This window comes from Durio zibethinus, chromosome 14 (assembly GCF_047325235.1).
Source record: "Durio zibethinus cultivar Kanyao isolate XHJ-2024 chromosome 14, ASM4732523v1, whole genome shotgun sequence".
Classification (NCBI taxonomy): domain Eukaryota; kingdom Viridiplantae; phylum Streptophyta; class Magnoliopsida; order Malvales; family Malvaceae; genus Durio; species Durio zibethinus.
In genome coordinates this window covers 18,182,783-18,326,961 of record NC_143175.1, presented here as the reverse complement: position 1 = coordinate 18,326,961, position 144,179 = coordinate 18,182,783, and the positions used below count along the sequence as shown (strand labels likewise).

The 144,179-nt window shown below is 31.0% G+C and overlaps 8 protein-coding genes, 1 non-coding gene and 4 pseudogenes across 16 annotated transcripts; 4 read left to right on the top strand and 9 right to left on the bottom strand.

Annotated features, from left to right (window-relative positions):
* The first annotated feature begins 9,065 nt into the window (after positions 1 to 9,065).
* Positions 9,066 to 19,570, top strand: LOC111293757 (uncharacterized). 4 transcript variants are annotated; one of them, XR_002690647.2, is made up of 18 exons: positions 9,066 to 9,368; positions 10,058 to 10,279; positions 10,599 to 10,694; positions 11,727 to 11,779; positions 12,087 to 12,183; positions 12,293 to 12,366; positions 12,774 to 12,888; positions 13,833 to 13,943; positions 14,188 to 14,264; positions 15,429 to 15,495; positions 16,254 to 16,319; positions 17,466 to 17,573; positions 17,692 to 17,822; positions 18,014 to 18,080; positions 18,208 to 18,275; positions 18,354 to 18,447; positions 18,757 to 18,871; positions 18,960 to 19,037. XR_002690647.2 is itself a non-coding variant. In XM_022886684.2 (18 exons), the coding sequence occupies exons 1-18, from the start codon at positions 9,219 to 9,221 to the stop codon at positions 19,312 to 19,314; spliced, it is 2,022 nt and encodes a 673-aa protein (XP_022742419.2). In that variant the 5' UTR covers positions 9,066 to 9,218; the 3' UTR covers positions 19,315 to 19,570. The 4 variants fall into 4 exon arrangements, 3 of the variants coding, with proteins under 3 accessions (XP_022742419.2, XP_089599763.1, XP_089599764.1); XM_022886684.2 differs by having other exon boundaries at positions 18,801 to 18,871; positions 18,960 to 19,570; XM_089743637.1 differs by having other exon boundaries at positions 10,042 to 10,279; positions 18,801 to 18,871; positions 18,960 to 19,570.
* Positions 19,571 to 31,730: 12,160 nt separating this feature from the next.
* LOC111295368 (putative membrane-associated kinase regulator 4 pseudogene) lies at positions 31,731 to 33,297 on the top strand (annotated as a pseudogene).
* Positions 33,298 to 36,010: 2,713 nt separating this feature from the next.
* LOC111294190 (ankyrin repeat-containing protein ITN1-like) lies at positions 36,011 to 41,330 on the bottom strand. Its single transcript, XM_022887412.2, has 4 exons — positions 41,018 to 41,330; positions 39,651 to 40,397; positions 38,259 to 38,668; positions 36,011 to 37,687 (listed from the first exon to the last, which is right to left on the bottom strand). The coding sequence occupies exons 1-4, from the start codon at positions 41,040 to 41,042 to the stop codon at positions 36,857 to 36,859; spliced, it is 2,013 nt and encodes a 670-aa protein (XP_022743147.2). The 5' UTR covers positions 41,043 to 41,330; the 3' UTR covers positions 36,011 to 36,856.
* Positions 41,331 to 46,298: 4,968 nt separating this feature from the next.
* On the bottom strand, positions 46,299 to 48,393 carry LOC111295342 (3-ketoacyl-CoA synthase 19 pseudogene; annotated as a pseudogene).
* Positions 48,394 to 51,099: 2,706 nt separating this feature from the next.
* On the bottom strand, positions 51,100 to 52,939 carry LOC111293943 (large ribosomal subunit protein uL29-like). The gene is made up of 4 exons (XM_022887019.2): positions 52,834 to 52,939; positions 52,552 to 52,687; positions 51,748 to 51,904; positions 51,100 to 51,338 (listed from the first exon to the last, which is right to left on the bottom strand). Exons 1-4 carry the CDS (start codon positions 52,835 to 52,837, stop codon positions 51,264 to 51,266), a joined length of 372 nt encoding a protein of 123 aa, XP_022742754.2. The 5' UTR covers positions 52,838 to 52,939; the 3' UTR covers positions 51,100 to 51,263.
* A 1,341-nt stretch (positions 52,940 to 54,280) lies between these two features.
* Positions 54,281 to 56,958, top strand: LOC111294846 (caffeoylshikimate esterase-like). The gene is made up of 8 exons (XM_022888173.2): positions 54,281 to 54,289; positions 54,432 to 54,464; positions 54,589 to 54,715; positions 54,826 to 54,972; positions 55,120 to 55,250; positions 56,005 to 56,142; positions 56,267 to 56,365; positions 56,531 to 56,958. The coding sequence occupies exons 1-8, from the start codon at positions 54,281 to 54,283 to the stop codon at positions 56,819 to 56,821; spliced, it is 975 nt and encodes a 324-aa protein (XP_022743908.2). The 3' UTR covers positions 56,822 to 56,958.
* A 166-nt stretch (positions 56,959 to 57,124) lies between these two features.
* LOC111295719 (prefoldin subunit 2-like) lies at positions 57,125 to 59,026 on the bottom strand. Its single transcript, XM_022889361.2, has 2 exons — positions 58,866 to 59,026; positions 57,125 to 57,782 (listed from the first exon to the last, which is right to left on the bottom strand). The coding sequence occupies exon 2, from the start codon at positions 57,774 to 57,776 to the stop codon at positions 57,336 to 57,338; it is 441 nt and encodes a 146-aa protein (XP_022745096.1). The 5' UTR covers positions 57,777 to 57,782; positions 58,866 to 59,026; the 3' UTR covers positions 57,125 to 57,335.
* A 373-nt stretch (positions 59,027 to 59,399) lies between these two features.
* LOC111295717 (spliceosome-associated protein 130 A) lies at positions 59,400 to 64,493 on the bottom strand. 2 transcript variants are annotated; one of them, XR_016327639.1, is made up of 5 exons: positions 61,373 to 64,493; positions 61,203 to 61,233; positions 60,591 to 61,082; positions 59,967 to 60,129; positions 59,400 to 59,666 (listed from the first exon to the last, which is right to left on the bottom strand). XR_016327639.1 is itself a non-coding variant. In XM_022889357.2 (4 exons), exons 1-3 carry the CDS (start codon positions 64,385 to 64,387, stop codon positions 59,992 to 59,994), a joined length of 3,645 nt encoding a protein of 1,214 aa, XP_022745092.1. In that variant the 5' UTR covers positions 64,388 to 64,493; the 3' UTR covers positions 59,400 to 59,666; positions 59,967 to 59,991. The 2 variants fall into 2 exon arrangements, 1 of the variants encoding a protein (XP_022745092.1); XM_022889357.2 differs by lacking the exon at positions 61,203 to 61,233.
* Positions 64,494 to 67,113: 2,620 nt separating this feature from the next.
* LOC111294374 (dirigent protein 25-like) lies at positions 67,114 to 103,125 on the bottom strand (annotated as a pseudogene). The gene is made up of 4 exons (XR_016327637.1): positions 100,687 to 103,125; positions 69,551 to 70,716; positions 68,294 to 68,476; positions 67,114 to 67,242 (listed from the first exon to the last, which is right to left on the bottom strand). The product of XR_016327637.1 is annotated as a dirigent protein 25-like (transcript).
* A 39-nt stretch (positions 103,126 to 103,164) lies between these two features.
* LOC111294215 (glutathione S-transferase DHAR2-like) lies at positions 103,165 to 106,347 on the top strand. Of its 2 annotated transcripts, XM_022887443.2 has the most exons (6): positions 103,170 to 103,318; positions 103,446 to 103,536; positions 103,772 to 103,915; positions 104,341 to 104,458; positions 104,559 to 104,699; positions 106,118 to 106,347. In XM_022887443.2, exons 1-6 carry the CDS (start codon positions 103,261 to 103,263, stop codon positions 106,202 to 106,204), a joined length of 639 nt encoding a protein of 212 aa, XP_022743178.2. In that variant the 5' UTR covers positions 103,170 to 103,260; the 3' UTR covers positions 106,205 to 106,347. The 2 variants fall into 2 exon arrangements, with proteins under 2 accessions (XP_089599762.1, XP_022743178.2); XM_089743636.1 differs by lacking the exon at positions 103,772 to 103,915 and having other exon boundaries at positions 103,165 to 103,318.
* Positions 106,348 to 107,288: 941 nt separating this feature from the next.
* On the bottom strand, positions 107,289 to 109,081 carry LOC111294216 (uncharacterized). The gene is made up of 3 exons (XM_022887444.2): positions 108,898 to 109,081; positions 108,693 to 108,798; positions 107,289 to 107,763 (listed from the first exon to the last, which is right to left on the bottom strand). Exons 1-3 carry the CDS (start codon positions 108,928 to 108,930, stop codon positions 107,618 to 107,620), a joined length of 285 nt encoding a protein of 94 aa, XP_022743179.1. The 5' UTR covers positions 108,931 to 109,081; the 3' UTR covers positions 107,289 to 107,617.
* A 2,794-nt stretch (positions 109,082 to 111,875) lies between these two features.
* On the bottom strand, positions 111,876 to 120,754 carry LOC111293760 (sulfate transporter 4.1, chloroplastic-like; annotated as a pseudogene). The gene is made up of 17 exons (XR_016327638.1): positions 120,233 to 120,754; positions 118,935 to 118,983; positions 118,244 to 118,445; positions 117,439 to 117,607; positions 116,832 to 116,897; positions 116,610 to 116,717; positions 116,322 to 116,429; positions 116,171 to 116,229; positions 115,497 to 115,561; positions 115,214 to 115,343; positions 114,891 to 114,932; positions 114,559 to 114,679; positions 114,217 to 114,264; positions 113,453 to 113,591; positions 113,239 to 113,327; positions 112,949 to 113,025; positions 111,876 to 112,862 (listed from the first exon to the last, which is right to left on the bottom strand). The product of XR_016327638.1 is annotated as a sulfate transporter 4.1, chloroplastic-like (transcript).
* On the bottom strand, positions 111,882 to 112,039 carry LOC149515099 (U12 minor spliceosomal RNA). The gene has a single exon (XR_016327901.1). It is a non-coding gene; the product is annotated as a U12 minor spliceosomal RNA (small nuclear RNA).
* Positions 120,755 to 144,179: the final 23,425 nt, after the last annotated feature.

The following is a 144,179-nucleotide window of genomic DNA, read 5'->3' as shown; positions in this document are numbered from 1 at the left end:
ACTTTCCCTTTTTTTGTATGTTCATATTTTATAAAAGAAAAAATCTACAAAAAAGTTTTATTATTATAAATCATTACCACAAAATGCTTGTGCTTGATAAAAAAGTATGATGGAGATTAAGTAAAAATAATTATAAATATTTGAACTAAATAATTTCAATTGCTAAGTAGAAAATTTTTTTCAATTTCTAGGATATTTTTGGAAATTTTAGTTAAGTATTTTATATTTTAAGTGGAAATTATTATTATTATTATCATCATCATTATCATCATCACCATCGAGTCATATAGATGAAAAAAAATAACTATTTTTTGTCAATAATAATTTAATGTTAAAAACAGCCTAAGAAATAGGAAAAAATTTGAAAATAACAAAAATGTTTAAATGTGCATAATCTCAAATTAAAAAGAAGGCTTATTTTTTGTATCTCTAGAAATTATAACACCATAAATAATCTAATAATTCCAAAAAATTTGTTTGCATCTCATAAATAAAATAAATAAATTTTTTTAACCTTTTTAGTCATTTCATCTATAGAAAAGTCTATATTGTTGATAGCCTCTCTTGGAAAAGAAAAAAAAAACCATAAAATTGTAACTTTAAGTTCAAGATTAAGCAAGCTAAAATATTAAATATATTGAAAATAATTATCAATAAACTACATGAATTTATACCATTAGTGTACTTTCAAGTGTAATTGATACACATCTTATTTTTTAAATACTAAAAATTTTTACAAAAGAGGATTATCATTTTGCAATGCATTTATTTATCAAAACTGATCAATTGTACACTTATGTTGTATATGATTTATTGCAAAATTATAGGAATTACATGATTATTTTAGTCATATTAAACTTAGTTTAATGAATTTTGTCCTTGTAAATCTTTATATCAATCATTTAAATTAATTTAATAAGTTTTAAATAGAAAATATGAAATGACTTAATCGTAAGACGAATAATGCTTTTATGCATAAAAAAACCACATCAATCTCAAATTTTATAAGAATTTCACACTGTTACTTTAACATAAAATCAAACAATAATCACATAAAGAAGCCATTAAAATCTAAAAAAAATCTTTCAAAGAAAATATAAATTTGTTAACAATATAAATGCATATGACAACATAAAAAATATTTATATTCAATAGTTTAACTATCATATGAAAAGTTTGCAAGAAAGAAATGGAAAAAATACCAATAAATAGGTTAAGAGAAAAATGAGAAAAATATGAAATAAGAAAAGGAATCAAAAGTTTATCGAGACATTGAAATTTGAGTATCACATTCCATTATTAGTGAGATCATACATAAATAAAAGTTTAAAACTCTTGTAAAAAAAAACACAATAAAGAAAATAGAGAAAAAAAAGTAAATTTTATGTTTAAATATAACTTGACCCTATCAAAATATATAGGATGCAAATAAAATATTAATATATACATACAAAACAAAATGAAAAGTATAATACATTTAACAAGTCAAACCTTTCAATCCTTCTTACAACAACTAACTAATCATTTAAAAGAAAAAAAAATTAAAAGTCATAAGCAAAAAATTAAAAAACAAAAAGTTCTAAGCATTTCTCAAATGCTCAATAGATAAGTTTGATTTGCAAAAATATCAATCATAGATCATAGAAAAAATTAAAAAAAAAATAAAATGCTAATATAAAAAATGCTAACAAATTAATCTCATATTAGGAATGTATTACATACAAAGAATTAAAAAAAAAAAATTAAAAGACATTGAAAGTATTTATATAGTTCAAAAAAATAAAAAAATCACAAATAAATAATATAAAAAATAACACCCTTACCTATGATTGTACCAAACAAACAATAAAATAAATCAAAGATAAGAAAATAGCTTGATGAAAATAGAGAAAAAAAATATTACATACCTTTTCATCAATCAACACCATTTATGTAGTAAGATGTTTAGTTTTATAATTATAACATGCTACAATCGACAAACATGAATTTTGATCCTCAATCATCTTTTTTGAGAGACAATTATCAAATCTTGACATGCTCCAATTGCCTAATAGACAAGTTTAAACCCTAAAAAATGATCATGGTAAAAATAAAAAAATATATGAAAATGCAACCATTAAAAAACACACATCAATTGGCTAATAAATAAACTTGAAATAAAAAAAGATCATGATTAAAAAAATTTAAAAAAACTACTAATGAAAACACAATAAGAAATAAACTTTTTGATTAATAATATGATAAACAAGAATTGGAAAATAAAATGTAATAGAGACATGTAAGGCTTTTATATAACCCCACTCTTAAAAAATAAAATGGAAAGCCATAAATCACAAGAAAATTAAAAGTTAAAAATATAAATGTTACAAAACTAAAGGTTTTAATAAATTTTAATAAATAATTGTCTTAAAAAATGTGAATACAAGAAATTCAAAAGTCACGAATTTATAAAAAATCTAATAACCAAAAGTTTATTGTGTTTTATGTAATAAAATTAGGAGATTTAAGATTAATTATGGATCATATAAAAAAATTATAAAAATGTTAACATAAAAAAATGCTAACGTATCTCAAAATTAGTAACATGTTACATACCAAAAATCTAAAAAAAATGTAAACGACATTGAAAGTATTTATATAATCAAAAAATGAAAAATCAAAAGTTACAAATAAATAATATAAAAAATAATAGCCATGCCTATTATTGTACCAAACAAACAATAAAATGAATCCAAGATAATAAAATACTATGATAAAAACAGAGAAAAAAAACATATAATATACCTTGTCATCAATCAACATCATTTATGTTGTAACATGTTGTTTAATTTTATAATTATAACATCCCACAATCAACAAAAACAAATCTTGAACCTCAATCATCTTTTTCATGAGACAGTTATCCTCCAATTGACTAATAGACAAGCTTAAATTCTAAAAAAGGATCATGGTAAAAAATAAAAAAATGAAAATGCCAATATTTAAAAGAACAAACACAACAATTGTCTAATAAACAAACTTAAAATGTAAAAAAAAAAAATCATGATTAAAAAATTAAAAATTTTACTAATGAAAATATGATAAGAAATAAACCTTCTAATTAATAATATGCCAAACAAGAATTGGAAGATAAAATGTAATAAAGATATGTAAGACATTTATGTAACCCTATGCTTAAAAAAAAAAAAAAAGAAATGAAAAACCATAAGTTACAAAAAAAATTAAAAGAAAAAAATGAAATGAAAAGCCATTAGTCACAAAAAAAAAAAATTAAATGAAAAAAACATAAGTAACAAAAAATTAGGAGTCAAAAACATAATTTTTTGAAAACTAAAGGTCTCAATAAATTTTAACAAATAATCATCTTAAAGAATATTAGTACAAGAAATTTAAATGTCACAAATTTATAAAAATGTCAAAAGTCATGAATTTATAAAAATATTAGGTAACCAAAAGTTTATTGTATTTTATATAATAAATCTAGAAGATAAAGATTTAGAATTTATTTAAAAAAAATTGGCATTTATTACTCAATATTTGAGTTTTATATGTTATATGATGATTACAACCTTCCAATTATCCAATTATAATAAAGAATAATATAAGAGTCTACCACTTATAAGCCTAAGCTTCATATAAAATTTTGATAAATCTACATAATTCTAAATTATGATTAATTAATATAATGTAATAATCATAAGTGATATCATCAAATAAAAAAAAAGCCAAACTTTTTAATAACGAAAACTATGGCATGTTGTTACTAATTTTACTTGTTGATTACTCCAAAATTTTGAAAGTACAAAGATTCAATATTTCTAAATAAAAGTACAATTAATTTATTTTTGCATCTAATCTAAATGAAGAGAAGGCTTTCATAAATAAAAAAATAATCTTAAAATTTAGCTCCTATCGATGTATGTTAACAAAGAAGACATCATCACGAGATTGTTCCAAGATAGTACATTGGAAGAGATGATTATTATTTAAATATAGTAAATAAATACAAATGGTTATATTATTTATTTTTTTTACGTCCAAATTTATTAAAACAATCATAAGATTATAAAACTAACCGTAACTAGCAAAGAGAAAATCTAAATTTTCAATACAAAATCCAAATTAAGCAACAAAGATAATATGAATAATGAAAAAACTCCCTAACAATTAGATACTACTACTTTTAAGCTTGTGCGATGTACGGATAAACAAAAATATATATAACTCAATTATATATAATATAACTAATAAATTTTATATAAAAAATAAAAAATTTCAACATAAAATAATGGAAAAATAAAAATATTGTAGATCAATATGTACCTATATAACATAAGGAAAAAGATTTTGTATCATATCTCATCTAATAGTGATATTTGTATAAAATTAAATCGTGTTTGATTCTAAAATATAGAAATTTATTTCACTTAAATTTTTTTTTTTTGTAGAAACTTTTGCTTGGTGTTGTCCCTTACTTTGGTGCAAGATATCTAGAACTCACAATAACAACAACAAACCCTTTGAAAGGTGTTGTCCATCATTGCATTGTATTAACAAAGGTTAAAATAGTTCTAATTGAATTTTCATTCTTTGATGAATGGGATTGAAACCATATATTACATATTAAATATAAATAAAACTATAAATAAAAGGTAACCAGGGGAGCAAAAACTTGTGCCAAATTCTAACAAACTCCAAACATAACTAAAAAATCTCACTTTGTTAACATCAATTATTAGTTATGAAGAAAAATCTAATAAAATCTCTGGCGACTAAAAACTAAAAAGAGATAAAACATATAAAATTATTCCATTCAAAGGTAAAACAAAAAACAAAAAAATAAAAATAAAAAGATAATGTAAATGAACGGATAAATAAAGCATAAACATGCATAAAAAAGTGAATAAAAAAGAAATAAAATCAACCGACAAACATGACAAAGAAAAGTTTATGAACATAAAAAGACATATAACTCGGTGATCAAAATTTTCTTCATCATAATGAAATCAATACATTTGGAGGCTTTGGAAGAGTAACCTCTTATTGCTCTTAGTATACATGATTCTCTATTTATAATAAGAATTTGAGAGACTTTTATAAATTAAGAGTAATTTATGCAAAAAAAATTATAATGGATTATTAATTATCTATATAATATATATTTTATTTTGAAAAGTCGACACTTAATATTTTGAAAAATTCTTGTTAGGCAATAAATTATACTAATTGTAATTAATACTTATAAAGAAATAGATATGAAAATATGCTTCCAACTAATTAGACTTTTATTTTAGGTTTGAATTTTTAGCATTATCTGCCTTATATATTCATTTAGGTTAATAAATACATAAATTCTTCTTAATTAAATACTAAAATCATGGTCATTAAATAGTCATTGCTTTCAAAGCATATTTCTTATTTATAGTATAAATATTTGATGTTTAAAATAAAAATTGAATTTGGTCAAAAATGATTTAAGATAATTTAATTGTAACTCATTTATAAAAGGCAAGAATATTGAATATTTATAAGAAAAATAAATAACCTAATTTAGCCAAATAAATATCTTTTAAATTAATAAAATGTATACGAAGTCAAATTGAAATAATTAAATGCAAGATACATGGTGATTGTTCAAAATAATCCACATGTCAAAAAAATAAATTATTCACATTGGATTTTTTCTTCTTTTTTTACCAAAATTTTGATTTTTATATATTTATATAAGATGTATGATTAAAGATATTTTATTAGGAATAAAAGGTAAGTTAATTGAAAATTTAAAAGAAAATAAATATAATTAATGCATTGAAATATTTTAAAATTTTTATGAAATCAAATCAATTTATATCAATTTGAAGAGAAATAAATATGAATAAATATATTTAATACAGGACACGTGGTGATTGATAAAAATTGTTCACATGTCAATATTATAAGTCATCTGCATTGAATAATTTTTTTTTGTCAAAAATTTTAACTTTTATATATTTATATAAGATATGAAGAAAAAAACAAAATTTCAAGTCATAACACAGATTTCATCAAACATAAATGGTGATGTTAAATATTTAGCTCGATGCAAACTTTAAATTTATTCTCGATAAACCCATCAAGCTGATAATTTTGCAAACTTCAACAATTTTCTTTGGCTAAATTATGTTTTAGCAAGCTCAGAGTCAGAAGAATTGTTTGGTTTAGAATAAATAAAGAAGAAAGCAACTAAAGTGGGGAGAAAAAAAAGACCAGCAAAGCTTGCTTGAAATCAAATCTTAAAAGATAAAAACCACACAAAGCTTATTTGTGGGAGTTGTCTGGAAAAACTTATTTTTGGGAGAAATTTTCAATTAGTGTTTAGGTTGTTCTATTTATGTGGTTGAAGTCATTGATGTTAGGTAGGTTTATTGGCTGTTTAAGAGAGGTCGTATTAGAATGATTTTCACAATAAATGAAAATATATTGATCAAGTAAGAATCTTAATTAAAGAGAAATTTGTTAAAGTTATAAAATAGCTCAAGAGAAGTTCATCAATCTTTAGACACAAAAGAATAAATTGTTCATGGTTTCAGGAAGAAAGAAAAGCTTCTATTTAGAAAATACACTGGGACAGTCGGATGCTTGGTAAAAGCCAAGGCAATCGACTACATTGCCTGGAAAAGGTTTTTTCATTTTTTCTCATGAATATACTAGGGTTGTAGGATGACTTACATAGGGTAGTCAACTGTCCTACTTGATAAATGTTTTTATTGTAAAATAACACTAAAATAGTTGAATGTACAAATATTGCATTCGATTGCCCTTGTATGAACAAATGTATTTTTTGAAAAATAAAAATTAGTTTCTCTTCGAATGACATTTATTCATCATAAAATATTTTTTTCACTAATGAAACATTGATAATTACAATTATAGTTTTTTAAAGAGATGTTTTCTTAATTAAATGAAATGATTGTTTATTGAAAACAACATAATCATAGCGTCAAAATATTTGAATTTAATCTCTATAAATTAAGATGAAAAAATATATTTAAAAGATCTAAAACACTTGATAATTAAATGTTGATGTTGCATTCTCTCATTTAGGAGAGCTACTAACCATTAAGGGAATTTGTTTGATAAAGAAAACAAGTAATAGTTAAAAGATATAAGAAAAAATAATTTGATATATTATTATTGAAGTTTTTTAACTTTACAAATAAAATTAAAAAATTGACACACTATTTGGTCCGATCTAAAAAGGGGTGTACTAGGCAAAATTTAAGAACTCTTTGATGCAAAACAAAAATTAACACATATCTCACAACTTTTTTTAATTAGTTTTACCAAAGGGTTATGTTTCACCTCTACTTATAAAGTAAAAATTATGCTATCGATATATCAAATAATTCCTCAGAAATAATATTTTTTTTTTTTATAAATTGATATCTTAACAAAACATTGGATAACATCAACCTATACGCCTTTTAAAAGGTTGCTTGGAATTGAAATATATTTTTCGGACTTTCCATTTCAATTATTAAAAGGGTTAATATCATGAATAGAATTATAATAAATTATTTAATATAATATCTAAATTTTAAAAATCTTTAATATTATATTCAAAATATAAATCTATTAACTAATGTGGTACTTACTTTTAACATAATTAATTTTAAATGATGATACATTATAAATAAATAACTCTTTAAATATTATATTAATTAATAAATTCATAATTTAAATATCATATTATAAATTTTTAAAATTTAAATGTTATATTAAATGTTTCACTATAATTTAAAAATTATTCGTAAAATTAACCTTAATTAAAAACTCAAAAAATCCTCAAAGAAGAAAGGAAAGTAGGTGGACTGAGACCAACTTTATAATTATACAAATATAGGTTTAGTTGGATGTTGGCCCAATATTGAGTTAAACCAGAGGCTGAGCTTTTGTCACCATCTAAACGGGCTTTGGTTTTAGTTTAGGTCAGAAATCTAGTCCATTTCCATTGCTAAATTGGGTTTAAAATCATTAAAGGCCCAATTTTATAATGATATGTTTTTTTATTATTATTATTATTTATAAAAAATTATTTTCGTTTGTAAAATTTTAAAATTTCATCGTAATCCATAAAATGTAATCCAAATATAATATTGTATTTTAAGTTTCTAACTTGAAAAAGTTAGATTAATCTCTTTCTCCCAAAATTACAAATTTTTTTAAAAAAATATATGAGAAATTTTTTTTTCAAATATCATCTTGGATTAAGCACAATTGTTTAAAAATGTTTAAAATCTCGGATTTATTTCTGAGTTTTTTCTTTTAAATTCATATAATAAAATGAAACTAAGGAGTAGAAGGTAATTAACCAAATTTTTTATTATTAATTATTAATTATTTTTGAATTTTTTATAATGAAATATTGGTATTTATTATTTTTAAAAGAGAAAAATATATATTTGAGCTTAAAGTCAAGAAAAATCTAACGGACTTTTCGGAGGACAGACAAAGACTGGTAGGTTGGGTCCAAAACCACGTCAAATCTTCTTAAAAAGTCCACATCCATCTTTATCTAGCAATGTTAATTTTATTCGTAATACAGAATTCGTTTTTTTTTACCTGGAAAGAAATATTGTATTATGTGTACGAAGGGATTTAATTTTAAATTTTAATTAAATATGAAAATAAAGACAAGTAATATAATATAATATCACTTTATATCTATATCTTATATATATTTTTATATATTTAATAAATAAATTTTTTTATTAATTAATATAGATTATTATTTTAAATTAATTAAAATTAATATATTTTTATTTAAAAGAATTAAATATATTAATAAAAAAATTATTTAAATATACAAAATAAAAATAAAAAAACAAATTTTTTTTTAAAAAAATTACAAATATAAAAATTACTATGCTCGTTAAATATCCTTAAAAAAGAGATAAAGATATATATATAACATACCGATTCGGTATAGAGCCCAAAATAAATATAATATAAAAATTAAATATAATTAAAAAGTCCAGGCTACCCTCCTTCGTTGGCATCCCTAAACTTGTCGTGTTTTCTTCTTCGTCCGAACAAAAATAATAGTAATAAAAATTTCCCCATTTATCTCTCTTTCTTCCAACTCCATAACCCTACAAAATCCTCAAAAAGAAAAAAAAAAAAAAAGTTAAACCTCATTACATCGATTGATCGGGCGGGGAGAGAAGAAAAGAAACGACATGTCGTGGTTGAGAACGGCGGTGAACAAAGCGGTGGAGGTTGGGAACAAGAATAACCTCACTCGAAACATCAAGAACTATGCGGATACCGTTGTTCATCATGCCGGTCAAGCTGTCGCTGAAGGAGCCAAACTCTTTCAAGATCGCATTGTAATTTCTATCTTTTTCTTCATTTTTTATTTTTATTATTAGTATTATTTATTTGAGTATTGAGGTGTTGAGGCTGAATGTTAGTTACTTTGAAAGGTTTGCATTTGATTTTTTTAAAATTTTGGAATTTTGGGGTAATTTTTTAAGAAACTTCTTTGTTGTTTTTAAATTGCATGATTGTTAGATTTTAGTGTTTCAGTTCATCTTCGTTTTCAATTGCTTGTGGTTTTTGGTGGTTCAATTAGAGAATAATGAAATATGTCTAATAATGTCAAAGAAGGCATTCTTTACAAAAATCAACGAAATTGGATTATAATTGGATTATAATTTCACAAATGCGTCTATTTGACAGAATGAATTATTTTTCTATACACTGAGGCCCTATAACCATATTACTTTTTTTTTTTTTTTGTAACTTTAATAGGCTTCTGTAATTTCCTTTTCAAGTAATGGTGCTAGGAAGAGAATATTTTGATCTAATGTCAAATGTGACATGTAACCTAGGATTAATTTAGAGCTTGCTGATCTATTTGGTTATCATATTAAAAACAGCTAGAAATTCGTTATCTTGATTTAAACTTACTACTAGATTTTGTTCCGTTTATTTATAGAAGTTTTTTTTTTTTTTATGCTGTTGTGGTTGTCTTATAATATTTTATTGGACTTGCTTAAGCTGCATCCTTATGCAGGGGTCTAGGAGTCTCAAGAGTGGAAAGCAAACTGTGAAAAGATTGGAGGAAACAGCAACCTCTTGTAGGGGTTCTGAGAGAGTTATGCTGCTGAGAAGATGGTTGGTTGCTCTCAAAGAAATAGAGAAGTTATCTGGAGCTTCATCTGAAGGCAGTCAAAAGAGCCTTGAGCAAATTCTTACTTCTGAAGATGCAAAGGAGAACCCAAAAAGACCATCTATGGTGAGCTATTCCTGTATGTTAACGATAACCAAATTATATGCAACGGCTTATTTGTTAATTATTCATGCCTTGCTTTACTTATTGAGTTGTAAATGATATGTTTTAGTTAATGTCTGGTCAACAAGAGGATTAGGTAGGTTTAATTTTGTTAAAGTGTATTGTTGTTAGCTGGTTTTGAAACTAATGCCTTCGATTGATTGTTGTGTGCCTTCAATAATTTGAAGTGTTAAAAAATGCTTCATTTCATTTAAGTTTCTTGCATCCTGACTTTCTCTTTCTTTTTTCCTTTTTTTTTTTTGTTCTCTTTATTGATTGGTAGGTCTTGTATTATGACTCTGATGTTGGTGGTGCACCAATGAATTTTCGAGAAGTTTTTCTTCATAGCCAGGCTTTGGAGGGCATAACAATATCTATGGTATGATTTGCTATCTTGGTCATTTGTTCATATTTTCTTTTTAATCTGAATTTGTCAAGATACAGTAGAATCTTGAATATATCATATACCTTTTTAAACATTTATTTCTATGCTTTGCTAGTGTAGCTTTTGACTAATTTTGTAGAGGATTAGGCATGCGATGAAGGGTTTAGAAAAGTTAATGTTTCAGGTGTGATCATTCTGCATATAGATCTTGCCTTCAAAAATGATAAAATAAACAATCAAGACAGATTATTTAAATAAAGAAAGATAGAAATTAGCATTTTATCATGAACCTGATGAAGTTTTTTAACATTTTCTATTGCTAACTGAATTATGTTCCAAACAAAAACAAATAAATACCTAGGTCCAGGACTTCATAGATCCAGGGTTATAATGGCTTTATTGGAAATTGTCCTTAGTCTAAAGTTCTATGCAAGAAGTGGAGTGTTACTCTTTAAATGTTGTCTAAGATCATTGAGTTACTATCAAGCTTGGTAAATTGCAAGGCTGCTCCAAGCCCTTTTATACCTTACACTATCAAAACAATCTAGTTTTCATTAAATAAAATGGGTTAGTGAGAATTAGGAAATAAATAAGATGATACAGATAAGAAACTTTAGGGCTCACATTTACTGACGTCAATATGACAGTATGTCATGGGTTCATTATTTAGTTAAATATCATAAAGTAGAAATTTTGGTGATTGAATCATGTTCGAAAAACATTATCAGAAAGCTTTGAGTTTGTTGTGTTTTTATCAAATTTGAGTACATTTAAGTTGTTTATAGATATGTTACTTTTTCTGCTCGAGTATCATGACCGTCTTCATGTAAGTTTAATTTTCTGAAATTTTCATCTAATCATGTTCTGGATTTGGAGATATTTTTGTCATTATTTGATAACCTTAATGATTAACATTATGACAGAAAGAACTTCTTGTTTCTAATGCAACTTTTCTAGTGAACTTTTATGTCGTTGGAATTTCTGATAATTGAGGTTAACGCAGGTTAAACCTTTTCTGTGATTCAGATTCTTGAAGCACCAAATGATGAAGAAATTTCTCTGCTCCTGGAGATGTTCAGGTAAGTCCTGTCCTCTCACTTTATGACTATTGCTTTATTATAGCTGGGGACACCAACATTTAGGGTTTTCCAGATTTAATTAAATCCATTCTCATTGAATGTGTTGAAAAAAAGATGTTATTTTTCCTGCCATCATAGATTTTACAATTGATTGCTTCTAACATACTTGCTGAATGATGTTGGTTTCTGCATCTTCTTGTAGGTTTTGTTTGATTATGTGAGACTAATAATTTATTATTACGAATATTTAGCCTTAAACTTAAATTGGATTTGGAAATGTCCTTTAATTGTAGAATAATACTTGCAGGCTCTGCCTCACTGGAGGAAAAGAAGTTCATAATGCGATAGTGAGCAGTATACAAGATTTAGCTACTGCTTTTTCTAGCTACCAAGATGAAGTGCTGGTAATTAGTCAAACCCGTGCTACTTTCTCAATGCAATTTATTTAGGAAGATTCACATTTAAGATTCTTTCTTATTTTTTCCCAAACTTTTCAAATGTGGGAATATATAGGTGAAGCGGGAGGAACTGCTTCAATTTGCACAAAGTGCCATAACAGGGTTGAAAATCAATGCCGATCTTGTAAGGTAGTTCAAAAACAAAGAGCTTCCATTTCCTGCCTTTCAGCCTTTTTGTAATGTGTACACTTTCCTGTCTTGTTTTCTGTACTTTGAGTTTTCTGCTTATGTTTGTGATAATGCTGAAATCTTGTGTTTTGGGCCGCTAAATGTTTCTGTTAGGCCTGAATAAAATTTACATTTGATCATAATTTGCACATGCCCAAATTGCATTTATGTGATAAATCTACTTGATCATCTTATTTTAATAAAGTAGGAATGTTCTCCTATCATGTTTTTTGGTTCATATTGTTGTGCAGCCACCTTGTTTGCCAGAATATTTTAGTATTTTGAAGTGCAAAGTGCTTGATTGTTTATGCTTACTGAAGCAGGAGAAATTAACCTTTCTTTTTCTTTGATCTGCTTTCCAATGACAGAATGGATATTGAAGCTTCTGATCTCAAGAAAGAACTCAATCAGATGAGTGCTTCCCAGAAACTTCCAGAAGTTCATGATCATACATCTGAAAAGACAACTACAGCGACTATTGAGGTGAGCAGTGAGCTTTATTTGAATTATGGCAACATTTGCTTATCCTTTTTGTGCTAGTTTAGAAGGCATAGAGTGTTATGTATTAAGTAAAAAAATCTAGTCTAAAATCAAGGAAACAATTTTTGAAATTCCTGTTAAGTTGTTAATCTATGACAAAAGAATCATATTGCTGGTATGACATTAAATTGTTTCATTTTGCTCTTTTATCTTGCAATTGCTTGATGCTAATTATTTCTTTTTTGTTGAGGTTGGTCATGTGTATAGTCCTTTAAGAAATCACAAATCAAATAAACCATTGTCACTAGACAAAGCTGCACCAAAATGAAGTTGAAATACTGGGAGTTTCTTACAGAAATAAAATGTTAATTGGTATTCCTTTGCCACAAAATGATATATTCTTTTGGTTTTTTCAAGACTATTATCTTTTCACTCTTGTTTTATCTATTTGTGTTGCTTCTGTTCTTATTCTTGTTTCAAATCACTTTAATTTCCTAGGCGCATGGTGATATTCTTATCATTTCTTTATACGGTTGGCTTTTATCTGATTAGCTCTCTCATTTTGGTGCATCTTGATAACTCATACCAGCTTAGGCTGACAGTTGAGATAAGAAAAGTTTGAAGGTCTGCTGAGAGCCATTATCTATAGACTAAAATATAGCTTAAGTATGTCTAGTCCGCACATTTGATAACCTTCTACCTTTTTATGATATCTAATTAGATTGGCTCTTGTCCACAGTTTGAAATCAAGGCCTACTGCTCCCTAGGAAAAATATAAAAACAAAATTATGGTTTACTGAAGCTACTCATGTTTTAATTCACAAGCTGCTTATCTATAACTAGTGACTTGTACCATGGCTATGTCTCCCCTATAACAGATGTTAAACTTCCTAATATTTTCCCCCAAAAAGAAAATATGAAAGTTGACCACCCTATCTTTATGGTAGGCTCTTAAAGAAGCACTTGCACAAATACGAATCTGTTCCACACTGGAAGGAATTTTGCTGAAAAAGAAGTCTCTAAACAATGGAGACTCTCCTGAGATTCATGCACAAAAGGTATGAACATTCTTGCTATTTGGTTGCTTCTGGTTATGTTTTAATAAGCATGAATATGTATATGCAACCTGCTTTTTATTAAAAGTTTGCTTCCTCTATCTAAAATGTATCATTCAGGATATATCACCTTTTTGTCATTCAAGCTAAAAGTTTTGAAAAAAGGATGAGTGTCTGTTTTAGCAAATTTAGCATTTTGTGGGGACTTTTTTTTTACATTAGCTGCATTATGTTGTTATTTGAGCAGGTTGATAAGTTGAAAGTCTTATCAGAATCTCTTGCCAACTCTAGTGCAAAAGCTGAGAAACGCATTTCAGATCATAGGTATGCTAAGAATCTTATAGAGTTGTTCTAAATAATATTTGATTTTACCAAAGCTGTTACTCTAGATAAAAATTAACAGCTGCTTTTTTATGTAATACATTGTGTTAACTAGGGGTATAATCGATCGAGTTCAAGCCGATATAGTATTAAGCTTGAGCTCGAGCTCAATTCAAAATTCGAGGCTTGAAACTCGACTCGAACTTAATCAAGTTTTATTTTTCTAACTCGAGCTCGACTCAAGATAGAAATCGAGCTACTCGAGCTCGTTCGATTAGGCCTGATTAATATGTAAAAATAAGCTCGATTCTTATATTTGACAAAAGCTTGATTATTTGTGCTCGAACTTTAGCTCGAGTTTGAAATATTTTATTAATTAAAATAATAAAAATATATTTAAATATAAAACTCAATTAAGCTCGTGAGCTACTCGAGCCGGGTGTAAGAATGCTCGAACTCAGCTCAATTGATGAGTCGAGCTACTCAAGCTCGAGCTTGACTCAATAATAATCGAGCCGAATTCGAGTTTTATTCGAATCGAATCCGAGTAGCTTGCGAGTACTAATGTATCATTTACACTCCTAGTGTTAGCCAATTGAGTTTCTTTTTTTACATTTAAATATCTCATAAGTTACTTTTATTTTTGGATAAGAAAAATTGCATCCATTTCTTTTCGGTGCTGAAATTGTAAAATGCAGTGCTACTTTTTTTATATAGCTCATATTTGAATTTTTTGAGAAAGTGAAGCATTGTTCTGAATAGCCAGAATTCATGGTTGCTTTAAAGGATATCTGCTGAACTGTTTGGTGCGGTTATATATTTCTTATTTGACCTGTGACCAAAATTTCCCTCCTGTTGCTTTTGTTTATCATTCATGATGAAAAGGCTAGTCTTGGGTTGCCAATGCTAATTGGTAAATGTTGTTTCAAGAGATCACAACCTGTTTCTGGTGGTTTCTTAGGATGCTTGCCTGGATTTTTCTACTTATACTTTAGAGGATATCTGAATTCTGGATGAAATCCTTGAAGCAACAACATTAAAGCAAGATATACTGCAATCTGAAGTCTCCTTATAACTGATTCTGAAGTTTATTAGGATTATCTAAATATTTATCCAATAAAAAGTATTCATTGCATATGAACTGGTCATTATTTTTGTTATTGGCAGACTTCAGAAGGAGGAGGCCCTAACTGTTCGTGTGGCCAGAGCAAGTGAAGCTGATGGAAGAGAGAAGGTTGTTTACTTGTGCTGATGTGTTACCCTTGTCTGCACTGCTAGATTAGAAAGGAAATCTTATCTTGCAATTTTAGATTAGAATGCAAGATTTGATTGCTAGAAGTCGTCTCTGGAGTCTGATAGCTAGTCGTTTTCTTTCTGTCTATAATCAAATGCATTATCAAAATCATGACTGGCTTAGTGAGGTCTGCTGGGGAAGATTTTTACTATACTTCTGATCCTACAGTGTCTGCCTATTCAGTGCCTTTAACTAGTTGATGACCTTGGCAGGTTTGTATTGGAACATATCAAATAATTTCCTGGATTATTTTCTCTGAAACTGGCATACAAAGGAATAGTTCCATATTTTCATGATTTCTTGTGCCATGATACTGCATAGCGGTAATTTAGTTTTGATTAGGTGGTGTCATAAGCTGTTCAAATTTCAAAAAGTCCCCTAGGGGACATTATTAACGGTTAGAACATGAGACTCCACCCTGGAGGTTGTTGCATTTTGAGGATGGGAGAGGGCTACCTCCATTCATGTAGCCTAAGGAGTAAGGCCAATGCGTGCCCTTATATACCAAAGAAATATATACACTATAAAATTTTTTTTAAAAAGTTAAATCTTTGAGGTTTATTTATTCATTTTTGACTAAGCTTTAATTAGAACAATGAAGCCATGCAAAGTCTGAGCAATTCAGCATGTGAGTTTTGATGTATTTTACTTGTTTTGGATGGGAAATCTGAAATTTTCTTCTAATGAACAATATCCAGGAAATAGTAGCTGAGATTTCAGAACTTGAGAATCAAAGAGATGAACTTGAAGCGGAGCTGAAAAAGGTCTTTCTACTGCATTCTGTTTCTACTTGTTTCTTACATGTTGGAAAACCTATACAGCTTCTGGAATGTGTTTTGCATGTTTGATTCTGATTTATTTTGGATAATTAATATTTTATTCATCCAAAAAAGCAGAGTTCTGCTACAAAAAATAATTTTTACAAATATTTAACAATGAAAAAAGAAATAAAAATTAATCTAACATTCTTTCATCAAGATTCCAACTATGACAAAGAAACCTGTTGATGGAATTATTGGACAAATGTCATGTACAATGTAGCCAGTAGCTCACAGCTTCCTTCACGAACTGCAAGATGGAGTTGCTACGACCATTCTGCTTACCAAATACCCTTTTATTTTGTATCCAACCAGATACCATGTTTAAAAGCATTCCAAGTGATTTTAAGGATTATAGCCAAAAGGGATTTACCTTTGAAATTAGATGATCCAAAGGAATTCATTGTGCCAAACAGTGGACCGGCCTTTGTATCCCACATAATTGGAGTACCTGTAACCATATTTGTTTAGTGTACATACATGTGAAGCATAGGTGATCCCTGGATTAAATTTCCTGATTACAGTATATGCAGTTGGGGTTTGTTTGAATACCCTATTTGCAGTCTTTGTTTAGTGGGAAGTTTATCAAGAATTACCGTTGTATGTTTGATTCTGATTACCTACGTGTATAATGTATTGTTCCCTCATTTTACTTTTAACTTTATAATTTTTGTTTCTTTTGTTCAGCATTCTATTGATGTTGTTGGCGATGACAGTATGCTTTACTGAAGCAGATCTTTTGTGTATATATTTGTATTTTGGGGGTGAGCGGTGAAGTTATAAGTTACTAAAGCTAGTAAATCAGACAACTATGAAAGATTTAAGAATGATTTATATGTTTATTTCATTGCACCACTTAAACCTGTTTTTATTAAGTATCATTTGTTGCACTTGATTGGTAATCAATGGATATTATTCCAATTATGAAGTAGTAGAGCTCCCATATAACCATGCAAATGAGGCAGCTTGAAAAACCTTTAGGTTTTAAACCTCCATTGAATTCATGCTATAGATAGTTCTATCTTTGTTTAACTACTTTTTGTATAAAAGGTGGATTCTGTCCCATTACCTTTTTGGTGAAATATGGTGTAGGTTAATATCTCATTGGCTGCTGCTAATGCTCGCCTACGCAATGTAAAGGAAGAAAGGGATCAATTTGACAAAGCTAACAATCAGATTATTGCCCATTTGAAAACAAAGGTGTGTTTTTTTTCTTCCTAATTTCCATATTATTTGTATACAGCTATAATATTCTTCATAATTTTATGGGCTGTTATATGGTTCAAATATCTGAGAAGTCTCTCTGCTTTGTTATCAGGAAGATGAACTGTCAAAGTCCATTTCTGCATGTAGAGCAGAAGCAGAAGTTCTTCATACATGGATTAATTTCTTGGAAGATACTTGGCTTCTCCAGTCCTCGTATGCAGAAACTAAGAACAAGATAGTCAAGTATGTAATCTTTTCTTTCGTTGTGTGCAACAATTATGTTTTTAATTATCTTCCTTTACTGAATCTGTTTTTTAAATTATCTGCATTGAAGAAAGAAAATATTATGAATTCTGCTCTTAATTCTATAAATTGAAAACTTTCAATACTGGGTTTGTTTATGTTTTGGTTGATACTCTTTTTTCATTTTCCAGTGAGGAATTGGAGCAACATGAGGATTATTTTGTGAACATGGCCATCACACTTCTATCTGCTTACAAGGTATTCAACACATTCCATTGGAAGAAATACTTAGCTTGAGAACCTAAAAGTTATGATTAAGTCTTGCTGTAATTCCTTCTCTCTTTCTCTCACGTGTTCTTCTTGGAATCTTTGTACACTTTTGCAGAAGGAGCTGGGCCCTTCCATTAGCCATATTGGGAAATTTGTAGAGAACCTGAAGAAGTTGAGTGAGAGGTAATCTGTATTTTTTGACATAAATAATACAGAACCTATTTTATTGCAATTTCTAATTCTTTTCACCTGGAAAGACAGATCAGAGATGATATCTAGCCCAAGTAATGAGGATTCCAAAGAATTAAACCCGAGTAAACATCTTGAGGAAGAATATTTGGATTATGAAGCCAAGGTACAAATGTCATTGCTTTTATTCTTCAAAAGGTGTCGACAAAAGATATTTAGTTTATCATGCATGCCTTGAGTTGCCGTTATCTAGCACTTACACCCCACTGATGCAGATTTTTACTCTCCCCTTTTTTCATTCTTTGATTCATTCTCTTTTAGTGATTTTTGCAACAACCAAAATCCATATTGCTTAGTCTTTGTTTTTTTAACTAGTTAATCCCAGGTTTTTCTAATTCCAAATTTTAAGGTTAAGAGATTTGTGAATCTAGAATTTATAGCTGTGTTAGCTTATTTATTAGATGGTCTCTAAAAGGTGCCTGGTTATAGAGCCATCTATTTACTGGTTCCTTGTTTCAGATTATAACCACCTTCAGTGTGGTGGATAACATGAAAGAGCAGTTTTATGCTCAGCATGGGACAATTTCAAGGTCAGATAAATACATTTTGCATGCAAATCCATCAGTTCCTTGTGCACTCAAATCCCCTGTAAATGACATCTTCCTGTCTCCTATCCAGGAAGGATGACCCCAAGGTTAAAGAGCTATTTGATGACATTGAAAAGTTAAGAGTGGAATTTGAGTCTGTTGAAAGGCCAATTTTACAAATGGAGACTCCAAAAGATGATACTCCTACTGAGAAGCTGCAGGAAACTTCATCTCCACGCCCAACTCTGGAATTAACACAACCCAAACCTGACACAAAGGAGAATCCTGAAACACAGCGGCTGCTAGACCCTGCAGCAGAACTGGCAAAGCTTGAGTCTGAGTTTGGGAAGGTTGGCCGAGACTACTCAACAGAGGAGATAGGTGATTGGGAGTTTGATGAACTTGAAAGGGAGTTGAGATCTGGTGATTCTGCATCAGGCAAATAAATCAGATAAAATTAACCTTGTCTCAAGTAAAAAATATCTAAAAATATATGGGCAAGCATGTGTACTAGTATGACATGTATCAATATCTACCTGTCAAAAAGCATCATTTTAGAAACAAGCACTCTGCTTTAACTTTTGTGAACATTGGATGGCGTTTCAATTTTTTCATTCTTCTGTAAATACTTCCAACCTGTAATATGTAATTTATGAAAAACATGAATCAGTATGGGTGATGAATCCCAGGGTAATTTCTCAAGCCTTCGTCTTCCCCATCGTAGCCTCAAAACATTGCTTATTTGATTCGAAGTGGATGGAGGATCGATATTGATCATCATCACCAGAAAAAGGAAAATGATTATATGTTGCTGTACATGACAAGTCCCTACCTTGAAAGAATAGATGGATGAACAAGGAGGATGTAGGGTTTTGAAAGCTTTGGTGATTTTGGTGAAAATAATGGTGAACCCCATGAAAAGAACATTAGCTGTATTGAAAAGGTTTCCTGATATAGAAGTTCTTATTGTCTTATCTTTAGAATAGCAACATTATTTTGCAGGGACCTTCAATGCTTACAACACGAGGGAACAAAAGTTAGTGGGAGGGGAGTTCCCACCCCCACCCCCCCCCCCCCCCCCAAAAAAAAAAAAACTCTCTTCCAAAATGCAGATGGAAAACAACTTAGAAAAGAGGTTTTTGCTAGCAACTGTATCGTTGCTGTTGCAGAGTTTTTATTTGCTTTTGCTGGTGCTGGTGGGATACCCCGCAACGGTGTCCCTCCGGTCGAACTTGAAGAAGGCTCTACTTTGTCAATCCCTCCACCAATCAAAGCTCCCTGGAACCCTCATTTTCTGGGTGGAGGGTCACTTGGACTAATACATCTATCGCTGTCCTTTGCTCATACTTTCCCGATTGTCGGGAGCAACTTCCATTTCTTGGTTCGATCCTTGACATAGCTGAACAAAATCATCTCTCTCCTTAATCTTTATATCATCTATGTAAACTCCAAAATGATAATGGTGATGGATAAAAGTACTTTCAATAAAATTTTAGTTTTTAAAATATTAAAAATGAGTGATTAAAATATTTTCATAAAATTTTTAATAATTTTTAATTTAAATTTTTTATTATTAAATTCTCATTTATTAAATTTTTAATAAATTTTAATTTAAGTGATTTTTTATTATTACTAACTTTTTTCATATAAAATAAAAATATTGATCAATAACAGTTGATTTTTTTTTTAGTCTGCTTAATTAATTAGCTGTCATTCAATAGCATTTTTTTCTTATTTTTGTTGTTTCTTTCTTCATTGTTATAAATAATTAATAATTTAATATGCAGGTAAGATCAACACAAAGTTTAATTTGGCAGAAAACCTTGATTTGAAATCATAAAATTTTAGACATGCTTTTTTATAAGCAAACAAAATATTAAAACAGTATAAATATCAATACATGATCAAATTTGGCACTGCTTGCTTTATTTTTTTTATAATTCTATTATAATTTGTTGTTATGTTTTAGAAGTAATCGAATATGCACGTGTTTTTTTTATTATTATTTTAATAATTTCGTTATTAGCTTTCATTTCATATTGAATTTGTTGGAATTAAAAAAAAAAAAAGTGTATCCTACAATTAAAATAAAGGTTTGATGAAAAATCTATCTTTAAGCACATATTCTTTTTATTATTTGTTCCTACTTTATATACTTATTTTATATATAGTTAAATTTATTTTAAAAGTTAGATAAATTCATTATTAAATTATATCACTAAATCTTAAGATACATATAGAATATATAACTAACATAGAAGACTTTTTAGTCATATTGTAATGTGCTTATGACTAACATGGATTGTTGAGATCAAAACCAATTAATAAAATTGAAAGTGAATTTATTGTTTTTTTCAAAACAAATAAATGTAGTTATTTCCTAATTTTTAAAAGTGTGAAATCCGAAAGTATTAAAAGCAATTATTAAAAGCAATTATTTAGATTTTTTAATGAATTTTTAAATTAATAAAATTATCTTTAAATATATATAACTTTTATTAATTTATTTAAGTTTAATTTAAATCAACTAAAATTAAAAGTAGGTTCATGTGAAATTAATTTAGTAAAAACTTTAAAATTTTAATTTCAAAGATGTTAAAAATGATTGACTAAAAAAACTTTAGTAAATTTTTTATAAATTTTAATTTAAATGAATTGTCTTTTTTATTATTATACTCTTTTTTATAATAAAAATAAAAAATGCTAAAAGTGATTTTTTTTTACCATAAACTAAAAGTGCTTAACTAAAATACTCTTAATAAAATTTTAATTTAATAAATGTTAAAAGTAATTGACTAAATACCATTAGTAAATTACTTTTTATAAATTTTAATTGAAATGAATTTTTTTTTAATTAGACTCATATTACAACACAAAATATTATTTTCACATCAAACAAAAATAAAAATAGAACATGATTAAAACTTATTAGTGTGCATGGCAATAAGACAATTATAATTATTATAAAAATAATTGCACGTGTAATTTATGTTAATAAATAATTCATTAAAGATAATCATAATTAAGTCATTGAAATATTTTTTTTTCCAATTTTTTGTTTTAATTAGTTTGCTAACTACATATGTATGTTAATGATTTTATTATTTGCATATTTTATGAGTTGATCATTTGATCATTTTTTAGTACAAATCACTTGATCATTGATAATATAATTAAATCCTTTTAGTCACTTAAAATAATTGTTAATATACATTATTCTTATAGTTTAACCTAACTTCTATATTTAATTTATTTTTTATATTTTTTTCTTCCAAAATTTTCTAATTGTTATTTTCATGAACAAAAACTAATATCAAATTAAATACAAATCAATTGCACCCACCTTTCACCAATAATTAATACTATGTAATTCATTGAACATTTTAAATACTTTAATGGGACTTCCATCTTATATAATTATATGATTCAAGAGGTGATGGAGTTACCAATAACTCAAGACCAAATTGCAATAAGAATTATTCCATTTGACTATTTTTATCTCAAGATGATTTAATATTTCTCAATTGTATTAAATTACTCACTTTTGTTTGTCATCCATATGGTTCAAAGCCTTAACTTGAATTATTCTAAATAGAAAATTATCAAGTGAAGTACAATTAATTAGGTAATGTTACATTTTTTGCACCTGTCAATGTTACATTCATTCATGAAAATTTATGTTGTTAAATACTAAAAATTAAATCATTATAAATTGTATAGGTGCTACATTGAGAATTAGAATTTCCTTAAGAAAAAACATGACAAGTACCAAGGTTAGGAATTTATTTTGTTTCATTTTAATTTCTAAAATTATTTATTTTAATATTTGGATACAATAAAAAATTTCAAATAAATGAAAAAAATAAGTTTTCAATTGATAGAGTGTACTATTACATTTAATCAAAGAAAGCACCAACAAAAATTATGCCAAACAAAAAATGAAACAAAAGATTGATTGGTTATATATAACTTTATCTTTTTCATATGATAAATGAGGTTAGTGCTATATGATATTTCATTGAAAAATATATTATTGTATTGATTTCAATTTTTTTTAGGATTAATATAAAACTCTTTTATTAAGAGAAATATTATATATTTCTCCATTTTCTGCATTGTATTAGTTGAATAATGTTCACTATTGTACCAAAATTTTTAAGGTTACTATATTAAGTAATATTTGTTCAAAGACATTCAAATTCATCACATTAATTATTGCATTACATTTAATACAAAAATATTAGGCTAAAACAACAAAAATCTTTGAACTTTATCACTTTATTTAGATAAGCTCTTATAATTTTATTATATCTAAATAAACTTTTAACCTTTAATTTACACGTAAATAAATCTGTAAGCTTTAATTTATACTCAAATAAGCCCTTAATCTGGAATTTGTATCTAAATCAATCCTTCACATAAATCAATCTTTGGTTTGAAATAAAAAGCTTATTTGAATTCAAGTCAAAAGATAATAGCTTATTTAGGTACAATAAAAATGTAATAATTTATTTAAAAAGTGAAAAAGTTTAAGGACTTTTTTACTATTTTAGTCAAATATTATTATAAATTATAATTTAATTAAATTTAAAAGTGATTTAAGGGCATTCATTAATAAAAGTTATTTGATAAATCTTTATTTAATTATGTATTTAGTATTTTAGTAATTTTGAATTTTGAACTTTTATAATTTCGTGTAGTGTTTAAACTTAAGATCAGGGATCAATTAGATTACATAAAATTTATCATCTACTTCTATTTATAGTATACTCAATTATTCACTAATGAATTTGACTTAATAATTGATTCATATTTCTCTTTATTTAAAAAGTTGGATTCAAATTATTTTAAATTCAAATAAAAAAGTATATTTAATTACTTATAATTGCAATTTCACTTTAGGAATGTTCTTAAAAATTAATTAACTAATTTTACAACAAATATAATAAAAATGAGACATTGAAGATGAAAAAAAAAAACTTAAATATAGAACTTTTAAATTGTTACATAAGGTGATTAAGAAAAATTAGATTCTAATCGAAATCAAGTTAGTTCATTTTTATAATTTTGTGTTTATATTATTTTTTAATAAAATTAAAATTAAAAAGGAGTAAACATTTTACATATACTCAATTTGAGTTATGAACTGTTTCAAATTTGAATTGATTAATTATGTTATTTTTAGTTATACTTTTATGACACCAATAATAAATTTCAAAATAAAATTAAAACATAACATAATAAAAATTTAAATGCAAAAATTATGGAGATATTACTAATAATTCTAGAAGAAAATTCTTATGCTCAAATCTTGTGGTGATTAAAGAATATATATTCTTTTGATGCTACTAGATGGATTTCTTAAAAGAGAATGGAAATGTGATTATTGTGAACTTAATTTTTAAAGAAAAAAATTTGTTTATTTATTTTTTATAAATTTTATTTAGTAAATATTTTCTCATTACTTTTATCATATGTACATAACAAACGTTTACCAAAAATTATAGACTTAAAAAATTAATGTTAAGGCAAAGTTTATTAATTTCATTGTTGGAAGAATACTTTAAAAATTTTTAATCTTTTATTTACAATTGTACTTTGCTAACATGTATAATAATACATATATTAATCGTTTAATTAAATTATCAATAAAGTTTATCTTAATATGTATAATTTTACCGTGAACTAAAAAATTTGAAGAATATTTTAAAAATATTAACTTAATATATATTGTATATATTTATTTAATTTAGTTTTGATACTTGCATTATCATAATAAATTAGGATTTTAATTTATAATTATTTGTTAAACTACGAATAGCAAATTAAAAATATTTACTAATTGTTTTTCAAGTCATCAAAACTTAAAATTTTTTCTTACTTTCTTTCGTACTTTACAAATTATATCATTAAGTATATATTGTGGTTACTTTTTTTTTAATATATGTAAATTAATGATAATATAACAATAAACAGTTAATAGCTTATTAATTAATCATTAAAAACATCAAAGTAATCAATATAACTTAATAGTACGTATCGATAACATAATAATTAATCAGTAATAACTTAATCTTAGATCATGAATAACTTAATAGTAAATTTATGATAATTTAATAGTAAATAAATAATAATTTAGTGCTCAATAATTGATAACTTAGTAGGAAATCAATAATAACATATAGTAATTGCATAACAACTTAATAGTAAATCAAATATAATATATTTATAAATGCATAACTATATAGTAGTAAGTCAAGAATAACTTATTAGAAAAAGTGATAGCTTAATAGTTAATCGTTAATAACTTAGCAACAAATTAACGATAACTTAATAATAAATTAATCATAATTTGATAGTAAATCAATTTTGGTTTAATAGTAATTAGTTAATAGTAGTAAATCATAAATAACTTAGAGTCTATTTAGATGAGTGGTGAGATTGGTTCTAATAAAATTAAAACAATGCGAATGGGAGATTAGTTATTATAATGGTGAAATTAAAATTACTAGTAAAATATGCACTTAGATATAAAAGTAATGTTGATAGTAAGGTAAATTATAGTGAAAATAGAAAATAACCGTTAAAAATATTAAATTAAAAATTATATATAATAAAAATTATAAATTATTTAATATTTATAAAATTAATAAATAATTAAAAATAATAAAATTATTGTTATGTTAGATAATGATATTACTATTAAATATTTAAAATTAACAAAAATAGTAGTAATATATCAAATGATTTTTTAAAAATTGATCGTAAAACATTTACATAAATAGATAATAATCTAAAATAATAATTATTTTTATTTAAAATAAATTTTTTAAAAAATAAAAAAAGAAAGAATTGTGCCTTTGAAACTGAAAAAACTGAAGCAAGGTGTAATTAATAAAAAGGGCTGCCGTGGGAATGAAAAATCCCACTCAGCCTTTTTTCCTCCGCTAGACTTTTACATCCCAATGCGATCATTATGGTGCAATCACACTGTCATTTGTTATCAAAATGTCTTGCACCAATAAGATTGCTCTAGAAAAATGTCTCATTGCATCGAAGCGCTGTTCCGGTGAAATCCAGATTTAGCTTTAACGGTGGATTAATGATAATTTAATAGTAAATAATTAATAATTTAATAATTAATTATTAAAATTTTAAAAGTAAATCAATGAAAATTAGTTAATCAGTAATAATTTAATAATAAATTATAAATAATTTAATAGTAAATCGATAATAATTTTATTATAAATAATAAAAAATTAAGTAATAAGTTAATAATAACATAGGTTTAAATATATAATAATACAAATCATTGATAATTTAGAAATGATTTATTGATAATTTAGTAATAAATTAATAATTTAATATTAAATCACAAATAACATATTATTAAATTACTAATAATCCTGTTGTAAATTTGTAATAATTTAGTTGTATTTTAGTTAATCAATAATAACTTTATAATAAATTATCGATAAATTTATAATAAATTAATTATATCTTTATAATAAATTATCAATAACTTAATAACAAATCATCAATAATTTAATGATAAATCATTCATAAATTAGTAATAAATTGTGGATAATTGATTATTAAATCATTGATAATTTAGTAATAAATTACTAATAATATAGTAGTAAATCAAATTTAACTTACTTGTCTATTGATTACTAGCATAAATAAAACTATAACTTTCATCTTGAGGATTAGAATAAATTAACCATTTAACAAAAAATTTGTAAATTTGAATGAAGTAATAATATTATTATATAAAAAGAAAATTATCTCATATAGTTTCAGTGGACTTTTTAAACTCTACATTTTATAGTTGTAAATGCAAAATAATATATTAGTAAATTAAAGATAGTTTTAAAAAATAAGTAAAAACTTAGTAATAAATCAATGATAACTTAATAATAAATATGTCTTAGTTTAATAGTAATTAATTGATAAATTTAGTAGTAAGTTATAAATAATTTAATAGTAAATTAATAATAATTTAGTAGTTAATTGTTAAAAACTTTAAAGTAGATCAATATAACTTAGTAGTAAATCATTAATAACTTAATAGTTAATCAATGATAATTTAATATAAACTATAGATAATTTAATATAAAATAGTGATAAATTGGTAGTGAATTATGGATAATTTAATATAAATCTATGGTAATTTTATAATAAATAATTAAAAATGAGGTAGTAAATTAATGATAACATAATAGTAAATGCAAAATAACATATTAGTAAATTAGTGATAACTTAATAGTAAATTATTGATAATTTAGTAAAAGTAAATCACTAGTAACTTAGTTATAAATCAATGATAATTTAATAATAAATTAGTTAATCATTGTTAGTTTTGAAGTAAATCATCAATAAATTAGTAGTAAATAACTTATAACTTTTTAATAAATCATCAATAACAATTTAATAAATTATCAATAATTTAGTAATAAAATCATCAAGAATATGATAATAAATCAATGATAATTTAATTGTTAATCATTAATAACTTTTTTATATTTGAAATTACTAAGAATTGAACTTTAGTTACTTATAGAAATAAAACTAAAACTTTCATCTTGAGAGGCTTGGGTAAACATATAATGAATCTATTTAATAAAAAAATTTAATAAAAAAATTTAAATTTAAATAAAATAATAATATTACTACATATATAAAAAAAAAAAAAGTAAAAAATTACCATAGGTCCATGTACTCTTTGATTTTTGAGAAATTTGTCCCGCTAATCTAATTTAAAAAGATTTAGTCTCTATACTATTATTTTTTAAAGATTTTAGTTTAATCATTAACAATGCTAAATTTTATCTGTTTAAATGGTTGCCATGGCTACTGACGTGGCATTTTTATTGGTTTATATTTTTTTCAATGCCAACGTCGTTTAAAATATTGGCCACGTCGACCATTTAAACAATGGATAAGTTTTCTTACCATCCAAATATCGTTTTTTTTTTTTTTTTTTTTTTTCATTTCATTCCTTCTTAAAAAAAAGAAAAAGCCAGCTCTTTTAAAAAATCTTCCAAATCCTAGAAATCAAAGCTTTTTTACCATCGCTATTGCTCCGTCAGTCACAACGACCACTGCAATTGACCAACATCTATTTGAGCCTAAATTTTCATTAGAGCTTCTTTTGAACCCTTTTTCTCTGTTCTAAGCTCAGATTTTTTCAAAATGGCCTAAATCTGCCCATATCTAAAATCCAAAACCGAAACTTTAAGCCGTAAAATCTTTTCCTTCTATCATTCAATCCTCTTAAGATTTTGATATATTACTACTCTCTTCTCACTTTACGTTTCTACCGTTCCCGATCGTCCAAAATTTTAGCTGCCATGGACCTCCCTTATACTACCATTGCTTCTACAGCTGGCAGTGGCCCCTTTTTTTTGTCTTTCCTTATTGCTATTTCCTTACTTCTCTATAAATCCGAAACAAACTCATCTAAAAACACCTCTAAACCGACAAAGCTAATCTTTTCGAAACCAAAACTGTTATATTATATATATATAATTATATATATTTTTTATGTATTGGTGCTGCTTCTTCCTTCCTAGGGGATGTGTTTTTTTTTTTTTTTTTTGGTTGTTTGTTGGTGATGGGCATTTTGCTAGTTGATGGGGTGCTGGCACTATGAGTTGGTTTGACAATTTCAGTGGCGGGTTGCTGTTGATGGGCAATAGGATAGATAGTGTCTTTTTGGTTGCGGGGAATGGTTTGACGATTTCGATTTGAGATTTGAGAACAAAGAATATGGGTTCTTTTCATTTTTAGGTTTCATGGTTTTTCTTTCTATTTTTTTTTATAGGTTTTTTTAATGATATTAGAAATTATTAAGTACAAGTAATATTTGAAATTATTTATTAATGTTAACGTGGATTTTTGTAGTTCACATGGCCATTATTTTAATCTATGTCAGCATTAACAATTCTAAGAAATAATGAAAATGCCTCGTTAACAGTCACGTTAATAATTTGACGGATAAAATTTAATACGTTAATGATTAGATTAAAATTTTTAAAATTAATAGTATAAAGATTAAATTTTTTTTAATTATATTAAAGAAACTAAATTTTCAAAAATTAAAAAGTACAAAGATTTATGGTATATTCTGATAAAAAAAAATTATTTTATACTAAAATGAATCCATGCAGAATCAATTATTAAATGTATAATGATACAAATTTTATCAATAATTATAAAAAATATATTATAAATTATCAAAATTATATGAAAGATTATTAAATTACATTAAGAGATTATCAAAATTTTATAAAAAAATTGTCAAGATTGTATCAATAGTTAAAAAAATTATATCATAATTATCAAATTAATAGTCAAAGTTAACAAAATTATATCAAAAATTACGAAACTTTTAATAAAAATTACCAGAACATATATCAAAATCAAAATTATATAAAAGGTAATCAAATTTTATTTATATATATGAAATCAAAATTAAACTGTCAACATTTATTTTTATTATTATGATCATAGCATCCAAAAAATTTATTTATTGAATTAAATTTTCAGAAATAAAAATTATGTGTGCGTCATGCAAAAAGGACTTTCATTCTGCTATATTCATTATTGAATTATAATTCCATGGTGGCATCAACGAACCATGTTGGTCTCCTAGTTCAAACTTCGTAGTTCTACTCTCAAACTTATCATGAAATTCCTCGGTGTCAGATATTTAGAATCAACCAGAGAAAATCTATCAAGCATTATTGCTTTCGTTGTTTGGTTTATCTTGTTTTGATTTCAAGTGATGACAAGGACTCCAAAAAAAAAAAAAAAAAGAAGGTTTTTGGTTCCTTTGTTTTACTTTTTTGGCCAAGAACACCACGTCTTAAACAAGGAGAGTTTCATCATAATTATGTCCCATATCAACATAGCAATACCCTTCTTGTTGCTTGTTTGGAAAATACATTTTCTTTATCCACCAAAAGGTGGAAAAGTGAGAGAGAAAAAAGGTCCCAAAATGGGGAAGCCTAGGGAATAAGAAGGGAGAACACTAATCTCTTTTCAAACAAGAACAAGGATAGTAGACAACTTTGTACTTGAACAAGGTACCAGCACAAGCTACAATTGATTTTGTACTCGCCTTTAATAGTTCAAGGAAATGACATTTGATTACACAATTAATCTTAATCGAAATAGAAAAAGAACCCAATCTCCCTTGATTCATAACAATACACATGATGGTGCTTTGAATATGGCCGATAAAGACTTGGAAAGACTAGCTAGAAACAGTAGTTGAAATGTGTCTACTTATGTTTGTTTCTTCATAAATCATAATAGAAATACAACTACTCTTAAACTAAACTGTTTAGATTTTTTTGGGGGGGAAATAATGAAAATGATCCCTTTTGGGATGTTGTTTAGTGGTTAAATGTGGGGAGTGTATTAAAAGTGAAGATGAAGCAAAAAAGAAAAAGGGAAAGTCTCGTGTTTCACAGGGAATTTCATCCACATTTTCCTCCCTTAATTCCCACCCATCATGAAATATCGGATCATGTGTTGTTTTCTTGGTTGAAGTCAACAACTCATGCAGTACTCTTTCATTATTTTCCTTTTAACTATTTATGTCATTTTAGGGTAAAAAAATCTATATTATGACATAGCATCAAATATAAACCTAAAAAAAAAAAAAAAAAACTAAAGATAGATTAACAACTCAAAAGAATGAACTGGAGAGTGCAACGTGAGAAAGTGTGATTTTAACATCCTTCGAAAATAGAATTAAGTTCCAACAAAACGTGAAAATAGCTCTGATCGCAAAAAAATGCATACATATCGAATCATGTCGGAGACAATCAGTGAAAAGTGAAAAGTTGTGGGTATGAATTTTCCAATGAAAATAATGCACACAAACAAAGGGAAAAACAAACCCTGGAATCCTGTAAAAGTTGTAAAAACATGTAATGAAAAGTGATTCTTTAGCTCTTGATCAGGTATTATTTTACTAATTAGCAAAAGGAACTTTATTCTAGTTTTTGTTTTATCTCCTAAAAGGGGCACAGATACAGACAGAAGCTATTCAATAATAATATTATGCTGATGAATAATGCTGGAAACCTGGTTTTGAAATGTGGGCTACTTTCAAATTTGAAATTGGCTAACAGATTCCAAAAATATCTAATTGTCTTTTGAGTAAATGGCAAGTGATCATAAATTAGAAAATGGTTTCCAGGATTTGGACTACCAGTGAGATATTTTATGACCCACATCTAATATTTATCCCACTTCCCCTCCCCTGATCACAGCATTTCTTCTGAATAATCATGACAAAAATTTTTGCATACACATGAAAATAGAAAGATTAAAAGCATTGTGGTAATCAAAATCAGATCATTAAAAATAATGATAGCAGATAATCAGTCTATTAATTTTGCAGGATCTTAATCATAGTTTTACTTACTGTGATAAGGACGATAAAAGCTAGTAGCTTTTGGTCCCAAAAAATAATTAAGTGTTAATGATGTAAGCTACAGTGCTTTACAAGTAAGCTGAGCCCCCATGATAAAAAAGCTGATACATTTGAGCTTGGAAATCATTAATGATTCTTTTTGTGCTCTCTATATATATATTAAGTATCAAAAGAAAGGATTCCATCAATTTATTGCGATTTTTTTTAATGAAAAGCAATGAGGAATTAGCCATCAAAATATTAAGTTTAAAAAAAAAAAGCATAAATGAGGTTCGGTCCGTCACAAGAACTTCCATAACATTTTGAATTTTTATTTTTAGTTTTTTCAAAAAATTTCGTAAAAAAGATTATAAATGTTATAATTTGAATCTCAAACTTACTAAATATCAACTCTTAAAAATGATTGCATAAATCATCAAAGCTAAACTTTAGATTCAATGTTTTGAATTTAATATTTGGAAGCACATGAAGATTTTCAAACATTACCCGTAAGCTATTTTCTTGTCATAACTTGGCAGCATCAACAATTTAAAGAGTGCACTCCACCCCTCTCTCACAAAGCTCAGCTCGATCCTCCACTTAGAAAGCGAGAGAAGTTTATCATAAACATTACGTTAATTCCTGAAAATGGCAGTAGTGAGCCTCCTAACAAATGAGGTTGAAGATGAGGAATACATTGACATGGAAGTCAGTTCATACTCCAACTTCTTCTGCAACTCCATAAGCTCTCCTCCACACCCAATAGAGTTTGAGTTCCAAATGTCTTCAGTCTCCATGGAAAGAAAGCCCATAACTTCCCCGGCTGATGAGCTCTTTTACAAAGGTAAGCTTCTACCACTTCACCTCCCTCCACGGCTGCAAATGGTCAAAAAACTCCTGCAAAATTCGAATTCTGTTTATGAAGACAGGAAAGATAACTTCGAAGAATTCTATAGCACCCCATTAACCTCTACTGTCACAACACCTACAACAACCAGCACTCCATTTGAATCCTGCAATATCTCACCTTGTGAATTCTGTCACGTTAGTAGAGAGCTGAATCCAGAAGAGTATTTCTTTGAGTGCTTAACACAAGTAAGCGGCTGCATTGGTGAAAACCCTAAGAAGTCTTGGACCAAAAAGTTTAAGCTGACCAAGCAGTCCTCCATTGGTTCAAAACTGAAGGCTTCCAGGGCTTATCTGAAATCTTTGTTTGACACAGGTTGTTCAAATGAGTCCTGTGCAGCCGCAAAAGTTGCCGCTGAAGGGTCAGTTTCAAAAGCGAAAGAAAGATTGGATAGATACATGAAATCAAGAAACAAAGATCCATTCGGGCAAATCCATCAGGACAAATATCAAATCTCAACTGCTGTAATGAGAAGTTTTGACGAAAAAAAGATTACTGAGAACAATGCCAATCGCCATAGGAGATCGTTTTCTCTGGCTATCAAACGACATTCAACAAACAAGTCTTCTTCCACTTCCTCATCATCTGGCTCTTCTTCATCTTCCTGCTCAAATGACTCGAATGGTTTTCAGTACTTGCAATTTCTTAAAAGAAGCAGCAGCGTGAATTTAGAGACTGAGAGTCCAATTCAGGGAGCAATTGCACATTGCAAGCAGTCTCAGCAGTTGATGAGGTCAAGAAAGACTGTTAGTTAAGTTGAGTTCTACTCATTGTCAGCTTCCTGTATTGCAGTTTGTGAAGATCAAGAGAGGCCAAACCTTTGCAGGGGCTGAAAAGAGAGATAGGGAGAACCATGATAGGATGTAGATTTTAGTTTTGTTTCTGATGCTTATCGATTTCCTCTTTTTTCTTGTTCTGTTTTTCCATCTCATAATTAATTTTGATGGGGGCTATGCTTTGAATCAGAACAAGATTTGAAAATTCTGAACAATGGTCTTGAACTGTTAGACCATAAAGTTTTATAGAAGTTTCCTAAAATGATAAGTGAATTCCTAGAAATTAACAATAAAAGTTTGCTTAATACAATCTCTCTTATTGCAAGTAGCCAGAGGTAACCTTTAAATAACAAAGAACTCACACAATCTCAATTCATATCTCTCATGGTTACATCAAACTTGTGCAAGTAGCCATTTTTTATGATGAAATGAATCTATAGCCGGTCAATTCAAGACTCACTATTAGGATTAAGTAAGGACAACCATCCTTTTGCCATATTTGCTTCACTTTGCAGATTTGACATCTGAAAGTTTCAGTTAGAGAAAAAATTCAGTTTTCATAATGCAAAAACACAGGGAATTTGGTACATCATAATAAATCAAGATAACATCATTTTATTTATCTAATTTTCTTCAAAAATAATGCAATCCTATCAGATAACTTTTGCATTAGTTAAAAGTTATAAGTTCACTGTACAACTTTACAATCAGATAATACTATGCAAAATTTTAGGCTCTATTCACCTATATAATAAAAAGTAAAGCAGATTCTAGATTCAAACTGTTGAAAATGATAAATATTATCTTTTCAACCATTCATTTAACTGAAAGGTTCTATCTATCATAAGCTTCCATAAACGGACAAATTCAATAATGGTTATTAGTAAAAAGTCCTTTTTTTTTCTTTTTTAAAAAAAAGAGAAAAACAGATAACAAAACATGGGTCCTGGATTTCAGGATGGATTTCAGATTGTTTCCATGTAAGTTCCCTGGGGCTAGTTTCACTGTCATTTTCAAAATTGTGACAAGAAAAGAAGGCAGAAAATAAATCTCCTCCCAATCACATTCAAAATGCCATAATTTTTCATATGCTTACTTGTAAGTTGTAAGGAGTAGAAAAATCTCAGTTCCCATCAACTATACTACAGGCGCCATGGTTTGCCTGAAGTATATAATATTGCTAAGTAATCATAAATTAGGCAAAAGGTCAATGTTATTTCAGTTCCAAACAATCATCATAGAAATAGAACAGAACTAATCATGTCGGTGACTGCAAAAACCTACCTGTTTCTGCCTCTTTAGAACAATTAAGAGACACCTGCCTGCATTAAAATATGTTGAAATTGCCTTGATCTAAATGAAAATTTGTTTTTCATTTAAAGGCCTAAAAACTGACATAAAATATATATGACAAAAGTTGGGATCGACACCATGTACACACTGATAAACTTTGCAATAACAACCCAACAAAGTTGAGAAAAGGAAGGACAATCAACAATATAAATATAAGTGAAAATCTTCAAGTGCAGGCAAACAGCCTTTTGAGGTGGGCTGCTTTTCTCTTCTATCCATTTTCATAGTGGGTCTACCAAACCTTAAACTAAGGAGAACATGTCAGCCAGACTTTTGACAGGATTTGAGCCAAAGAATAAAAAAGGCTAATTTGATGTTGATCAGCACAAAGAGGTCTTTGATAAGCATGTAATAAGAAACTTTCTCCCACCCAACTTCCCTGAATGTCTCTAGGAGAAAGAAAGGAAAGACAGCAAATACAATTTGCTTGCTGCAATGCATAATTAGTCACATTGGGTTGTTTTGTTTGTCTATCACAATCAGCTTAATGATATAAAGTCATTTAATACCATAATTAAGAATTCTCATAGTTTTTTTTAATAATTCCAATGATATAAAGTCATTACAGCTTAAACCTGTAAAAAAAATACCACAGTAAATTCGGTTTTTTGCGGCTTTTTTTTTTTATATAATTTTTTACGTATATGACTCCGAAGATAGCATTGGGTGATATACATAGTTGTTTTCCAATGATAATTATTTACAAAAAATCAGGTTTAGAGATTTTACACTGTCCAGAAGAAAAGAAAGACGAGCTCTTGGCAGGAAAAGACTCATTTCCTTGCCTCCAAAAGTTAGATCAACTGCAAAATTGTCTGATTTGATTTTTTTTTTTTTATATTAAAAATTTTCAACTTTGATGATTGATATTTTAAATATTTTATTAAATTAATGTTTTATAAAAATATGTTTAACAATTTCTTCATTCAAAATTTTTTAGAATTAGTTTTTTTTTAGAATTAGTTAATAATATATTTAAAATAAAATAAGGTCAAACATGAAATTTTTTTTTTATTACTAAAATTTCAAAAAGAACAATATTTATATGAGACTTTGGGTATGAAAAATAACAATTAATATATCCGATAATAATGTAATGTGTTAAGAAATTTGGCTGACTTGAGCTTGAGTCCAATTTATCATTGCGGTTATGTCTTTAATTTGAAATCAAGCCCAGTCCAAACCTCAAACAAAAGAGTCTCTCTTTAGTTTATAGGTGAAGATAGCTGCTCTTCCTAACAGTTTAATTATCAGTTTATTTTTTTATGTGACAAACGAGTTCGTCCCAAATTCACGCAGCCTCCCTCAAATAATTCAACTTCGAATCATCTCAATCTTTCTCTCGTATATACAAAAAAATATTTTTAATCCTTAAAAATTTTAAGGAAAGAATCAAATTTAATTTTTTAAATTAAAAATAAATAAATAAATATATAATTATTCAATCAAATGCGCGGATTTTATATAAACAAATGCCAATAATAATACACGAATAAATGGTTCAGTGTGTTGCAATTATTTGCGTGTCTTAATCGTTCAAACTTGTCAACCAAAAGAAGATATTCTTTTTTCTAATCATATTTTTCAATCCCATTTCCCTTTAAATTTGTTTGGCAGGGAGCCCTTTTCACACGTGAAATAATGAATTTATCTACTAACAAGTTGTTTACACAATTGATTAAAATTCTCCTCCTCAGACAAAAATGTTTTTAAGTTCAAATTCTGTTTCAAATGTACAACCTATCATCACTTATATTAAATTGTCAATTACAATATACTTTCTTCTTACTTGAAAACTAAATAATCTTCTTACATCAAACTTTTATTAACCAAAAAAAATAAATAATAATAATGTGTTTGCCTCTCGATGAACACAAGTGTTCTTGCCCTTCACAGGATACAAAAAATTCATATGAAAACCAAAAACACTGAAACAAATTTCAAAGGCTAGAACGATTATTCATACATTTCAAAGGCTAGGCTTTTAATAAAAGCTGATACTATTGAGTTAAAATATCACAATCGTATGAACCCATCAAACCGAGACTGATGCAGTTTTTTGAGCATTAGCTCCAGATGTCTTGAGTAATATTCAGGCTGATATTGTAGGCATGTGAAAACCATGAGCTCCATTTCTTGCATGAAAAGAATCACAAGCGTGGCCAAAAGCATAGCCATTTAGGTACATGATAACGTCTTAAAAACCAGAACTGATCATGCCTTTTGCCACCCTTGCTCTACCAATAAATGCACTAAACAAACTCAAAGGACATAAAACAAATTGCCAATTTCCTCATTCCTCTTTCTTCCTTAAACAAAAAAGCCTTCGAAGAACTAGTAGTAGTTCAAATTACTTGGTACCTCGCAAGCCATGGTCATGAAAGTAGATGTGCATTGTGCATATACCAACGACCGGGCAGAGGCCAAACAGGTATTATTTTTATTTAAATCCAATATATGGCATATTGGGATCTGTTTTGTAATTTTTAACATTCATCTCCACTTCCCCTGTTCCAGAGGTATCAGAGGGCATAAATCCTATCAACTTCAACTTCAGAATTAGTGAAGTCAGAATGATGCCAAGAGTTGGATCCACTCCTCCTTGAATTCTTACCCCTCTTCCTTCTAGTCCTCTTGGATTTCACCACATAATAAGTCATTGTGCCAAGAACCCCAGCCATTATCAGACCCCCTACAACTGTAACCAAAAGTGCTGCCCACTTATGTCTACGGCCCACCACAATATAAGAGGAGGCCATAAAAGCAACTGAAGTACAGACAGAAGCCAACCACATCAACTTGTTAATCACTTCCACTACCTGTTTCTCTGCTTTGGTTTCACCTCTAACCAATGTGATTTGAACAACGACAACAGCCAAAGAGGTGAAGAGAGCAATAGCATTGAAGATGAAGAAGATTTTGAAAGAACTAGAGCTTACTACCACAGCAACTCCACTATCTTCATCTCCTCCAGGCACAGTAAATATAGCTGCAAAAGCAACAGTTGCAAATAGAACAGCCACCACAGTCACAGAATTGGTGGCATTGTTGATTCCTTCTCGGTGAAGTTTTCTAAGTTCCTTTGAAATATTATGAACATTTTTGTTGGTTCGTTTGGTTTGTTCAAGCTGTGTGTGGACATCTTTCTTAATTTGGGTCACTGCATGCCTCAATTCATCTCTTGGTTGATTCAGTTCATTAGCTCTGAGAGCACCATAGCGAGAAAGGCAACTCTTTATATCTGAGGATTCTGCAGAGAGGGGAAGCCCCTCGGCTATGTCAAGGGCTGTTTTATGGTCTCTGGTGAGTGCATTGACATTTGTATCAGGAAGGGACAACAACTCGTTCACTATCTGCAAGGAAATGGGAAGATTCACTACTATGAAACTGTAAGGAATGACACTAACTATAGGAGATTACAGGTACATGTAAAAATGATCGTGTAATATATAAACAGTCATAGGAGGAGGAGCCAATAGATGGATAATAATAGAGAAAGCTTAGCTTACGAAATCATACAGTCAGGTAACACAACAGTAACACATAGAGTGATTTTAAATTGGTATCAAAATAAACCTTCTACAAACCATTTACTAAATAAATCAATATTTGGAACTGAAAATTTGAGTTGAATACATAAATACATGACAACCTTATCTCTCTCTACATTTAGTTTTGTCTTTATAACATTGCATACATGCTAGTAAAACCATTTATAGGATGCTGCTGCTGCAAAAACTGTGGAAGGGTCTTAATGAACATAAACTTGCATTGCAATACAATCTGCCACTGACCATTTAAACTATTCATAAAATATTGAAATTTTCATAAATTTTATAACAATAAAAAGTATGCAGCATCAATGAAAAATGTGCTTCTACCTCTATAGCAAGAAATGAAAAGGGAGTGGGAGAACAGTTGTACCTCTGTTCTCTTTTTCCTAGTGGCTACATGTAATGCTGTATTACCAAACTTGTCTGGAAGCATTACAATAGCAGCATCTGCCTCCAGAAGCAACTTCACCACCTCACAACTCTGTCCTTTAACAGCCATGTGCAATGCGGTCTGCCCTTTCTTGTCAGTTCTTCTTGCCAATTGGGGATCTTTGCTAAGCAAAGCTTTTACAACATCTACATGCCCCCGTCGAGCAGTTAGATGCAATGCATTTTTCCCATTTGATCTGGTACTCTCTAGCAAGCTTCCATCCCTTGACAGCAGCTCATTGACTACTGCCGTATACCCTTTAGTGGCTGCAGAGACAAGAGGGGTTGCATTTGATGGCCCAAATGTTTGGCATAGACCAGGGTCATGATCTAGCAGCACTTGGACAATTGCTGCAAGGAAAGAACCAGGGTCACTGTTCCAGCCTAGCATCTATAAAACACAACGAAAAAGGACCATAAATTACACAACTGGCCTGTAGAAAAGCAAACTAATAATGAGGAATTTATTTCTTCACTATCTAATCCATATTACACAAAACAGAATGATGAAAGTTAGTTCTGAAGTTGAAAGAGGAAGATGCCTAGTCAATCTGCTTACTCAACTAATCACATAGCACAAGGCAATAACCCTTTCATTAGTATAATGATATTGAATTTGTTGTCTTCATATTGTAAAGAAACAAATCAAAAACCTAATTAGGTTTGTATGTCCATCATAATCAACCTACAAGTTAATAATCATAACAAGCTGTTTAAAGTATATAAAATAAATGCCACAATAAGATAAATAGTGTAAGGTGGTAGACTGTTCCCAGAGGAAGTTATAAATGGTAAGGCACAAATATTACGCCCCTAAACATTTTGCAAGCATTTTCATAATCAATAATATTACTGTTATATTGAAATTATGTTGTTCCGAAACTACTATAAGCCAGCAATTGTCAACTAAAAAACCTACATAGTTCAGGAGAACATATATAGCCCTATGCTTTTAACAACTTCTATTCCCAAATAACCATAACATTTTTTTTTTACTATTGCTAACAAAAAACTTGTTAAAAGAAACTGAATTTAGTATGATATACATTGTAGATGACATTAATCAAAGGCAGTGTAGAAAAAGTAGTTCATTTCTTTGGGTTCTAAATTTTCCCCTCCCTTCTTCCTACATTTTCCATGCCATCAGACATAGCTTAATTGTCAAAATTATTCAGCAGTTTTGACACCCGCTTGAACCAGTACTTTTACTTATCATCATCTTTGCAAGAACTGAGATCAGAACTGCTCATATACAATTAAAGAACTCAGCCAACCAATTGAAATCAAACAACACAACAACAAAATTACACACCCAAAAGGACAAGATCATTACCATGGTGCCCTTCACTCGCAGAAATATGCAAGGGATCAAACCCGGATTTATTCTTCTTAGTAATGGTCTCTTTATTTGAGTATTTTAGCAATTCCTTGACAACATCAAGATGCCCTTTCTCTGCAGCTGTAAACAAGGCTGTTTCCCCCAACTCATTCACCTCATTCACAACACTTGCCTGTATCTCCAAGACCTCCATATTAAAATCTTCCCCACTTGCAGTCTTCATCATCTGTGAATCAATGTCAGCGAGAATCTGCTTTACAGCTGATAGATCACCACGCTGTGCTGCCAAGTGCAGCTCAGTGTCATTATGGCGTCCTGTTACCTGCTTCACATATTTCTTTTTGCTTGCCTGATCAATGCGCTTGCCAGAATTTGATAGGACCAGAGCTGGGGCTGTTGCTGTAGACATTGGTGATGGTGTTGTTGAGGGTTCTGCAGTACCAGAACTGAAACTGGTGAGACTACTGGACATTCTGTCAATCCGCTTGCCAGAATTGGATAGGACCAGAGCTGGGGCCACTGCTGTAGAGGAGGGTGATGGTGTTGCTGAGTGTTCAGTGATACCGGAACTGGAACCGGTGAGGCTACTGCCCATCCTATCAATATGCTTGCCAGGATTCGATAGGATCAGGGCTGAGGCTGTTGCTTTTGAGGATGGAGATGGTGTTGGTGATGCTTCCACGAGGGAATTCTGACTCAGCTGTGAAGCCATTAGTCCTTTCTCCAAATCCCTCTCTCCATCTAAACAACCAATCATTAATCAAAATAATTATTAAACTAATCCCAATTTTGTTTCATAATCCTTCATAGAAATGATACAACTAACCCCCAGAAACTGAGCAGGTAAGAAAAAAGTTTCTTTTTTCAGCACCTATCAATGAATCAATCACAAAAGTGATGCCACCTTCCGTTGCTTCAACTTAATTCTCAATTTCAAACTAAAACTACTGTAAAATTACACACACAAAAAAAAAAAAAAAAAAAAAACTACTTCCCATCAAAATGCCATATCTTTTTTCCATTCAATTAAGCTCTAATGGATCAAGATATAAACTTAATAGCTAGTCTAAATTCTTTAAGGTCCATAATACTCAATATTCTTTAAGACAGTAATGTCAAGCTAAAATCCAATTAAAAATAGAAAAAAAAACATATTTTTTCCCCTGAATTATGCTAATTTCCTGGTTTTAAAAATATCCCATTAAGTATTTTGAAGAAAGAATGAATACCCAGAATCAAAAAGTGAACTTTTAAGCTAGGATTAGGAACAACCTTTACAACCAAAAAAAATGTGATGAACAAATAAAGATATATGATGATGAAAATTTAGAGATGGGTCAAAGTAGAGTCAACTGTATTACCTTCTTTGATTGGAGATGAGGCCATGGTTGAAGAAGAAGAGAGAAGCAAAACTGAGAAGAAAAAAATGGAGAGAAGAAGTGATGGGAAATTACTAATTTATCAAAAGGAAAGAGAAAAAGGACATCAGAAAAGTGAAGTTTCAGAGAAAAGAGTAAGAATGCAAAAGACGTAGGTTGGCTGAGGAAGGTGCTTGGAAATATCTTTGGCTTTTTTCTTTTTTCTTTTGATAAAAAAAAATTAATAATTCGCGTTGGATTGGTTATGCTTGATTTCCATGTCAGGAATCAGCACTGGCTGTCTGGCTCGCACTACGTTTTGAGCCTGCGGACCTAAAAAGAAGGAAATTTAAAAAAAAAAAAGGTTATCATCTAAGGAAAAAGTAAGATTTACTGTGTATGAATTTGTTTTAATTTTATATTAAACTTAATTAATTATGTTTTGATTTATTGATTAATTTATTTATTTGATTATTGAATGATTTATTATACATGAGTTTATTAGGATTATAATTAAATTTGATAAATTTAAATACCGATGTATATAAAAATGATATAAAAAAAATTGTATATATATTTAAAAAAACATATTTTATGTTTAGTATATTGATATAAAATAATTTAGTATCACATACATATTAACACATCTCAATACGTGATATAAGATAAATAATACGTTTAATTTAATTTTATTATCGAGTATCATTTAACATGTTTAATATATTTATCGTATTTTTATATTTATTTTAATTTAAATAAATATATAAATATTATTTAAATGTTTTATATTTTCATTATGATGTTTAATTAGCTATTTAATATCATATAAAAATTATTTTAAACATTTAATTATAATATTTATTTAATAATTATTATAAAATTATTTTTTATATTAATAATATAAATATAATATAAATATTAATAATATTACTATACATTATTTTATGCTTTAATTTTTTATATTCTATTGTTTTGAATTTGATGTTAAAAATTAATATAGTCATGTAATATAAATTAAAATTTTAAAAAATATATATGTATTAAATATATATTAAATAAGTATTAATTTTTTTTTATTTTTTAATATATAAGTATTTTTTATATTATTAATATATCAAAATTATTAAGTTATAAATGATGAATAGTTTATAATTATTTATTATTTTAGTTGTGTTATTTTATATATATTCATATTAGTCGTGTCTATTCATGTATATTCGTATTTAATTGTGTCTATTCGTGTATATCCATATTATTTATATTTATTTGTGTTATGTTTAAATTAATTAATTATATACGTATTAATAATATCATGTCGTGTATAATATGTATATTAAACTTATTATATTCGTGTTTAATATTTAAATATATTTTATAATTAATGTCGTATTCACGTTTTAATGATTTGTGTCATTATACATGTCAAAGCATAAATTATCAAGTCTAATTGTAACAGAAATTTATAATTTAAAAATATACTATTCTTTTAATTGATTTTGTTAAGAGAATATATTTGTTTGATATTTTTTTAGTATGTGATTAATCAAACACATTAACCATCATTAAAATTTTAACAAATTATAACTTTATTATATATGAGAAAATTCGATTAAAATAGCATTTTTTAAAAATGGTGTTTATCATCTGATTTTTTTTTCCTTTTTGTTTTCTTAAAATTTTAAAAACGTGTGATTAGTATATTTGTATTTATTGAATCTTGTGTACAGTAAAATTATTTAATATAAACAAAAATATTCCTTTGTTTCAAAATATTTCTCATGTATTAATTTTTACAAATTTTTTTTAAAAATTGACTTTAATGAATTTAATATTAAATTTTAAATTTTTTTATAAAATCAAATTTTCATAATTTTAAAATGTAAAAATTTTAAAATAGTTTTAAAATATCAAAAAGTAAGAGTTTTAGATGTTAAAAAAAAAAAAGACATAATTTTAGAATATCCTAAAAAAGAAAAATAGATAAAGAAAATGAGACAAAGAGAGTATCATTTTTGTTCACGACAAATAAGACTAATTTAATTTCAATAGTAAGTGATTTTAAATTTAAATTATCGTGATTTTCATATTAATGTTAATTTTGAATGGATATTCATTATAATGTAGACATATTGTATCTTATACTTGAGACTAGTTAGCGAACTACTCACTTTCAATTCTTATGTTAATGAGAAAAAAAAAAGTTGATATATCTTAGGTTTAAGCAAAAAGAAGGCTTTATGAAATTTGAAGAATTAAAATAATTGTTAAATTTTATAAGATAAAATACTTCACAATTGAAAATGCTTTATTCTTTTAAAAGCATGTGATTAGTATATTTGTATTTATTGAATATTGTGTACAATAAAATCATTTAATATAAATAAAATTATTTTACTATCCCAAAATGTTTGTCATTATTAATTTTTATAAATTTTAAAAAAAATTTGACTTTAATGTATTTAATATTAAAATTTAAATTTTTTTATAAAATAAAGTTTTATGATTTTTTTATATCAAAAAATTAAAAAAATTTAAGATATAAGAAAGTAAGAATTTTAAATATTTAAAAAAGACATAATTTTGGAATATTCTAAAAAAAAAGATAAATAAATAAAATGAGACAAAGAGAATATCATTTTCGTTCACAATAAATAGGACTAATTTAATTTCAATAGGAAGTGATTTTAAATTTAAATTATCATGATTTTATATTAATGTTAATTTTGAATGGACATTCATTATAATGTAGACATTTGTATCTTATACTTGAGACTAGTTAGCAAACTACTCACCTTCAAATCTTATGTAAATGAGAAAAGAAAAAAAAGCAATTTAATATATCTTAAGTTTAAGCAAAAAGAAGGTTTTATGAAATTTGAAGAATTAAAATAATTGTTAAATTTTATAAGATAAAATACTTCCACAATTGAAAATGCTTTATTATTTTTAAAAAAATTTTAGTTTTGTTTAGTTAGTACCAATTAAAACCTATGAATGAGCAAATGGATTAATGGATTCTCATATTCTCATTATTTTTATTTTGTTTTATAAATTTAGATTGAATATTAGTATAGCCAATAAGATTTTGTCTTAATGACAAGAAAAAGATTCTATAATCCAAAATCCTATTTTTAAATTTTACTGTTTTTTAATTTAATTGATAATTATATTTTAATTAATTAATTAATTAATTATATAAATATAGTATTTTATTGTAATTGTAACTTAAAAAAATTGAATATATGTATAATAAATCCCTACCTCTTCCTCAAGAGAATTATATTTTATCTCAAATTAAGCTTTTTAAGTCAAAGATGAATTCACATGATTCTAAACATAAACCTTAGGAAAAAATTGAAAAAAAAAAAAACAATTTTAACACCAATTTTTTTTTTTTTTATAATACGGTTAAGGATAACTCAAGCTTTTACACAAGTTTAATTTTTTCTTTATCTTAAGAATTTTTTTTTTAACATTGATATGATGTGTCTAAAATTTTTATTTTTAAAATATTTTTCATAAAAATGGATCTTGATAAATAAAGAGAGATTCTTTTTTTTACCAACTCCACTAATTCTTATGAATAAAATATTTTACCATTAAAATGATACTCCTTTTCTTTCAAAATGTTTGGATATATGGATTTTTGCGAAATTTAAGAAAAATATTTTAATTTTAATATATTTAATTTTAAAATTAAATTTTTTTATAAAATTAAAATTTCATAAATTTTAATATTAAAAAGTAAAGAAAATTATAAAAATAATTTTAAAATATGAAAAAAAAAAAGAAAAACAAAGGGAGAACAAAATATAAATTTTGTTAATATTTAGGAGTTTCTGGATAAGAGGAACAGAAATGAGAAATTATGGAGTCAATTATTGTCCAAGACTGTGCAAAAGTTAAATCTTTGCGGCACTTTCAATACACCCCAGCTAGGCAAAGACATGAAAATTTTGGTTTTCCAATTTTACATTTTTTTTTTTTTTTGCCTTCCCTTTTGTCATCTTTCCTCTTTGTCCCTCACTATCATTACCAAGTATATACATGCCAAAATGGAAGGAACAGTATCGTGGGCCATAAGGTTTCTGCCCACTCTAACCCAGCAGTTACTCCTTTGGTCTTTCATTTTTTTTTTAGCAAATCATTCATTGGGGCTTTGATTGTACGACTTTTCTTAAATTAATAGGCATATCAAATGGACCTAGTGACCCATTAGACGATGGGCTTGATCCAATTTAAGTTAAAATTTTGGTAAATTTTTTTTTAGTTCATTTTATTTTATTAATAAAAACTTTACTTTTATCTAATTTTAATTTTGCAATATTGAAATATTAATACAAAATAGGGTAATGCCACGTTTTCATTTGTAAACGACGAAAGAATAGTTCCCTCTCTGTACTTACTGTACCGCACTACTCCGTGTTTTTGACCAGCGCTAGGGCTCACTTCGAGTAGAAAAGTGTGGGGCCTATTTCTTGCAGCTAGTATCAATGCGGGACTTGAAATCAAATTACCAACAGGCAAGAGTCAATTGTCTACAGTGTCTTTTTTTTGATGCTGCCATAAATGTTCATCCGTAAATTGGAAAACTACACTTTTCAACAATGTTGTCAGCGACTGCTCATTTTCCTTCAAGTATTCATATGTATTCGTATCGCGCAAGCTGTTCAATTCAATATATTATAGGTTGAAAGCTTTATTTAGGCTCCATTTGAACAGGTGACAGATAAAATTAAAAAAAAATAATAATAATAATAATTATAATTAAAAAAATTTTTAATAAAAATTTTATGTTGAATGAATTTTATTATTAATATGTAAATTTAACTTATGATATAATAAACTTAATTATATCATACAAAAAATATAATGAAGTCTAAACTTAACCTAAGTTGATTGATAATTTATGTTTCAAATGACAAGTTCTTAAAGCATAACCTTAGAAGCTGTACAATTTTGAAAGGGCAAAGACCCAAGTGTTATTTCTTTAAATGTTAGGATGGCCTGGCCTTGCAATAGTACAGCATCTTTTCCTAAGGCCAACCATGCATGCGGGTCACATCACTTAAACAAAGTTAATATCTCAAAGTTTGAAAAACTAGTTTGGGTTTTTTTCCTATATATATATATATATATATAATTACCCTAAAATATTCTACTCGTGATCATACATTAATCAGTTTAGAATCATTAAGAGAGAATTACTGTAATAATTTCTCTTCTGTCTTAGGTTGAAGTAGGTAGCTAGGATCATATCCTCCTAAGGGGTACTTGACACAACTAAAATGAGGTTTCGCTTTCTCTGGAGTAGATGCGTCATGTCTAGGCTTGGACTGCTATTGTTTACTCCTTGTAATGATTTAAATTAGATTAACCTTTAGTTCTTGCCGATTGGTACATTTCAGTTGGTACAGTGGCCAATTTAAATTTATTGACACTTCAAATTTGAGCTCCTGGGTTGGTGGTTCAATTTAATGTTAAGGATTTATTGTGCATCAGAGGAAGTACTCTCACTGATAAATATAGAATTCTGGTATAGTGGATGGGATGGTGCTGAACCATAAAGCCGGAGGAGGAAAGTTCAAGTGGCCAACATGAATCAAGATTTTCCTGTCTTTTTTTCTGTGACAAGAGTATAACCGTTAATGCTTGTTACTATTCTTATTTTTTTCTTTCTATGTTTCTGCTTTTCTGCACGCGATATATGTGGTTGTAAGAAGAAATCTTCAGACAGAATGTTTTTGAAGAACTTTCTTTTTTTTTTTTTACTTTTTTTTTTCTGGAATACAAAAGATGATCAGGAAACTGCTATTTGAAATGAATACAGAAACTTTATGATAGCAGTAAAGTAGAAAATGTGAAATGGATTTTATTAACGGCAGCATCTTTCACACTCTTGTTATGGTTTTGAAATAATGGCAACTTCCTGAAGAGCAAAACGTAATGCAACAAATGAATGATCAGGAAATGCAGGGAAAAGACTGATATCTATATTTCTAGTTTATCCTAACAAAGTTTAGACACTCATCATTGATCCAGCTATACTTCTCAGTATAAGGGTTTACCAGGTTTTTCCTGGGGATGGGGTAACGATCTAAAGAGTCTTCCCATACATTAGCATCTTCCAAGTCCTTCATTGCCTCCCACACACAGTTGTTGCACATGAAACCTGCTCCAAGGCTGATCATCAGAATCCTGTCACCCTTCTTGAGCCTCTTCATGGCTTCCATATAACCTAAAACATACCACAGGCCACCGGCTGATGTATTTCCAAAGCGGTGAAGTGCCATTCTAGCCGGCTCAAGATCATATTCACTGAGCCCTAAACTCTTTCCAAGACCATCAATGACTGCCCTTCCACCTGGGTGAATACAGAAATGCTCAATACCAGTCTTAAGATTCAAATTTGCCCTTGCTGATTCAGGCGTTGAGCTTTTGCTCTTACTTTTACAGAGAGATACTACTGCAAACCGAAGTAGTTCTCGTATTGGTAAGATTTTTGGTACTAGAACTTTAAGATTCATGGTAAAAGCTTTAGCAGCAGCTTTTGTCAGGCTTCTTGTGAGAAGAAAACCCTCGTACCCTTGCTCATCTTCTATTTGTATGCAGCATCCATATGCTTCATCATTTGAGCCAATATTGGTTCGTACTGAATGGTTTAGTTTCATCAAAGCTTGATGCTTCAGAGATCTTTTGTTTGTCAGGAGCACCGAACACCCTCCAGATCGAAACAGGCAGTTAGACAGCATCATGGAATTTTCTTTGCCACAATACCAATGTGGACCTATTGCTTCTGTACTCACAACAACTGCAAATACATTCTTGTATGTCTCGAACAAGTGCTGCACCAGATCAACGGCTACCATGCTTGCACTACATCCCATTCCGGACAGGCTGAAGGCTTTAATATTATCCCTCATCTTGTATTGGTTTATAATTCGAGCTGTTAAGGAAGGCGCTGGAGAAAACAACGACACATCAACAACGAGTATATCTATCTCGGATGGAGAAACTCCAGTCTTAGCGAAGAGCTTGTCTAGTGTGTCAAACATAATCTCATCCATCTCTGAGTGTGCATCCTCTAGAGTGGGAGTTTCTTCTCTGCCAGCAAGGACATTTCTTGGGCCATAAGTTTCTTCACCAAGACCTGAATTCACCATGGTCTGTAACAGAAACCTGTATTGCTCTATACCAAGATTCTTGTTCCTCAGAACAACTCTTACAGAGGCTTCAGTATCAAGCTTTCTGTCGTCAGTCGCCCTGTAACACTCATACGCTAACATATAGCAGCATCGGTTTCTCTTTTGAAAAAACCTCTTGTACAAGTATGAGATTATACAGAAAACAAATAGCAGACATGTTATGGAGAGCTCCATTGAGTGAGGAAAATATTCAGCGATCGAGCTGTGCATGTGGAAGTCATACATGTCTATTTATATTACCCTTAATTTTCATACTTCTTCCATGCAATTTGCACTCTTAAACCAGATTGTGGATCTTAAAAATTTTGTTAAGAATCAACATTTAAAAGCAATAACATTCTCAACAACCCGATCTATTGGTACAGCGGCAACTTGTTAGAAGGCCAGAGCTCAAAATTTGAAAGGTAGGTGAAAACTTTGATGAGCATCCTTTTCTTTTTCTTTTTCCTGGGAAAAGGGGAGATTAAACATTAAATATAAAGAGTATTATAATTGCAGGTCACATGCAGTATCTTGTCTTATGAGACCATGACCATAAGAGTAAAGAGTATAAAAACCATTAATATAATAAATAAATTTTTATAATTATATAATAAATCAACTGATAAATAAATAACTAAAAAATTGAATAAATACATAAATATATAATAAATTCTATAATCAAATAAATTTTTAATAAATGAAAAAAATAAATGTCTTATTTGTAATTGATATGAGTTAACTAAAATAGATAATTACATAAATAAAAAATAAACATTAGTTATTTTTTATATGAGTAAATATATTACTATTTTTTTAAAATAATCATTATTTTGATATAAAAATTAACATATAAATAATAAGTACAAAAAAAATTGAAGATACATTGTTTAGTTTCAATTAAATACATTATTTTCAAATTTTAAAATAATCTATTTAATATATTACTACTATATTTATTAATCATTATAAGCAGACCTTAACCTAATTTCCTTAATAATCGTTTTCTTTTTTTATTACATTTTACCTCATGTTCACTTTATTTTGTCATCCAAATGCATATTTTATCACTGATTTTAATTTACCATTATAGTAACTAACAACCATAGAAAAGCCAATATCATCATCTATTCAAATAAACCATATATTCGATAAATGCTCTTATTTTTTTTATTTTGTTTATTTATTGATTTTCAAGTTTTATTTATTTATTTATTCATTTTTAGAAAAATAAAAAAAATAAAAACAATTATCAATCAAAGCCTAAATAAAGTACTCGGTTTTAAGAATTAAGGTATAATTTTAGATAAAATCATCAATAAATAATCAATGCAATTACTTGCATGATATGATCCGCAGCTCCACGTATTACATTTAGTGGTATTTAGTGTAATAATTTTTGCTCAAACTATGTTTTTTTTGAAATAACAATTTTTTTTTTTTTTTAAATTCAACAAGTAACAATACGTTTCCCGGAATTTAACTCTAGGGATTTAAACTTTTACCATTAATTTCTTCTTTTAATTATTTGGCACATATATATAAATTTTAAGTTATGCGAGGAAAGCCAACTTTCTTGCATTTTATTAAATGTCATTGGAATCTTCATTTTGACCCGTTCAAAGATTTGAAGTCGAAATGAATTGAAAACGAGTTGTGATATCGGAAATAAACCCTTGTTGGATGGTGACCTCGTAAAGCCATTAATTTCCTCATGGCAGACATATCATTCCCAGTTGCAAATTGCTTAATTTTTTTAAGAAAAAAAATCATCCCACACTAATTATCATGCAGGTATCTAACTTATTGTTAAAAAATATTTTTTAAAAAATTTTCAGTTTACTTTTAACCTCTATGTTTATATTTATTTAACTGAAAAAATAATAAATTGATGATAAAACGACAAATGACATATTTGTCACGTCATTGTAAAATACACAAGTGGCAAAACGTGGTTACCAGATGGACGAGATCAAAGGGTAGAGATTAAAGGTAAGTGAAAATGCGATTATTTGTAATTGGAGTATGAAGGAGGAAGACGACATGATGTTGATGGTATTCAAATCAAACCCAATTCAAAGCATATTTGGTTTGATAGGTGTAGTTTCAAAGATTATTATGATGGGTTGATTGATCGATAAGTTTGCTCGTTTTGAGGTAAACAGTTTTTGATTGAATCTGAGTGGTAGACCTTTTGTTGATGCAATGCGTTATGTCCTTAACAGTCTTGTCCTGTTAAAGGACACAGGCGAAATGAAGGATTGTACATGAGGCTGCTGGATAAGTGATTTACAGTCATAAATGAAATTAGCTGTAAGGATTTCTCATTGACCGTAAAAGGCCCTTCATTAAATGTGACCAGTAATAAGAGTGCCGAGCTGGAGGCTGCCATTTAAATCTCCATTACCGACACTTGAATTTTGCCGGTATTGTTTGGGTGGGCATGTTGACACCTCGATCAAGCGTTCATGCTCTACCAAGAACACTTACATTTCCATTAAAAACTTCGATGAAGGTCTAAGCATTCCTCCAAAGACAATATAAAACCGATCTAAGTCAAAGGGTTCCTGTCCAACCCCAGGCCAGCTCGCAACTGGAAATGTATGACCTTGATCAACAAAGATCCAAAGCTGCCCTTGCCAGCATGACATTGTTAAATCTTGGAGAAGAAACATTATCTTGACAATAACAGGAAGCATATCCTGGATTGTTTTGTTTGTTTAATTCATTTTATCCAACCTACAGAAGAAATTATCTGAAACCAACAAATTTCAATCCTTGAACAGGCAAGAGGCAGAAGGGTTTCAAAGAATAAACAAGAGGAAAATAGTACAGATACACATATATCAAACTAAATTTCATTCCTTACCCCATCCTACCAATCATCACCTCATCAACAAATGCAAAAATCCTTCATTTAATTACCACATCCATCAAAAAGATCAGCATCTTGGTTTCACAAACATAAAAATTGAACAAAATCACAATTCAGGTTTCACAAATATGACACTAGTAAGTAAGGGCAAATGGAATTGAAAATCAAACCCTATCTAAAAGACCCTACCCTACACCTTAATGGCATACTTCCTCATTGGGAAGTACATTTCCCTCTTCTTCTCCCGTTCAGTCTTCAATGATGCCTAGCAAGCAAAACAACTGATCTTCAGGTGCAACACAACAAGCTATAATACATGAACTAAACCAACTATAAGTTCAAAGCAGAATATGTATTGATGGTCCCAACAACCAAGGCATTAAAATGCTTCAAATGAAATAAAAGTTGTACAAGAGAACGAATATCTTAATCAGGGGCTACACAGCATTCACTGGGCCAATCGTCCTTAGAATTTGGAAATTTTAAAGCTCCTACTTACATTAAAGAAGTAACATCTACTCAATTAGTCTTGAAAACATATGTCATTCAAAGTTCTATGCATTCAAGAAGATGGATAAAAGCAGCAACTCAGCCAAAATGGTGTGATTTTAGGGTTAACTTGCTCAACAAAAGCTAAAGAAAGTATTCAACATCATCAAAAAGGATGTCAGTACCTGGTGATTGGTGAGCCTTCTCCTGATGGCTCTGGTCTTCTTGGGACGCAGATCGAGGGGTAAGAACTTCTTCTTCTTATATGCCTCCCTCAATGCAGCCTTCTGCTTCTGTGAGATTACTGTCAACACCTGAGCAATTGACAGCCTCACCACTTTTCTGCATCCATAAAAAAACACCAGATTCAGAAAAATCCAAAACCAACGAATCCAGAACCAGAAAATAAAAAAAACGCATCAACAAGACCTAATATATTCAACTAACAATGAAATCCATATAAAAAGCACTCCAAAATGTAAATTTGCAAACCCACATATGCATGCCTTAACTAGCTCTTAAAAAGCTTAACTTGCTCATCAAAATATTTCAAGTTCACTTTCATTACTTTCTTTTTACTTCTCAAAAAGTAACTGAATGAATGAATTTGAGGAAAAAAGAGCATATAGCGAAAATAAACATCAATTCAAACATAATTTTTTCATACAAAAGTAAAATCATGTAGCTTGTTAACTTCGTATTCTTCAAAACTATTAGCATTTGAAATTTTATTCATCAAAACGCATTTTAACAATTATATCAGAAGAAATATTTCATATCAGCCATTTATTCATTCTTTTTGCAAGTAATAAGAGCAACAATCAAACAAACAAAATCCTAGTTAAAATATATAAATATCCTTGTCTCCAAAAAAAAAAAAAAAACTAAGAAATCAAATTCCATTTCATAAATCCAATTAAACATAAACTTAAGATCCATAGATACAAATCAGAAATAAAAAAAAAAAAAGAAGAAAGAAAGAGAGTTACATCTTAGAAAGCTTGTTAGGTGCACCACCGGTAACTTTAGCAACGCGAAGAAGAGCAAGTTCAGCTTTGAGATCTTTCAACTGAGCTAAAAGGTCAGTTTTTGATTTCTGTCTCAACTCATGGACCTTGATTCTCGCTGTTTTTTGTGTGTGATTTATTTACAAAAAAAAACAGGAAACCAAAATTTGTTTTAAAAAATGAAAAACCCATGTTCAGTTTTCTTAAAAATAAAGGGAATATGTAAGAAAAATATAGGCATTTTTAAGGTTTTTGATCAATTACCCATTGCTTCTTTTGCTGTTCTTCGGCTGGGACTGCAACGCCGGCTTCTCCCTGTTTTTCTATAAATAAATGAAACCCTAAAATTAAAGAAGTAAGGCGTTTTATGTATGCAATTTACTTGGGCTCAATCTGGTGTTAAATTATGGAGTTAAAATTGGGTTGTTCTATTGGGCCTAATCATATAGAATCAGAAACCCAAATTTCCAACCATATACTTGATTTAAAATTACATTTTTAAATGTAAAATGATACTGATATAAGCTTACATCAGAAATAAAAATAATAATATATAAGAGTTTATGAATGATTAATCCTTGAGTTGTTTTCATAAGGATGGATCGGTCTCATCAAATTTCTATATAAACTTATTTTTTTACAAGTGACCGTCATATTAACGTTGAAATTTATACACCTATATATTTTCTCGTGTTAAAAGAAAAGAAAATGTCAATGTAAACTCAAATTTGGTCCCAAAAAATAATTATAAATAAACTTAATTTAAGAAGTAATTCTTGCAATTAAAATTACTAATTAACTATTATAATATAAATATACAAGTCGGCTAAGTCAAGTAGCAATGTAAATTGGAAAGGCATAACCCAAGCAAGACAATCGACAATTTAGAGAAAAAAAAAAAAAAAAACCAAAATAAAAGGTGGAGGCTTGAATGATCTTTCATCATCTTCTTTGACACTTTCTTTTAAATATTATACAGTTATGTTCTTGATTACATTTTAAGTTAATATTTGGTACGTTGACAATATATAAATATTATATATTATCAATCAATCATATGATGACACTTAAAAATAAATATTTAAAGATAAATATTAATAAAAATTTATATTAAAAGATTTGATTACTTTTTATTTTTTTACTTATAAAGTGTCACTATTTGGTTAACAGATACTGTATAATAATTATATACTATTAGTACATTAAATATTAACTTTTATATTTTCTTATAAAAACACTATTTTTATAAAGATTAACAATCTTTGAACCACCTAGATAATTCAAACAGGTTGAAGCTAGGTTCACATACCTCTCTTTGCCATGATAACTTGTTTTTCTATATATAGACATATCTAAAAGGTAAGTTGAGATCATAAAAGTTTAAGTACTTGAATCTTCTCTTTATTCCATTTTTTAGTTCCAAATTGTGTGTGTGTGTTTTTTTTTTATTTCTTTCATGTTCAGTGTAAAACTATTTAATCATTCCCAGGATTAGATTTCAAGATTTTACCAATTAATTGAGTTGACATTCTTTGTGACCACATAGTTTATCCAATTCATTGCACCACTCTTAACAAATCTGTGGTTCGGACTTCCAGTTTTCCTTCCTTTTCTATATAAATTCAAGTTTTTTCACAAATTAAACCTTAAGAGCAATTGTTTAAGTTTCTATCCCACACCTTCCCCAAACACAAATTCGTTTGTCGTCTTCATGGCATTGGTATGTTTTTTCATATTAATTTGTTTTATCTACAAACATGCACGTACAAACAAATACAGAATCAAAGATTTTTTTTTTTTTCTTTTGGCTTTTGTTCCTAACATGTTTGTTTTTTTAAATCTTTTCTACTTGATGTTTATAGGTGCTCGCAAATGAAAATATTAATTATGAAGAGGTGAGCTAGCATGTAACTAGTTTAAATTTTATTTCACAGAAATTATTTGTTTCTTTTTCATTATTGGATTATGATTATGATATCTTTTTTTTTTTTTGGGTTAATTTTGATATCATTTTTGCAGTCATTCATCACAACTTCTCAAGGATTAAAACTTTTCAGTTGCAAATGGATTCCGATGAACAAAGAACCGAAAGCTTTGATCTTCATTTGCCATGGATATGCCATGGAGTGCAGTATCACCATGAGCAGTAACCATTATTAATTCCAAAAACTTAGAATCTTCAATTTAGGCATCAAAATCCAAAAGCTAAAACTATGAAATCAAAGCTGACAATTTAGTTTTTGTGATTAAATATAGGCACTGCAATTAGGCTTGTGAAAGAAGGATTTGCAGTTTATGGCATAGATTACCAAGGCCATGGAAAATCAACTGGATTGGTTGCTTATATAGAAAACTTTGATGATATTGTCAATGATTGCAATGATTATTTCACAAGTGTATGTGGTGTGTCTACATTTTTTTTACCCTATAATTCCGTTAATTTGGTGATCAAATTCAATAAAATTCACTTTTTCAATTCCTCTTTTTCATGCAAAAGTTACAGTTATTTGAGATTATATATATATATTTATTTGAATCTTTTATGTTCAGAGAAGGAAGAGAATAGAGGGAAGATGAGATATTTGTTAGGGGAATCCATGGGAGGAGCCGTGGCTCTTTTGCTACACAGAAAGATGCCAGACTTTTGGACGGGTGCCATCTTGGTTGCACCCATGTGTAAGGTGTGTGTTTTTGATAGTTTGACTCGTTAAATTACCAATTTTATTATATCTTTCTTTGTCCTTGTTTTATGCTCTTAATTAGAGAAGGGAGTTAAGCATGTTTGTTATGGCCATCCTACAAATTTGGATCTTGTGCATGTAAAATTTTTTTTTTTCAACGGCGGTTTATGCATGTTTTAAAATTTTTAACGTAAATATCAACTATCATGTGAGTAATCAAGTAAAACATACGTGCAGATAAACAAATAAGACTGATTTACATTGAAAATTAATTTAGAAAAAGTGGTTCTTGAAAATATAGGGGAGATAAGAGGATTTAACTTTGAGAGTTTGTTGTTAACATTTCTGAAATGAGTATCTGAATTAGATTTTATTTCATATAGAGTGTATAACAAGTGACATGCAATATATATATATATATATATATATATATATATATATATATTACTAAAAAGCGGTGCCCGCTTTTCATGCATGCAACACAATTATATTTTAATTACTCCTTCGCTTATATCACCTAAACTTAACATCTGCAAAGCCAGAGAAATATGGATTCTAATAATAATAATAATAATAATAATAATAATAATATGTTGGATTTTGCATTATAATTTTAGTACATTAATGAAATTACAAGAGGGGTAAGGGTTATAATGTTATTACGTACAAAAAATTTTTCATCAAAAAAAGGATTATTATAATTTGACGTAGATTTTTTTTAAATTTTTGATTAATTATTTATTATTTATAACAGATTGCAGATGACATGAAGCCACCTGCACCAGTTACTTTTATTCTCAAAGGGATTGCCTGGTTGGTTCCAACTTGGAAATCATTGATAAAAAAAGACATTGTTCAAATTGCATTTAAAGAGCCTGAAATAAGACAAGAGGTAAATATATATATATATATATATATTTATATATATTTTCTAAAATAAAGATCAAAGTTAAATTTTACTAGCTAGGGTATTTGATAATTCAGGTATTGATATATGAATTTTCCTTTGTAAACAGATTAGAAAGAACCCATATTGCTACAAAGGCCCACCTCGACTGAAAACCGCCAGTGAGCTTTTGCGGGTTAGCTTGGATATTGAGCAAACACTAAATGAGGTTTGTTATTCTATTAACTACTTATTCTCTTTTCCCTTTATTTTTTTCATTTTAACAATTTTATTTTCAGAAAAATGAAAACAAAATTTGCAAATGAAATTCATGAAATTTTGGATTAAAAGTGGTTGTTTCTTTTTTTTTTTTTTTTTTGTCAATTGTAATTAGGTTACACTTCCATTTATAGTTCTCCATGGCGAAGATGATAAAGTGACTGATCCACAAGTAAGCAAACAACTTTTCAATGCAGCTTCAAGCAAAGACAAGACCCTAAAGCTGTACCCTGGAATGTGGCATGGTCTGCTCTATGGAGAACCATTAGAAAACATCAATATCGTGTTTTCAGACAGTATCAGATGGTTAGAGGACAGAACTAACCTCGGAGATTCAAGGTTGGAGACGCAGAAGAAGGTTGAGTACGATAATTTGTATTTGAACAGGAAGAAGAACAAACTTTAGTTTAACCATTGAAACTCCAAGGTTTAATTTGCTTTCGTATTCATGTTAATATATTCTAATATTTGATTTAATGATTAATACAAATCATTTAAATTCTTTCTTCCACAAATAAAAAAAAGATTAAAAATAATAGTGTTTTTCATTTTTCTTCTACAAGTACATTCATGTCATGTTAAATTCAGATTTCTCAAAATAATTTCATGGCCATTGGTGAGAGTGTTATCTTAATTCTTGAACTAGACAATTTGCCCAAAAAATCCAATCTAGATCATTCCTTTTGGTCCTATTGATAGACAAAAGCAATAATCAAAACATAACCACACATTTAAAACAATTTGGTACAGAATTTAATCCTAATCAACAAAACATCCCATCCTCTAAACCCTGGTACATCTTAGCAATAACTAAACAAAGTTTTATCCGGTAAGATTTGGGTACATCTAAGCAATAACAGGACACCTTTTTGTTGGGCAAGTTCAAGAATACGAGGAAAGAAACAGAAAGACTATACTTATCACCCACTTGAACTTGCAGGGCCAACAAGAACTCCTTGAGCTGAACCTTCCTTTTTGCTGCTTTCATCTTTCACCTCACCTTCAGATTTCTTTATCCTAATTTTGTATTTTGCCTCAAAATCAGCAATTTCCTTTTTCTTCTTCTCCAGGGCCTCATTAAGCCGGGCAATTACCTCCTCAAGCCCTTCTCTGTTTCGCTGCACAGCTGGGAGGACCTCTTTGATGGTTCTTTCCACCAGCACACCTCCAATCATCCGGTAACACCTTCTTGATGGGTCAAGCGGCTGAATGGCATTTATAACTAGTGAATGCTCACTCACTTCCATCTCCAACTCAGTGATCTTAGAATAAATTTGATTTAGTTCAGATCTCATAGCTCCATACATATTTGCAACCACTTGCTCATTTACAGGTTCCTTGCTCTCAGATTTGCTTGCCATTATTCTCTGCAAACAAAGGGTATAATGGTATTAGCATTGGAAAAAAAAAGAAAGAAAGCAACAGGCAATTTGAAAAGGGACACATAACACAACAGATGAGAGAAAGGGCAAAGAAGCCCTCGAGATTTACGATTTAATAATAGGAAGATTTATTTAAACATATCAGGAAGAGTATCCACTATGCAAAATTGATATTAAGCAAGAAAGAGATCCTAACAAGGTAACATCAACACCCAAGTAGACGATTTGAACAAGCACTGTAATAATACTTGTAGCAACCTTTGAAAACATAAGCCACCCAAATTTGCTTCTAGATGAACTAAAACAATAGAAAATCTGTTTCAAAATGACACCTAACTCACCCCCTCCCCACCCCCCCCCCCCCCAAAAAAAAAAAAAAAAAACCAAAGTTTATTTGCTAGCTGAGGACCTTAATCCGAAAAAGTAAACAAATTTCATCTATAGTTGATCAAATTGTTCAATATATAAGCCAAGCATTTGCACATTATCTCAAAAAGAGAAGAAAACCCATCTCTGCAAATGATACTACTAACACACGAAAAAAGGAAATGCTATTCGGAAAAAGCCTTATTCATTAAGCAAAAACTCCATGGAAAGAAGCTGACTGTTACAAGAGCATCGAATTTGAAGGCAAAAACATGGATTCGGGTTCCACTTGGGCTTTACCTCAAACAAAAAGGGGTGGGGGTGAGATTCGGATAGAGATCCTAAGTTTGAGCTGTAGTGCAATACAAGTACCGCTACACGATCATTCTTAATTAGGATAAGGAAGAAAAGTTTGTCTCAGCCTAAAACTTAAAAACAAACAAACCCTAAAATATGTTTAAAATGTTATTACAAAATCAATTAAAAAAATAAGAAAGCTCAAATAGCACGCAATGCAATCAACTAAATACTGGTAAAATCTTATCATTCAATCATTATAAGGTTACATAATAAATAATAGTTGCAAACTATCAAAGTTAACAGTCAAATTTTTAGACTTAGAAATAGATTCAACAAAGACCCATTAAAGAAATTGAAAAAGTAAAACAGGAAGACAAGAAGGGGAAAAAGGAAGAAGCTTACCTGGGTCTGGGTGCCGGCTAGATTGCAAACCGGAGAAGAAGGGAAACAGGAAAGGTGAAATGGTCGATTCCAACGGAGATGAGTGAAGAATGATGAATTTGGAAAGCGGAAAAAAAAACTTGGGCTGGCTGTAATATGATTTGTACGTTTATTGGCCCATTTAATATCATTCGGTTTTAATCTTCAACTTTTTAAACCCAAATGAAATTCATTTTTATTTATTTAGTATGTTTTATTTGTATTGCCAATTAAGGTTTCATATCGATGTTTTTAACTTTTATTTTTAACTTTTTATTTAAAACAGGAAGAAAAAAAAAAAAAAAAAAAACAAAACTCATTCATTAAACTAGACTTAAATTATTATTTTTTTATTAATGAGTTTTTAACTACGGCATTAATTATTAATAGTGGTGGTAGTATTCCTTTCCTTCTATAATATCACGAAGTCTTTACATTTTAATATTTAGAAGAACGAAAATTTTATGTTTAGCAACTAAGAATTTTGAGAGCAGTAAATTTTTAAGCAATTACCACTTCTGAAACCCAACGTAACATACAAATTCACAAACGATCCCATTAATTACAACAACAGCAAATATCGTCTCTGCCGGCGCTAACACTAAATGTTTTTGCCTCTAATACAATTAGTTTGTTTCAACACCAACTTATGCTACAAATACTTCCATCCGCAGCTTCCACTTGACTCGTGCGTGCGATTTCTCTTCATCTGCCTTAGACTCCGACAGACATGCTTTTAGCTTTCTTAACCACGACTGGCAACTGGCAATCCAGGTGAAAGGGCTGTCACAAAGGACAAACTACTCTTGAGTGATGATCAATGCCAAAAGCATAAAATGTGCATTTTACAAACTGAAAAATGTACTACTACTACTACTACTACTATTACAACAACAACAACAACAACAACAACAAAAACAACAACAACAATAACAACAACAACAACAACAACAACATGCTACTCTAGAGGCTGATTAAATGGCCTAATTATGGTTCAAGCAATGATAATCTATACACTATTACATAAATATAAACCAAAAAGGGGACAAAATGCCAACATAGGAGAGAGGGAAGGAAAGCCACCTTAAACTTGATGCTATTAGCTATCTCAAATAATCTTGTTTCGGACCTCTTCAAGTTTCTTCAGTATCTCCCCAGGAGTACGATCCAACTCGTCTGCAATTTTTCTTTGCAAATCCAAAGGTAGGGTAGGAAACTGCTCACACAAATCCCCATCAATCACATCCTGCAAAATCATTTGAAACTTTCAAAACCAGAAGTAACATGATAAGTAATATTGGGGCTATAACCCTCAAGTTCAGTCAATTTAATATATGGCTAACAACAGCTCAGCAGTAATTATTTGCATAAAAAAAAATTAACTTTCTCAACATCATTTTTCAAACAAATCGATTCTTTCTTTTGATAACATGAGAATGAGATGAAAATACACCAACAAAACGTAATGATGATAATGACAATTGTGATAATATAATGCTGATAAAATGGATAGAGACAAACATAGTTCACAATCTTCCAAACTAAAGTAAAAAGCAAGTGGCCATGGAAAAGACTCTAATTCTTAATAGCACCTGGAATTGATTTTGAAAACCTTCCAAATAAAAATTAATTACATCCTGGAGCCATCTCTGAGAATATGGCTTCATAGATAAACAATTCATTTCAGTGTGTAAGTAGGAGGTTTACCTTGACAGGGAAATAAGCAGATCTATAAGCCATATGATCTCGTCCACATAAGGGAGGGTGTTCCTGTCTCATATGCATCTCTAGGTGAGAAAAGAAGTCAACATCATCACGGGAAACAAAAGGAAGCAATGCCCCCAAGCTCCCCATCACTGTTCCATAAAGAACACACTCTCCTCCACCTGGTATCAGAGATGACTTCTGCAAGCAAGTTACCACATCTCCAATATGGAACTGAACTATCTCCTCTACCTTGTTAGGAGCTCCATTGAGCCTCCCTTGTTCCCATTTTATCTTTCCACCAGTTGGGTCTTCTTCTATCTCATCTGATACATCTTGCGATAGCCGCACAAAATAGACATTCCCAAACTTGTCTGCACCAGCCATGGTGTCAAAATCTATATGGTATGATGCAGTAAGCCATCTTGGAACAACATCATCGGCAAATATATACAGTTGATTTTCATCCCTTCTATACTTGCAAAAATGGAATGACTGCAATAAAGGACCATATTTATTATGGATCTGAGAATTACTGACAAAAAAGGCAAAACAGAGGAATGTATAAATCAAAGTGGACTATCATATAAGCACCAGGGAGCATTAAAATTCAACCTTGCAAACTTTTCTTGCTTTCAGCCATAGCCTAAAAGGAATTGCTTCATCAGTTTTACAAAACCCATATACAAGTCAAGCATCACAAGACAAGAAATGCATACAAGAACTAAAAAATTTCAAGAAATGAGCTAAGGACATGAGAATTCAGAAAATTTCAGAAAACATACCTCTTGGATGTCCCCAACATATATTCGATCACGATAAGTTTGGATAGAGACAATAGTGTTAGGGAAAAGCTTATTCTCACATTTCCTAAGCAGTCTCTTCTTCCCTAAGTCATATAATCGGAGCACAGGTCCTATCCCAGCAAGTAATCTTCCCTGAAACTGGGATAAAGCAAGAGGAACACCTTCAACTTGTGTTTTGTGCAAGAGTTCAAGTGATCTTCCATCTTCTAGAAACCTATAAATATGAATGAATCCAGAAACTAAGCTTCTTTTGGGCCAAAACTGCAGACCCTTGGCTGTGCCGACAGCCAAGAGAGTTCCATACTCTTTATCATGGAAATTCACAGTGCACACACTGAAAGCAGCTTCATTGTCCTGAAGCTCCAAAAGACAAGTTGTGGTAGCTGTCCTTGGATCAAGAACTCTAATGCAAGAAACCCACTTGCTCGACTCTGCTTTTGGATAACCATACTGCTCATCACAGAGGGGATCCTCTTTGTCCTCATCATCACCACCATTTTCCATTTGGTCCACATTACCATTACCATTTTCTCCCATTCCGGCAGCCTCAAAAAACTCCTTTCTTACAGCTTCACGCTCTTCTGCCATAAACGAGCCTTGGTCACTCTCAATAATTACCAACAATTTCCGCTTTGGTTGCAGAACAAATTTCCTAGGAGTATACCTCAAAGGAATGGCAGTCTCATTAAAGGTTTCTCCAAGACGCTCAATGGTGAAAACCCTCAATGCATCCCCAGCAACAGCAACGACACCTTCAGCACACTGATCAGATGAAAATGAGGCAGCAAATTCAAGTGTCTCGTAAGAAAGAGGTGTTAGCAGAAAATGCCCTTGGTGAATATAACCAAGCCATGGTCGACTAGACAAGCAAAGCATTGCAGGTCGGCCTCTCACTTTAACAGAGAACAACTTTGGGGCTCTCAGCCCTAAGAATCGTGAACGGGAATCAGAGAGTTGCCCTGTAACCATATCCACTACTGTACGGAACAGAACTCCATTTTGCAGACCAGTATTAAGGAAAAGACTGGCAGGGTGATCCGCACCATCCTCCCCACCAACTGATGCCTTAACTTCAAGGAAAAGGAGAGACTCAGGAGGTGAAGACACACTCTGCACACTAAGAATCTGCATACAATCATCAGGATCCAAAGACAATATACGTATTGTATTATCATATGAACCAACTGCAAGAAAACGGGACCTTTGTCTTCCTTCAGGAACAGGGGCAATGTCCAGACAAGCCACATCTCCAGACATTTCATGCTTCTCCACTTCCATCAGCTGCCCAGTCATATCCACCTCAAAGTATATAAGCTCCCCTCCACTCAATGCAATAACCACTTGAAGCCCATTTGAGCCAACTTTAACAATTGTCCTTTTCCCAGGAGTTCTCCACTCATTAATACGTCCATCTTCCCTTATATGCCTAATACCATTTGGGTGAACTTGCATCAGCGAATCATCACCAATCAAGGAAACAGCAAGAGAAGGAGTAGTATCGAGAAACCCACTATCACTAACTTCTTCAACTGTTTCACCAATGGAAAGGACAAGAGTCGCATTGGCAAATGACACAACAATGTATGCATCAAAGGCATCATTAACATTCTTTTTCACTGTCCACACAGCACTTGGGACACCAGGAAGTTGTGAGACAGCCATCTCACTGATGGCCAAACCTGGCCTTAGTATCCTCAGAGATGAACGAGGACCACGTCCACAAAGTGTAAATATCTGTGGTGTTTCTTCCTCAAAGAGATTAGCAATTTTCATGTCCATTATTGGCATCAGGCTCTCAGCTTGGTCAATCCTAACTAGATTCTTAAGCCCTCTAGGCTGGAAAAACACTGGCTGGAAACCTTCTTCTGTTTCCATCAATGTAGATGACGAAGACTCAACATCAGGTTCATCTCCTATAGCCTGAAACTGATACAAAGCATGATTGCCAAACTCCGAAGCTGCAAAAAGAAAACCAGTTTTCAACACACACATTGAAGCCGTAACTGGAATTGTATCAAAATACTTAATCTTCAACTCTGTAACTCCATCATTTCCATGCTCCAACGTAACCTTAAAAATATCCCCATATTCTGTCTGCAAAAGAAAGAAGAACATTGACTTCTGCTTATGTGTAGCCGCCGAAACAATCAAAACACCACGTTCTTCTGGCAAGTCAGCTCGTCTGGGAATCACCGCCCTAACGTCCGGATGCCCCTGATTCTTATAAATAACAAAATTCTCCGCACAAACTAAAACCCCACTAGGCCCATCACCACCACCAGGCACCGTGACCAACATATTCGCCCCATTATCAACCTGTTCTGACCACTTCCTAGACACATGGTTAAGCCCTAAATCGAGTTCATAAAATGTCAAATGCTTCTGTGCCTCACCAGCAGCCTGTCCCGTGGAATCCTGATCGGCCTCTGAGTAATCCAACTCAATGGCAGCGAAAATTGGGTTGTCAAAACCACAATCAACACCACAAATCGAGTAAACTATTGTATGTGACTTATGAGCTTCTAAAGGCGATGAAATGGTTAACCTAGCAGCAGTATCTCTATTTAAAACATAAACTAATTTCTGTTTCTCACAAGCACCGATCATTACAGCTCTTCCTTTCGGGTCAATAGCTAAGTATTGACCCGGGACAATCCGGCGACACCCAGATTTCCCAAAAGTTTCTTGGTGAACTTTATCAAAGATGTTCTTTTCTTTATTGTATTCAAGGATAACGATCCGACCCGAATCGGACCCCACTACAATATAGTCCTTTTGGGCACCTGTTAGGCGAAATTGAGCTAGGGAACGTATGCAGCCGAAGATTTCGACAGAGTGAAGTGTTTGGAGCTTACCGAGATCGTCGGGGCGGAGAAGGGAAAGGATCTTGCCACGGGCGACGACGATTTCTTGGATTTTGCCGCCAGAGAAGTTTCCATTTATGGCGGAGACGATACCGGTGGCTTGTTGAAGAGTTAAGTGGTAGAGATACATGGCAGGTTAGAGTTAGGGTTAGGGCTTTTGAGATTTGCAAGGGGCTTTGGGTTTTTCTTTCAAAGGAAGTTCATTCGAAGTGAATTGAGAAATGAACACATACAGTGGATTTCCAAATGGTAAAGTAAAACCCTAATAAAAGGCAAATTCAAGGGCCAAAGGTTGATTGTATCAGAATTCAGGGGATGATTCATTTCAGTTTTTAGGATTTTATTGGGCTACGGGCTGCCTGATTATTTGTTTATTGGGCTCAATTTGGGTCACATCTATTATTTTACGCCATCAACAATAATTTTTAATAAAATTATCCTAGCGTTACGAGGAAAAATCTATTTACACCATTTAAAATTGATTATGTTTTAATTAAATTTATCTTTGAATTTATTAAAATATTAATTCCATCAAAAGTTATAAAAGTATGTAAAAATTACTGCTTGTTATATCATTATAACTTGAGTCTACATTGATGTGTGAATGACATCCCATTTTCTTTTTTGACATATATTTTGAATATGTATTTTTATTATATAATTTCATCAAAATTTTTTTTATAAGTTAAAAAGGCTAAATATTAGTATTTTGAATAGCAATTTACAATCTTTTATTCTTATACATGCCATAAGACTTTATTACTGTTAATAAATAAAAATATATTCATTTTATCCATAAAATTTATAGATGCCAATCCTATTAATCAAAGAAGATAAAAAATGTTCAAACAGTGGAATTAGAAAATCTCTGGGCTACTACCAAACACCATATTAACCACTCCAAGATCAAAACTAGAGTAAATAATTCCAACCTCTCCTAGTAGTAATAATTATAAATAAAAAACAAATTTTGATCACTTGGAGCAAAAGAGCATTGTCTATCATTCAAAAAATGGCCAAGGTTTCCTCTTGCTAACCGTGATTTTGTTGCTTTTTTTTTTTTGCTAAGGGGCCATAGACCAGATATTACATTGGAATACTTCTAGGATCGCCAACACCTACTAAGTCAGCTAGTAAGACAAAATTCAAAGCTTTGGGAGGGTACGCCAGATTAACAAGACCCGATGGTTGTGTCAGACTCCATTTTGCTAACCAGTCCGCGGCGTTGTTGCTTTTTCTAGGAACATGCGAGATTTTCCACTGCCATTCATTTTGGAGAAGATCTTTGATAGCCCACACGAGGTTAAAATGAGGGTGATTTTCATGGACTTCATTCTTGATCATGTTAATAGTATTTACGGAATCTAACTCAATTTTCACGAATTTATATCCTTTAGTCCAAGCAAAAGACCTTGGTATAAAGCCCAGATTTTGCCAATGTGAAATGCAAAACCTGCCTTCCATTCCTTAGCTAGGAATCTTGGCAACCCAACTTCAAGCCATCATCACCACCACAAGTCTCATTCCTTAAGGAAGATTTGCTTAATGTCACTCAACCTGCAACCACAAGTCTCAGCTGCCATTTTCCAAACCACTAAGTTTTTTTCCTCTTAATGGAGGAATTCCATTTCTTGAATCTAAACCAATAATTCCAGGCACCGGATTGTCAACTCTAATGCATGATGTTTCGAACATTGGGTTATATTTTCCGGCTAGAGCTACTCTTCAGGAACTGGAATTTGGGGCAGTGATGACAACTGATGAGAATATATTTGATGGTTCAATTAATGGATCAGCATTCGGAAAAGCACAAGGATCAAGGGCTATATGTTGCAAGTTCAGAAGATGGAACTGATCAAATGATGGCTATGACAATGTTTTTCGCCAACAACAAATTTAAGGATGGCTTAAGATTTTTCGGGTTGCACTAGAGAGATGTAGCAAAGTCTCGTATTGCTACGATTGGTGGCACTGGGAAGTATATTGGTGCAAATGGTTATGCAATAGTTAAGGCTGTAGAATTGAGGTCTAATTCTGCTGCAGAAAAACAAAGAGTAAACAAGCTTCTTTTGTTCAATGTTTATCTCAATTAATAGCTAAGAATCCTTGTTAGCCTGATTAAACTCTATACCATAAAGTTATTGTTTGCAACAAATGGGGTTTCTGTTTAGTTAGCAAAAATGTAAGATCAAACGTTTTTAGTATTTGATATATTTCTCTGTAAAAGGTATGAAATCAAGGGCTCTATGTTCGTCTTTATACTAACAATTTCTACCTTTTATTTACAGCCCTCCCTTAAAGTTGAACATCATTGCCCACGACTATAGCTGCTGCCAATATTGATTATAAATGACTAAATGATTAATTTAGGATTTAATTTTAGGCATTTTTTTCATTAAGACTATCATCTTTAATTTGGTTTAATTAAGGATTAAATGTTTTTAGATTAACTGAAAACAAGAGTTTGTAACAGATTATTAAAGATAAAATGAGAGCCTGTGGAAACTGACAAACCAGTAAGCTGATAGCAAAACCTCGTTGAAAGGTTATTAAGAGCATTCCGAGAATTCAACTCTGGAGTGAAAATCTTTGAAAGTAACTGAAGTGATCTTACAAACTTTCCCTAGATATATGACAAGTTATGGGCTTATAGTTGCTCAAGAATAGCTTTGAAGAAATGAGTTCATTCCAATTTTCTCTGAGTTTAGACAAGATTAGACAAACAAATTATAGATTTTCCATTTTTTTTTTCAGATTCATAACAATACAAAGTTTCCAAATAAATTACGTCAAATTTCACTTCTTTTCTAGGCGCCTTGACTTAAAAATTCACATATTTTAACTCTCAAATCACATCTAATAGCTAACATTAACAGTGAACTCTAGCACTATCTAAAAACTATCAGGCTCCTGCTGCTAATTAGTCCCTGATATAGTCTTATTAGTGGCAAAACCTTTTACGTTAACATATGTGTTTGGGTTTGCCTTCAATCTTATAATCTCATAATCTTATATCAAAAGTTAAGTGAAATTATCAAAGTTTGAGTTTATCTTGTATCCCATATTAGAAGTTTAGTAAAGGTATAAAGGGTTTCACCTATATTAATAAGATGTTTTGATTTTGATTTAGTAATCTCTGATAGTTAGATACTCAGAGAATGATTAAGTGAGTAGGCTATTAAAATAGTATTATTGGGTTTTAGGTTAAGTTTTGAATAAAGAGTTTTTAGTGACTTTCCTCATTCCAAAAATTTTACAATTGTAAAGATTTATTTGTTAGTGGATTGGGTTTGGAGGAGATCATTTTGAGTTGGGTCAAAACAAATATATTTGTACGTTCTTATTCTTGATTTGAGCTTACTATTTTGTGTATAGGTGCTGTGTGTGTCAGAGCATAAAGAAGAGTCTTGAATTCCACATCGAACATAATAAGAGGGTCACTGAAGTATAAAAGGGTTCACACTATCTTTTCCTTGTGAGACACCTTTTGTAGGACAAAACCGTGAGGCTAGGGGTTCAAAGCAGACAATACCTCACAGGGGTATGAACCGTGGCAGGTAGGTTGATCTGAGATGTCGGATGAGTGGATGCTCGGGCCTCGGAGCCACGCGGGTTTAGAGCTTAAGTCTCGACCTGTGACAAGTGGTATCAGAGCCAGCCCTAAATTGTTCAATCCACGCCAAGCACCTCGAGGGAGGTAGGTAGGGTGGCTAGCCTCCGTGACGAGAGCGTCACGAGGTTGGGTGGGAGAGAATGTCACGGACCTAAGGAAGAGTCTTGAATTTCACATCGAACATAATAGGAGAGTCATTGGGGTATAAAAGGGTTTATACCACCTCTTCCTTGTGAGGCGTATTTTGTAGGACAAAATCGTGAGGTTAGGGGGTCAAAGCGGACAATACCTCATAAGGGTGTGAATCGTGGCAGGTAGGCTGATCTGAGATGCCGGATGAGTGGATGCCCAGGTCCTAGAGTTGCGCGGGTTTAGAACTTAAGTCTCGACCCGTGACATGTGTATGTGTTAATTTTTCAACACCATGATAGCCAAATAAGACTCTGATACATTGATACGATGAACCCTAAAGAAGCTTAGGGTGTAGCATAATGTCCATTCTCGAACATGGCTATAAATGTCATTGTCTGACTGGTTCCATCAATTAAACTAGGTGCATAGAACCCTTGTGCCTTGCTGATGAAGCTAGAGCCAAGTGTCACAGACCTAAGGAGGAGTCTTGAATCTCACATTGAATATAAAAGGAAAGTCACTGGGGTATATAATGGTTCATACCATCTCTTCCTTGTGAGGTACCTTTTGTAAGACAAAACCGTGATGTCAGGAGGGTCAGAGCAGATAATACCTCACAAAGGTGTGAATCGTAAAAAGAAGGTTGATCTGGGATGTCGGATGAGTGGATGTCCGAGTCTGGGAGTCGCACGAGTCTGAACTTAAGTCTCGACTCGTGACAAGTGGTATCAAAGCTAACCTTAAATCATTCAATCCATGCCAAGCACCTCGAAGGAGGTAAGTAGGGTGGCCAACCTCCGTGATGAGGGCGTCACGAGATTGGGTGGGAGAGAATGTCACGGACCTAAGAAAGAAGTCTTGAATCCCACATTAAATATAAAAGGAAGGTCACTGAGGTATATAAGGGTTCACACTATCTATTCCTTGTGAGGTGCCTTTTGTAGGATAAAACCATGAGGTCAGGAAGGCCAGAGCAGACAATACCTCACAAGGGTGTGAACCATGACGTAAAGACTGATCTGAGACGTCGGATGAGTGGATGTCCGAGTCTCGGAGTCGCACGAGTCTGAGCTTAAGTCTCGACTCGTGACAAGTGGTATTGGAGCCAGTCTTAAACCGTTCAACCCACGCCAAGTGCCTCGAGGGAGGTAGGCACCCTAAACCATTTGACTTGTGACAAGTGGTATCAGAGCCAGCCCTAAACAATTTGATCTACGCCAAGCGCCTTGAGAGAGGTAGGCAGAATGGTTAGCCTCCGTGACGAGGACATCACGAGGTTGGATGAGAGAGAATGTCACAGACCTAAAGAGGAGTCCTGAATCCCACATCGAATATAAAAAGAAAGTCATTAGGGTATATAAGGGTTCACACCATCTTTTTCTTGTGAGACGTCTTTTGTAGGACAAAATTGTGAGGTTAGGAGGGTCAGAACGGATAATACCTCATAAAAGTGTAAACTGTGACAGAAAGGTTGATCTAAGACTTTGGATGAGTAGATGTCCGAGTCTCGGAGCCGCATGAATCTGAGCTTAAGTCTCGGCTCGTGACACAAGCTCATGCCCTAATGTCAGTTCATCATCAATGATGTTCATGGTTCCAAACATGAACTTTTGAAGAGTAAACCTTGAAGGAAGTTGGCCTCCAACTGTGATTAGTAAGTTTAATGCCCCATTGCTCAAGTTGTTGCCATTGTTATACAACATAGCTTGCGTGTTGCCACCAAGGCCAGTGAGAAATAAAATTTTATTGTTGTTGCTTATAAGATCGATATTACCACTATTTTGGTTTATTCCATTGTTCATTGGAAGGTTTGCACCAGTTGGTTTGGCAAATGGAAGCTGACCATTGAGTGCCCGGTTGCTGACAACACCAGTCACTGCTAGAGTAGTGGGGGTTTGACCTTTCTAGAATGTCTTGAATGAAGAAGGTTAGGGTGTGGTCAAGGTTAGGTTTGGCAAGATTGGCATCAGTTATTACAGCCACATTAGGATTATTAGGTTATGTGCCTGATGGGGTACTATATTGGGAAACGGTGGTACGTTAGTGACAGGTATCACAACCATATTGGAGGGATTCGATGGTTGCTCATCAAGCATTCTTGCTAAAAGTGGAGAAAGCAATTGTGAAGGTGAGAAGTATAGATATGAGTTTATAGGTTTCCATCTGATGTTTTCGACAAAAAGGAAAACAACAAGAAGTTCAAAAAGATTTGTTATACCATTTGTGTTGATGTATTAGAGGATATGTAGGTTGAGTTGTGGGGCAGAAGGTAGCTGAAGAGATAGAGTTATTGAAGTCATTCTATTTTTAATGTTTAGTTTAAGATCTCAACTATGGTGCTTTAAGTTCATCTTGATGTGATTTGAAGAGGAAATTGCTACAAGATTGAGACAAATGTGTTTGAATTTCAATTAAAATAAAAGTAATGCAATAAGACCTTGTCATGTTCATCTTTACTAACATCCCATTAAAAAAAAGTGAAATCTTATTTATGGTTTGGATTTTTTCAATCACATTAGTGAAAGAGGTGGGCTTCAACCAAGCCGGCCCTTCTTATGAAGTGGCCAAGGAGATTTCCAAAGGAAAATAAAAAGCCATGGTGCTCATATTTCGCTGTTAGCGCACTATCCTTAGGTGTCGAATACGGCCACTCATCCACTTCCTAGTCGAAAAAGGACTTTCAGGCTTTGAGCCAGCAAGAGCAAGAGTACCGCCTGAAAAGAACTACTAAAATAAGAATAATGGCATTCATGAAGTTACTGCTTCTATATGATAGAGAAAGGTACATAGAGATCTTTCTAGGTTCCTAAATGCAGGGGACTCATGCATTCAAAATAGCTAAAAAGAAGCAATTTGGATGTTTGAAAGATCGTCAGATTCATTCAGATTTTTGAAGGTTAAAATGTTAGGTAAAAAGATCAAACTGGAAAAGATAAAGATGAAGGTTTGTTTAAGTATGACTCCTAATGCTAATTTTTTTTTATTGTGTAGCCATTGCCGCTTGGAAATTCACACTTATAAGAAAGATTTGACCCAACCCGATAACAAAAGAAATTTCTTTCTGAATCTTCATTGCCTCTCAAAAGCAAAGAGTTTTCTTAGAGTTCATTTGAATAATTAGTGAAATTAATTTTAGTGAAATTAAAAATAGAGATGGTAGTGAGATTAGTTATTTTAATGATTAAAATCAATGATAAAAATATGTATTTAGATACAAATGTGATGGTGGAGGTGAGTTTAATAAAGATTCCCATTAGAATTGAAGAAACCATTACTAGTGGTTGATGATGGAGCAACTCAAAGCACTTATTCACCTCGATTTTGATTGAAAATGAAAAAGGTACTCTCTTTTTAAGCTTGACCAATTACCAATTAACAAAAAAAAAAAAAAAAATCAAGTTTGCTTTTGTTGAGACACCGAAGGCACATTTCAATAGATTCATCTTAATCTTAGTGTTCATTTAGATAGACAATGAGATTAGTTTTGGTGAAATTTAGATAGACAATGAGATTAGTTTTGGTGAAATTGAAAACTAGAGTGGCAGTGAGGTTAGGTACTATAATGATGAGATTAAAGTCAGTGGTAAGGTATATGTTTAAATGCAAAAGCAACAGTAGCAGTGAGATAAAGTGTAATGAGAATAGAAAATGATCATTATGGATATTAGATTAAAACTTATATACAATAAATCTATAATATATATTTGATATTTTTAAATTAAAAATTATTTAATATCAAATAATATTTTTGTTAACGAGTTAAAAATTAGTAAAGCTATTTTTATATCAAATAATACTTTTATTATTAAATATTGAGAATTATTTTTATGTATATATGTTATTGTTATTTAACATTTAAAATCTAAAAATTTTATTTAATAAATAATGAAAATATTTTTAGATTAAAATTGTATATTAAGGTTAAGAAATATAGAAATTATTATTGAAATTTGTTTTGAGTTGATGTGTTTATAATAACTAACTTTCATACACTTTCAACATCATATTTATAATATGCATTACTCATTATAAAAAATTTTTCGTATACTAATGCTTGGTTATACTGACGGTCAAATTACATTAGTAAAAGAGATTTTTACTGATAAATTTTTAATATCGTTAGAATATACTATACTTATACTAATATTTTATTTAATCGTTGGTATAAATAAACTTTTTCTAACGGTATATGACTATCCGTCAGTATAAATATATTATATATTGACGAGACGGTTATTATTGTAACTATTAGTATAGGGCCAAAACAAAAAAAAATTACTAGCTTTTATTTGGGAAAAAAATTAGGTTTATGAAATTAAATCCCATCAGCTTTTTTAATTCAATTTCTTTATCTTCACCTCCCACCGACTCTATATACTTAAATCCATCGGTACTCATGGCCTAATATCTACCTCTCACTAACTTTCTCCACCTCTCACTGACTCTATAAACTTAAACCTATCAGTACCCATTTTGTTTTATAGTTCAATCAAAGTTGAAGCATCAAGACTCTTGTCACTCTCTAAGATATTTTTCATTTTCTACATTCAATTTTGTGTCATTGAGCATGCCATTGATTCTCACCAATGGCTCTTTTCATTGTAATAGATTTAAGGTTTAGGCAATTGCGTTATAATTTTTCAATTTTGAGCGAGATATTTTCTTTTATTAAGAGATTGTTTTGTTAGTCCTTTAATCTCATTTATAGCTTATAGGTACTATTGGTTGATAGGAATAAAATTTTTGACTCTAATGACATTTTAGGGTCTGCCTTGGAATTTCAGTTCTTGTTGGAATATTGCTTGTAGTATCAGAAGTTGAGTGTCCAAATTTTGATTGGCTTGCCCTAATATAGTCAAACGAGGATTTTTTATTTAGACTTAGAATTATGTTTGGTGACTGGTTTTTTTTTATTGGTATTTTATAGCTTTTTTATTTTATTGAGCCTTTGCAAATTTCTAGTAATTTTTTATGTTCCTTCCTTGAATTCCCATTCCCACTTTATTGTCCATTTCCTCTACTGTCCATTCCTCTGTAAATAGTAACCACTAAAAAGCATAAATAAAATTTCCTTTTATTGGCATTTTATAGCTTTTTTCTTTTATTGATACACTTTGTAATTAGAATGTGAACATTATCAAATCATTATTTCTCTTTCACATTATATAGCAATGTAGAATTATATTTGTATACCTACAAAAGTGAGAGGGACATTAGATACATGATTCACTTCTGTGAAGTGATTAGTGTAAATGAAATCAATGTTCTGTTTTGGGTTATCGATTGGATAAATGCTTTTACAATTAAAATGCTACTATAAGTGCATAATATATGTTGAAAGTAAGGAGTTGGAGACTGCTTGCTATGCTGGTAATCTAAAACTTTAATTATTTAGAGAAGAATAATATTTTCCTACCATTTATGAGTTTTTTTTATTAATTTCTAACATTTTAATTTGTCTTTTTTTGTCTTGAAGATTAGTTGCTTGGCAATTTTTAAAATGAGTCTTAAGTCAATGTAACAAGACATGTGAAAATTACTATGATCTGCATCTTTCATAAATTTGGATGAGACTGAAAAATCACCTAACTTGTATTGCTGATTACCTATTTCCATGTTTTTTACAATCAAAATCTATCTTGTTGTAAAATTTTTTGTTTAATTTGTTTTAGTAAGCAAATTATTTTAGTAAGCAAACTGAGTCTAATTTGTTTAATTTATTTGGAGCCAACATATCATTACCTTAAAAACGATAAATAGTCTAATTTGCTTAATAATCAAAACCTGTCTTGTTATAAATTTGGATGGCATCCACCATTTTTGTTGTGAAATTAGATGTGGTTATAAATATGAATATTTATAGGGTTTGGTATATACACAGTCACACACACAATTTTTAATTAGTTATATATACATAGTTGCACACACTATTTTTAATTAGTTATACATATGAATAATGATATGGTATATACACAGTTACACACAGCATTTTTAATTAGTTATATATACATGGTTGCACACACTATTTTTAATTAGTTATACATATGAATATTGATATGGTTAGGTATATTTATGTGTGTGTACATTTTTAATTAGTTATGCATATGAATATATTTATATGATTAGGTATATTTATAAGTATATTTATACATTTTTAATTAGTTATATATATGAATATTTAATTAGTTATATACACACAATTGCACACACCATTTTTAATTAGTTATACATATGAATATTTATATGGTTAGGTATATTTATATTTAATTAGTTATATATACATAATTGCACGCACCATTTTTAATTAGATATGAATATTTATATGGTTAGGTATATTTATATTTAATTAGTTATTTATGCATAGTTGCACACATCATTTTTAATTAATTATACATATGAATATTGATCTAATTAAGGAAAAATGAGATTTTACTATTAATGCTTTATATTTAATTAGTTATATATGCATAGTTGCACACATCATTTTTAATTAATTATACATATGAATATTGATCTAATTAAGGAAAAATGAGATTTTACTATTAATACCATTTCTCATGTATTTATTGAAAAAATTATAATACAAGAGAAGCACTTGCTAAGCACTTACTGTCACCAAAAGATGAAAATTCGAAAGTAGCTTTTGTTATAGAAGCCTAAAATTAAATGTAAGATACCTTAAAAGAGGGGTTATTATAGCGACCTTCACCAAGAATACTTGTTTTGGAGGGAAGAACCAAATTGAAAGTAAAAGTGCTGAGCTTGCATGCATGCCTTTCATTTGATTGTTGTAATTATTTTCCAATATTCTTTCCAATTTTTGGGTGTCTTCATTTTTTTTCTCCTTGTTTATTATTTAAGCTGAAGAGTTTGGCATTAGAAATATAGTTTGTTCTTGATACTTTGTATGAGTGGTTGGTTAAATTAAACTTATGGATGCCAAATGGCATTACTGATAATTTTTACTATGAGCTTTTCTGACAGAAACTTAAGATATTTCTAAACCATGCAAAATCAGGTTTTCATTGTATAACAATTGCCAACAGACGGAAGAAGGAGCTAGTAATTTTTAGAAGTGGTAATTGGATAAGTTTGGGTTTAAATTATTTTGGGTTTCGAGTTTGGACTGTATCGTGTTTAGTTTTTTTTTTGTCAGGTTTAAGATCAAGCCAGTTAGAATTTTTTAGATTTTATGAAAAATGTTATCATTTTATTATTTCTTGTTAGTTTGGATTAAGTTCTGACTTTGAATTGTTTTCAAGTTAAGTTTTTTTTATTTGGGTTATTTAGGATTTGAATTTTTGTTGGATTTGACTTTTGCATTTGAGTTTTTAGTCAGACAAGTTCGAAAGGTTTGCGGTTGCATTTTTTTCTGACTAGTTTACAGGTTTGACTTCATTTTGCCTCTAGTAAATTATAGGTTGTTTACATTTTTAGCTGTAATTTTAAGCGCTCAAAATAAAAATAATAAGAGAACAAACAAGATTAGGTTGCTCACAGTTGGAATAAGGTTTATGGATTCTTTTCCAAACATGTAAGAATTGGATGGATTTCAAAACTATCATCAATTTCCCAGTAACTGTTGTGTTATGAGAGATTTGACAATATTGAACGATAGATGCAGAAGAGGAGTAGCAAATAACAAACTGCACAATAATATTTGACAAAGGAGAAAGTAACCTTTTGAATTAAGCTTTAGAGATTGAAAGTTCCAATGTTTCAATGCTAACAGATTTTTACTTGTTACAAACTGCACCATTTTGTTACAAGTTTCTACTTAGCCTGCAAATTGTCTTATTGGTCTAAATAAATGCTTGCTTATTCTTTGTCTTTGTTTAGCTCATCTCCTTAAATTTTGGTGACATTTAATTGTATTATGGTAGGATATTTTACTATTGGATAAGGATGGCTACCGTTTCATTTTGAAATAAGTTACATTTTTTTTAAAAGACCATCTTTTTTCTCTTTATCTTTACAGCCACCATTACAACTCATGATCCCCTTCTTCAGCTCTGTTGTTACCATATTCGTTGATACAGTAAGAAGTCCCTTTCCACCTTTAGTCCTTGGTTGCTTCTAAAGGGTGAGTTTTCTTGCTGTATATTATTATATTTTATGATTCTTCATCATGAAAATCACATTTGTTTCTATCATAGCCCTTTTAACTGACAATCCTTAGATTCAAGTCATGAAAGCTATTTGTTATAAAGCCTTTTGCTTCAATCATTAGACTTTTCTTAGATTAGCTAAAAGTTTGTTTAAACCACATGTTACTTCAATTCCATCGCTTATTAGTATCTTTTAAGAGTTTTTCTTTCATGGTTGTGTCTTATCTATTAGGACATAAAAGAGTTTTTCTTTAGATAAATTTGATTGCTACTGTCAAGTTTATTTCAATTTTTAAGTTTTTTTAAAAAATGATACATTGAGTTATTTAAATTAAAATTTTTAGTTATTTATATTGTTACTATATCAAGTCACATTATTATTTTTGTTCTTTTTTTTATATGTACATAAAATGTGAGGTAATTAAATATAATTTTATTATTAGGACAAATCATTCTACATTCTATGGATAAGACATGGATAAATATCATATCAAGAGCCAATGAAAAAAACATAAAGAGGTTACTAGTTTTTTAGACTTTGCCTTTACAAGATCATCTAAGGATGAAAAATTTTGGTGTCCTTATGTTAAATGTGTCAACATATATAAAGCGTGTATGTAAAAGAGATACATTTGATTATATAATATGTGATGGTTTTCTCAAAGGATATATTCAATGGATATTTCATAGAAAGGCCTTGGATGCATGTTTATCTACTAGAACAACTAATGAGGAAAAAAGAGAGTTAGGTCATAACATTCAAGATTTATTACATGATATGATGGCTTAAAGAGGTATGAATGTTCATGTGGTTAACATACAAATTGTAGATACCGGTGGAGAGCAACATTATAGTCATAGAATTAATAGTGACAAGTTTTATGGTGTACTTAAAGATGCGGAGGAGAAACTACATCCAAATTGCAAAAACTTCATAAAGTTCTCTTTTGTAATTTATTTATGCCACATTAAGTATTTTAATGGCTAAACAAATAAATCTTTCAATACATTATTAAAGTTATTGAAACTTGCTCTACTAAAGGGTAATACATTGCCGAGGTCATATCATGAATTAAAAAAGATGATTTCTATCGTAAGTTTGGGATATGAAAAAATTCATGCTTGCCTCAATAATTGTATATTGTTTTGAAAGAATAAGATAAATGAAGAAATGTGTTCAAAATGTAGGGCTTCTAGGTGAAAAAAGATGTTAAATGATGTAAAAAGTGATCATAAACATACAGTGTCAGAAAAAAAGAAAAAAAATACAAAGATTTTGCATTGGTTTCCTCTAATTTTGAGACTTCAAAGGTTATTCATGTTTTTAAAGACTGTTCCATTGATGACCTGGCATGAACATGAACGTATTAAGGATGGATGTCTAAAACATCCTACAATTCTCCAGCTTGGAAAGAATTAGATTCTCGATATCATGAGTTTTCATTTGACCCTTATAATGTTTGCTTGGGATTTTCTTTTGATGGTTTTAACCATTTCAAAACTATAAGTATGACACATAGCACTTGACCTATTATATTGATACCTTATGACTTACCTTTATGGATGTGCATGAAACAACCAAAATTTATTCTATCCCTACTTATTCTTGGTCCAAAAGGTCCTGAAAATAATATAGCCATCTACTTGCAACCTTTGATAGAAGAGTTGTAAAAATTTTTGAAAGTAGGTGTTCGGACTTTTGATGCCTTAAAAAATCAAAACTTTCAATTGCACTTAGCATAATTTTGGACCATTAATGACTTCCTTGTAGATGCCAATTTTTCTAGATGGAGTACTAGGGGAGAGTATGCATGTTCTTGTTATGGATTTGATACTGTATCTAAGTGATTATAACATGGCAAAAAATATTATTACATGTGCTATCGTAGGTGGTTACAACCTAATTATAGGTTTTGGAATGATAAAAACTCATTTAATGGGACTCAAGAATTTAGAAATGCTCTTTCACCATTATCTAAAAGTGAAGAGTTGAGACGATTGAAATAATGGAATGGTAATGAAGATGGGCCATGAAAAAAGAAGAGTATTTTGTTCATATTACCTTATTGGGAATATCTTCTATTATGTCACAATCTTGATGTGATGCATATAGAAAAGAATATTTGTGATAACATTCTTGGTATATTGATTGGGTAAGAAGAGAAGCTAAAGGATAACTACAAAGCATGACTTGACCTTGTACAAAAATGTGTAAGAGGTGTTATTCATCCAAAGACTCATCTTGGCACTAACACCCAATATTTGTCTCAAGCTCATATCAAATGAGCTTAAACGAAAAAAATTTTTTTTTTTTAAAGATTCTCAAGGAAATGAAAAATTTGGATGAATACTTTTCTAATATCTTGGGTTGTATGCAACTTAAACAACAAAAGCTAATAAGGCTCAAACGTTATGATTGTAATCTTTTAATGCAAGAATTTTTTCTCGTAGCAATATGATGGTCTTTACCTAATAAAATATGCTCGATTCTTATTAAATTATGTACCTTCTTTAAAAAACTTTGTTTTAAAGTTTCCAAGAGCATGAGCTTAAATTATTTTGAGTCTCGGGTTGCATTAATTCTATGTGAAATGGAGAAGATTTTTCCTCCATATTTTTTCACAATAATGGTATATTTAGTTATCCATTTAGCAAATGAAGCAAAATTGCCCGTCTAGTCATATATTGGTGGATGTATCTTATTGAGAGGTATATCTTAGAGTGTTATAGATTTTTATACTAAATTTCAACTAGTATATATGCTAATGATATTTTTAATTGAACTTTTATTTAAATAGGTTTTATCTTACTCTTAAATCATATGTGCACAATAGAGCTTATCCTGAAAGTTCAATTGCAAAAAGCTACATAACAAATGAATACATAACTTTTTGTTCAAGATATTTTAATGGGATAGAGATTACTTTTAATCGACTCATCTGAAATAAAGATCAAAATCTTTTTGTAAAAAAAGATGTATCTATTCTTTCTACTATAAAGAGATCGTTGAGAAGGAAAAAACATAAAAGTTTTAATGTTAACAAGCATAAAAGGGTCTTATACATTATACTTGATAAGAAAACTTTGGTTGAAGCACATTGATATGTGCTATTTAATTCTGATGAGGTTGCTCCTTTTATAAAGTAATAACACATATCCATATACATATTATAGTTGATAATTTTTTTTTATAATATACTGTACAGTCTTCCAAGAAATTTTTTTCATGTAAGAAACATGAGCAAGTTATTAAGATACGTAATTGGTCTCTTTGGCTTATGTCATATGAGATACAAAAATTGTAAAGTAAAATTTTTCATGATTGGTTTCATGATTATGTAAGTCATACATCATGGTTTAGAGTATATGATCAAAGTTTCTATAGTTAGATAATTATTTTAAGCAATTATGAAATTGCTTAGGTTGCCAATTTGGATCAACAAAAACATGCAAACATCATAGACCAACTTAAATAGCTTGCTCTTGGTCCAACAGATACTGTTAGAAAATACATTGATTATATCATTAATAGTTTTAAATTTCATACCAAGGCATGTGAGAAATACTTGAAAACTTAAAACAATGGGATTTTAACAACTAAGATGATGAGTTATGCCAGTACAAGAGATATGCAGCCTATTGAGGGGGAAGTTAACTATTATGGGATTTTAAAAGGCATTATTCAATTGAATTATATTGGTAAATTTAAGGTTGTGTTATTTAAATATGATTAGATTGATATAAATAGATGTTGCAAGAAAGATAAGTTTGATTTCACTCTTGTGAATTTTTCACATTAGCTTATAATGGAACTAATTTGGTTCATGATCCTTTTGTCTTAACATCACAAGCTAAAAAGTTTTTTATTTTAATGATGAAAAACATAATGGTTGGGTTCTTGTCAAGCATGCAAAACTTAAAGATATATTTGATATAGGTGATGGATTATCTTTATATAGAGACCAAGAGAATGGAAAAATTCATATGAAATTTGATGACACACATAGTGCTTCAAATTAGGTTAGAAGTGATGTTGACGATGAAGGAGTGAAAGTCACATCAAAGATGAAAAATGAGCATGTAAAAGAAGATCCCATATATAAACATAATGGGGAGGACATTTTTAATTCTATGTAATAGTTTAGCTTTATGTAAAGGTTTTGCAATGTAAGATATAGTTTACTATTACTTTGTTTTTGTGTTACCAGCTTAAATCATTTAGTTTTATGTGTGATCCAGTTGTTTATTAAATTGTACTTAATTCTTAATATGATTTGCTGTAATCAAGTTCTCTTTTATATTGTACTTACTAAATTTGGTGTATTATTAGACTTAAGATGGCAAAGTGTAAACGATTAAATATCACTAGGGCAAATCATGTCTCTAGTTCTCAATTGCAAGCATAATTTGAAGAACATGTGCCTTGAAAACCAGTCTTCACAATATAAGCCTTCACAAGAATTTTAAGAACCAATTTCTCAATTTACAAATAATAAAAATCAAGATGAACAAGTGAAACATAATTCAGGTATAGAAACATTATATTCTGTTAGTACAAATCTTTATGTGTTAAATTATTGTACACTTAAAATTTTTTAATGAATTTAATTATTATTTTTGCATGTAATTTTTTTATGTAGGAAATGCTCAACATAAAAAGCTCGAGGTCCTACACATATGGCTAATCTTTAGGATTTGAAAGAAAATGAATGTGCTATTATTAAAGTCAATGATGATGTTGTACTTATTAGTGAAAAATATTGCTCTTTAACTCGATTAATTGGTAGCAAGGTGAGAATGCCTAGCTTTGCACCAATTAGTTATATAAATTGGCATGAAATGTTAAGTGATAAAAAAAATATGAAAAACATTAGAGGTATCAATACGTTAATATTTTACTTGCTAGTTAATGCCATGACAATAATCTTTTAGTATCAATTCATTAGATATATTAATATTTTATTTTTAATTATTTTTTAAAGTTTTAGTCAAAGTTCAAATTTCATACGTTTGATTTTGATAAGTGTGTTGATGAAGAAAAAATTCAAAAAATTAAAGGTTTGGCAATAAAAAACATCGATGCTAAATGAAGGCAATGAAAGACTGAATTGAAATCTAAATAGTATTTACTTTGTTTTAGCACTATGATATAATAATGAGCTATTATAATGCATCTTTTTTTGTTCATTTGTTTAAAAAAATGAAGTGAGACAAACAAAACAAACTGTTCAAAATTAGATGAGCTTTATTGCACAGAAACAAAATCATTCTCGAAGATCATTCAAACTTTGGTACATATATAAATTTTCTTTGTGGTACTCAGTTAAATGAATATGAAGTTTACTTTTTATATGTATAGTTTTGTCATTACAATAATTAATCTTATACATTTGTAGAAACAAGAAGCTAATGGAATTTCACTATCACATATTGAAGTGTATATACTTTCTCATACATGTAAAGATGAAAGTATTATGAATGACAAGGCAGTTAAAATTGTGGTATTTGATTTAGTTTATACTTGCTTTTACTTATGTTTGGTTTATTTGTACTAAAATATTTGTTTACAATTTTAGGAATTCATTAAAAAAAGTTTGAATGAAACTAGTGCTCAGAATTTTAAAGGGAGTTCATAGAACTATTCAAAAGTTAAAGGAAAAAAAATGGCATGTTCATTGTAAAAGTACTGTGTTTACTTTATTTAAACAATTTAGTCCTTTATTTTCTAAATTTGTACAGTATAAGGAAGAAGTATAAAAGTTGACGGTTAAAATTAAAGATTTAAAAGAAACTTTAAATATCGTCTTATCATTATTTCAAAGACAATTTTCAAATGAGAATATAAATGTCTTGAATACTATTACTCACATGATGAATAGAGAGGTATATATAACATCTATTTTAGTTTATATATATGTAACTTGTCATCTTAATCATGAATCATGAACCTTATTCAAATTTATTTTGAATTATTTTTAAGCTTCTAATGCTAGTAGTGCTTCAAAAATCACACAGGAAAACTATCGATCTTCAAATTCAACTCATCAACCTAATCAAAATTAAAATGGTAAACTTATTGTCACCTGATATATATGTAGAAATGTTTTACTTGATTCTTGTTTCCTAGATAAAATGTCAAAATCAATGTTTGAATCTAGGTTTTGAATTATATAATTGTGAAAGTCTGTCATTGTTGTAATTGTATGCTAACAAACTATTATGAATGGATATGAACCAAAATCTATGTTTGTTTAGGGTTAATTTATTTTTTAGTCACTAGGCAACATAGTTTTTTCTTCTATTACTAGCCAGAGAAATTGTTTTTCTATCAAGGATTGCATATGCAAAATATTTTTTATATGTACTATAAGAGGGTACGTTTATACGTGTATCAAATATCTTGTGCTTGTTACAATTGTAGTGTGGGTGTGTATCCAAACAAGTAGAGATAAAGTGATTATTGTTGTAAAAACAATATACATAATTTAATTCATTGCATTATATTTCTCATGTGTATGTAAGGGTAAATGCAAGAATAATACAATAAAATTTAATTCATTGCTTTATGCTTCTCATGTGTATGTAATTGTTGCTATTCATTGTATTGTTCTCATGTTTTTTATACGATGCAATTTGGTTTAATGATCTTTACCAGTTATTAATAGTGTTTTTATATACGAGGTCATATGTTTGCTCATCTCATGTGGCTTTGTTAGATGTAAAAATAGAAAAAAAAAACAAATATAAATAAGAAATTAGAAATGGTTGTTATCATAATGGACCTGGATGGATTTTAAGCAAAATACAAATCATACTTGTACTGGTTTTTTGTACAAATCATTTTTAAAATTACACTAATTCTTTTTGCTTTTAACTTAATTATTTAATTGTGTATTTTATGCTATATAGATGCTTCTCTGTAGAAATTTATGATGGGATCACTTACTTTGGGGAGTTATTTTTCGAGCACTGTATTTGTAGACATTCAATCAAATCATACTTGTATTGGTTTTTTGTACAAATCATTTTTAGAATTACACTAATTTTTTTGCTTTTAACTTAATTATTTAATTGTGTATTTTATACTGCATAGATGCTTTTTTGTAGAAATTTATGATGGGACCACTTAGTTTGGGGAATTATCTTTCGAGCACTATATTTGTAGACATTCAATCATAGACATTTAATGTTCTTTTTTTTTTTTCTAAATGGTTTAATGACATTAGTTCTTGACTTATTTTAAGTTTGCAGATTATAAAACAATTTGGTTGTTGTTTTATTTCAAATATTATTAAATATCTTTTATTTTTTGTGTATTTTTATTTTATATGAAACCATATCATATTATGATTATAAATAAATTAATATTAATAATTGAAAATATAATTCAAAAGAAAATTTTTTATTGACACCTTAAAATTTATACCAACGCACTTTACTGTTGGAATATTTCAGGTTATATTAACAATCATCACGGATAGATCGTCAATAAAAGAAAAAGCACACAAGGCTATACCAACAAGCATTGACCACTGGTAAAAGATACATTGACAAAGATACAATCAGTATAAGTTGGAAAATTTAAAATATACTAGTGTATACTGATGGAAGATAACCGTCGATAAAAGATATAATGTGGAACACACAACAATTGCTATACCATTGGCTTTATATATACTGATGGACTAGAACCGTTGATATATCTCTGTTATATATTTTGATAACTTAAAAACCATCAGTATATGTTTGTATTGACAAAGAATATATTGACAGTTATAAATTTATCAGAATAAATATTTTGACTATCCGTATAAAGTTTATTATGCTATACTAATGGATTTTTAAGTTTTATCGATGGTTTTTTTAGTGTCAGTACAAGGCAATTTTCTTATAGTGACCACAACTAACAAATTTGATTATTTTAACATAATTATTTATTAAAATTTGAAATAAGATACCAAAATGAAGAAAAAATTTTAGACATCATCATTTAAAATTTCTAATTATAAAACAATGGACTTACAACATAGTGAAAACTCATTTTCAATTTATAAAAGACTAAAATATATAAAAAAAATTACAATAAACTACTTCCTTTTTCCATGTATAAGTAAAAATTACCTTTAATATTCATGTAATTAGAACAAGTTACAGAAAACAACAAAAATGACTATAAAAATACAACCATTAAAATATTTTAAGGATTTTATTGGATAATTTTTGTAATACAGTAAAACAAATTAACTTTATAAAGCACACAGTTTTATTAGAATTATGTAATATACTAGAGTGCATGGGAAAATGAACCCATTAGACTAGCCACTATTGTTTCTCTTAACATTGTAATTTCATGATCATTTTCTCTACAATTAACAGAACTTGATTCACCTCGAACAAAATTGCTTGTAGAAATTGACATATCAAGCATATTCTCGAATTCTCTAAAATCTTCATCACTTGATCTAGATGTCTTTGAATGTAATTATGCAAAACCATTGTAGTATTTATGATTAAAACTTGCTTCTCAAATGAATAACTTGGAATATCTCACAAAATTGGCCATTTTTTCTTCCATACTCTGAATGTTTGTTCAATCACAGAATGCAATGAAGAATGTGCATGATTAAAAATTTCCTTATTTCTGATATACAACGACTACCTCAATGAAAATTAGGTAAATGATATCATTCTCCTTTGTATGGTCCCAAAACACCAACCATTTGTGGGTATCCTGAATCCACAAGATAATATTTACCTATAAAAAATAAAAATTACAAAAATTATTTACATTTTGAACAAACATAAATTTGAACCTAAAATTATTTTAAATAATTAGTAAATAATATAAAATCTTTAACCTAGTGAAAAGTGTGGACAATTCAAGTTTTGCCTTCTAAGTGATTGAAAAAAAATTTGACTATTATGTGTTGTACCTATTTAACCAAGATATGAAAAAATGAAGCACATATTAAAGTCATAAGCTACCATAATATTTTGTGTCAATTCATCTTTCCTACCAAAGTAAGGTATTTCTTGGGATAAAGAAATACAAGCTTTTATATAAGTTCCATATATAGCTCCAATGCAATCCTACAATCAAATAAAAATTATGATATTAAACTCATTAATAACTTTTATCTTAAATTTATTTCAAATCTCTAAATTTTACCTAAAGGTATGGCCAATAACTTTTATCATTTCAAATGTGAGATTGTACTTCTGCGAATTGGCCTTCAATTGGTTTAATTGTATCTACTCCTATTTGAGCATACAAATTGAACATATTAGAAAAGATTCGATTAATAGTTTCACCAAATTGTTGAAATTGCTCTCTCACGTTAAAATTTGTTTGCCTATGTCTAATAATGTATAATGATAATGCTAACTTCTTCAGTATAGATACATTCCCATGTTTTAAACCATAACTTAGTTTGCAAATCATACAACAAATGATAAAATATATTCTTTGGTATCCTAAAACTATTCATACAATGACTATCATGCCCATTTAATATCTCTCGCACCTATTTTTCTCCAATATAATTTGATTTCATACTTGGCTGATTAGTAAAATAAGTTTCATAATGCACCAATATGCTATTGATTGCATTATCTTCTACATTATAATATTATTCTGCTTAACTTTTGTAACAATTGTGGCTATTCTCTGTTGATCATATTCATTTAATTCAACATTACCATGATTCATCACAAAATTCTTAAATAAATTATTAAAGTCATTCATAACTTGAAAAAAAAAACATATTTACATTTTATGGCATTGCATCATAAATAACCCATAACATTACATATATGCACTAATATATGAGTAATATACCTTGACAAAAGCATAATACAATGTTTCATTTGGGTTCAAGTTAAAGTGACCATATTGTAAGCATAATCCTAAGATCATTGTGTGAAAATTAGAATACCATACTTCAATCGAAGAGACCAGGAATACTTGTTTGGGTAGACATCATAAAATCATAGAAGCGAAACGATCTCAAAATGACTATGGTCTTTCTCTTCGCTTTTCTCTCTAATAGCAGTTTCTCAATGGGCAATTACTGAATGTGAAAAGTGAAAAGGGGACTTAGCCTTATATTTAAATAATCCTAGTCACCTTCCCATTAAAGGTCTATCAAGCCAAAAGCCTATACAACCGCTACACCATACTGATCCAATAAAATGTGCAAAACCCACACTTAATTGATCACGATAAATTAATTAGACTCTCATGCTTATCTCGTATTAAGACTAAATCCATTAGTCGATTTTACTAAAATTAAAATCACCAATTAATAGTAGCCCACTTACGAAAAATTCTAATATTCTTTCACTTGGGCAATAATAATTGGGTTGTTTGATTTTAAAAAAATTTGACTTGAAAATAAGACTTCAGGTTGATTTATTTTACTTTGATATGGTCATAATTTTAAAAATAATTTAGCTTTTGAGACAACATCTTAATAATCCTATATAATAAAACCATATAATACTGAATCATGCAGCCTTAATGCCCTTTATTGACATAAGACCAATTCATAGTTACAAATACCAAAGACTCTATTGACAATAGATCTCATTGTGGCTATGTAGTAAGAAAATAACACCTAAATATGATCTTAATGTGTCATTTTCATTGTTAGTCCTCTTGTTGATTACTCTGAACTTGCTAAGAAATCTCTACAGTCTCCATATGTGCCTATGTATCTCTTTAATATCCTTGAGGTCACTTGTTGGTATCATTTATGAGACATATCCAAAAAATATTAAAGTTGTATTTAAAATAGATATCAAGTGTTAAGACTTTACAATGTATATGAAAAACTTTAATTTTTCAAAATGTACCAACATAATAAGTAATAATATAAAATATTAACCAACGATAATCATCATTCAAGCATAGAATCAAATATCACATAGATATGTCAAATATAAAGAAAAAGGGTCCAACATAATGATAAACCATGATGTGTGAGTATGAAACTCAATGATATACTCCCACTGATGAATTACATCAAAAAATCCTAGAATACTCATGCTTTCAACTTGTTTACTAAATACTATAGGTTTTAACCCCTTAGTCAAAGGATCAACAATCAAGTTGTTAGTCTCAATGTGTTCAACAACAACCTCACCATTTTTCACAAAATTCTAACCTTGAGATATTTTATCTCAAAATGTTTAGACCCGTTAGTGCTTTTGTTGTTATTAGAAAACAATACAAGATACTTATTATCATAATAAATATATAATAGTCTAAAGATGGAATTAACAATGCGAAGACCTGAAATGAAAATTTTAAGCTAAATTGCCTACTAGCAGATCCAAAGCATGCTACAAACTCAACTTGCATGATAGAAGAAGTTAAAAGTGTTTGCTTCATACTCTTCAAAGACACAACTCCTCTAGCCAACATAAAAATATATTTTGGAATGGACTTCATGTCATCCTAACAACTAGCGAAGTTAGAATCTGTATACCCAACTATCTTAAAATTGTCCACTTTTTTGTAAGCCAATACATGGTCTTTGGTTTTTTGCAAATACCTTATCACTTTCTTAGTAGCAACCCAATAATTCATACCAGGATTAGAAAGATATCTCTCAAGAACTCCTACTACAAAAGTAATGTTTGGCCTAATGCAAACCTGTGCATACATGAAACTATGAATTACACTAGAATATGGTATGTTCTTCGCATATTCTTTCTCCAAATCATTCTTTGAGCACTTACTAAGATTAAGTTTATCACCTTTCGCAATGGGTGTATCCCCAACCTTATAGTGCTATATGTTAAACCTGCAAAGCACACAATCAATGTATAAACTTTGCAATAGTCTCAATAGATTTTGAGACCTATCTCTATGAATTTCAATCCTAAGAACATATGAGGTATTCCTAAGATCTTTCATGCCAAATGTCTTGGACAATAACTGCTAGTTTCATGCAACAAACCAACATCATTTCCAACGAGCAAGATATTCCACATATAAAAGAAAGATATACTTACTCTCACTGATTTTAAGGTATATGCATTGATCAATTTTGTTTTCCTTAAAACCCAAAGAAGTAACTACCTCATCAAACTTTTGATGGCATTGCCTAGAAGCTTGCTTAAGGTTATAGATTGACTTTTTAAGTCGACATACTAAATGCTCATTTTCATATTCTTGAAATCTTTTATGCTATACCATATAAACCTTTTCTCTGATATCACCATTGAAAAAAGCCATATTCACATCCATCTGATGAAGCTCCAAGTCAAAATGTGCTACTAAGGCTATAATGATCCTAAAGGAATCTTTGGAAGACACTAGTGAAAAGGTTTAATTATAATCCACTCTTTCTCTTTAAGTAAATCCTTTTGCTACTAGTCTAGCTTTGAAACTCTCAATTTTTCCCTTAAAATCTTTATTGGTTTTATACACCCATTTACAACCAATGAGTTTACATCATTTTAGTAGTTCAACAAGTTCTTAGACACCATTTTGAGTCATAGAATTCATTTCATCCTTTATTGCATCCATCCATACATCAAACTGTGGACTCCTAATGGCTTCACCAAAAGTCATAGGATTAACAACATGACTAATATCATAGTCACTCTCTCCAAGATAAATTACATAATTATCAAAAGTAGCAAATTTTTTATATTTGGTAGATCTCTTTAGAGGTATTTCAATCTCATTTTTTTTGACTTGCGATACATTAATAGAAGTAAGATTAATAGGAAAAGGGTTTGTATCTTGTTACCCCTGATCTCTTCTCTTTATGGCCATTGGCGTATTATGGCACTATGTTCTAGGCAAAAGAATGGATACTTGTCTAACAAGTTCATTATTAATCACAGCCTCTACCATACCTATATCAGCAATATCTAGCTCAAGAAACTTTGCCACTTACGACTCTTTAAACTTAGTTCCACATGTAGGACAATAAAACCTATATCCCTTTAAATGGTCTAAATACCCTACAAAAAGCAACAAGTACTCATAGGATTAGTCTTTCTTTTAAAAAGGTTGTAGATTCTAACTTTTGCAAGACAACCCTAAACTCGAAAGTGGTTAAAGCTAGGTTTGCCACTAGTTTACAATTCAAAAGGTGTTTTAGGAACAAATTTACTAAGTACTCTATTAAGTATATACAAGGAAATTTTAATGGCTTCACCCTAAAGCGATTTAAGAAGATTGGTCCTATTCATCATGCTTTTTCATCATATTCTTAAGGGTGCAATTTTGCTTTTTGGCCGCACCATTTTTTCAAAATTACCATGCATAGTATATTAGGCAATAATCCCACATTCTTGTAAGTATTTGGCAAATGGTCCCATGTGCTATCCAGTTTCACCATGTCTATCATAATTCTCACGACCACGGTTAGACCTAATAACTTTGATAACTTTTCCTAATTATTTCTTTACCCCAGTCTTAAAATTTTTGAATTTATCAAAAGTATCAAAATTTTCACTAAATAAGTAAAGATACCCATAGGTAAAATAGTCATCAATAAAAGTAATAAAATATTTTTTACCACACAAAATAGATGTAAGAGGTCCACTAATGTCAATATGTATAATTTTCAAAAGGTCAAAACTATAAGTTGCCCCTTTCTTCTTAGTCTTAGTTAGTTTATCGTTTACACAATCAACACAAGTGTCTAATTTTTGAAAATCAATGGATGGTAAAATACCATCTTTTATCAATCTTTAAACTTTTTCATCATAAATGTGACCTAACCTTTTATATCACAACAATGAATAGTTTTTTTTTAATTAAAGATCTTTTAGACACTATCTTTTTAACATTATTGCAACTATATTCATTATTGAAGACCAAACATAGTTTATTTAAATTGTCAACACGTTTAAATCCGTCAAGAACATTTGAATTTAAAAACAAGTCAACTTTTCCATTTTCAATGTCAAAGTAGTAACCACATTTATCCAAAATAGAAACTGAAATCAAATTCCACCTAAATAAAGGTGCAGAAAAAACATTTTCCAAAACAAGTTTAAAGCTAGAATCCAAATTCAAACCTATTGTTCCTATATGACTAATGTATACTTTAGCATTATTTCCAACTTTAAGTTAGGCCTCTTTCTCACTTGATTGCCATTTGCTTTTGAACCCTTACAAGGTAACAGTAACATGAATAATTGCACCACTTTCAAGTCACCACAAATTTGGTAAGGCACTAACAAAGTAAGATTCAAAACAAACAAGAGCTAGTGAATTACCTTCTTGTTCATTTTTTTCTTTAACCAAGCCTTATATTTAAGGTAATCAAATTTCATATGACCTTTCTTATTTTAAGAAGAACACTTGATAATGATAACTTTAAGACCCCTAACCCTTTAGTTTAACCACTACCCTGTCCCTTGTCATCCTAAACTTTCTTACGAGCATTAGAAACAAATCTCCCAGGTTTCCCATAATTTTTTTGATAATTGGGTTTGAAGTAGGTAGTATAAGCACTCTCACTCTTTTTCGTTCTTGAGTTTTTCTTTCTCAAAAAAATATTTTGAGATAAAACCATCAACACTTCAAACTTCATTTATAGCATTGTAGGCTATTTTAACCTAGGTTAACTCAATAGATAAGCAGTTAAGGGCATAGTGAATAATAAATTTGTTAGGGAAGACAATTTCATGAAAAGTTAATTTGGTTTGAATGTGGATCATTCTCATAATGAAATCTCTAACACCCCCAACCTCAAACTTAATGATTTTTGGTATCTATTGCATATAGCATTGTAGAGATCCATAGCAATTTCAATAGTATGCAACCCACTCAAAAGGTGTTTAAAGATAGACTTCTTAATAGCATACAAATACATGTGATTTTGCCCTTTTCCCTTTGGCAAAAAATTTCTTTTGCTCAACAATACTTTCTTCAGTAGGATCAACAGGCTTTGAAAAATGTAAGGCTATGTTTATCTCACTTATAATCAAAGTAAAGTTCAGATCTTCATTCCATCTCTTATAATTAAACCCATGAAGTACTTCAATAGTGGCTTAATTGTTATTGACAGTAAAAGTTACTATTTAAAATAAAATGCAATATTAGTCAATAGGTAATAACATAAGTTGTATAGCAACGATTCATTATGTGCTAACAATTACTGAAAGGTCTAGATGCATTATCACAAACTTTTTATTAGGCAAAGAATGCAACATGCGATTGGGAACTTTTCACATAAAGCTAATATGAGAATGTCATAATTTTTGAAAACCTATCCCCTTTGGACAGACTAATTTTCTAGATTAGTACGCCCTCAACCATGATACTTTATGTTCCAAAATAAATTATCCTATACATAAACCTCCTTTAGGCAGATAAATGCATAAGATAATTTAACAACCATCATGTAATTTTAGAATGATAAAATTTTCCATTAACTTTAACAAGTAAGCCACTTTGTTAGCCAAGCATTTATATCAATTAATAAAAAAAAAATTTCAAACTAGGAAATTTTATTAATTGCCTAAAATTCTTGGTTTGCATATTCAACCTTAATGTATGCAATGGACCATTCCAGCTGAGATACTAAACTTAGATGTATCTCATCAGGTCTTATAAATAATGTTTATTGCATTTAAACTTGGATCTCAAATTTAATTTAAACTATTATTTTAATTACTAACCAATTATGCACATAATGTTCAACCTAAAAGTACACAAATATTTTAGTCTAACTAGGGAGAGTACCTACTGCCATTAGACTCCCATCATGCCAAATTTTTTTATCATGAACTAAAGTAACTAGAATCATGTGCATAACGTAAAATAATTTCTTTATAATACATGAAATTTAAATAATAAATATTTCATGCACTTAAAAAATTCCAAAAAAATCATAAAAAAATTAGAAATAAAATTTTGAGCATGTCAGAAAAAATCGAGACAAAAGTGATCATTGGATGGGCCCACATGCACCGCACACACCTTCTTCTACGCGTGGGCTTTGCCTAGCAATGGAGGGTCTCCCTTTTTCAACCTTTAGCCTGGTTGACCCAACTTAACTAAAGTGGTTCTTGACTCGTTTAGGTCTAAATGGGTTTTTCACCATTTATTTTTATGTTTTTCCTCACCCTTTTCATTAAATTGAAATCCCAAACATTCAATTAAACTTATTTTCTATAAAACCCTTGCAAAAATTGCATAAAAACTAAAGAAATAAAATCAATTTGAGAAAAAATTTTGGATTTTACAAACCTATGTTTAGCCCATTTTTGTTTTCTTCATAATTGATCACCATACATCAATATTTTATGAAGTTAATCACTATGACTCAAGTTTATAACACATTAGAGACATGATCCAACAATCAATTTTGAATCAAACACATAAAACATTGATATTTTAATTTAAACAAAAATTTGATAAAAACTTGTAATTGAAAATTTTAAACCACAATTTCTCCCTTCATACAAGGAATTAGAAAATGATCCTTATATAGATTTAATCCTCTTAGAGAGGAATGAAAGCCTTCAATCAATTTTAGAAACTAATGATCGAAATTAAAAAATTTTGACAACAACTTATTTGTCCCAAACAAGTAATTCACCAAGAAACAATTAAATTAACATGAAATTATGGTCCTAGTTTCACACAACCTGGCTTTGATACCATGTATAAGCATTATCCCAATATCATTGTGTGAAAATTAGAACATTATACTTCAAACAAAAAGATCAAGAATACCTATTTGGGTAGTCATCATGAAATCACAAAAGTAAAACGATCATAAAGTGACAATAGTTTTCCTCTTTGCTTTTCTCTATAGTAGCGATTTCTCAATAAGCAATTACTGAATGTGAAAAGTGAAGAGGGGACCTTAGTTTTATATTTAAATAATCTTAGTAACCTTGCGATCAAAGGTTTATCAAGCCAAAGGCCTACACAACTGTTATACCACATTGACCTAATAAGATGTGTAAAATCCACACTTAAGTGATCATAATAAATTAATTGGGCTCTCATGCTTGTCTCGTATTAAGACTAAATCTATTAGTTGATTTTATTAAAATTAAAATCATCAATTAATAGTAGCCCATTTATGAAAAATTCTAACATATACATTAAAAGAAACATACAACATACCTATGCATACATATATTCACAAAAACTCAAAATATCATAATACCATATTTTGATAGGTCTTAAACCAAAAACTATAATCACTTGCTTTCATTTCACATCAATGACCCATAAGGACTAGATGGAGTTGGTGGTGGAGGTAGAGGTGTTTGTTAGAATGGTTGAAAGCTACATGAAGATGTTGCTAGCAAGGAAGAAAAACGTGCGGTAATATTTTATTCATCATACTTACATTGAAGCCACCAAGCCTTAAGATTCAAATCTAAATTCAAGAACACCTTTCGCTTTACTAGAACTTGGAATATTTTGATGGTAAAAAAATATAGATAACTCTTTCTTGGAATTTTACTTCTCATAGCTCGTAATATATCCATTGCATCTGAAATAGAATATGGGTAGCAAGATAATTTCATTTATCAATCTCTTTTGGTTAGTCATACCATCATACAATTTTTCAATTTGAATAGTCAATGTGTTTTTTATTGATCTTTTCATTGGAGTTGGTTTTTTACCTTTATTTTGTACTATTCCAATAACCTATTTATTTTTATTAGAAGTTTCAAGAGAGGCATTTACATCTGTGTCATCCTTGAGTGCAACCTCATTCTCAATATCATGTTCATCTAAATCCTTAAAACCTTCAATAGAGGTAACATCCTCCCCAAAAGCTCCACCTGGAAGAACACTTGATGAAAGTGCCCGTGCATGCTCTCTAATGGCCACAATGTCTCCAAACATTTGTCGCATCAACTTATTCAATCGTGGCTCCATTCCATTTCTTTTAAATACTTTATAATTGTTATTTTCCTACATTATTTTCAAATGATTGAGTGTTATTTCAAAAATTCCAAAGATTACTATCACTATGAGTTTCAACTAATTTAACACATAATAATATTGATATAAGTAACACTAACTTATATTTTTTCAACCCACCACTCCTTAGTTGCATCAACTATCTCTTTAAAATAACACCATCCTAAACCTATAGAATTCTAAGTAACTCAGTCCATAATCTTCACTCTTTTTTTAATGTGTTTGTTCCACTTATTTTTCAATTGAGATTTCTCATAACATTTTTATGTCTTAGCTCTAAAAAGGGAAACAATATTTTTCCACCCTTTTGAATTTAGATGAGTTGTTGGTTTATTACTAGCATTGACTTTATTTACATAGTTCATAAAATATCATTGTGAGCTCGTCATCCTAAACAGCTTTGGTTGCTAAGATGGTATCACCCTTGACAGTATTTCTTGTCTTCATTATCTATTATTATTTTAAATTTAATAAATTATTCATCAATTTATTTCAAACATAACATACTATTAGGAAATAAACTAATATCACAATTCAATAAAGAAAAATAGAACCAATATACAAGGAAAAAATGGTTTGTATTCATCAAGTAAAACGAACATTCTTTTTAATGCATTTATAGAAACAAAGGCAACATAAGGAGAACTTTGAATTATGAAACTTAATAGAGAAAATAAGGTGACCTATCTTTATGTTAGATTATGCTTCAATGATGGAACACAGATAGTGTCTTTGAATTTCTAGTCTCCTTATTAGCACTAAAACTGAAAGTTTAAAATAAAACTGATAAAATACCACCTAAATGATACCAAAAAAACTAAACACCAAATGGGTTACATCACCTCTTTTGACAAAACACAAAATCACATGTCTACAATCTATATATTTAAAAAGTTAAAGGCCATAATAAAACTTCAATACAACTCTTGAGTAATAAAACTTAAATAATTATTATAGACCAAATGAACATTTTTCAGGGCCATCTCCATGAAAAAAAAGTGTGCATCACTTACAAGCCAGTTCCACAACCAACACAACCCAATCTAAATACAACTTCTATAGTTATGTAAAAGTCATCAAGTTTACTTTAGAGAACAACTTGCTAATCTCTTGGATAAGCCTTTCATTATATAAATAATACTAAGGAAAGATAATCAATTACAAATTACACATTAATGCTCTCAATTAATTTGTCCTAAACTCTCTTATGAAATATTCTCATAATATTCCAACTCACACACATGTATAAACTAACACTCATCCTTAGGTTAGAGCATATATATAGTTTGCTATATATATAATCAACTCGAACTATTTGAAGTGATTTCATAAGAATATCGACTAGTTGTTCCTTTATGCGCACATGCTTCAATAATATTGTTCCACTCTGTAACTTTTCCCTAATGAAATGACAATAAACTTTTATATGCTTGGTTCTTTCACCAAACACTGGGTTGAAAGCAATATGAATTGTCGCTTGATTATCACACCATAACTTTATAGGGGTCCAAACTGAAAGCCTAATTTCATCTAAAAATTGAACCATTCATAATATATCTATTGTAGCCAAAGCCATGGCTCTATACTTTACCGCATATAAAATATTGAATGATCTTTCTCATTCTGTTGCTTACCATATTGAATAAGAGCTACACTAAATTTATCAAACCATGCGCGTTAAAATTACTTTAGACCATACAAAGACCTACATAAATGACACACCTTTCTAGACTCTCCCTGAGCAACAAACCCTTGTGGTTGGTCCATATATACCTCTTCAGTCAAGTCACCATGTCAGAAAGCATTCTTCACATCCAATTGGTGTAATGCCCATTTATGTGTAACAGAAAAACTAAGAAATAAGCAAATAGATGTCATCTTTGCCACTGGTGAAAAGGTATCAAAATAATATACTCCATATGTCTGCGCATATCCTTTCACTGCTAGCCTTGCCTTCAATCTATCCATTGAACCATTAGGATTCAATTTTGTGATGTAAACCCATTTGCACCCAATAGTTTGCTTCCTTTTTGGCAGAGAAACCAAGTCCCATGTATGGTTGGCCTCTAAGGCCATCATCTCATCCTCTATAGCCTTACGCCATCCTAAATCTGTAAAAGCATCATGCAGAGTATGTAGAACAATAATCACATTAATTGTGGCAATACAAGTTTAAAGTTGGACAAAAAGTCCTCTGTATGAGGGTGTGTATAAAGAAAAATTTTTACAAATTCACATACTTTTTCATAAAGCGATTGGTACATCTTCAACCATAGTGTCTAAAGACAGATCCATCGATGAAAAAACTATCTAGATAGGAGAAATTTTTATAGGTGGATCTAGGTAAGTTTTTTTAGTGTACCTATGACCAAATCCAGTATCTAGGCATGCCTCAAAAAAATACACATTAACCATTGTACTATGTATAAAATGAGAAAATCTTTTTCTTCTTATATAATGGATGATGGATGAGACTGTAGTACCAAAAAAAAAAAAAAAACTAACTCATGAGACATAATATCTACCAAAATAATAAAGTAACTCAAGTTTGGAAAGTAGCATTAATACCCTATCTAGACATTTAAATAACCTAGAAAGATACACTTAATGGAATGTAGGTCTAACTTAGTGCAACTTGAGAGACTGTCATGAATAAAGCATGTGCAACCAAACACCTTGAGGGAGATTAAAAATAAGGGATGATCAAGATATAATACTTAAAAAAGAACTTTTTCTTTAACAATCGAGAATGACAAATAATTTGTAAGATACCATGCTGTGAGAATAACTTTACTCCAAAACACCTTAACGACCTTCATTTGAAACAAAAGAGCTTTAACCACTTCTAATAAAGATGATTCTTCCTTTCAGCAACCTCATTTTGTTGTAGGGTATCTATACATGAGGACTGATGAACAATACCTTTTGCATTTAGGAATTAAACAAACTCTGTAGAAAAATACTCTTCCCCATTATCACTCCCTAAAATTTTGATAGACTTACTGAATTGATTATCTATTTCTACATGAAAGGTAATGAAGACAAAATAATTCATAGTGGCTTCACAACAAATACAAGCAACAAACTCATGAATAATCATTAACTAATGTCAAAGTATTTATAACTAGAGTTTAAAATAATAGGATAAGGCCCCCATACATCAGAATGAATCACAGCAAAAAGAATTTTTTTCTTTTATTAAATTGAGATTGATAAGACATTTTATGCAATTTGGCAAACTTGCACATTTTACAATTAAAACTAAAAAATGATAAATGGGGACACATAGCTCATAAAATTGACATGAATGGATCACTAAAACAATAATGGGACTCATAAGCTAATGACAATTCTCTTAAGTATGCCATTAATCCAAACTTTATCTTTTGTATGTCATCAAGCACATAAAAACCTCATTTGTTCTTTTTCCTACCAATAGTCTATTTTGTAGACAAATCTTAAAAAACACAATAAATAGGAAAAAATGAGACTAATTCAAATTTTTTGTAATCTAAATAATTTAAAGTAAGTTAAAAGAAAAAGAAGGGACATGTAACACATAATGTAAAAATAATGTAGATATAGGTCGAGCTTTACCACTTTCCACAATATCTATGAAGTTTTCATCAACAACCAAAATAGGTTGTTTCCTTGTCATAAAAGTATATGAATAAGAGTATCTGTAGTACCCATAGTACCGGTCATGTGATCCAAAACTCTTGAATCAATCACCCAAGTCATAAAAAAAGTAACTAGGCATGCAGTAGATTTACCTTGTATAAAAGTTACTATCAAAGAGAAGATCAAAGTTTGATTTTAAAACATGTGAATAACCTGATAATACTTATTCTGAGATAACTGAACTCTTTTTTCCTCTTACTTTTGAGGCTGAAATGCAGCATTAGTCACATATGCTACTAGTGGGCTAGAATTACCCAAAAAATACAGATAAATATTTTGTAAGTATCTCTGCTGTCCATAATAATAGCAAGACCATAGCTTTTCTTTACCACTTTCATGTCCTTTACCTCATCCACCATGTCATTTACATGATGCTCGCCTTTCACACTGTAAGGCCATAAATACTACTATGTCTTATTGTAGAGAATGATATTAGGTGACCCTGTTCAAGCACTTATAAGCATCTAGTAAAAAAAGTGAATCTTTACTGGCTAATATTGGAGTAATAGCACTAGTACTTCTTCCTCAATCCTGTTAAGAAAACACTACAGCTAGAGCCTTTCGTTACTTTTGGTTTGTTTTTAAATCGATAAACAAGAGCATTAGTTCATTAAACTCATTATATACCTCTTTGAATGCAACAAAATATTCCCTCAAGCTCCTATCGGGCTGCTCAATTTTAGTTCACGCCTTAATAACATCTGAGATCTTCTACCAATTCTTAGAATTTGCATAAACAATTTTTAAAACATCTCAAAGCTTCTTACTTGTAAAGTATTGATTAAAAATCACCTTGACTTGTTGTTCCATCGAGTAGAACAATTGTCTAAGTACTTGATTATCTTTCTACTGTCATGTTGCATACTTCAAGCTTTTTTTTACTAACGGCTCACTCGTTAGAAACCAAGCCTTTTCAAGACCTCGCGAGGTTACCAACATAGTCTTGCTCTATGACAAGTAGTTAGAGCCATCAAGTTTCTTATCCAACAATTGTGAGCCCATGATAATATTTTGAGTTATCACCTTCAATGCGATTGCCTCTTCCTTGGTCATGGCCACGAAACCTTCTTCTTCAAGAACACAACTGGTAATCCTTCAATCGGTATAACCCCTAATCAACAATCAAGAACTTCATCTCTAGTTCTGCAGCCACATTCTACACTGAGAAAAACTTGTCTCTTTTAATCTATCATTCATGAAAAGGTTGCAACTCCTTCTTTTTGCTAACTTTGAAAATAAAGGGGTGGCCTTCTTTCAACTAATGAGGACTATTAAAGAGGAAAGAAAAGTTTTAAGTACATAGCTTTAGGGCTGCGAGATTAAAGTCTATAGTAGCGACAGCTTAGGTGAGGATATAAGGGCTATCACAGAAAGGTTTGGAGAAAAAAAGAGAGAGAGAGAATGAGCGACAGTAGCTAGGGTTGCGTTGTTGGCTCTAATGCCATGTTAGAATTAAGGCTATAAAGAACAACTTGCTAATCCTTTATATTAGCCTTTCATTAGATAGATAATACTAAGAAAAAAGAATCAATTATAAACTATACATTAATGCTCATAATTAATCTATCCTAAATTGTCTCCCATGGAATATTTTCATAATATTTTAACTCACACACACGCATACCCTAACACAATTAACATTTGTGCTTCATCTTTTCCAAATAACTTGGAGAAACAACTAGATACTTCTACTCTTTCAATTTATTTTTGAAATTATTTGTTAAATTTCTTTTGTTAGGATATTTGCTTAGGTCTTTGATGTTTATTATTATTGAAAATTGGTTTATATTTTTCCTTTATACTCTTTATTATATTTAAGTTTGTCAAGATTTTAATATGAACATATGATTACCGAAGTTAAAACTCTTGCATTCTAGCAAAAGACTGATATGAATAGTTTTAAAAACTAAAATGTAAACGTTATTCTCATGGTAACAAAACTTTAATTTTGTTTTTGTTTTCTTCTAAGTTTTCTTCCTTTAGAAGAGCAGGTTAAAATTTGAGATTTAATAACATTTTTTTTGTATTAAATGCTCAATCTTTCTTCATGTTAGGGTTTTTTTTTTTTTTACTATGCCATTAACTATTATATATAATTTAATGTTGTGTTGATTACTGGTGTTAGGCTGATTCTGTTTCCTTTGGTCAAGTATTCGGTTCTTCTCTTTTCATGCTCACTTCATGTTTGATAAATGGCTTATATGAAGCTTAAAGCTCTAATCTTTGAACTTCTTAAAGTTTGGTTGACTCTTTGCAATCAAATTGCATCGTTTGTAATTTTATGTAATATCTTGGTTTTATTGAATTTGGGTTGAAATATTGGTTTTGGCTATAGTTTATGGGTTGATGATGATCATCCCTTGTTTTATTTTATGCATCCTTTGTATTTTTCCCTTATTAATAAAAATCCTTCTTGCCTTAAAAAACCTAACATTTTTTTGTAACGTATCCCATATATAATAGTAAATGTAAAAGATAAAATTTTATATCTTATATTATATGGAGATATAATCATACATTAGTTTTAAACAACAGGGAGTAGCTTATTTATGGAGCTTGTAGGTCCAATAGTGCTTTGGCTATCTAACCTCTAGATACATAGATCATCACCAAAAACTTGAAGAAAATATGAATGATCTTAGAAGAAGAGTGGCTGAAGTAAAGACTCGACAGCAAGACCAAGAATTGAGAAAGGAAATAGAGATTCGTTGTAGAAAAGTGGTGAAGAAAGAAGTAGAGAATTAGTTTGAAGATGTACTAAAGGTAAACATTGAAATGGATAAGGTTGAAACAAAGTTGCTGGTTGTGTCAAACTTTAGCTTTGGAAAACTTGTTTGCTAAAAGATTGAAGAGGTATCAAGTTGCTGCTAGTATTTTGCATTTAAACCTTAACTTTTGAACAAATCAAATAATAACAAAACAGATTAATCCAAAGCAATTTTGATTTTAGGTAAAAAATAAAGGAATCATACCTTTCAATTCTTAAAACCCCATTCATCGAATAGCTTCAAATCAACAACAGCTTCCATGCAAATTGAAGGAGACAACAAAATGGAACAGGTGACAAGAGGAAGGAGCAACAATATAGAGAATAGGCAATTTAGGGTTAGGAATTTGGGATGGTTTAGGGAAAATGGGAGAAAGAAAAAGAGGTGAAGAAAACAAATAGAATTTATGGATTTTTTTAAAATAAAAACTCATTTATAGTATGATAGGAATGGAAAAAAAAATAATGAGGATAAAAGAGAATTATTGGGATACCAGTTATCCACTAAACCCCAAAGGTCTAGTCTTCAACTGGTGTCGGTGCCGTCCACACACTCAAACCATCATACTTGTGTTATCCAAACATGTATAATGGTGAGATTGAGAAAAAAAAAAAAAGAATTAACCGCAACACACTGAAATGCCAAACCAAATGAGGCCTTATTCGCTCGACACCTCTCGAAGACCCGATCCAATACTGCAATGTGATTCTCCCCTTCGCCTGACTTCACGACTATATCGTCAACGGATTGGGTTGATGCATCTCGAGGACATAATGGAAGTTTGAACCTTCTTCTCTTCATTTCAAAAGGGTAGCTCTTGGCGAACTCTTCTCCTGCTTGAGTGACCTATTCCCTCAATGATTCGATAACCTTCCCGTAGTGTGGCTAAGCACCTGCCAAGCAATGCCTTGTGCGTTCCCCATCCATTAACAGTTGGAAGAGCAGAACTGGGACATCTAAGCCTGGAACCGCAAGTCAAGCCCTGAAGTAAGTCCATCTATTTCCGACTATCGATCTCACTCCAGCTGAGTCTAATCCGAAAAAAGAAATTTCATCTGGTGCTGGCTATTCATCTCAATCTCATTCCATTGACACTTCTTCGTCTTTCCTTAATCGCAGACAGATGCCTTTGCTTGGACCTGGAAGCTTGTCTTAGTAATTTGTAACACCTTATCATATTTCCAATTTCATTAGCAAAATTACCACGTGGCAATCGACTGCCTTGTGTCTGCTGCCGGATGGACTTCCACCTGACACCCCTAATGGTAAAATGAAAAATTTTTCCTTCAAAAAATTAAAAGCCACCGATGGTGCAGCTCGGCAGAGAAAAACAGAGGATGTTAAGAAAAAAAAAAGAAGAGAATACTCTGTTTTTCGTTGTTCAAAAAGACAATTTTTACCATGCAGTGAGAGGCTTTTAACATTAGTTTTAGTGAATCTAGCGGCAGTAATGCAGAGAGCACACGAGTCATTATTGCCAGGTGTTTACAAGGAAGCTGGTGCAACTTATAGATCCAACGGTGCTAGGCTCTTAATGGCTTTCTTTTGGCTGCAGCCAGCCTTCTTGTCGCTAATTCCACCACCTTCCTCTAAGTATTTATGTAGTTTTGCAACTTTTTCCACATTATTTTAGTTGATTTGGTATTTGCTCTTCTGGGCGTTGTTGTTTGGTTTCTTTGATGTAATATATCAAGGATGATGATCCTTGATAACGTTTTCCTGCATTCAAAAGTCAAGTGAATCTATTGATATAAGTGCCTGCAATCGGCTACAACTTGCAGGACAGGATTCTAGATCTTTCGTGTGGTTTTCATATCAAAATATAAATATTCTTTAAATTTCAATTATAAATATAATTTAAATGGGAGATCAAATCTAAATTCAAGCCTAAATTTTAAAAATATAAACCATTCTGAATCTAGCCCGTCAGCATCTTTAATGCCTATGAGCAGTTTTCTTTTTTTTTTTTTTTGAAATAATGAGCATTTTTCTAGTTGATCTTAAACTGAAACTAATTGGACTTAATTTTTTTCAAAATTAAGCTCGAATTATATCCACCACCCCCCAAAACTTATGTTTAGTTTAATTCATACATATTAAATTTAAAATACAAATACATTTTTATTTAATAATATAATAATTTAAGACTTTAAATTGGATTGAGCTTGAATAAAAGCATAAATTTGTTGTTTTTAATTTAATGACTTGATTTTTGAATTTCAGCTCAATTTCCTAACTCCCACGTTCTTCTTTTGCATACCAAAAATTAAAAAATGTCTTGAAAATTCTGAAGTTTTCTGAATTTCAGCTGAATTTATTATTTTTTTTTAAAAATTTGCATGTATATGAAGCAGCAGTGGAAATCAAATAATAGTGAATGAATGAGAAGACATTTTTCTCGAATGTGGCCTTGGATTGGCCAACGTTTCTTGCGGAAAACCGAAGTGTATCAAGAACTTGGGCAAAAATCACAACCATGTTCATTATGATCATGATGTCCTTTTATTTTTCACACTTGGCTATGGGATAAAGGTTGGAAGTTTCTATAGGCAGAAAAAAAAAAGGCATTTTTTAGAAAGCTAGAATATGCGATTGTTGTTGGCCCCAGGGCCTACTGACCATGGTGTTTTAATCAGGTCCGTCCATACCTATCTCCATGTAGCCATAATTTCCAACGACTTCTTCCAAGTTCCATTTATTAGTAATATCTTTCTTTGTAGTTCTCCTTCTCTCTTCTCTCAGGTTCATTCTTGATTGTCAAATCTTTCTCAAGCAAAAATGGCTTTGGAGATCTGTGTCAAGGCTGCTTCTGGTGCCGCTGATATTCTTGGAGACTGTATGCTTTCTCTCTCTTTCTCCTTGTCTCTGTAAAAAGTCATGTTTTTCTTTTTTTGGGTGATTTTGTTTCTGCGTTTTGAATTTGGATTGAAGGGTTTTTTTTTTTTTCTTTTAATGTTTTGCAGGTCCATTCTGCCAAAGGGTTCTTCTTACTTTGGAGGAAAAGAAGGTTCCTTACAAGTTACAACTTGTCAATTTAAGTGACAAACCTCAATGGTATACATCATATAGTAAAAGATGTAAAGTTTTTTGCAAAAATGTGAATTGTGAGGCTTTTGTGGTGATGGGTTGTTCGGAGTGTTTAAGCAAATGGATTGCTGTAAACTTGTGATTCGACTGTCAAAGTGTGAATTTGAAGGGAGGGGGGGTATTCGTGGTAATGGGTTGTTTCGTGTTTTTAAGCAAATAGCTTGTGACATTTGTGATTTGTCATTGAATTTAATTTTGGTAGGTTCTTGGAGATAAGTCCAGAAGGAAAGGTACCATTGGTGAAGTTTGATGGCAAATGGGTGCCTGACTCTGATGTGATTGTTGGAATTCTTGAAGAGAAATACCCTGAGCCTTCTCTGAAAACACCACCTGAATTTGCATCTTTGTATGCTGCCTCCTTTCCTTTTCTTTCATTTGATTTGTCTGTCAGTCACTTTGAGTACTGTGTTTCCTTTAAAAGTCTTATAAGCTTGTGATTTTTCTGAGAAGTTATATTGATACCATTCTGTTTTATTTTGAGTTTAGAATGTTTGTTTATTACACTTCTTGCTACTTTTACTACCTGTGACAACCTCTGATCATTTTGATTGTCTTCTGCTCTGAAAATATAAAGAACAAAATTGATTTTCTGTTGTATTTTTTTATCTTGTATTATCTTAGACGAAATTTGTTCAATCCTTGGTTTTAAAAATAAATGGAGTGGTTTTGTTGATAGGAATCTTTTATTTATTTATTAGAAAAGGTTACTAAGCATTTGGTTCTTGAAATCTTTCAATTGATTTTTAATTTTTATTCACTGGGTGACTGCAGTGGATCAAAAATATTTGGAACTTTCATCACATTTTTGAAGAGCAAGGATGCAAATGATGGATCTGAGCAGGCTTTGCTTAATGAACTGAAGGCATTGGATGAGCATCTTAAAGGACAGGTAATTGATAATAAAGTGGACGTACCTTTGTGCGTAGGTTCATGATTTTATTTTGTATCTTTTACCTTGTAAGTTTATCCTAATTTATTGTATGTATCAGGGTCCATTCATTGCTGGGGAAAAGATTACTGCTGTTGATTTAGGTTTGGGACCAAAACTCTACCATCTTGAGATTGCTCTTGGCCATTTTAAGAAGTGGACTATTCCAGAAAGCTTGACTTATGTCCACAATTACATGAAGGTATGCAGCTGCTATACCATCAATCAATATTTTTTCTGTAATTTACTGCTTTCTTTTTTAAAAAATATTAGTGATTTTAACAGTTTAATGAGTGGAGCTCATTTGTCATGTATGTTCCATCAAATAGGACAACCTTTTCTTAGGAAGCTTGTTTTGTTGCTTTTTATTGGTTTTTGTCTTTTCTTGTATCACATTGGTTATGATTTTATCTTGATTAGTATACTAATTTGAATCTTTTTTGTATTATAACACCCACAATTATGAGTAATGCAGTATGTTATAAGGTAGCTACACTAGACTGTGGGATGATCATACCTCAATGACTGTACACATTGCGAAAGAACATAATTATGTTTCTTACAGCTCAATATAATAGAATACAAACTATTTTTGAATGTAAATTCATGATTTTGAGGGTTTTCCAAAATCAAGCTTTTCTATCATGACCTCTGAGTCTCACACTCCCACCTTCTTTAAAAGAAAAGGAAAGAACTTTTGCTGTCTCCTTTCTAGAAGCTGGTAAGACTTTGTGGCTCATGTTGTGCAATGAGAATAATGAAAGTTATGTTATGCTTGTATTTATGGATCATCATGATAAATCAGTGATGATAGCTAGGTGGCGTATTATATCCTTCACTAGTTTCTTCAGTAGCCATTAAGAGTTTTTATATAGAGGACTTGGTGTTGCATATTGTAGCAGGAGGTATAACCACTGAAAGCCCTTAATTTTTGGGCTTCATGTTCTTCCAGGTTCTGTTTTACCTCTCTTATTTGGCATCTCTCACCTGTAACGGCTTCTGCACTTGTTTTCTGAAAGGGTGCTTGTTCTAGAAATACACTTATCCATGACTGATTTTCTGGCTCTGATTCTAACTTTAGTTTGGTTCTCTGGATAACCTTAAAGGCAATCCCGTTTTCCACTTATATGCAATCAAGCATATTGCTCTCGAGTTGGAAATATTTATACTTGATTATGGCTGTATAATCATGATGAATGTATATTGCTATTTTTATTACAAGTATGTGACCATTGCCAATGCACACCTAAATAGGGCATGTAAGCATTAATTTCATTGTGTGAAGATTTTCACTAGCTTGAAGAATGCACCTTAGAGAAAGACCAAACTGCTGGGCTTTTTTTTTTTCTTTTTATTTTTTTATTGGTTTTGACTCTCTTATCCAAGTATGAGAAACCAAATGCTTTCAAATCTTTGTCCTGACATTTTACTTATGAATGAATATTTTCAAGTTTTCTTTGACAAAATTTCAGAATCAATCTCTCTCCTTTGTTGCTAATTGTGTATCTTTAGATGCGTGTATGCTGGCCTGTGTTCATCTAATATTGACTCTGGATAGAAGAAAATTAAACTTTTTTCTCAATTAACGGTCAAATATAATTCCTGTATCTTACATTGCAGTCGATTTTCTCTCGGGAGTACTTTGTGAAAACGCAGGCTGCCAAGGAACAAGTGATTGCAGGATGGGCGCCAAAGGTCAATGCCTGAATTAGTTCAAAACTATAAGGTTTTTAAACTCTAAAGTATGAACTATGAAGTGGTTGAAACTTCATGTAAAACCAGATGAACACTGGTTGGTGTAAATGCATTGATCTATAAGAACAGTATCCAATCTACCATTAATTAGTAAATTTTGGTCTGATGTTGAATGGTGGTTACAGATAGATGTCTTGTTCTTTTCTTCTTCTTATTGTGTACGGAGGGGTGGGCTTGTTGGGAGGGAGATTTTTGTCGAAACAATGATGGAATCATGGAAAGATAAGGTCACTGGCCTACTAGGCAGATCTTAAAACTTAGCTTAGCAGAGAACGAGTTTAACAAGTAAATGCAAGTCTAGTAGCAGAACAACAATTTGAAGGATACACGGCATTATTTGGAAGCTGGGCCAAAGGGTGGGATTTTGCCTTCTTAGGTGTGGTCCAAGTAAAAATTGAAGACTTTCAACATTATTTCTTGTCGGCCAATTCTTTTATATATTTTGTTGTTTATTTTTCCTTTATTTCTGGATAATTAACTAATACTTATTTGATCATCAAAATACTTACAGGAGGACAATGTATTTCAAAATGCGCTCGAGAGACTCGAGCGTTAGGTTCATATGCACATGAAGGTGGATATAGCTCCAACCAGAACCCACCCACAGCCATGCCATAGCTCCTGTTTCAAGTGTTAAAAACTCTCGACTTTCCCATTAATTTTGAATGCCCAGAAAAAAAAAAAAAAAAAAAAAAAACACAAAATCCAATTGAAGTGAATACCCCGATAAGCACTCGATTAATTCAGACTTCCGGCTTCTCCAGGACTATCTCTGACCAGGCTGCTAAAGGCTAAGTTCTATGAGTCCCCACTGTTTTTAATTTTACTCTATTTATTAATCCACAATAATAACAGTAATAACAAAAAAAATGCCACAGCCAGCCATGTATAGTCTACCAATAATATCAGACAAAGCAAAGCCAAAAATTTTATGCAAAGACAAAGGATGACACAGATTTTCAGATGTTGCCTCTATTTTTTTTTAACATAAGAATCATAACTATCATCCCCTCCTATTTACATAGAATAAAACATATCGAACGACAATCTTCAGCTTCATATACATATATAATAAATATAATGATGATCTATCCGATCATCATTCAACACATAAGTACATCATGTTAAAATGAAATTACAAGAATACCCATTGTATTTTAATCCTTGAAATTTTGACATGGCATATAATTATTGGTTATTGTATTTAGGGTAGCCTAGATTTTATTTGGAGAAGGGACCATTGATAATCAAAATAAAATAATTTCAATTTTGGTGTTATATGTTTGGCTGGACGTGGAAGAGAGAAGGAGGGCTACCACGAAGCAGAACACCAAGGAGAGATCGTTTTCGATTGGCAATATTATATTATTCGTCGGCGTCTTTAGAGGAATCCGAGATCATCCTCTGGATCATTTGACTTGTCTCTTCCTCTGACATTCGGTCTTGTTTGCTTTGAGATTGTGCGTAGGCTTCAAAGAATTCCTTGTTTTCCTTTTCAAGTTCATTCCAAACTGCGCATAATTAACGTATTTCTTGTTACATAAAATCATGATCATATGACGTTAAAACCCAGGAGAAAATAGATGGAAAAAAGAACCAACAAATTCTTCAAGATCAGCTCATTCATAATTGCATGTTCAAGATGCATGGTTGAAGAAGTAAAAGCATTGGAAGCTCTAACTCTGTAAAGGGATGTTGAAATTTTAGACCCTTAATAGTTTTAGTGGGGTTGTAATATTTGGTTGATCAACATTCAAAAGTGATTAAGGATCATGATGAGACGGTAAAAGAGTCAAAGCTATCACCCGAGACAACCTTAATTTGATCAAGTCCTGAAGCCTGAGTAGGCATGTGAAATTGTCATATCCAAAAAGCATATATATATATATATATGTATTTATATATATAGTACTTGATCATGTTAAGGTTGTCTCGGGTGATAATAATGGTATGAGCTGGAAGCAGAAGCTAAAACAGAACCCTATGAAAGGTTCAACTTATAGTCTAGCTTACTAGGCTATAAGATCAGAGAGGTTGACTTGTTGTTGGGCCGATAGGTCTACATTCAGAAGAAAAAATGAACCCCCCAACCCCCCCCCCCCCCCCCCCCCCCAGCTCAAGCAGAATTCTTAATGGATCGACACTCGACAGTGTTTTTTTTCGAAATCAAATTCACCAAGCTATATCTTTGTATAAGGATGGCTATAGCTGAATCAGAATCTTATTGAAGATCATGAAATAAGCAAAGACAAAACCTGCAAATCAGGTTTGAGAGAGGTTTTGATGCCTCCTGATCAGGGTTTGTTTCAAATCAGCCTACAACTCTCTTCGTGCATGTTTTTTCTATATGTAAGCGCGCGTGATTTTTTTTTTTTTTTTTTTGGCATGCGGGAGGATTGAAAAAGAACGAGTTGGAAAAGAAAAAATAATTTAATTTTACCAGTGGAAGTGATGACAGGTTTGATGTTGGCATGCTTGGAGAGTGCTTCCATGCACTCTTCTTTTGTCATGTTGAAGATCAAACACTTTTCTATCAGATGCTGCACCTGTTATAAACCACATCAAAAATATGTTACTTATAAAAGTATAAATAGACTTAAATAGTTATAAAATCTAATAGCATAGCAAATTATAGTGTAAATCACCATATGTATATATGATGCAGAAGAATCGCCCATGATTATTCTGATACTTGATCCTGAAGAACCAAACTCTTTTTGTGTGTGTGTGTGTGAAATTAACTCCAAAAAGAGAATGGGAAAGTAGTAATTTGCTGATTAGGGAAGTGAGATCCTGGTGCAATCTAATGCAGCAAAGTCAGGGGTCAGGGGGGGTGCAGAAGAGAATAAATGAATATAACAACCAAGAGAGGGGGGGGGGGGGGGGGTGGGGATGGGGCCAGGAGTCCCACGTGGGAGATAGATGATAATTGGCTGAGAGGTGATTAGAGGGGATTTGGAAATGACTAGTTCTTTGTCTGCTAGGATTGCCACTAGGCAATCCCCCTCCACGTGAAAAGTGGGTCCTAAACCTCGAGAATTCCTCCAAACGGACAAACCCAACAGAACAAACCCAGTTGGAACCCTTCAACAGTGCCTAAGTGATCTCTCCCGTGGCTAGCTACACCCCTTTCACAACAAGCCCCAAGCTGAATCATCAAAGGAAAGCAATGTTTTCCAATATTTTCCCATGTATTTCCAGGTAATATGTTTAATCAAACATCTATGATTTTTTCTGAAAGCATACAAAAATTGCCCATACTGTGATTTGACTTTGATGAAAGAACAATTTGAAAGCTTGGTTTCTTTCATATACTTGGTCTAAAGAGCAGAAAATATATGCATCCCTTGCACCCTCATAATCACCTTCATGCAAAAACCAGGCCGGCCTCTATACCAATTCCAGGATCTTATAATGACTTTCTGTTACTTTTAATTGATAGCTTTATTCCTTCTGTTGTGACACTCTGATGAGACTCAATCCAATGTTACTTTTCCAGGATCAATATTTGCTCCAATAACTTACTTGCATGAAAACCAATTACATACTCAAATCAAGAATATCGCATTATATCAGGTTTATTAGACCACTAGGTCTTCAATATAGTAGAATAAAAAAGTATATAACTTGTTTGGAACAATTAAAAAATAAACGTCAAAAATTCGAACTTCTCACCTTAAAAAAATCCAAGAATAGACTTTAGCTAGGTAATATTCTCTTACATGCAAACTTAGTTAAAACTTAAGTATCAAAATGCAATGCATAAAACAAACCCTGACTTGACATAAGGATTGTAATCATTTTTAAAAAATATATATATAGAAGTCAAAAGTTCGAACCTCTCAAATCTCTGTTGAACATTTTTTTGGTATTTGAAATTATTATGATTAATTTTTAATCACTAACATAGATACCGAAAAAATAAATATCAAATAATGTTGAAGTACTTCAATAGTATTGTATTGGACAATATGAAAAATAAATAAACAACAATAGACTCAAAAACCAGGAATAATATTCTGATATATAAGATTTTAGGAATAATAAAGCTGCATGTATCTAAATGCAGCAGCCTAGGAAATCAAACTCAAAATCATGGCCAGCCAATTGTGCTAAAATTCTAGACTCAAACCAGAATAGAAAGAAAAGAGCATTAACTGAGGTTCAAAAGAAATACTTCTCCTTTTGGTGTATCAGGAACCATTGTCCTGTTCTGATATTATTGACAGCTTTGTCTTTTTTCTTCTCTGGTTCATCATCATATATATTCTTTTCTTGACAAAATAAACAAACCAACAATAGAATAAATACTGAAAGAAAATGAGACCTTTTCTTCGCCTTCCCTAAGATATTTTCTTCAATTCAAATACATGCCTAAATGCAATGCACTAAAAAAAAGTCTTAACAATAACCCATCACTAAAAGCTAAAAAAAAAAAAAAAGGAGAAAATTCAGATACAAACTCTTATTCTCTGTGTATATATATCCAAATTTTCTTCCATCCAAAATATGTCATCTCATTTTTTTATATTTTTTATTCATATTATCTTTGGACTAAAAATAATCCCTCTTTCATTTCATAAATTAACCTTTTTTTTTTCATTTAAAGATTTGAACTAATATCAAGTTCTAACTAGTACATGGTATCATTAGAAAAGATAAAATTCATCAATTTGGGATTTGCCTATTTTGTATAAATGTATTTGATTTTGGAAAAATGAAAAAAGAAAGAAATGTTGTCCAATTAAAGCAATTTTCATGCGTGGTCTGGTAAGGGAGTTATCCAATAACTACGAAATGTAGATTGACAGCATGTGTAGCTCGTGGTAAATTAGAGGTGCACATGTAACCAATGATGCTGCCATTTTCAGCCTTGTTTTGGCCGCCAATGTCAAACTCAAACCCCATGGCATGATTTTGATATCCTTTTAGATTGGGCTTCATGACGTGTGGTTTCCCAATTGGCTCAGAATCAAGAAAGCCGGTGTAATTCACCATTCCCATTCAATTTTCATGTTTCAGCCCTACGACCTTTTTATCCTTAACAATTGATAAAGGAGAGCTATACCATACACTACAGTCAGCAATGCTTCAGCATGCTCTTTTTTTTTTTTTTAATCTTTTGGAACAAAATACAAGAGGGTGGAAGAAGGGAAAGGTTTTTTTTTTTTTTTTCATTTGATTCTACTAGGATGTACTAAAAAGATTCGAAATGTAATAGCAATTCCATGATACAAATTATTAGTACTATAAATTAAATCTTCTTTAAATCATATAGCAACTTTTGTGCCATTCCCCTGCATAAAAAACATGATTCAAATTCCCCTTTCACCAAATAAAAATGTGGAATCAATTTTATTAGTAATTTTTTTAATATAATGTTAGTTGTAATTAAATTTCAATATACAATTCAAAAACCCATCTTTCGCCTCGTATTTTCTTAATTAGGGGAAATAATATATTTGATCGTTACAAAACATTGTTGCCAACTAAATTTCAAATTTAATTGGATTATTAATTTATACAGCACCGAGCGCTTTTTACATACAAATAAAAGAATATGTGACTAGAAATTCACAACACTGCAGATAAGGCAAAAAAGTTTGAATTGTAAATTAGGGGCTTGCTTGGGAGGCCCGCTCAAGCGAGTTCTGTGCAAAGTAAGCACAGCGTCTACACTCGGCCAGCCTATAACCCCTCCATAAATTCTTGCGCACTTTTGAGGTTGAGCGCTGCAAGTGGCTCTCACCACTCGCTTTGTTTTCCTTACTCATTAGTTTAAGGCAAATTACATCAATACACCTCAGCTTATATTTATAATGCCCAACGTAGTCTGGCTTTTGCTCCTCTCTCAATGTGGGACTGTAACAACACCAAATGACAATGGACTCTACACTTCAGAAATTGTCATTTTTTATGGCATCCCTTTTGGTGCAAGAGGTTTATACTTTAAAACAAATAAAAATAAAAAAAATGTCTTGATAGAAGATGCAAATTTACGCAGCTATCATATGAGGTAACAGACTAATAGTACAATTATATTCCCCAGCAATACATACAAGAATTGAAGTTCTGAAGTGCTTTGTCCTAATCTTGCTTGATGGCATTACCTTTTACAACAAACAAGCCTACTTATGAAGAATCAATCAACCCTTCCTTTTTTTTTTTTTCCCCAATAGTTTACAAATAAACAATCGTCATTTACGGCCGGAACAATTGAACAATATCTATATCAGAAATGCCTTCTTAAAAAATGGCATTATCGTAATATTTTGCTTCAGATGCCAGCAAATTTCAAGACTTTCGGAACAACAATGGCTCCAATTGAGGGTCACTTTGCTTTGAAACTGAAGGCTTGTTATTACCTGACTCTAGCTCTGAAACTGATAAATCCTCCCCTCTGTTTCAGTAATCTCTGGAAGAAAATTGGGTTTTCTTCAGGTGCCCGATCTGATGCCTTGGGAGTTTCTTTTATGCTTTGAACTTGCTGGAGGCAAACTTGGACTGCATCATGCATTCTTACAAAGTACCACTCCTTACCAATCAACTCTACCACACCGGATTTTGATAAGGTCAACAGGACCTCCCGGTTTGGATTGAACATGGCTATCTGCAAAAGGTTCTAGTTTTAAAACTTTGACTTAAAGCTCATAGTCTGTCTAAAACGATCAGGCTTAGTTGAAAAAAGTACTCAACCTGGATGTCCCGTGATTTATATTCATGGTACAAGTCTTTCGGAGCCTGGACAGCACTAGAATCTATGTATGTAACAGCTGCAGTTGAATCAAAGTAACATTTGGCTTATAAGAAACAGCAATCTCAACAAAATCTTGCTTTACGCAGGAGAAGCAAAAGGTACGTATCATCATTGGAAACTCCATATATATTTAATACTGCAAAACCATTAGCAAGTCTTTCTGACATAGGGCACAAAATGATCATCTTACTACATGATAAGGACTGTTCATGGAATGAATAAGACTTCCGTGCCATCTCTAAAATCACAAAATAAATCCTTTCAACTACTGGTCCATGTCTTGTCGATTTATCAACCACAACTTCTTACTCTCGTAACCTGACAGAGGAATCGATATTATGTGAATTTAATTTCTAAAATTTGGAAATCAAAATTGGAAAAGGAAATTCACAGATGTAAGGCACCAAAGCAGCTTATTTACTGAGGAAAGCATGATTCTTCACCTGTCTTTAATGAAACTTATGTTTGCAAAATAGATAGGAGCATCAATACGAACAATCACAATTCCATTGTAAGTGTATGCTTCTGGATACTGCTGAATGTTCCTATAAACAGTGGTGCCAGGAAGACGCCCCAAGACAGCTGCAGTATATATCCCATTTTGTTATATGTTTGGCAGATCAAGGTATAAGCACGTTGTGAATAATTTAAACATTAAGCCAAATGTGATTCATGACAAAGCTGTATCATGTTGAACTTCTAGCATCAATTGTCAGTGCCAGGTGGAGTAAACAAGAAAACCTTTCTTATTTAATCAATACAAATTTTTTTACCCAAGTTGAACTAACACCTTATGTTTTCAGTGCGTAAGTGCTCAGAAATCTGATTGTTTGTAGTCTCAACCAAAGTGCAGTGTAAAATCCAAATATCTATTGCTGAAGTCCACAACATGCAGTTTGAAATCCCAGTGGACAAATGGAAAAGGAAGAAAGAATTAGAACTTCACAACAGATTATATAATTCTGCAGAATGGAAAGGTGAGGAGGAATATTGAAGTTGATCCTGATTGATAATCTAAGACATTGAGCACTGCTATAGAGATAATGAAGTAAATTATCATCATCAATTTTGTAAACAAGAGATGATAGTTATAAATAATAATCTCAGATCATCTAAGTTCAGAAAAAGTGGGAACATAAATGCTAGGAGAAAAAGAGCAACATAGCATATGACAATTAAATACATGGCGTTGGTTACATCCACTTACCAATATGAGGATTTGCTGATTCGTGAATGACAAAGGCAAGTGAAAGGCCTACATGAAATATCAAAATAAAATAAAAATTATACCTTCCGTGAGACTAAGGTCATAAAGCAAAATTAAACCTTTGGGCTTAAAATCAGAGTTGATTGACAAATTGTCTTCCAAAAAAAATAACAATAGTAATGAGTACAGCTTAGAAGAAGTAGAAGGGAAAAGTTTTGAAGCAAAATTCCACGTATAACTTATAGATGAATACTTGTGGCATGTAAATATAAAAATGCTGAAAAACATAATGTTGATCGGCATAAAAAATCCATGCATGCTAGTGCAGATATTTCTAAATGCTTACCCCAATAAGGACACCAATCTCAATTCCAAGAAACAAAGTTGTAGTACTTGTAATGGTCCAAAGAAGAAAATCTTTCTTATCTACATGCCATAAAAAAAAGGCCTCTTCATAATCCACCTAAAATCATTAAAATGCAGAAAAAACAAATTACAACCAAAGATCTGATTAAACATATCAATTACTTTATAGGATAAAAATTTCTTTTTATTCTGGTAGATTTGATATGCATTGCAAACAGTAAATTGTAAGATCCAACATCCATTGAAGCATAAAATGTGGCATAATCTAGTTTTAAAAATGTTCCAACACAGGCTTGTCTCTCACTTACCAGACTTATAACAGCAGAGATCACTATAGCAGCCAGAGCACACTGCAAACGTGTTGAAGTGCAGATACCCATAGTCAGCATTCATAATAATACCTCTTCCAAATAGTTGGGATATTACTAAAATCAAATTGAACCATACACAATAAACAAGGAAATCTAACATTTGAGTCCATGGATCCCCAATAAACCACCAAATTCAAGTGGTGAGAAGAAAAAAAAAAAAAAAAGGCATAACAACATATGCACATAAATGGTAATAATTTATCCAGGAAAAAAAAAAGAGTCCATGTTCCTGTATCAAACACAAAAAGTTGAGAACTTACCTGTGGTATGTACTCAAAATAATGGAGTCAAGAACAACAGAGCACAACCCATTATGATTCCTGTTACAATTCCAGACGAGCCCGTTTTTGCCCCACTCATGATTCACAGCTGATCTGGAGAAGAAACCTGCATGACATGAACAACAAAAAATTCAATTAACTTGAGTTTGCAACAAAAATTTCACAAATTGTTACGACTATAATTGGACAGAAGCAACAGAAACAATCAAAAACCGAATCAAGACTCAATTTTTCAGTGATCGAGTCAGGAAGAACTCAACTGTTGTGGGGTATGCTGAAAAGAATGAACCAAAGATATTGGCAACACCAAGACCAAACAACTGTTGACACAGAAAAAAATTCATTACAGCATTCTTTCAGAGAAAATTTGGCAAACACGATACTTCCTACTAACTTTCCTAAATGTAAAAAAATTTAAGCACTAAGCTATGCGGTTGAGACATCATATTCCTATTGAGAAACCTATTGAACTTGTAGCACTCACAAATGGTAAAATCTACCTATATACTATCCATCATATATGCTGACAACAAATACATTCATTAACTACATTCGTTCCAACTAAAAAAGACATTTCACAACCACGTGAATCTACCGCAAGGAACATTTTCAAATGTGAATGTTGACGGAAAGCATTTACGACAGGAGAGTGAGAGAGAAAGAGAGAGTTTTGAGATGTTGAAATAGGTGGCTCATTAGTTCTAAAAGTAGAAATCAATGACTGTAAAACAAGCCAGAGAAAAATTTAGCTTATGGAGTATAAATCTAAATGGTTTGATCCCGTGCAGGGTAGGCCTGGCATGTACGGCAATTGTTAACATGCAAAAGAGATCTCATATAGAGAAGAAAATCATGTATTGACATAGAAAAGGTTTAATTGATACAACAGCAAGTATAGAGGGAGTTGTGCTTCATTTTCAGAATATATACCTCTTGTTTGAATCCAGCTCATACCCATTTTTTGCTGCCAATGCTTTGGCAATCCCCACAGATTCCTAAGATTCAAAAATGACATATTACCAGCAGCAATCACAACTCTAACTAAAAGCATATTCCTATTAGCAGAATTATTCATATAAATCCTTACCAATACGGCTACACCAGTTATGAGAAGTGTAGTTGGAATTAAGGACTTTGCATACTGAAAGCTTTTAGGAATGGAAAAGCTGGGAAGGCCCTGAGGTATATCTCCTACCTAAATCAACAGTGCAACATTCTTTATCAGCTGTGGTCATGAGAATGTCTTTTTTTCATGTAAAGGTACGCTCCAATTATCATTTGACTAAGCTATTTAAGCTAAGTATAGTGCTCTTGTGAATAAGTTGCCTGATTTAATATCAGGAATCTGAAGCAAGTTCATTTGCATCATTCTCACCAAAGTAATGGATGATGGACGATATATCTTGACAAAAGTTGTACCCAGAAGAACTGCTGTCAAGGGACCCATTGCACGCAAGAAGCTCAAGTGCTTCTTTGATTTTCCCTACACATGAAACATCGAATTTATTACAATTTTACAAAACACACACACACACACATTTTAAGAGAGAGATATATGCGGATTGGGGAGAGAGAGCAAGGCAATGAGTTTGGGTACCAAATGCTCCATGGTCTGAAGTATCGCAAGAATTATAGATCCCATTACAAAAGGTGGCCATGAGAACTACAAAACGAAAACACCACCAATGGTTAAACAAAGGAATGAAAGAGTTGTAGCAGAAAGTATAACAAACTTACCAAAGTTGAAGGAAAAAATACATGGATGTTTCACCAATCACAATAAACAATGTAACCAATAGAGAGCAAAGGAAGATTAAAATACAGTTCATCAAACAAGTAAGGTCAAAGCCAAAACCCAGTTTATGATCTAAAAACTATGATAATGTCACCATGGTTAGGACCAACAATTGTAGCTATTCAAATTGAAAGAGAAAAAATTGGTCATTCCTAACATGTGAAGAACACAGTTGGCAAGAGTTCAAAACTTTTTCCACTGCAAGATACAACTTGGAAGTGGCCAAAATTTGATTAAGTAGCAAAAATATATGCAATTTTTAGATGTTTGGAATGAATTTGTCGATTATACATTGAAGAAGTACATGCTTTTAAATGCCAGTGATGAGGATAATGCCTTCTTTAATCAATGTATCAATATACAGATATACTACTGTAAATTTAATACCACTTGGGCATGCAAAGGCTACCTCATCAGCTCCAGATATTATGCTCTTGATTATTGGCACAACCTCGCTTCTTCGATCAATTTCATACCCCAAAAAATACTTTGCTTGAGATAAAGCAATTACAATGGCTGAAGCTGTTGTGAAGCCAGAAATCACAGAATGACTAATGAAACGAATAAGCCATCCAAGCCTGGAAAAGAGGGCAAAGTAGATAAAAATTTACTGTTTATTGGCAAAGGAAATATAAGAGATGATTGTAACATAATGCAGAAAGAGGTTCTAGATTATAGTTCTCGACTTCTTCTTTTTATTGTTTGATAAAAGCAGCATAACTTCATTGAAGTTATAAAAAAAAGTATGATTGTCCACAAAGTTGCTTATGCCCCCATTCCCAAGTTCTGTCACACTTCAAGAGAAAAGGATAAGCTACATGTGAATTACTTGGTTAAAACGTGGTAATTCATCTTGACCTTGTCCATATCAGAACAAAGCTATAATAACCATTTGAAGTTGATTTTCCGGTGACTCTAATTTTACCCTCAATTAATTTTTGAAAACTGTAAAATAGTAAAACATTTGCCAAGGGCATTTTATGTTCTCAAAATAGGATATTAGGACTCTCAAGTTTCAACATTTCAACATGTTGGTGTTTGGTGATGGTTTTTCTAAGAAAAGCAAACTTTCAGTCCAAATATTCAGCCGGTTGAAAACTATTGAGACAGCTGGGAAGAATAGACACACATAGTTGCATGAAACATATATTATCAGTCATTCGCACATGCGAAAGCAAAAGCAAATTTTAGATGACAAAAAAGATGAGTGCTACCTCAAAAGCCCCATCATGCATTCCAGGATTCCAACCATCAGTGCCAACAATATAGCAAGTTCTGTGTATAATGCATCTATTGAATCAGCAATGCCACTTAACATATTGGAGACCAGGAGGGAAACCAATGCAACCGGACCAATTGCCAGCTGCCGAGATGACCCAAATATGACATAGATAAATATTGGCACAAATCCAGAGTCTGCCTTGCCAAAACCACATTGCATTCCAAGAGAACAAGATGCAAAATAAAAATTATTAGTAAAAAAGTTAATTGGATTGAGATCTAAGGGGCAAAGTTTAAGAAGACAGCAATCAGCTGTCATATGACATTGCAAAATAATAAAAAAAGCCAAAGATGGGTATAGAGATCCAACAATAGCAACAATGAAGTTTTCAATTCAAGAATTTATCATACATTGAAGATGCATATCTCTGTTTGAGTACCGTGTTGGAGTTGACATGCTATCAGATAAAACTTGGATAGCAAAAATTTTAAAAACTCCATCCTTCTAACAAATTAAGTGTGTGAAGTTGAGTTGTAAATTGTTCATCCCTTTTTGTACTCTTTTACCATGAAAAAAAACTCAATTACGTGTGAAGTTGAGTTGTAAAAGTATTCCATTATTTCATAACAAACTTCATATAGTATAAACAGAATCCAATTGAATTTGATTTTATAGTAACTTACATAGCCCATATATTGGTTCAAGTCCAGCTAATTTTGCATATGACATTGCCTGGTGACAGAAAACAAGAAACAGTCAAAATCCCAAATCATAAAAATTCATATACCACTTGATAACTTTAACAAACAGTTGAATAAATCTCAAAAAGAAAAATTGAGTCCAGGAATTCGTAAATAAGCAAAAAAAAGACATAATTTGTACCACAAAAATAGATACCATATCAATTCCTGGAACCTCAAAATCATTTTTAAGTACGAAACTGCCAAAACCATGAATTTAGAATCCAAGGCTTTCGGTACTACCAAATACAATGAGAACAGACAAATCAAGCTAAAGCAGAATCTGATCCTTTCACTTTGATATATTTTGGTAACTTAAAGAAAATACCCATTTTAAAACAGTGACCGGAGTAAATCCTTTTCCTCTTTTTACTGTTATGTAATCTGGCAATAACCGCCCATTTAGAAATCAAATCAGTCCAATTATCCAATCAAATTATTCAACCAATCAGAATCTGTAATTTGTTCTGATTTAACCACGAGGTCAATCTAAGAACCATATGCAAATGCGATGAGCATAGTTCAAATAGAAACTACGCAATTACAAACGGAAAAACAGTCCTTTTTGCTGCCTAGAAAATGCAGGAAACCGAACGGGTAACCCAAAACGTAACAAATCTGTTTGGTTGCCAAAATTATAGAAAAATAAAAATAAAATTCAACAAAGAATTAAAGCTATCTCACGTACGTTTTAACTGAACTCACCAAAGCTTTAAGCTTCACAACTTTTTTGAAGAAAATGACATAAATTCAAAATAATATAATTAAAATTTTCTTTCTTCTACTCGTTTCTTTTCCATGTTTTCTTGGCAAGCAAGCAGAATATAAACATCCTTTTTTTTAAGTGGGCCAACAAACTCCGTTTAGTTTGAAAAATCAAATAGCACTAATAATAATAATGCAAGGTTTAGCTTTCTGAAACTGAACCGGTCACCTCAAAAGAAAAAGGAAAGAAAAAAAAAATGAACCGGAAAAAAAATTTAAAATTTCGTTAACCGGAAAAAAAATTAAAAAAAAAAAGTTCGTTACTAAGCTAAATTGACGGTACCAAAAAAATCAACTAAATATTATTAACGGTCGTAATTCCATTTTTCTTGTCGTTTCTTGCATTTTCCTTTTCATTTTCATAGTAACCAAACAAACAAGTTTAAAGACCATTTCTGTCTTCTTTTCTTTTCCATGTTTTGAAACGGGACCTTTTTTTTTTGGTCCTTTTTTTGGGTGGTCGGGAGAAGGATCACCTGCGGAACAAGCATGATACCAACGGTGGTACCAGCCATGAGATCAACCTGGAAATACTCCCGCCATCTGTACGTCCGAATCCAACGGCAACAAGGAAGAAACATCTCAATCCAATCAATAAACGTCATCCGCTTGATCTTTTGGCACCATCCAGAAAACAAAGAATTAGACCAAGACGAAAAGAAGAATAAACACCACCCGAGCTAACATACGACGTCGTGTCAGCGTGCTGGAGCGGGATGATTTTAACGGGTCGGGCAGGCATAATGGATGATCCGGAAGAGGTGGAGGAAGAGTAAGTTAAGTCGCCGGCAGTCGGGGACGCGTAGGTTATCTCCATACACACCAACGGTGCATCGTAGAATTGAGAACCGAAGCCGGCAGTGGGGTTGGCTTTTAATGAGCCTCTGGGGGCGTGGCCTGGTTGCGTTTTGTGGCGCAGCGAAAGGTGGGAATTTGCGGGCCAGCCAGTTTGCTCAATTTCGAGGTAGAAAATGTGGCGGTTAGACATCATAATTTTGTACAGATGGTACACAGGAGGATAAAATAAAAAATATTATATTATTATTTAAATTATTAAAATTTAAATCCTTATCACTAAAATTAAAAATTTTTAATTTTATCAACAAAATTATTTGTCATTAAATTATAATTTTTTGTATATCTACAATCTCATTAAAAAAATATTTGTTATTTTTTTATTTTTTATTCATTGAAAAATGAATACTGATGAAGAAATTATGTACGTGCTACAAATATTAGGAAACTTGACATTGTACTATAATACCATGTTTCATAAATTATTCTATTTTAATTTTATAATATATATTATTCTATTTTAATATATAGTACATATGTATATATGTATTTAATACATATATAGTACATATGTATTTATTCTATTTGGTATGTAGCAGGTAGCACCCATATCCTTACAGCAAAAGATTACTATAAAAATTATAAATGAATTTAAACTAGGATTAGAACAAGATACAAACGAAAATGAATATGGTCATGATTTTGGACAAATTCAAAGAGAGGAGACAAAAACTAGCTTGCCTCCACAAAATCCAGATTCAGGGTTTTTTGCTCTTTTCTTTCCCTGTTTGGGATTTGAGAGGAAGACTAAATTCAATTGCATGATAATTGCATAAGTCATCATATTAACTAAAAGCACTTTTGGAAAAGTTTTTGTTCTAGCAAATGAACTCGCGGAGATAGCCAAAGAGCATTTGCTTTCTCCGTCAAATTATACAATTAATCTCTATATTATACTCAATTTATGGATTTAATCCTAATAAAATCTATAACAATAAGAGAAAGTAAGCTTCAGAATTGCACTGTTCAATATTAAAAGGCTAAAAATAAAGACACAGCTTTTGGAGTTTTCTTGATTCTTGATAATTGAGAAATAATATGAAGGCACCGAAAGAAAATTACAAAGCGAAGAGGGTACAATGAAATCAGAATAGCAAAAGTTTTTTTTTAGAAGCTTGAAACAAAAAACAAAGAAAAAAATTAGGAGAGAATTTTTGGAGGGTCAAGCCAAAGTAAGTAGCCGAATTCATTGATTTCTTGGTAAGGTGGAGGCGGACTATCCCTTCCTCCATGGATGGGTAGCCAATTTTTTCTACTTCTAATCATTAAAAAAAAAAAAAGCTAAAACCCATTTGTAGTTAGAGTAAGTACAAAGATCAGTCCTGACCTGACAGTTGATTGGTGAATCAAGTGCAAATATCGTAATCGGCGTGGGATCCAGGGATTCAGGTGAATGGTTTTTTTAATATTATTTTTAGAATCCCTTTTGCTTTTTTTTAATACTTTGTTTTGATGTAGTTTTTTATTTTTTGTTTAAGCTTTAAAACAGAGTATAATCCAAAACTATTGCTCCATAAAACCATATTTAACAAATTCATCTCTTGAAATAGAAGTTATTGTTAATTCTGATTTTTCTGTTTGACTCTAAGGTATGGAGCTAAATAATATGTCCTTGAAATAATAATACCTAAGAATTAAAAAGCAAATGTTCTTTGTCAAGAATACTTGACCACGGTATATGCTACACTTTTTTTTTTTGAAAAGGAAATGCCATTCAGTATTCAACTTGATAGATACAGTCATCATGTAGTGTCTCAGCTATTACATCAGGATATTCTGCAACCCAATATTTGTCGCTTTCTATTTGTGAACTATAGCATGCAAGTTGGTATGCTACCCTATTCCCAGTTCTCGCTAAATGCATAATCTTTATGAGTGGAACCTGTTTAATCTCCATCTTGCTTCCTCTGTGATTGTACCAATAGATGAGTAATCAGGTTCAGTCATTTGCAGCTTTTTATTCACTGTCAAACAATCCCCTTCCAACCATACCTTTGCAAAACCCATGTCCTATGCAAACTTTATAGCTTTCACTGCTACGATGGCTTCTGCTTGAAATGGGCTATTGAGTAATCAGGTTCAGTCATTTGCGGCTTTTTATTCACTTTCAAACAATCCCCTTCCAACCATACCTTTGCAAAACCCATGTCCTATGCAAACTTTATAGCTTTCACTGCTGCGATGGCTTCTGCTTGAAATGGGCTACTGACCTCACTTAATCGAACAGTTGCCGCTCCAAGAGCCTCACCCTGGTGATCTCTGATAATAATTCCTATGCCTCCTGTTTGATCCTGCTTGCAGAACGATCGAACCATCGAAATTAACTTTCACCACCCCTTCATCCGATCGGGTCCAATGTTGGGGGAGGATATGTTGGTATTCTCTTCTCACCAGTTGCCTGCCGAACTCTTTGTTGTATTGTTGGATGAAGTTTGCTACTATTGGTATTGGTTTCCACCGCTATCCATGCTTTTCTTTATTTCGTTCTCCCCAGATCCCCCATACAACAGTCATAAACAATTTCGTTTTTCAAGCTGGAAAATGCTTGTTTTATCCATTCCGCAGCTTCAATACAATTACTCCAGTCACTCTGGTATAGACCAATATGCCTCCAAACTCCTACAGCGTACTAGTTTCGCATGTATGCGTGGATCACCGACTCGTCCTCCTCGCCACATCTTGGGCATGCTGTAGGGACATTTAACCCTCTCTTGTTAAGGTTTAATTTTGTTGGTAGAGCCTCTCGGCCTGCTCGCCATACCATCTTCTTTACTTTGGGACGAGTCTTTGCCTCCCATATTTTTCTCCAACTCACAGCTGAGTCATCTTGCATTTGTTTCACCTCTACGTTTTGCTCCTCTTCCACTATAAGTTTATATGCGCTTCTCACCGTATATTCCCCTTTATTGTCATGGTGCCGTACTAGGATATCAGGACTGCCAATGAAACTTATTGGGATTGAGCATATTATTTTTGCTTTCCACGCCGAAAACATTCTCCTGATGATGTCTTTGTTCCAGCAGCTTCTTTGATGGTCCATAAGGTGGGCGACCATACTATATTTCTGTTCATCTCCTCTATGTGATTGCACCTTGAATGGCGATGCAGATGGCAGCCAGCTGTCCTCCCATATGTGGATTTTTTGCCCGTTACCCACTCTCCATCTTAATCCCTTGTTTAATACCCTTCTAGTCGTCCATAGGCTCCTCTACGTGAGGGAAGGATTATGCCCCTAATCTTTTCCAAGAATACCATTTCGACTCTGTCATAGGCTTTACTCATGTCAAGTTTTAATGCAAAATATCCCTTTTGCCCATGTTTCTTTTGTTTTAAAGAATGAAGAAGCTCATAAGTAACCAGGATGTTATCAATAATAAGTCACCCTGGTACAAAGGCGCTTTGGGACTCATTAATACAGTACAGAAGAACATTTTTAAGCCGATTCGCTAAAACTTTTAGGATGATTTTGTACAGCACATTACACAAACATATGGGTTTAAATTGCTTTGTATTCCTTGGGTTTTTCGTTTTGGGGATCAATACTATATTGGTGTGGTTGACCTCCCGCAAATCACGCTCCCCGTTAAGAAAAGTAAAACAATACTGGATAACGTCATTACCAACCAAATTCTAAAATTTCTGGTAAAAGATTGCAGACATACCGTCAGGTCCTAGGGTTTTTGAAGGATGCATTTGTTTTATCGCCACTCGAATCTCTTCAGATGTGAACTCCGTAAGAAGAAGGTTGTTCATCTCATCGGATACATGATTATCCACTGCTTCTAAAACCTCTTCCATGTTTCCGCGCCCTTGAGTGTGAAACAGCTGTTGAAAATAGTTAGTGGCAATTATTTTAATTTGTTCCTCCTCCTTCTGCCATTCACCCCTATTATCCTCCAACCCTTGAATAACATTACACCTCCTGCGTTGGTTGGCTTTTGCGTGGAAAAATGCTATGTTGCGGTCCCCCTCCTTTAGCCAATCAACCCATGATCTTTGTACCCAGCAGAGCTCCTCCTTTTCTATTGGCGAATTTAGCTTATCTTGGATTTGTTTCATCTACTTTAAGTTTGTTTGGTTCAGCTCTTCTTCTTTAAGCTGTTGGAGCTCTGTTTTTAGCTTTCTGACATTGTTATGCAAGTTGGATAAGTATCTTTTATGCCAAATCATCAAGCAATCATTTGTGCTTTCCAATTTCCTTTCCAACTTGTCCCCTCTACTTCCCTCCCATGCCTCCTTTACCACGACAGCACATTTTTCCTCTTTAACCCAGAAACTCTCGAACTTGTGCCTTTGTTTCCTTACCTTTCTTTTTTTAGAGCTATGGCCTCCCTTGGTATTGATTAAAAGTAGGCTGCGATCGGAGACAACAGAGACGAGATGGTTGACCGTGTATAGCAGGAGTAGCATTTCCCAACCGTGGTTGGCCACACCCCTATCAATCCTCTCCCTCACGTTGTTGGCTGGATTATTCCCACGTACACCACTTACCATTGTATCCCAAATCTTCAAGCCCTGCCTCATACAACACAACTCGAAAATTCTCCATCTGCCTCTCTCGCCTAATGCAGTTTCCTGACTTTTAGTGAGTCCACATAATTTCGTTGAAATCACCCACAAATACCTAGGGCAGATTGTGTTGCGCTGCCAATCGTCTCAAAATCTCCCATGACTGCCATCTCCCTTTCATATCCGGGTCCCCATAAAAACCAGTAAGTTACCACTTTCGAGTTATATCAATTTCCTTTACTTCCATATCGATGTGGTTTTTAGAGAAGCTTAACTACTGAAGGTTAATCTCCTCCCTCCATAGCATTGCCAGACCTCCACTTGTTCTATCGTCATCCACACTATAACACGATCGCATACCACATTTCCTCTTAATCTGTTCCATCTTCCTAGCATGTAGTTTCGTCTTTATGAGAAAAACCACATGAGGAGCTTCACTTTTCAGCAGGTGCCAAAGGGCTCGAACTGCAAATGAGTTCCCAAGCCCACAGTAGTTCCATGATAAGCATTTCATTGCCGTCGATGAGGTTGGCACCACTATAGGAGGTTTAGGTTTTCAGTGACGTTTTTATTTTAAATTTAACGGTGTTTATAAATACCACTAAAAGATTTACGCCATTTGCAAAAAATGACACTTAAAGTACTAGCTATACACACGTCGCGAAAAATAGCGGCATTTTTGAAAAAACGCTATTATATTACCAGCGTTTGTATCTTGAAAACGCCATTATATTAGCAGCGTTTACATTTGAAAAACGTAACTATATTATGACGTTTGTATTTTTGAGACGCTGCTAATTCAATAGCATTTTTATCATAAAAACGTAGTTAAATTGGTGGCGTTTGTATAAAAAATTAATGCCACTAATTTAGCTGCGTTTGTGTTTAAAAACGTCACTAAATGCTGAAAATAACGACATTTGTAGTAAAAATGACACTAAATTTAATAGCGTTTTTTTATACAACTTTCACTAAATTCAGCATTTAGTGGCATTTTTAAATACAAACACCGCTAAATAAAAAATTTTACTTTTTTTTTAATTTTTTTTAATATTTATTATAATTAAATAAAAATGAATTTAAATTCATAAACTGAATATTATAAATATTTAAATATCTAAATACATAATTTGTTCCAATATACATGTAACACAAAATTTAATACATACAATAACATTCCACTTTGTATTTGTTTTCCTCTTGCCTATCAACAGACTCCATGGAAGGAGTAGCACTTGCTTTGAATGTAGCCTACAATGCCCATTCATCTTCTTGGCTTTCATTGCTAAAGAGAACATTTCTCTAGGAACTTCAAACAGTGCAGTTAGAAATGCATCACAGTATATTTCATTTATCTTCTCCACAACTTCATATTCCATCCAAATTGAAAAATGTCACTGGGTAAGCTACAAAAAGTACCATAAAATTTGTAATGCAAGATAAAATCAAGGAAGATACACAAGATCTCATTGTTACATACATGCAAAAATAACAGAGAAACAGATTTAACCAAAGCAACAAATTAAGATATATTTTTTAGCCAATAATCAAGATAAATGCATAAGGCAAAAAGATGTACACTCCCTCTCTGAGTACATTTCACGAAAATGCCTTTCATAATCATAGTTATTCCATTTTGCATATATCATTATGAAATTGCTAAACTTGAAATGTAGTGCCATATAATTTGAGAGAAAGAGAATATATAAAAGGCTAAGAGATAGATCTTCAATCAAGTTCATGTTTGATTGCATTGGAAAAAGATAAAAATTATTTGATTCCATGAAGTTTATAAGATAAACCATTTCAAATCATATTTTCAGCTCGTAAATAAATTCATTGAAATAAATGGATTCAAATTATTTAAGAGGAAAATAAACTAATCTTTCAAAATAAAATGACCACACAATAGAGTTTCAAGAGGGAAATATAAATTATATAATGGATAAATCAACTATGTTATACCTTGAACTGATGGTACAACTATGTCTATAGAGATCAATGCTTTTTTAGACTTAGCAACAGTAAAAACTGTATCATGGAATCATTAGAAAGTAATTGAAAAAAGTATAAAAAACCAATCCAAGTTGATAGATCTTACAGTATGCACCTTTCAACTGCTACAATTCATCAATCAAGTTTGCTACAAAATTCAACAAGAAAATGGTAGTAAAATAGAGAAAAACCAGCTTAATAAACTAGTAACTCAAGTGATACTTAAAACAGAGAAAAATAGAGCATTAAGAACTAAATCTATCCAAAACACCAAATGAATTCATGAAAATAAATGCAATCAATTCAAAAATAATGAGTAAGCATGTAAAACTAAGAATGTAAAGTATGAGAGAATCAATTCGAACACCTAGAAGGAGAGAAGATCATCATTCATCAAGTTCTCATGCATGGATCATTTCTGCCTTTTGGATTCAACCTTAAATTTAAAGATTTAACTATACTTGTACAGATGAAATTTGAGGCTGAATTTTTATTGGATTATAGACTTATGAACTAGGAATCTAGGAAAAAAATTTTGAAATAAATCAAGGTAAAATTCACTGAGTTTTAATCAAAAGACTGAAGATAGGTTAGGTGTGAGGTTTTGAAACCAGATTTGAGTTCAACATGAATTTTATAGAATTTGAAAAGGAAATCATGAGAATTTGTAAATTTCATTACGAAAATCTTAAAGAACATTCAAAAAGAGTGTAGGAAACCTAAAATTGTAACAAGATTCAATTAAGAAAACTAAAATTAAAAGCTCTTTGGTTGGAAAAAAATGAAAATGACAGCAAATCAGGTTCTGACAAGAAACATGAAAGGTAAAATATCAGTTTGTACTCTAAGTTACACCAAAAAAGATATATGAAAAGCATAAACTTCTCATAAGACAGCTAATTAGTCATAAAATATGGCTTAAACAAGGTTCAGAAAAGTACGAACAATAATCAACAAATATCATACAGACATTTATGTGAAACCATAACCTCCCACCCCAAAACCCCTAAACGTCTGACAAATTATTAAAAGAAGTTCTTTTTGTAATAAAATACAAGATTCAAGTACATTCAATTATCATTAATTTACACTTTTATACATTTCTCTTAATTCAAAAGATTTTCTTTCAAAACAATTACGTTTCTCACTTTTTTTCACACTTACCCAAGCACATTCAACACATTCAATCGAACAGCAAGTAAAGATTTCTATATTAAACCAGTAGAGATAAAGCAGAAATCAGGGTAAAACATTCACATATAGATATGAGATAAGTGAGAGCAACCTTATGCTGGAGTACTCAAAATGCCTTTCAGTGGCTGAAAAGACTAAAAAAGCTATCTCAGCATCGTAAAGAGTGAAAAGCTCATAAGCTTTATTGAAAAGTCCTCATCTCCTCTTTCAAAAAGTCACCTGCCTCATTGCTATGTTGTCAATCTTCTTGATTTGAATTTTCGGGGTTTAAATTTTGGGAAAAAATTTTAAGCACATCATTTTTCACGATAGCAGCGTTTACTTAAAAAAAATACCACTATTTGCAAAAAAGATTATTGAAAGTGTTTCAGGCAAAAAATGCCTTCAATAATCCTCTTAAATTTTTTAGAGAATACTATTGAAGGTATTTTCTGTAAAAAAATACATTCAATAATCCCTTTAAATTTTGATGAGGAGATTATTGAAAATATTTTTTTTTATCAAAAACGTATTTTATAATCCCTTCTAATTTTTTAGAGGAGATTATTGATGTCGTTTTTTGACCCAAAATGCCATCAATAATTACATCTAATTTTTTAGAAAGAATTATTAAAGGCATTTTCTGTAAAAAAATATCTTTAATAATCTCTTTCATTTTTTATAAAAGGATTATTAAAGGCGTTTTGTGTAGAAAACGTATTCAATAATCCATTCCAATTTTTTATGAGAGATTATTGAATGTGTTTCAAGTAAAAAATGTCTTGAATAATCTACTCATAAAAAATAGAGGCGATTATTAAAAGTATTTTTTTACCAAAAACGCCTTCAATAATTTTCTTAAAAAATTGTGAAGGATTATTCACTACAGCAAAATGATGAATTAACGATAGTTTTGTAGCAACCTTTCATTTACAAATGCCGTTAGTTTTCGTGTTTTTATAAAACTTCTGACGTTTATTATCTAAACACCACTAAATATTCAAATAGCGACATTGTTACTTATAAACGACATTCAATACTTGATATTAGAGATATTTCTCGACTAAAATACCTTGAATATTTTTTATTAAAAATTTTAGTGAATATTTAAGATGTATTTTTGGCAGATAAAGTCTTCAATAATCATGTCATAAAAAATTGTATAAGATTAATGAAGGCATTGTCTACAAGAAACGTCTTTAATATTTGGATCAAAAATTTTCACAGGCTTATTGAATTTATTTTGTTCAAAAATACATTCAATATTAAGCTTATCAAATTGTTTGGATCGTACAAATATTTACCATAAGGTTGTTGGTTTGATCCGTCCTTTAGCTTTTTTTTGGGTTTTTGCACAAATTATTTGTTATTGATTTTTTTAGGCATTTTCTTGGTAAAAATGCCTTCACCAATTGCTTTAAAAAAATTTTCATAGAATATTAAAGGCATTTTTCATGGAGAGATGCCCTTAATAATTCATAGGAAAAATATGGAGTCGATTCTTGAAGGCGTTTTTAACCGAACTCGCATTCTATAATCTAATCAGTAAAATTTTTTTTATGATTTTTAAAGGTGATTTTGTGAAAAAACGCCTTCAATATGCCATAGACAAAACTTGGATATGATGCTTGAAGGTATTTTTGGCTCAAAACGTCTTTAATATTCCCAACGATAAATTTTAATAGTCGGATTATTGAAGGCGGTTATATCCAAAAACACCTTCATAAACATTTTGTTAAGGATTATTGAAAGCGTTACCCGTAAGAAAATGCCCTTCATAATCCATTCGATTAATTTTTAGTTGGTATTATTGAAGGCATTTTTTGTCCAAAATGCCTTTAATATTTCACACAATAATTTCCTAAGGGGATTATTGAAGGTAATTTTGGTAAAAAATGCTTCAATGTTTTCTGTTAGGGGTGATTGAAGGTATTTTTTTTGTTAAAAATGCCTTTATTAATCGCATCAAAAATATATATTTGATACTGTATATGTGAAGTCAATTATAGGTTTATGCCCAGAAAAATGTTTACTGTCAATTGTATATTTATGCCCAAAAAATATTTGATTTATATATCTGATACTATAAATTACATTTTGAAATTTACATAATGAATATTGTTATATTTCAATAAATTAACCACACATCCGAAATTAAAACTGATAACGTTGCCATATTAATATACTTTTCTAAAATAATTGTACTCAGTAATTTATTAAGTACACATAGTGTATTCATATTAAGTATAACAATAATATTAAACCAATACCCCCAATGTACAAACTTAAAGTTTCCATTCAGCATGGCATGTTAAAAACATTATAACAATTTGTTCCATAGATATTTACATTCAACCAACAATGTCTAACTTGAAAGTTTATCAACATTGATAAATGACAATACATAATCACACCATTCTTTATGAACTTCATCTAGCTCCTCTTCCGTGAAGCTTTCTTTACCTTCTCACTAAAAAAAATAAGAAGTAAATGTTAAGAAATGAAAACATAATATACCATTTTATTTTGAAGAATATATAACGAGTTTATGAAATTTATACTAACTTTGAATAGTGTGATCATAAAATCACGTAACACTATCTCTTGCATAAAACGAAGGACATAATATCCACATTCCGTATTACCAGGTTGATGAGGTACCTAAAAATTAAATTGAGTCGATTTAAAAAATATTTATCTACACAAACTCAGCATTAAAAGAATATATTTCACATTTGTCGGTAATGACACACATTTCAGTTTCTTTATCTTCTTATTGAATGCAAATATTACCTTAAATTGAAAAGAAAAAAAATTAGTGGGAACATAAATAAAATTACTTATGAAGAAACAGAATATATATAATATAATAAAGTACTGTAATACCTCTTTATAAAAGTTTGAATATCGGGGTTAGGCATCACCGTTGGATTAACTGAATTAAGAAGGTATGGCATTAAAGATTTGGTGTCAATCACAACAAGCACCCAATGACGACTACAAAATAATAACAATGATATACTCAGAATACGTATCAGATCATAGAATGGAGCATGTTGGAGTAATTAAGATTGGAATATAGCTTACTGTGCATTATATGAAAGTAAATAATAATCAGTCGATCTTTTCATGCATAGGATCATATGATTAACACTATACACGACTGTGCTACTCTACTCACTAATGAAGTTGGGGTCAATGAATCTAAATCTGTTCATCAATTGTCTCCCCTTCAGCTTTCTATATAGGAAGCTACACGATAACAATCAACACTACTGGTTACTATTATACCCTAATACTAACTTATTACATATTGAATGTGCATATTTGTATTTATAAGCTAACCTCATATAAGCAATAATTTTAACAGTTGATAATTCATCCATTTCATAAAATTCTTTCACCTCCTCCACACCAATGAAAGAAAATGATTGTTTATCAAATAAGTCTTCCTCAGACTCAATGGATATGAAGTTTTCATTAGATAAATGCTGCAGCGAATAATTTGTTAACTCATTCATAGAAGCCTGGACAAGGGTCATACTTTGAGTCTGAATATCCTCATACAATATTTAATGAAATATAAGTATTAAAACCAAATCAATCAATATAATAAATAAATTAATATTCAAATTATAAACAATATCATACTTCTTAGGTGGTAACGGATGATGGGATAGCTTCCTTAGGAGCTACAAAAGCTTCTCGTACGGGGACGATGCTATCAAGCCTGGCTACTGGCATAACCTGCTGTATTACTACCAATATGGACTCCAAAGCAGCGAGTCTTTGCTGTTGGTCATTGAGGCATTACTCTTGGTCATTAATTTGTTGCTGTTGTTGCTCAATTATTACTCCATATTGTGCATTTCTCATTCATGGGGTTTTTGGTTGTTTATCAAAATACGTTGATGGCAAGACAAATTTACCAACCCCACGAACCCGACCAAGCATTTTTTTAGCTCCAAATGCTAAGATAAAAGATTTTCACCATACTGGGTTATCAGTCATCAGATTTTACTTTGGCGACATAATTATCTTAAAAGATAATAATAAGTTAGGCTGTTAGAACAAATCTACACAAGCTAATATACACTCATGCATACAACCACAATGCCAATCATACATTATATCAAAAAAGTAGTTATACATACAAATTTTTTTGCCATTTTTTCGGTTACTTCATCTGTGAAAGATCCATCATTCTGTAGATGTCTTTCCTTTCAGACATCTCATCTGAAAACTTCTGTGTTTGAGCTCACTGATTCTTATTAAATTATCACAATAAAAGAATCAGAATGTATGAAATAAATGTTTATAAATATTCATTAATGAGTATAAAACAAGTGTGCAAATACATATAAGCTCATACTTCATATTTGTATATCTTTTTCTTATTGTTCGATGGTGATATTGTTGTTGGCCCGAATATCTCGATGTTGTTCTTTGATTTTTTATAAAATCAAGAAATTACGTCAATCATATATGAAGATCAAAAGCTATATTGCATAAATACTTATAAACTTGGACTATTTTGGTAATGGGTTTGCATACCAAGAAATCTTTTGAAAGTCAAGATTGAACAAAAAATATCCAATCTTCAACACTTATGACATCTGTTTATACTGTAAGTGAAATAGCCAAAACATCACCTTCACCAACCAATGAGAAAATATATTGAGTTGTCAATCTACTTTTAAAGTCTCTGAAAGCTTTTCCAGCAGATTACAACACAATCTTTTTACACTCAATTGGGATGTCGAACAGTTCCTAAATAAGTTAACACAATTAGTATCAACACATTGAATTTTAATTAAATGATCATTTAACAAATTTTACGAAATAGTTGAATAAATATACCACAACAGACTGTCATATCTCATCTTTTAGATCATCGGAAACTCGTCACCAATCTATGTACATAATTGAAATCCTTCGACGAACGATGGCTCTAATATGAGTAGCCATTTTGGTAGCTCCTTCCGACACAGACTACCCACTTTGATTGAAGTCAACATGAATTTTTATGTCAGTCACTTTGATTTGTTTATTTGGGCCCTTTCTCTTTCTTTTTTAACCTACACTTCTTTCTTTTACATGTTTATTAGAAGGAGAATAATGTTATTTGGAGTCCATAATACTTGTAATATTGATCATAATTATACGAATTACACAATATGACCCTTTAAATTGATCATTGTACTTAATTTAATACAACCAATATCATACTATGTACAGAAACAACATTTAGCATATCATTCAGTAATGTGTTCATATACATCCTTTAGCAAATCACTCAGAAACACCATTCAGGATATGATTCAGCCCCTCAATTTCATTCAAACCCATTTAGCAAAATAATATCAGACAATAAGGTTTAGCAAACCATTTAACATAAAATAGATTCAGACCTCCAATATCATACAATACCATTCAGTAATACAATATCAGTCAACAAGGTTCAACAAACCACAATATTTAATGCCTACTACATAGAAATAGCATACTTGCAATATGAATAGAATTTCGGACGATTATGCTAACAGTGATGTTAATGAAAATATATAAACACATATGTCAATATTAAGGAATTGAAAAAACAAAAATTCTCTATTGAATATTGTAAATAATACAATAAACTATAAAAAAAAAGACTTAACGGTTAAACAAAGGTTCGCAGTGGTGATTTGTTAAAGGTTGATGGCGACGAATGGGAGAAAAAAATAAATGGTCTACTAGAAATATGTTTAAGGGTTTGGTTTGTTTAGTTGAATAACACAGCTTTTAATCGTTCTGTGTACTAGCCTTCTGTAAATTCCTATATTCAAGGCAGGAAAATGAATATAAAATTAATTATTAAAGGCATTTCCATGGAACAATGCCTTCAATAATCACCTAAAAATTTTATTGGAGATTATTGAAGGTGTTTTTTACAAAAAAGATGCTTTTAATTATAAGCCTTTAAAATTGTCCAACCAACTTATTAAAGGCAATTTTTATAAAAAAAAAATACCTTTTTTAATTCTTAAAAACTATAAAAGGCATTTTCAGTAAAAAACCACCTTCAATAAGTATGGATTTTCAAAGTTTATAACAAATTATTGAAGGTGTTTTATAATAAAAGATGCCTTTAATAATTCAAAAAAAATTTTTTTTGAGAAATTATTGAAGGCGTTGTTATCTGCAATCGTCTTCACTAATTATCTACAAACTGTGATAGAAATTATTAAAGGTATCTTTCTTAGATGTATGCCTTCAATAACCATGTTAGAATTTGTGTGGTAGAAGACGCCTTTATTAATTTTCAAAATTTTTAGTGAAAAAATTTTGAAGGTGTCTATTATTAACAAACGCCTTCAGTAATGGATTACTAAGTTTAAAGATATATTGAAGGCGTCTTTTTGAATAAATGCCTTTCATAACCATTGTGGTATATTGAAGGTGTTTTATAATAAAAGAAGCCTTTAATAATTCAAAAAATTTTTTTTTTTAAATTATTAAATGCGTTGTTATCTGCAACCGCCTTTACTAATTATCTACAAACTGTGATAAAATTATTAAAGGCGTCTTTCTTGGATATACGCCTTCAATAACCATATTAAAATTTGTGTGATGGTATATAGAACGTATTTTATAGTAGAAGATGACTTTAATGATTCTCAAAATATTTAGTTAAAAATTTTTGAAGGCATTTGTTATTAACAAATGCCTTTAGTAATAGATTACTAAGTTTAAAGGTATATTGAAGGCACTTTTTTGAATAAACATCTTCCATAACTATCATGATATATTGAAGGCGTTTTATAATAAAAGATGCCTTTAATAATTTGAAAAAATTTTTTTAAGAAAATTATTGAAGGTGTTGTTATTTGCAACCGCCTTCACTAATTATTTACAAGTTGTGATAGAAATTATTAAAGGCATCTTTCTTGGATATACACTTTCAATAACAGTGTTAAAATTTATGTAGCGATATATAAAACATATTTTACAGTAAAAGATGCTTTTAATGATTCCCAAAATTTTTAGTGAAAAAAATTTGAAGATGTCTGTTATTAACAAACACCTTCAGTAATGGATTACTAAGTTTAAAGGTATATTGAAGGTGTGTTTTTGAATAAACGCCTTTCATAACTATCATGATATATTAAAGGAATTTCATAATAAAAGATACCTTTAATAATCCGAAATACTTTTGTTAAGCAAATTATTAAAGCCGTTAACGTAGAAAATGCCTTCATTAATTATCTGTAAATGCCTTCACTAATTATCTACAAATTGTGATAGAAATTATTAAAGGCATCTTTTTTGGATATATGCTTTCAATAACCGTGTTAAAATTTGTGTGGCGATATGTTCAAAGTGCCTATAATATATTCAAAAAATATTTAGGAAGGAATTATTGTTGGCATTTTTTGTTAGTAACGCCTTCTCAAACTTATCTCATCCAATCACCGACTTTAAGCTTCATCTTCATTATTATACTATTTCTCTTTTTAGACTAAGTACAATTTATTTTTCCTTTTCTTCTGCTTTTAGTATTCGAGCATTGTCTTTTAGAACCTTATTTCGACTTTTCATTACTTATTGACTTTAGCTTTTACTTCATTTGACTATTCTTTTAGCTTTTATAATTCACGATTTTCTTTTTGGTGAAAAAACATTTCTTCAAAACCCACCTTATTTCACCTTATGTCAATCCCAACTACAAATACTCTTGGGTATTGTCTATGCTAACAGCAGAGATTTAACAATCATAATATTTGGTAGCTGATAAATTACTTCATAATAAAGAGTTCTCGTTTTATGTAAGTATTGGTCTTGTTATTATCTTTTGTTTAAAATATAGTAAACTTAAGTATTGTACATGTTTATTTTCATAGTAATTATTTATATACATTTGGTCTGATAATGTAGCAACTAATAAATGGAGAAGAGTTATATGCAAAAGTTAAGATTAAGTCAAAAGTATAGAGATATAGTGAAAATTTTTTTTAATTTTGCATTTGAGAATACAAGTGAAGATAATATGACATTATGCCCATATGTGAAATATGCTAATATCGAGTGGCAAATGCATCAAGTTGTTTATAAGTATTTAATTTGTATTGGATTTCTATCGAGATATATTAATTGATATTTTCATGGAGAGTTTGTACCGTCAAAGTCTTCCACTACAGTTCTTTCAACATCAAAGGCTCCTCATCACCAATATGATCTTTTTATAGTAGATGACATTGAAAGCATGTTGCGAGATGCTTTAAACATTCATAACCAAAATTTTTTTAATCTTTCTCTTCAAAATAAAGGATTTAATTAGTCCAATGTTGAAATGCATGAATTTGGTGAAATTGGGATATGTGTATGTGACCAACAACCTAGAAAAGTATCAAAGTTTTATAGGTTGCTTGAGGAGATTAATGAAAAACTTTTTGAGGGATTGAAGCATTCAAGGTTGTCTTTCTGTGTTTATCTTTTTTACTCGAAATGCTTATGTGGATGGACAGAAAACTCTCTAACTTTATTATTACAGTTTATGAAAGAAATGTTTCTTTTTACAAAAATCCATGAATCTTGTAAGGAATAAAAAAAGATGATCAAGGACTTAGGTCTCGGATATGAGAAAATTTATAGTTGTCCTAATGATTGCATATTGTATTAGGGGATAAAAAAAGTCAAAAATCTTATTATTTGTGTGGTATTTCTCATTGGGTCGACAAAAATCTTGATGAAAGGTTAAATGATGATGTTGATAAAGTATGTGTCAAAAAGAAGCTTGTTAAGGTTTTACGTTATTTTTCATTAATACCAAGACTTCAACAACTCTATATGTCTTTCAAAACTACAGATTCAATGAGGTGACATCATGAAAAGTGGACGGATGATGGATCATTAAGGCATTTTACAAATTCTTTGGTATGGAAGTTATTTCATTCTAGGTTTTCAAACTTTGCATTTGATCCTTAAAATGTTATGCTTAGACTATTATTTGATGGATTCAACCCATTCAAAATGATGAGTACTTCTTATAGTAATTGACTAGTTGTATTAATTTTTTATAATTTACCACCATTGATTGCTATGAAACAATAATCATTTATACTGTCTATGATAATTTCTGAGGAAAAAAACCCGGGTAATGATATAGACATTGTAGACACCCAATCAGGTCCGGGCCCGGATCAATTGGGCCTGACCCGGATCAATTGGGCCTGACCCAGATCATTTGGGCCTGGCCCAAATGGGTAAGGCCCAATTCAATCATGTATTATTATTATTTTTTTTTCCTTTTTTTTTTTTTCTTTTCTTTTGTATTTTTATATTTATTATTATTAATATATGTATATCTGTATTTATTTATTTAGATTAGATTTATATGTATATTATTTATATAGTTATATATTTATTATTATTATTATTATTATTATTATTTTTGTAAGATATTTTTGGGTTTATCTTATTTTATTATTATTTTTTTTTAAATTATCTGTTCTGATTTTTTTCTGATTATCAGATATTTTTTTTTTTTAATATCTTTTTATTTATCTGTTCTAATTATCTATTATTTTTTTTATATTTATTTGATTTTTTTGGAAGGTTGAGATTGAAGCTGAAGAATCCTACTGGGAGTGGGGATTCAATCTAAAGAGTCCAATTGGATTCAAAGACTGAATCCCCGTCCAAGGAGGAGTTGGGATTGATCAGAAACTCCTGATCAATCCCTATATAAAGCACCTCCTGGAACAGTTCAAAGACAGAAAACAGTAAGCTAGAGCTACTGATTTGAGAAGCAAAGGCGTAGGAAAGAGTATAGAAGGCTAGGAAAAGGTTTAGGAGAGTTCCAGAAATTATCAGAAATTTTTTGGGGATTTTTCGAAATTTTTTTTCTGGGAATTTCTGGAAAATTCCAGTTTCCGGTTGAATTTTTCGGCCAATCTTGAAGTTTCCGGCCAAAATTCCGGCCAACATTGAAGTTTCCGGCGACCTGCCCAGTTTCCGGCGAAGAATCCCAGAAACCGGCGAAGAATCCCAGAAACCGTCAAATTTCCGGCCAACTTCCGGCGAAAAAACCCAGATTCCGGCGAAAATTTCCAGAATCCGGTGAATCTTCCACCGGAGTTCTTCGGTTTTTTAGAGAGAAGGGAGAGGAAAAAAGAAGAAGAGAGAGAGAGGGGGAGAGCGATCTGCCGAAAAACAGAGGTTAGTGCCTTTTATACCCTCCCAAAACGACGTCGTTTTGGCTTTAAGTTAATAAGAGGATCCGCGCGTTTTGCCGAACCCGACCCTACCCGAGCGTCGACCCGATTCTGACCCGCGCGTGCCCAGCCCCCCTCCGAGCCGAGCCGAGTCGAGCCGGTCTTCCCAAGCCGCTCCTCCGAGCCGTTTTTTCTTCCTTGAGCCGAGCCGAGCCGATAGCCGAGCCGCTCCAGGTTTTTTTTTTTTTTTTTTTTTTTTGAATTTTTTTTGAATTTTTTTTGAATTTTTTTTTTTTTTTGAATTTTTTTTATTTGACTTTGATTTTGATCTTGATTTTTTTTTTCTTTTTTCTTTAATCAATCCGACGACGGAGCCTCTACAAGTAAAAACAGTAGTTTTTCTTGCATACTCCTGAGGTGAGGGAATTTTCTCAATTTTCTGCTAAAAGTATTAGAGTCAATTGAGAATAATTTCCGATAATTAATTACTTTGCTGATTTTGATTTTTTTTTTCTTTAATTAATCCGACGACAGAGCCTCTGCAAGTGAAACAGTAGTTTTTCTTGCATACTCTTGAGGTGAGGGAATTTTCTCAATTTTCTGCTAAAAGTATTAAAGTTAATTGAGAATAATTTCCAATAATTAATTGGATGATTTTGTTTTTTTTCTTTAATAAATCCGACGACGGAGCCCCTGCAAGTGAAACAGTAGTTTTTCTTGCATACTCCTGAGGTGAGGGAATTTTCTCAATTTTCTGCTAAAAGTATTAGAGTCAATTGAGAATCATTTCCAACAACTAATTACTTGGTAAAATTTTAAGGCTTTTGGATAACACAAATTTAAGCTGGTACCATCTTTTGATGGGCGTTGTGAGGGTGCTACAACCTTCCTCACACGTAACCGAACTCCCGAACTTTGTTCTGGTTAGCAGACCTGAACCTATTCTTTTAGGGACCCTCAAGCTTAGGTGTTCCCTAAAAGGGCAGATTCTTTAGGTGGCCAATCGCACCTAGATAAAAAAGATTGGTGGCGACTCCCTTAAGTCAATGTCTAGCGATAGATCCCCGGATCTAGACGTTATGACAGCTTGGCGACTCCACTGGGGAATTTGAGAGTCAGGCCAGCAAATAATTTGTGTTATCCAAAAGCCTAATAAAATTGAACCATTTTTGTATATATGTGTATTATTCATTCATGTTTTATTTACCTTGTTAATTATGTCATTCATGTGCATGTGCATAACATGAGCTCTACACCCGAGCTCCGTCCCTCTAGGAGGGAGTAAAGTACCTATTGCTTTCGTGAGGTCTAATGCCTCCGCAGTGGCTAGCGAAATACTCCCACTCAAATTGAACCTTTTCCGCTTGTAGCCTGTAATGGGTGAGGATTAGGGTGCCTTACTAGTCTGTGATGGACAAGGATGTAAGGAACAATTTGAGGACCTTTAGACTCTGACTTTAAAACCACATGTAGTGAACCTTAAGAGTGCCTAACCCTAGGATAGAGCCCTTTCTACCCAATGATAGATATACCCTGAAATTAGGACACAAAAAAGGTGTTTATCTAATCATTTTGATTGCTTAACTTTGTGTATTATTTTTTGTAATGTTATGCATCAGCATCACTTTCATTTCATTCATGAAACTAACTATGTTGTTTGTCTGATTGTATGCATCCGCATTACTTTCACGATCATGTTGTAACACAATCATTTGCATCCATACCATATTAGATTTCATTTAGAAAAATGTACATTTCATTCATGCATCAAAGTATCATACATAAACCATAGCATGACATTTCTAATCATAAGTATGGTACTCAAGGATCAAGGATAGCTCCATCTAGTGAGAACCCTGCTCATCCATACAACACAAGATCCAGAGCAAGGCAAATGGAGGAAGAAAGTTCTCATAGATTTGAAAAGCTAGAAAAAGCACAAGAGAAGATTGAAAGTGAGCTAAGCAAGATTCTGGAGGCTCTAAATAGCATGAATAAGGGGAAAGGAGTTGAAGGAAATACAAGCCAGCAAATTCCCCCATTACAAGAAATGGCTGACCCTTTATACCCCTCAGGTTTTGGCCCACCTCAAGCCCAGTCTGCTCAAGAGGTCCCGCCACAACACTTTGCATATCCCGGAATGCCATCATCCTTCAACCCAGGGCAGTATAACAGCTATATAAATCCTGTCTTCACTGAAAAGGCAGCAGAACCAATTCCTGACCTAGATGCCTTAAAGGAGAAGGAAAAAGAAAAGATGAAAGTGGAAGCTGAGGAGAGTTCCAAGATTAGCATGCTAGAGCAGAGGCTACGGGCTGTGGAAGGATTTAGCTTTTATGGGTCAGTAGATGCTGCTGGGCTCTGCCTAGTCCCTGATGTGGTTATCCCCTATAAGTTCAAAGTACCGAAATTTGAAAAATATGACGGTACAAAGTGCCCCAAAACCCACATCACCATGTATTGCAGAAAGATGGCAGCTCATGCACATGATGAAAAACTCTTGATGCATGTTTTTCAGGACAGTCTTACTGGCTCTGCCGCCAGATGGTATGTTCAGTTGGATAGGACTCGTATTCGCTCTTGGAGTGATATGGCACATGACTTCATCAGTCAATATCGACACATCATCGATTTGGCTCCTGATCGTTTGTCTTTGCAGAATCTGGAGAAAAAGTCAAACGAGTCTTTTAAAGAGTACGCCCAGAGATGGAGAGATATAGCTTCACAGGTACAACCCCCTCTGACAGAAAAAGAGACCACAGTGCTGTTTGTCAGCACTTTGAAACCTCCCTATTATGAAAAGATGATAGGGAATGCAACAAAGAATTTTGCTGACATGGTGATCTCTGGAGAAATTATTGAAAGTGCCATAAAAAATGGCAAATTGAAAGGAGGAGAAACCAAGAAGGTATCAGAAAAGAAAGAAGCTGAAGCTCAAGCTGTGAGCTTTGATAGACAACAATTCAGGGGTTATCAACCCTATCCATCCCAAGGCTACTCTCCATACTATCCTGCTGTGAACAATGCCTCATCCTACCCATACCAGCTAGCTCCTCAACCATCTTATTCATCCACTTATCGCCTTAACATTCAAGCTCCTGTAAGAACCCAAATCCGCCCTACTAACCTAACCAGTGGCTCGCGAGAACAACGGACTGCTCAAGAAAAACCTGTATTTGATCCAATCCCTATGACTTATACAGAGTTATATCGAGAGCTTTATAATAGCCACTTGATTGCCCCCAGCCATGTGGAACCTCTTAAACCACCCTACCTAAAGTGGTATGATCCTACAGCCCACTGCGACTCTCACTATGGAATTACTGGCCATTCTACTGAAAATTGCACTGCTTTAAAGTATAAGGTGCAACGGTTGATCAATGATGGAATGGTAAGTTTTGATCAAGAAAAAGCAACAACATCCAATGTCAGTGCCCGGAGTGAAAGTCAAGAACAGAAAGGGTCCGGAGAGTCACAATGAATTGAGGGGCAAGATGTCAATGGGGATTTCTTCACCTGATCATATAGGGGGCTAATTTTTAATGGAGATAAGGCGGGTTGAAGGTTTTTTTGTCACTTTAAGATTTCTTTTCAAGTAATGTTGGATTTCTTTTTGCAATATGACTTTACTTGTTATCATTTTAATAAAGGCAAGTCAATGCATTTCATTACATTTTTTTCTTTCATTTGACCATTACTCCATGCCCTGTTACCTTTCATAACTTTACATTCCCATTCTTAAATTTCAGATGATGAATATTTAGACAATTATAACAATAATTCTGGGATTTAATTTTGAGAACTCATCCACATTTAATATGAGAAGATGATTTGAGCAAAAGTAAGCTATCACCAGAAGAGAAAGAGATATGTCTTGAAGGTGTGCAATCTTTTATACAAGTTCATGAGCTTTGTTCAATAGATGATGTTCAAGAAAGGTATTCACAATTGAGATGAAAAATGGCCATCTTTCTTTTACCATTTGAAAAACCATTTATTGTTACCCCTTTGAGCTTATCATTTTTTTTTTTTGGAAGAACCCTAACCAAGGATCACCCTCTACACTGGAGGGTAAATTTTGAAAAAAAAAAAAAAAAAAAAGAAAAAGAAAAAAAAAACACCACAAAAGGTCTCAAAAATGAAAAGAGAAAGAAAAGCAAAAAAATGCCACACATGACTTGGGGCAAAGTAATGAGAATCCTTTGTGTGAGGAAAGAGAAAAGTAGTGAAACGATGTGGGGGCAAAATGCCAAGTTGTATCAAATGATCCTTTGGTTTTGAACCTTTTTAATACATATTTTGAGCCTATTCTATCCATTTTTTTTATGACCCTTCACCTTGGCCTACATTACAACCTTGAAAAGTCCATTTAGATCAAGTGTGAATACTCAACTTGAATGATCATATGTTGAATGAAGGTATGCTCACGAGAAAGCAATGAAATCATGCTCTAAAGTTGGACGTATGAAAGATATCAACAATGGATGAAAAAAAAAGATGATGAAAAAAAAAATGAAAAAAAAAAAATGAAAAAATGAAAAAAAAAAGAAGGAAAAAATGAGAAAATGAAAAAAAGAGATCCAAATTGAAAACCTGAAAGGGTGATTTTGGTACCCAAAAAAAAAAAAAAAAAAAAAAAAACAAAAAAAAAAGATTCAGGTCAAATGGCTCACATGAATGAAAGATCAAAGACATCTGAAGATCCCTTAAAGACTGGGGCAGAGTTCGCCAAGCCCAAGATGACTTCAACAGTAAATGAATGAGTTTTTGAAAAAGAATCCGAGATTAATGTTGAAAATTGTCTAAATATTCATCATTTGGACATACCATTTACCTCAATGACATCCAATTTATTTCCTTTCCCATTTATTTTCTACCAAAATAGATCTCCATTGATTATCTTTACCATAATTCACTTTCTGTCCTCTTATTGTTACACCCTTAGAATGAATTGAGAAAATGCTTGATTGCATTGTATTTGTCAAAATTTGAAATGATAATGAATGAATGAATATGTGCTTAAAAGAATCTTACATTCATTTGAAAAGAAATCTAAGATGATGAAGAAATGGTAGAAACCTAAAAGAGATGATGGGGCAAATCTTGAAAAGTGATGAATTGATCGATATGACTTGCAAGATATGATTGAATGATGAAGACAATCAGTAGACAAAGTCTGTTTTGGAATTATTGATGCTGAGACAAGGACCCAGTAATGGTGGATGAAATTTGTTTTGAAATTTGCTAGTGCTGAGAAATTCATTGAGTGATGGTCAAGGGATGATCGATTGATGAAGTTTATTCCAGAGTATTGAAAAACAGAACAAGGAAAGAATGTGAGTGGAAAGGACAATTAAGAGCTACACTGGTTCGATCTTAGAAGAGCAGTACAATTGGATCCTTGAGGAATCAAAGGGCTTGACACCCAAGAAAGAAAAAAGAGCTTGAGAAACTTGAGTACCATACATTGAACAGGAATTAATTGACCAACATTTGCACAGCATGCATTGAAATTCATATGCATTTGCATAGCATACACTACTTTCAGGAAAGTATAGTGTACAAATTCAAGAAGCAGGGGTGTTCCAACATCCCACATGAAAAAGACAGATATAAAAAGACTTTGCAAGTTTGAGAAGAAACTTGTCAGGTAAGTTCCTAATCCTCGAAATAAGATGTCTCTTGGTATCAGGGT

Coding starts and splice junctions, on each gene's coding strand:
- LOC111293757 (XM_022886684.2), top strand. CDS start 9,219: ATGTCGTGGTTGAGAACGGCGGTGAACAAAGCGGTGGAGGTTGGGAAC. Junction 9,369..10,057: donor AACTCTTTCAAGATCGCATT/GTAATTTCTATC, acceptor ATCCTTATGCAG/GGGTCTAGGAGTCTCAAGAG. Junction 18,872..18,959: donor CAGCATGGGACAATTTCAAG/GTCAGATAAATA, acceptor TCTCCTATCCAG/GAAGGATGACCCCAAGGTTA.
- LOC111294190 (XM_022887412.2), bottom strand. CDS start 41,042: ATGGCCTCATCTCCAATCAAAGAAG. Junction 38,669..39,650: donor TGCGAGTGAAGGGCACCATG/GTAATGATCTTG, acceptor CTTTCCTTGCAG/CAATTGTCCAAGTGCTGCTA. Junction 37,688..38,258: donor CTAGGAAAAAGAGAACAGAG/GTACAACTGTTC, acceptor ATTTCCTTGCAG/ATAGTGAACGAGTTGTTGTC.
- LOC111294215 (XM_022887443.2), top strand. CDS start 103,261: ATGGCTTTGGAGATCTGTGTCAAGGCTGCTTCTGGTGCCGCTGATATT. Junction 103,319..103,445: donor CGCTGATATTCTTGGAGACT/GTATGCTTTCTC, acceptor AATGTTTTGCAG/GTCCATTCTGCCAAAGGGTT. Junction 103,537..103,771: donor TTAAGTGACAAACCTCAATG/GTATACATCATA, acceptor TAATTTTGGTAG/GTTCTTGGAGATAAGTCCAG.
- LOC111293943 (XM_022887019.2), bottom strand. Junction 51,905..52,551: donor CCTAACAAGCTTTCTAAGAT/GTAACTCTCTTT, acceptor TTATGGATGCAG/AAAAGTGGTGAGGCTGTCAA. Junction 51,339..51,747: donor GAAGGCTCACCAATCACCAG/GTACTGACATCC, acceptor TTTGCTTGCTAG/GCATCATTGAAGACTGAACG.
- LOC111295719 (XM_022889361.2), bottom strand. CDS start 57,776: ATGGCAAGCAAATCTGAGAGCAAGGAACCTGTAAATGAGCAAGTGGTT.
- LOC111294216 (XM_022887444.2), bottom strand. CDS start 108,930: ATGGGCGATTCTTCTGCATCATATATACATATG. Junction 108,799..108,897: donor CTGCATCATATATACATATG/GTGATTTACACT, acceptor GGTTTATAACAG/GTGCAGCATCTGATAGAAAA. Junction 107,764..108,692: donor ACCTGTCATCACTTCCACTG/GTAAAATTAAAT, acceptor AATTATGCGCAG/TTTGGAATGAACTTGAAAAG.
- LOC111294846 (XM_022888173.2), top strand. Junction 54,465..54,588: donor AAAATATTAATTATGAAGAG/GTGAGCTAGCAT, acceptor TCATTTTTGCAG/TCATTCATCACAACTTCTCA. Junction 56,366..56,530: donor TTGAGCAAACACTAAATGAG/GTTTGTTATTCT, acceptor AATTGTAATTAG/GTTACACTTCCATTTATAGT.
- LOC111295717 (XM_022889357.2), bottom strand. CDS start 64,387: ATGTATCTCTACCACTTAACTCTTCAACAAGCCACCGGTATCGTCTCC. Junction 61,083..61,372: donor ATGTTGGGGACATCCAAGAG/GTATGTTTTCTG, acceptor CCTTTATTGCAG/TCATTCCATTTTTGCAAGTA. Junction 60,130..60,590: donor CTGCTTATTTCCCTGTCAAG/GTAAACCTCCTA, acceptor ATGATTTTGCAG/GATGTGATTGATGGGGATTT.